General features: G+C 42.8%; 3 protein-coding genes and 1 pseudogene across 6 annotated transcripts in view; all 4 read left to right on the top strand.

Annotated features, from left to right (window-relative positions):
- The first annotated feature begins 860 nt into the window (after positions 1–860).
- LOC124250831 (olfactory receptor 13C7-like) lies at positions 861–1,792 on the top strand (annotated as a pseudogene).
- A 22,013-nt stretch (positions 1,793–23,805) lies between these two features.
- Positions 23,806–120,830, top strand: RECK (reversion inducing cysteine rich protein with kazal motifs). Of its 4 annotated transcripts, XM_046674729.1 has the most exons (21): positions 23,806–23,949; positions 33,839–33,897; positions 43,378–43,452; positions 44,367–44,403; positions 47,229–47,314; positions 49,418–49,465; positions 62,618–62,651; positions 64,871–65,068; positions 67,411–67,678; positions 70,089–70,268; positions 72,256–72,468; positions 73,966–74,102; positions 76,071–76,211; positions 77,359–77,547; positions 97,555–97,677; positions 106,959–107,130; positions 114,458–114,650; positions 115,880–116,090; positions 117,243–117,316; positions 118,127–118,282; positions 119,215–120,830. In XM_046674729.1, the coding sequence occupies exons 1-21, from the start codon at positions 23,850–23,852 to the stop codon at positions 119,431–119,433; spliced, it is 2,913 nt and encodes a 970-aa protein (XP_046530685.1). In that variant the 5' UTR covers positions 23,806–23,849; the 3' UTR covers positions 119,434–120,830. The 4 variants fall into 4 exon arrangements, with proteins under 4 accessions (XP_046530685.1, XP_046530707.1, XP_046530700.1 ...); XM_046674751.1 differs by lacking the exons at positions 43,378–43,452; positions 44,367–44,403 and having other exon boundaries at positions 23,880–23,949; XM_046674744.1 differs by lacking the exons at positions 23,806–23,949; positions 44,367–44,403 and having other exon boundaries at positions 33,838–33,897.
- LOC124246543 (calicin-like) lies at positions 77,920–81,681 on the top strand. Its single transcript, XM_046674764.1, has one exon. It carries the CDS (start codon positions 79,868–79,870, stop codon positions 80,489–80,491), a length of 624 nt encoding a protein of 207 aa, XP_046530720.1. The 5' UTR covers positions 77,920–79,867; the 3' UTR covers positions 80,492–81,681.
- An 11,171-nt stretch (positions 120,831–132,001) lies between the features above and the next one.
- Positions 132,002–132,088, top strand: part of GLIPR2 (GLI pathogenesis related 2) — an 18,377-nt gene continuing 18,290 nt past the window's right edge. The window contains exon 1 of the mRNA XM_046643084.1: positions 132,002–132,058. Within this exon, the coding sequence (XP_046499040.1) occupies positions 132,046–132,058 (13 nt within the window). The 5' untranslated portion in view covers positions 132,002–132,045. The remainder of the gene's footprint in view (positions 132,059–132,088) is intronic.

Raw genomic sequence — 132,088 nt, forward strand, 5'->3', positions numbered from 1 at the left:
GGGCTTTCTGGAGGCTGAGATGGTCGCTGGTAACCCAGCCTGGCTTCCCAGAGCATCAGGCCAAACTGACCAGGACAGCACCACAGCTGGGGGATGATAAGTGCCTTAGAATGCAACCACCCTCCACAACACATCTGCTCAAGTAGAGCCCAAAGCCTCCTACTAGAACCTGATTGGATGTCACCTTCCCCAAGTGACCTTCCCTGTCCACCTTGCCCTTCCAAAGTGACCTATCAGTGCCCCTTCCCAGAACTGTGACCTACGCTGGAGCCAATGCACCCTTCCCTGAAAGGCTGTGGATTTTCAGAGCCATGTGTGAGTGAGTCATGATGGCTGATGAATGCAGAGAGGAAGACAGGATGGGATGAAGGCATGGATGAGAGGACGGCCCTGGGCCTGGGTGGGCTATTGCAGGAGGGTGAGCGGAAGGTTAGAGGATGCTTCTATGAGGGCAACATGAAGACAGGAAAGTCTGCTAAGAGCTGAAGATTCAGGGCTGATCATTGCACCAAGAGAGGAGAACATGAAGAGAATCTAGTCTCACTCTTGTGACCAGGGTTGAGCAAGGTGAGTCCACCGTCCAGGATACGCATCAGTAGAAATGAGTGTGTCTGATCAAGTAAATTAAATCACCACAGGAACATTTCAAATGTCTCACATACACAAGGTGGCTTAAGGTCACAAAGTAGATTCTTTTCTAGACCCCGCATTTTACTTAGGACCACAGAGAGACCATCCACTGTTAAAGCTGTTTTCCTCTCAGCAGAAAGTGCATTTCTCACTGGCAAGCCAGCACTTCAGAGTCAGAGAGTGTTGAGATTGACCTTCTGAGTTCCTGCAGGTGACAGAGCAGATGCACCATGGACAGGTTCAATTGATCCTCCCGGCGGTGGGGTTCATTCTCCTGGGCCTCTCGGCCCATCCAAAACTAGGGAAAACGTTCTTTGTGCTCATCCTGTCAATGTACCTGATGATCCTGCTGGGCAATGGGGTCCTCATCCTGGTGACCATCCTTGGCTCCCACCTGCACACACCCATGTACTTCTTCCTGGGGAACCTCTCCTTCCTGAACATCTGCTACACAATCTCCCCAGTCCCCCTTACTCCCAACAGCTTCCTGACCCCCGGGAAAACCATCTCCTTCTCAGCCTGTTTTAGACAGATGTTTCTCTCCCTTGCCATGGGAACCACAGAGTGTGCGCTCCTGAGTATGATGGCATTTAATTGCTACGTGGCCATCTGCAGCCCTCTTAGGCACCCTGTGGTCATGAGCAAAGCTACTGGCTCCAGGATGGCTTGTATCATTGACACTGTGCTGCAGACATCCCAAGAAATGCAGCTGCCCTTCTGTGGAGACAACATCATCAACCACTTCACCTGTGAGATCCTGGCTGTCCTGAAGTTGGCCTGTGCTAACATCTCCACCAATATGATCAGTATAGGGGTGGCCAATGTGATCTTCCTGGGGGTTCCCAGTTCTAGTCATCTTTGTCTCCTACATGTTCGTTACTACCATCCTGAGGATTCCCTCAGCTAAGGGGAGGCAAAAGACCTTCTCCACCTACTCTGCCCACCTCACAGTTGTGGTCATCTTCTATGGGACCACCCTCTTCATGTACAGGAAGCCCAAGTCCCAGGACCCACTGGGCATAGAAAAATGGGACCTTTCAGGCAAGCTCATTTCCCTCTTCTCTGGAGTGCTGACCTCCATGCTCATCTACAGCCTCAGGAAGAAAGATGTGAAGGATGCTGTGAAGAACCCGTGGTACATCAGAAACACCTAACTGAGTGACTGTCACAGAATCCCAAGTCGTCAGAACCCCTTACTTCTAAACTCCTCATTGTTCTCATGGGAAAATAGTAACCTAGAGTAGAGAAGGGACTCTCCCAAGGTGCATGTTGTGGGCCATGAGACTAGGACTAAAAACTAACCCGGTTTTCCCACACCACCACCCCATTGTTCCATAGGCAATGGAAGCTTCTATCTAAGAACCTAGAAGGAAAGAGCCTTCACATTTCTAGAGATGCTGGCTAACTGTTAGCTTTGTGTGCAACCGCAGTGACATCATATCATAGCTATTTTATGCTAGCAAAATCTTAGATCCTCACCAGAAGCTGGTGCATACCTGTGAAGAGTCATTGATGTGTGCAAAATTAAGAGACAAACACAGAACCTGGCTTTAGTAGAGCTGGGTTCTTGGAGTGTAGTGTTCGGCCCTATGTAGAACTGCTGATTACTGGACGTGCTTTGGTGTTATCCCAGAGGCCTGTGTTCAGTAAGAATGAGGTGAAAAATATCGGCTACGTCATCACAGTGCGTTGCCCAATGGCGCCATGGCAAGAATTTTCCTCAAGTTGTAGCACCAGGAAGAGAGGGCTCCTACCTTGAACAGCAGGACTTACCTGTGAGGAAACAGAGATGTTTGCACTCTCCTGCCTGTAGCCCAGCTCCAATCACGTTCGCGGCAGTATTGCACCTCTGGGAGGCAGCAGCTCTCAATCCCTTCTTCCCATGGGAACTATGTGACTCATGGCATTAACACCCTCCAAACCCTCCCATGGTGGTGCCCGAACTACAAGAACATCCAAAAAACGTTTTGGGCAAGGCAAAGAGTTATAATAATCCTCAATCCCACAGCAACCATTGGCCATTAGTAAGAGTTGGGCCCCACTGGTTATGGCACAGACGTGATGGGCTTTGAGTCTGGAGTTTGGATTCTTGGGTGGTCAGGAGCAGCCATAACAGCATGGAGGTTGGAGGTTGTATCAGGCAGGAGACTTTCAATTGAACAAAAGAGAAAATTCTATTCAACTTGGTTCAAGAATAACATGGACTTATTCTCCAGTATGGCCAGCCTCAGGCACAGTAAATCAGGCTCCAGCTCCTTTGCTCCGAGATTCTCTTCACTCTTCACTCTTCTGTGTGTCAGCTTTGTTCTCAGGCTGACTCTTCTCATAGTCACAAGATGGCTGCTGCCAGCCCTGGGCCTGCAGGTTCCCAATTCATTTGTGGGATAGAAACACTGGTTCCCACAGCAGAGAACAAGTGCCCTGAGGTTTGCTCTGACTGGACGGATGCAAACCACAAACCAATCCCAGTGGCAGGTGGGATAAGATTGTGCAGATGGACTTAGACCAGCAGGGTGCTCCTCTGACACAGAAGATGGGGTCAGTCTCACCCGCGTGTGTGGCTGCTGCACAAAGGAAACTCCGGAGTTGTTCAGAAAGGAGTAGAGAGGCAACGGATCCTGGGAGGGCAACCAACAAATGTCCATCATTTTCTGGGCCCTGGGTGAGGCTTCCTGACTCTGGGAAATCCCTCTGAGGGTAGAATGCCTCTTACTGATTGAGACAGAATATTCCCATCAACCTCACCAGATGGGGGCTCGGTGTCACAATTTGATTGGAGAAAATAAGTACAAGAATGTTTCTTGTGCATCTGAGTTTCTGTCCTAACTTTGAATCTGCGCTGGGTGTGTTGTGTCACGTCAGCTCTGCGTCTGAGAAGGCCTCTCCATGGTCTGCATTTTGAGGTGAATCTTACCCCTCCCTAGCTTTGTAAATTTATAATTTTTCTACTTTTAATTTCCCTTTGCTCCATTTCCTCACCCATTTATTTTTAATTTTTTGGCCTTGGATGTATATTTGGATTACTTCAAACCCTTTGTGTGATGGTTCCAGGCATAAACTGAAAGACCAAACAAGCAAACAAAGCAACAAGTAAGCAAACAAACAAAAACCAAATGAACTGATGACAGAACTAATGACTAGACAGTGGGCGGGACAGCGGGCCGGCTGCTGGAGGCCCCTGCCAGCTCCTTTCTCTGAGCCTGCTGTCCATCTCCTACTTAGGTTAGTCTGTAAGTTAATTCATCCATTTCTTCTACATTATCCTATTTGTTGGTGTGCAGCTTTTCATTGTATTCTCTTATAATCCCTTGTATTTCTGAGGTGTCCATTATTCTTTCTCTGCTTTTGTTTCTGATTTTATTTATTTGAGAACTCTCTCTTTTTTTCTTGGTGAGTCTGGCTAAAGGTCTGTCAATTTTGCTTATCTTTTCAAAGAACCAGCTCTTCATTTCCTTGATTTTTTCTTTTTAGTCTCTATTTCACTTGTTTCTGCTCTGATTTTTATTATTTCCTTCCTTATACTGATTTTGGGCTTTATTTTTTCTTCTTTCTCTAGTTCCTGTAGGTATATTTTTAGATTGTTTATTTGGGATTTTTCTTGTTTCTTGAGGTGGCCTGTATTGCTATGAACTTCCTTCTTAGTACCACTTTTGCTGTATCCCACAAATTTTGGCATGTCATATTTTCTTTTTCATTTGTCTTCAGGTATTTTTTAATTTCCTTTTGTATTTCTCCCTTGACCCAATAGTTGTTCAGTAGCATTTTGTTTAATCTCTACATATTTGTGACTTTTCTAGTTTTCTTCTTGTAGTTAATACTGTTTCATACCGTTTCATACTATTTCATACTGTTGTGGTCAGAAAAGGTGGTTGGTATTATTTCAATCTTCTTAAGTTTATTGAGACTTGTTTTGTGGCCTAATATGTGATCTATCCTGGAGAATGTTGCATGTGCATTCAAAAAGAATGTGTATTCAGGAGAAGAGCCAAGATGGCGCCGTGAGTAGTCCTCTTTGTCTCTCGCCCTTCGAGTCTACAATTATTTGGACACTTATCGCTTGACAAAGGATATCCAGACAGCATCTCAGGACGTCTGAGACACCCACGCGACTATACATCGGAAGGCGGATGGACTTTCCTCCGGGAGGATGTGGAAATAGGTGAGGGCTCTCCGACCCCGACGGGCAGCCTGGTACCCGCAAGCGGCTTTCTTCCAACGGACGCCCCCAGAGGATCCACGCACGTCTAGGGCAGGAGCGAGAACACAACAGAGGAGCGACGGTGGAAACAGGTGACCAGAACCCTACCTAAACCCCCTGCAATTACTCCTAAACGCAGAGGGAAACTTTGGAGTTGCACACCTGAGCCCGCAGGGAGAGTCTCTCCCCGCCATTGGCGGGGGGATCCAGCCTGGTGCTCGGGGCGCCCAGAGGGTCCCAGAGAGAGACACAGAGGGCACGGAGATCTCCCAGCTGCCGTTGCCCGCCCCGTGGGACTAGGGATTGCCGGAGATCTCGGAGAGGACCGGGGTGGGGGGAATTTTCAAAGGCCGGTCCTGCGACCCGGAGGGGAAGCGCCAGAGCTCCGCCCGGGCAGCAGACAAAACTCTCTGTCTGCCATTAGCAGAGGGGCCACGCTGAGCATTCACGGCTCCGGCAGAGGCCAGGAGAGAAGCCCTGAGGGCGGGGCGACCCCCAGCTGCCGTTGCCCACCCCGTGGGGCTAGGGATTGCCGGAGATCTCGGAGAGGACCGGGGCGGGGGGAACTTTCAAAAGGCCGGTCCTGCTACCCGGAGGGGAAGCGCCGGGGCTCCGCCCGGGCAGCAGACAAAACTCTCTGTCTGCCGTTAGCAGAGGGGCCACGCTGAGCATTCACAGCTCCGGGAGAGGCCCGGAGAGAATCCCTGAGGGCGGAGCGACCCCCAGCTGCCGTTGCCCACCCCGTGAGGCTAGGGATTGCTGGAGATCTCAGAGAGGACTGGGGCTGGAGAGAGTTCCAGAGACCCAGCTTAGTAGCCTAGGGGGAAACCCTACAGGCTCACAGCAGCCTTAGGGAAAGCCTCTGCACAGCACCAGTAGAAGGCACCCAGCCGCCAGCCACAAGGCTGGAAGACCCCAGGGCAAAAGCAGCATAGCTAGGTGTACTAACCACAGACTGTAGAAGATGCCAATAGCTCTCCTGCGACCTATAGAGGACAAGTGAGATTTGGTGGGTGCCGACAGCAACGGAGCGACAAATATAAGTGATCCCACCCCTGGCTGCTGGAAAAGCCCATAACACCGTTGCAGACCCCAAGGAGAGAGCACATCTAGGTGGGCTGCAACAGTAGGCACCTGCAGCCTGAAGCCCCCCTGTGACGGCCCCCACGGCAGAGGAGGGAATCCAAAGAGCCACTGTGGCTACGAGGAGGGGCCCAGGCCCAGTTAGCAACTGCGGACAGGGTTCCTGGTTGGTGCAGTATAAACAGCTGCTCCCCCACCGCAGCAGCTGAAACAAGTGAAAGGAGCAGCTAAACTCTATCTCCATGCGGAGGCACAAATCAACAACATCAAGCAATATGAAAAAATACATTAAATCTCCAGAACAGAAAGAAAGCAACAAATATACAGAAAACAATCCCAAAGAAAATGAGATGTATAACCTAAATGACGATGACTTCAAAACAGCCATCATTAAGATTCTCAATGAGTTAAGAGAGAATTCTGACCGTCAACTCAACGAGTTCAGGAGCTATGTCACAAAAGAGTTTGATACGATAAAGAAGAACCAAACAGAAATATTGGAAATGAAGAACACAATAGAGGAGATTAAGAAAAATCTAGATGCTCTGAACAGTAGGGCCGATAATATGGAGGAAAGAATTAGCAATTTGGAAGATGGCAATATAGAATTGTTGCAGGCAGAGGAGGAGAGAGAAGCAAGACTTAAAAGAAATGAAGAAACTCTCCGAGAATTATCAGACACAATTAGGAGATGCAACGTAAGGATTATAGGTATACCAGAGGGAGAAGAGAAGGAGAAAGGGGCAGAAAACCTATTCAAAGAAATAATGGCTGAGAACTTCCCAAATCTGGTGAGGGAGATGGATCTTCAGGTGACAGAAGCCAATAGATCTCCAAACTTTATCAATGCAAGAAGACCAACTCCACGGCATATAGTAGTGAAGCTAGCAAAAGTCAACGACAAGGAGAAAATATTAAGGACAGCCAGGCAAAAGAAACTAACCTACAAAGGAACCCCCATCAGGCTATCAGCAGATTTCTCAGCAGAAACTTTACAGGCTAGAAGAGAGTGGAATGATATATTCAAAAATCTGAAGGACAAAAATCTACAGCCGAGAATTCTCTACCCAGCGAAAATATCCTTCAAATACGATGGAGAAATAAAAACTTTCCCAGATAAACAAAAATTAAGGGAGTTCATTGCCACAAAACCTCCTCTTCAGGAAATCCTCAGGAAAACCCTCATTCCTGAAAAATCCAAAAAAGGAAAGGGGCTACAAAACCAAGAGCAGAGGAGATAAGTAGAAGGACAACAACAGAGAGTAGCAGCTCTACATCAGAACAGATTAAACCATGGGACGAGAAACAAAGGAAACTGAAAAAAACCGGAAAACAAGACACAAAATGGGAGTGGTAGGCCCCCACGTCTCAATAATCACTCTAAATGTAAATGGATTGAACTCCCCAATCAAAAGACACAGAGTGGCAGGATGGATCAAAGAACAAGACCCAACAATATGCTGCCTCCAGGAAACACACCTCAGCCCCAAAGACAAACACAGACTCAGAGTGAAGGGATGGAGAACAATACTCCAAGCTAATAATGAACAAAAGAAAGCAGGTGTCGCTATACTAATATCAGACAAGGTAGATTTCAAAGCAAAACAGATAAAGAAAGATAAAGAGGGACAGTATATAATGATAAAAGGGACTCTCCACCAAGAAGACATAACACTTATAAATATATACGCACCCAACACAGGAGCACCAAAATTTGTAAAGCAACTCTTAATAGAACTAAAAGAAGACATCAACAACAATACAATAATAGTAGGGGACCTCAACACACCATTAACACCAATGGACAGAACATCCAGACAGAAAATCAACAAGGAAATAATAGAATTAAATGAAAAATTAGACCAGATGGACTTAATAGATATATATAGAACACTTCATCCAAAAACAGCAGGTTACACATTCTTCTCAAGTGCACATGGAACATTCTCAAGGATTGACCATATTTTGGGAACCAAAGCAAACATCAATAAATACAAGAGAGTTGAAATAATATCAAGCATCTTTTCTGATCATAACGCTATTAAACTAGAAATCAACTACAAGAAAAAAGCAGAGAAAGGTGCAAAAATGTGGAGACTAACACGCTTCTCAACAAACAATGGATCATTGAAGAAATTAAAGAAGAAATCAAATATTATCTGGAGACAAATGAAAATGAGAACACGACATACCAAATCATTTGGGATGCAGCAAAAGCAGTCCTAAGAGGGAAATTCATCGCAATACAGGCTCACCTCACTAAACAAGAAAAAGCTCACGTAAGCAACCTCAAACGACACCTAACAGAACTAGAAAAAGAAGAACAAACAAAGCCCAGAGTCAGTAGAAGGAGGGAAATAATAAAAATAAGAGCAGAAATAAACGATATTGAAACAAAAAAGACAATAGAAAGGATCAATGAAACAAAGAGTTGGTTCTTCGAAAGAATTAACAAAATTGACAAACCCCTAGCCAGACTCACCAAGAAAAGAAGAGAGAAAGCGCAAATTAACAAAATCAGGAATGACAGAGGAGAAATCACAACAGATACCAATGAAATACAAGAGATCATAAGAGAATACTATGAAAAACTATATGCCAACAAATTGAACAACTTGGAAGAAATGGACAAATTCCTAGACTCCTACAATCTCCCCAAACTGAATCAGGAAGAAATGGAGAATCTGAATAGACCAATCACAAGTAAGGAAATAGAAACGGTAATCAAAAACCTCCCCAAAAACAAGAGTCCAGGACCAGACGGCTTCTCTGGAGAATTCTACCAAACATTCAAAGACTTAATACCTATTCTCCTCAAACTGTTCCAGAAAATTGAGAAAGATGGAGAACTCCCTAACACATTCTATGAAGCCAACATCACTCTGATCCCCAAACCTGACAAGGACAACACAAAGAAGGAGAACTACAGGCCGATATCACTGATGAACATAGATGCAAAAATCCTCAACAAAATTTTGGCAAACCGATTACAGCAATACATCAAAAAGATTATACACCATGATCAAGTGGGATTTATACCAGGGACACAGGGATGGTTCAACATCCGCAAGTCAATCAACATGATACACTACATCAACAAAATGAAAAACAAAAACCACATGATCATCTCAATAGACGCAGAGAAAGCATTCGACAAGATCCAACACCCATTTATGATAAAAACCCTCAGTAAAATGGGTATAGAAGGAAAGTACCTCAACATAATAAAGGCCATATATGATAGACCCACAGCCAACATCATACTCAATGGACAAAAGCTGAAAGCCATCCCTCTGAGGACAGGAACAAGACAAGGGTGCCCACTTTCACCACTCCTATTCAACATAGTACTGGAGGTGCTGGCCAGAGCAATTCGGCAGGAAAAAAAAATAAAAGGAATCCAAATAGGTAACGAAGAAGTAAAACTCGCGTTGTTTGCAGACGACATGATCTTATACATAGAAAACCCCAAAGAATCCACAGAAAAACTATTAGAAATAATCAACAACTACAGCAAAGTAGCAGGGTATAAAATTAACGTGCATAAATCAGTAGCATTTCTATACACTAACAATAAACTAACAGAAAAAGAACTCAAGAACTCTATCCCATTCACAATCGCAACGAAAAGAATAAAATACCTTGGGATAAACTTAACCAAGGAAGTGAAGGATCTATACAATGAAAACTACAAGACTTTCTTGAAAGAAATTGACGATGACATAAAGAGATGGAAAGACATTCCTTGCACATGGATTGGAAGAATAAACATAGTTAAAATGTCCATACTACCTAAAGCAATATACAGATTCAATGCTATCCCAATCAGAATCCCCAGAACATTCTTCACAGAAATTGAACAAACAATCCTAAAATTCATATGGGGGAACAAAAGACCACGAATTGCTAAAGCAATCTTGAGCAAGAAAAACAAAGCCGGCGGAATCACAATCCCCGATTTCAAAACATACTACAAAGCTACAGTGATCAAAACAGCATGGTACTGGTACAAAAACAGGTCCACAGATCAATGGAACAGAATTGAAAGCCCAGAGATAAAACCACACATCTATGGACAGCTAATCTTTGACAAAGGAGCAGAGGGCCTACAATGGAGAAAAGAAAGTCTCTTCAACAAATGGTGCTGGGAAAACTGGACAGCCACATGCAAAAGATTGAAAATCGACCATTCTTTTTCACCACACACCAAAATAAACTCAAAATGGATCAAAGACCTAAAGATTAGGCCTGAGACAATAAGTCTTTTGGAAGAGAATATAGGCAGTACACTCTTTGACATCAGTTTCAAAAGAATCTTTTCGGACACTGTAACTCCTCAGTTGAGGGAAACAATAGAAAGAATAAACAAATGGGACTTCATCAGACTAAAGAGCTTCTTCAAGGCAAGGGAAAACAGAATTGAAACAAAAAAACAGCTCACTAATTGGGAAAAAATATTTACAAGCCACTTATCCGACAAAGGGTTAATCTCCACAATATACAAAGAACTCACACTGCTTAACAACAAAAAAACAAACAACCCGATCAAAAAATGGGCAGAGGACATGAACAGACATTTCTCAAAAGAAGATATGAATATGGCCAATAGACACATGAAAAGATGTTCATCATCGCTAATCATCAGGGAAATGCAAATCAAAACTACACTAAGATATCACCTTACCCCCGTTAGATTGGCAAAAACATCCAAAACCAAGAACGACAAATGTTGGAGAGGTTGTGGAGAAAGAGGAACCCTCATACACTGTTGGTGGGAATGCAAACTGGTACAGCCACTATGGAAAACAGTATGGAGATTTCTCAAAAAGTTAAAAATAGAAATACCCTATGACCCAGCCATCCCATTACTGGGTATCTATCCTAAGAACCTGATATCAGATATCTCAAGAGTCCGTTGCACCCCTATGTTCATCGCAGCATTATTTACAATAGCCAAGACGTGGAACCAGCCTACATGCCCTCGAGGTCCATCCACATTGTTGTGAATGGGCCAATTTCGTCTTTTTTTATGGCTGAGTAGTATTCCATTGTGTATATATACCACATCTTCTTTATCCAATCATCAGTTTCTGGGCATTATGTTAAGCGAAATAAGTCAGTCAGAGAAAGACGAACTCTATATGACTCCACTCATAGGTGGAAATTAGTATATTGAGAAGGAGATCTGATTGGTGGTTACCAGGGAAAAGGGGGGGTGGGGGGAGGGTACGGAGGGGGAAGTGGTGTACCCACAACATGACTAACAAAAATGTACAACTGAAATTTCACAAGCTTGTAATCCATCATAACATTAATAAAAAAAAAAAAAAAAAAAAAAAGAGAGCCAGAAATGGTAAATAAGAATTTTAATACAACAAATCCCATAAAAAAAAAAAAAAAAAAAAAAAGAATGTGTATTCTGTGGGTTTTGGATGGAATGTTCTGTATATATCTACTAAGTCCATCTGGTTTAACATGTCATTTAAGGCCAATGTTTCCTTGTTGATCTTCTGTTTGGATGACCTATCCATTGGTGTAAGTGGAGTGCTAAAGGTTCCTATTATTATTGTGTTACTATTTCTCCTTTTATGTCTGTTAATATTTGCTTTATGTATTTAGGTGCTCCTATGTTGGGTGCATAGATATTTACAAGTGTTATACCCTCTTGTTGGATTGTTCCATTTATCATTATGTAGTGCCTTTCTTTGTCTCTTGTTGCAGTTTCTGCTTTAAAGTCTATTTTGTCCAATATAAGCCCAGAGAGGATTGGTGGCTCACACCCCACAACCTGCCACTCATGGATGAGGAGCCTCCTCTGGGCTCCCTCCCCCATTCATGCCCTCCACAGTTCATAAGCAATGGCTCCAAACTTCTAATACCACTGAGGGCACTATTTGAAGGAAACTTGGGTGGCTGATTGTGGCTCTGGTTACCTGTGCCTGCTGCAAACCCGCCATGTGGTGGACATTTCTACAAGCTCCTGAGATCAGTGCTTCTGGAACTTATGTGCTCAGGAGTCATCTGAGGACATTGTGAAAATGCAGATTCTGTTTCAGAGAGCCTGAGGTGGGATCCCAGATTCTACACCTCTGAGAAGTTCCCAGGTGATGCCCATGCTGCTGTCCTGCAGACCATACTCTGAGTAGCAAGCCCAAGAATACTCGGGACCAGGGCCAGGGACTGCAGGAAGAGGCAGGGAAGCAGCGCCCATGTGGAAGTCTCCTGCCACATGCCAAGTCCTCCAGCATCAGCAACCCAGTCTGGTCTCTCCAATGTGGGGGGCAGCGGTTTGCCCTGTGACCTCACTCCTCTTGAGATCTAAGCAGAATTGTTGATTTATTATCTTGTTCAGCTTTTTACTTGTTAGTACAGAGTGACAACTTCCAAGCGTCTGACATGTCAGACCAGACACCAGTTATTCCCACTTCAAATAGCTCTGAAGTGCAGTCAAGTGCAAATAGATATAAAAATGTGGTCAAGTACAAAATAAGAGGCATAAGTATAGCAGAGGAAGAAATAAATATACGTCAAATTTTGCTGAGGACACAATTACTGTATTTCTAAAAATTAACCAGAAAACTATTAGTAGTAATATGAGCTCAGAAAAGGAGAACATTCATAGAGAACAAACATAATTCCAGATATGAGTCAAGAAAACATTATGAATGTTATGGGAGTATGAAGGAAGGTTAGAGTGATTGACGAGGGGCATGGTAGGAAAAATCCAATACAAATGACCTTGATTTGTAAGGTGGAAGCTCTCAAATTATAACAAACAGAAGAACTTCTTTGCATGCGTATTCCTGGGCTCCACCCCTAATTTTGAATCTCACTATGTCTGAGGTAAGGCCAATAGGAAACCTGAGTTTAGAAACATACTTATTTAGTGGTTTTAAATCCCCCGAAGACGCTGCTGAACTACATAAATTGTTAGTGAAGAACCATTGAACCACACAGGTTAGATTCTTCCAACCAGATTTGAACTTATTACAAAGTAACAATTATTGAATTATACACCATTGGCTTTTTGAAGTTTTGTAAAATCAATGGTATCAGAGATATCAGAAAATCAGTTACAACTATAAGAATTTAATATGCATATGTCAGGTCAAAATTAATAGCATGAAGAAGGAATCTCTTCTTAATAAAGAGAGGGACAGTAACAGTATTTAACTGAATGAAGGTTGGCTTTTGATCCATACATCACGCCATACGCTGCCATAAACTTCAGATGGACTAGAAATAAACATAAAACACCATCATGATTACAAAAGCTAAAAAAGAACAGAATGATATATTTATTCCAGCTGTGGAAGAGAGCGTGATTCATTATTTTGAAAGAGGAAGAGGGTATCAGAATTAAAATAGACATGTTCAAATGTACATTATACCAAACTCGAATAATATTGTCTGGTCAAACAAGAATCAATGGAGGTTTGTCAGGTTCCACAAGTATTTGATTTATTTCTTTTCTATATATATATATATATATATGTTCTAAATAACTTTTAATATGTAGCAAGACAACAGACCCACACAAACTTGTTACATTTTGACTTTTGACACACTAGAGGCTACTACCACATTACCATGCATGCTGTTGAGTTGACTTCCTTCTGTATAGACCTCAGAATAAATTTTTTCCTGCCGTTTCTGTGCGTTTATTTTATCTTCCTTAAATGTGTCCTTGATTAGAAAAAGCGTAGTTCTGCGCTGATCTTTTCTTTAATCCAAGCCTATGCACACCCGCTCACATAAAATCGTGCTGGGGAGTACACCTGTGCACTGTGCTCGTTAGTGCTGGGTGAGGCTCGGAATCATCTGCTTGGTGCACGTTCTCATCATGGTGTCATAGCCAATTGCACAACAACAAGTGAACATGTAACTGGTCACACGGTAATAATGTCACATTATAAATAGCACTGGGATTAACCGTACATTTGGGGTGCTACTACTCTGACTTTACATTTATGATAAGGATTTTGAGCAGTTATCCAATCTTATTAGTGAATCGGTATTTTCCTGATTTTTTCATGTCTAACTGGTATTTTTTAATGAATAAACTTTGTTTTTTAGAGCAGTTTTAGGTTCACAGCAAAATTGAGCAGAAGGTACAGAGACTTCCCACATGCCCCGTCCCTACACATGCACAACCTCCTCCACTATCAAAATCCCGCACCAGAGTGGTATATTGACACATCATCACCTACAGTCCATGGTTTACATTAGGACTCACTGTTGGTGTTGTTGTACATTGTGCGGTTTAGACAAATGTATAATGACATGTATCGACCATTATAGTATTGTACAGAATAGTTTCACTGCCCTAAAAATCCCCTGTACTCTGCCTCTTCATCCCTCTCACCTCTAACCCCTGGCAACCACTGATCTTTTTACTGTCTGCATAATTTTGCCTTTTCTAGAATGTCACATAGTTGGAATCATACAGTATATAACCTTTTCAGATTGACTTCTTTCACTTAGTAATATGCTTTTAAGTTTCCTCCATGTCTTTTCATGGCTTCATAGCTCATTTCTTTTAGCACTGAATAATGTTCCATAGTCTGGATGCACTGCAGTTTATTTATCCACTTACCTACCGAAGGACATCTTGGTTACTTCCAAATCTTGGCAATTATGAATAAACCTGCTATAAACATCCATGTGCAGATTTTGGCATGGACTTAAGTTTTCATGAATCAATACTGAAACAATTTCTCAGTAGTTGTTTATCAAGGTACCATTTTAATTTAAATAAAGAGTAGTCTGAGATTAGAAGGTGAACTATTTTGAAAACCATGACCCTTTGCAAACTACTCATCTGTAGGAATCAGGATTTTCTCTACAGCAGGCAGCCAAAACCAAACACAGAAATAAATTGGAAGCTGAAACTGATGTGACTGCAATTATGATGATAATGCCAGATTTCAAGGTTTTCTGTTCATCAAAGTCTCATTTATTATCTTTGAATTCTTGTTCATTATCTTTGAACCAAGTAATTTGAACTTATAAAATAAATGTAGCAATAAAACACCACTTTTTAAAAATTTTATATAGCAGGACTCTATAAGATTTTCTTGAAAAAAAGGATTCTGCTGCTAAGAAATAAAAATAATCTTTTTAAAGTTTGAAAATTACTGAAATAAACGGGCAAAGAGAGTAGAGAATGGGGACAATTTCACGCTCACAGGCTCACGGGCTCTAAAGAGAGGGCTCATTGGAGGCTGGCAGGAGGTTACACCAGCACCACAGGTTGAGGATGACAGTGCCGCATTTTCTAACATGTTGGTGTTGGATGCCTTGGGGTAGAGCCTCTCCTCCTCCTCTGAGATCTCGCTGTAGAGGTTGATGGGGATGTCAGCTACACAGATTCTGCTCCAAGGCACAAGGACCCTTTGTTCTCCAAGGCCATGCTCCCAATGATAAAGTTAACAGCGAACATGACAGCAGTTAGAAAATGCTTTCTCTGGCTGGGCAGTTGATTCCAAGCAACAGCTTCTAGGAGGGCTGCACAGATCTCTGATGGACAGCTAGTTGTCTCCGTGAGCCCCTTCCTTCTGAATGACTGAAACTTAATCTCAGTCAGTTCAGCGGGATCTCAGTTTAGTCAAGGCCTCTCCCCAACCCCCCTCCCTAGTTCTGAGAGGAATGCATAGAGCCGAAGCCATCCACTGGGACTGGGGAAGAAGGCAGGACATCTGGGCCTCAGTTGTCATCAATGCCTGTTCACATCTGCATTCCTATCTGGTATGTAATTGTACAGACCATGCAAACAGCAGCTATAGCCCCTGCATTCTGATCTTGAGGCCTCTTCGGGCCCTCGGCTCTCTCTCAGCTCCTGCCTTGCCCCTGTTGCAGGGCACGGAAAGCATCCAGCTCCTCTCCGTGGCGCTCTAGGCGGGAGCAGGGAGCAGGACTCACTTGCGGCCATTTCTACTCTGCACTTACGTCACGCTGAGCGCAGGGCCATTTTATGAGGTGTGTCACTTCCCCGAGCTCCATGGAAAGTGAGGCTCAGATCCCCTCTTAGTGCATATTCTCAAGTCTTTCTAGGGTTCTGCATCCCACCCCATTGCATCCCCCAAAAGGGACCCCTTCTTCTCCTCCCCCATCAGAGTGAGTCAGATTGTTGGGGGCTGGTGAGGAGAAGGTGGACTACATGGGACTGGTCACAGTATTCTTCTATACCTGTTGTTCATACAAATATTTTATGCCCTCAGCCTTTCAGTCTAGGTTCTGATATCTCAAAAGTTTTTGCTCTTAAAGCTATTATCTCTGTCTCCGCTTGGAATTTCAAATGTCTAATTTTTTTTCTTTTTCTTTTTGTGAGGAAGATTGGCTCTGAGCTAACATCTGTTGTCAATATTCCTCTTTTTGCTTGAGGAAGATTGTCACTGACCTAACATCTGGGCCAATTTTCCTCTGTTTCATGTGGGATGCCACCACAGCGTGGCTTGACGAGTGGTGTTAGGTCCATGCCTGGATCCGACCCTGAGAACCCCAGGCTGCCAAAGCAGAGCGTGCAAACTTAACCACTACACTACTGGGCTGGACCCTCAAATGTCTATTTTTAAAATCTGTTGACACACCGAGTCCATAACTAATCTATAAATTAAAATTTAGGGTGAGTTTATTATGAGCCAGGTCTGAGGACTATAGTCCGAGGCCTTCCTTCTCCAAGGAAGGAAGGGCACCAAAGAAATAGGGTGCACAGAATGGTTATATGTCATCTTGGAACAAAGAGCATACATTGCATATGACAGGAATGTCCTCCCTCGCTTTTTTTTCCTTTCCTGAGGAGGATTCGCCTTCAGCTAACATCCATTGTCAAACTTCCTCTTTTTTTCTTTTTTTCTTAAAAAATGCTGCTGCCACAGCATGGCTGCTAAGTGGTGTAGGTCTGTGGCCAGGATCCAAACCCAGGCCACCAAAGTGGGGCATGCCAAACTTAACCACTAGGCCACTGGAATGTCCCTTTTACAATAGTCATGTGATTTCTCTGCTGGCACAGCAGATCAGTGGTCACAAGGTGGGCACAGCAGGTTGGTAACTAATCCTTAGTTTCTAGGAAGAGATGCTTATCCTTAAGGAAATGCTAATATGGGGGATGATACATCCCTATCTTTAAGGGCATCATTCTTGTCTTTGGGACATTGTTAATGTTTAAAGCAGATGTACAATGCATGTACAATACAGGCCACATCAGACCCTTTTGGAAAGACAAGGTCAGGCCAAATTAGTTTTAAACCAAATGGCTTCCTCAAATACTCCAATATATCCAATATATCCTATTGCTTTTCATTTATTCATCTAACCAAAAACCTAGGAATTGTCCTCTTTGTTTGCTTTTCTACTCTAATGATCATCCCTGAAGAAATGAATGCTTTACTCTCATCTTTTAGGTCTAGTGAAGGAATTGTTGGGAATAAAAAAGATATAAATTAATATTTCAAAAATATTGGCCCATTTTATACTATGAAATCAGATACCATAAAGTCCTAGTTAAAGAACTCAAAATGAACCTCTTCCTTATCAAGATAGGTCAATTCACTATAATGAAATGTGTTCAGGCTAAACAAAACAAGAAAAATTAATTCCTTTAAAGATTAACTTCAGAAATTTGCTATCCATAAATTCCTAGAAACAATGCATGGGGTCCTAGTTAATTAAAATCAACAAAACCCGCCATGTTCTTAATTAAAAAATTTCTCTTCCTCAGAGAGATTCAGATTCTATTGCAGGAAGCAATTAGGAAACAAAGATAGACTAAGAGAAAAATCCCTCCCCTCATGGGGCAGGGAGACAGATAATGAAGAACAGCAGGAAAGTAAACTATGTATATAAGAGGTTAGGTGATAGCGGCTCTTGAAAGAATAAAGTGTGAAAGAGGGCGTGCGGGGGTTGGGTTGGGCTGTAATTTTAAGTACGGTAATGGGGAGAGGCCATTTGAGTTAAGGCCTGAAAAGGAAGAGAGAGGGTTGTACAACTGTCTGGGAGAAGAGAATTCCAGGCAGAAGGGATGACAAAGGCAAGGGTCCTGAGGCAGGAGGTACAAGGAGCAATTAAGGAAAGACACAGAGCAAGAGAGGCTGGAGCCGCTGAACGAGACAGAGATAGTAGGAAATGAGATCAGAGAGATAAGAGGAGGCAAGGATAAAAGACCTTGAGAACCACTGGAATACATTTACCTTTTTCTCTGAATGAGATGGGAAGACTTCGGAGAGTTCCGAGGAGAAGAATGACAGAAACCGAGTTACATTTTGAAAGGATCACAGTAATTGCACTGTTGGAAATAGACCGTAGGGAGTAAAGGGTAAAAGAAAAGAGTCCAGTTTGGAAGCTATTGCAATATTCCAGGCAAGAGATGACAGTGGTTTCAACCAGGGTGGTAGCAGTGGGCTGGGTAAAAGTGGCCTCCATTGTGTCTGACGAGCGTTAGCTCTCACGTGTCTCATTATTTTCCTATATTTAATCTGTCATTTTTCTCTGGCTTATTTCAAGATTTTCTCTTTATTTTTAATTTCCAGCAGTTTGACTATTATGTGTCTAAGTTGAAGTTTTCTTTGTATTTATTCTGCCTGGGGTACCCTAAGCTTTTTGGATCTGAAAGTTGATGTTTTTCACTAAATTTGGGTGATTTTGGCTATATTCTTTCGATTTTTTCCTGTCCCATTCTTTCTCCTCTCCTTCTGGGACTCCAATTACACATACATGAGACCTCTTGATATGGTCCCACAAGTCACTGAAGATCTGCTCATTTTCTTTCAATCTTCTCTTCCCTGTTCTTTAGACTGCACAATTTCTGTTGATCCAGCTTCAAGTTCAATGACTCTTTCTTCTGCCATTTCCAGTGTGGTGAATTTTTAACTCACATTGTACTTTACTTATAGGCCTAGAATTTCCATTTGGTTCTATTTTTATAGTTTCCATTTTTCTGCTAAAGTGACAGCCACCCCTTAGGAGTGGGGACCATGCCCTTATATAAGGAGCATACTCTAGGTCCAGCAAAAAGTGGAACTTTGTTAGACACGTGAAAAATGGGAAAATGTAACCAATTACCTAGAATACAAAACAGTCAATGGAACTCATCACCAAGATTACCCAGATGTTGGCATTAGCAGACAAGAACTTTAAAGCACTTGTTATACATATATTAAAGTACTTAAAGGAAAATACAGTCATATTGAATAAATGAATGGGTAATCTCAGCAGATCCACAAGTAACTTAACTGCATACAAGAACAAAGCCTAACATTCTTTAAAGGTATCCACACCCACAAAAAAATTTGAGCACTCAAAATACAAAATTGACAAGGATGGCACACAATCAAAATTTGTCCAGCATGGAAAGAAGCAGGAAAATATGACTCATAATCAGGAGAAAAATCCATCAATAGAAACGTATAGAGATGACAGAATCAGACAAGGACATTAAATTAGCTATTATAAATATGTTCAAGGATACAAAGGAAAACATGTATATAATGAGGAGGGAAATTAAGATATAAAAAGATGCAAAGGGAATTTCTATAGATTAAAAATATACTGAAATGAAAATACACTGGAAAGGACTAAGAGCAGATGAAATACTGCAGAGGAAAGAAGAGTGAACCTGAATATGTAGCAATAGAAACTAACCAAAGTGAAGCACAGAGAGGAAAAGAATTTGGGGGAAAAAAATAAAAGAACAGAGACTTGGTTACCAATCTAACTCCGTTTAATTGGAGGAGGCAGAAAAAACTTTGGAAATTAGTGGCCAAAACTTTTTCCAAATCTGATGGAAAGGAAACACAGCCCCACAGGTCCCAGAAGCTCAACATACCCCATACAGGAGGAATGCAAAAAGACCACACCAAGGCACACTATAATCAAATTGCTGAAAACCAGTGGTTTAAAGACAAAACCCAAAAAACTTTAAAGCAAACAGAGGGGAAAAGACTCGTTACCCAGAGAAAAGCAGATGAGAATTATAGGAGACATTTTGTCATAAATTATGCAAGCCGGAAGACAACTGAATGACATCGTTAAAGTGTTGCAGAGGAAAAAAATAAGTCAACCTAGAACTCTATATCCAGTGAAAATATCTTTCAAAAGTGAAGACAAAATAAAACTGTTTTCAGACAAACAAAAGTCGAGAGCATTTATTGCCAGTAGACTGGCAATATAAGAAAAGTTAAATAAAGGAAGGATTTCAGGCAGCAGAAAAATGATGCCAGGGAGAAATCTGGAGCTACATAAAGGAATGAAGAGCATCAGAAATGCTTAAGGCGTGGGTAAATATAAAAGACACTTCATAATCTCTTTTTATAATCTTTTAAAAAATAATTGACTATTTAAAGCAAAATACTAACAGTGCATAGGAGCAAATGTATGACAACATTAGCACAAAAGATGGGAGGGGAAAGTGGAAGGATACTGTTGCCATGTTCTTACATTTTACATGAAGCAATAACTACTATTTGAAGGTAGACTGTAATAAGTTAAAATGTGTGCTAAGAACCCTAGAGCATCTGCTGAAAAGAGAAACAAAGAAGTAGAGCCAATAAGCCAACAGAGGAGAGAAAACAAAACCATGGAAATAGCGCTCCATTACTCCAAAAGAAGGTAGGAGAAGAGGAAAAGTAGAAAATGGAGAAAAGAACAAATGGAGCAAAGAGAAAACAAAGAGTAAGACAGTAGATTTAAACTCAATCATGTCAATAATCATATCAAATCTGAGTGGTTTAAACACTCCAATTAAAAGACAGATATTCTCAGATTCGATTAAAAAGAAACAAAGCAACCAACTACATGATTTCTACAAGAAACCTACCTTACATGGCAAAGGAACCCATCAACAAAATAAAAAGACAACCTACCAATTGGGGGAAGTTATTTGCAAATCATATATCCAATAAGGGGTTAATATCCAAAAAATATAAAGACGTCATACGACTCAACAACAAAAAACCAAACAACTCAATTGAAAAATGAGCAGAGGATCTGAACAGACATTTTTCCCGAGAAGATATACAGATGGCCAACAGGTACACGAAAAGATGCACAACATCACTAACTATTAGGAAAATACAAATCAAAACTACAATGAGATATCACTTCGTGCCCATCAGAATGGCTGTTATTAAAAAGACAAGAAATAACAAGTGTTGGAGAGGATGTGGAGAAAAGGGAACCCTCATACACTGCTGGTGGGAATGGAAATTGGTGCAGCTACAATGGAAAATAGGATGGAAATTCCTCAGAAAATTAAGAACAGAACTACCATACAATCCAGCTATTCCATTGCTGGGTATTTATCTAAAGAACACGAAACACTAGTTCAAAAAGATATATGCACCCCTATGTTCAATGCAGCATTATTCACAATAGCCAAGACTTGGAAACAACCTGAGTGCCCATCAATGGGTGAATGGATAAAGAAGATGTGGTATATATATACAATAGAATACTACTCAGCCATTAAAAAAAGACAAAAATCGTGCCATCTGCAACAACATGGATGGACCTTGAGGCTATTATGCTAAGCAAAGTAAGTCAGACAGAGAAAGCCAAATACCATATGATTTCACTCACATGTGGAGGATAAACAACAACAACAAACATAGATGCAGAGAATAGATTGCTGGTTACGAGAGGGGAGGGGGTTGGGTGAAAGGGGTAAAAGGACACATGTGTAGCGTGACGGATGGCAATTAGACTTTTGGCGGTGAACATGATGTAGTCTATACAGAAGTTGAAATATGATGATGTACACCTGAATATATATAATGTTAAAACCAATGCGACCTCAATTAAAAAATAAATTTTAAAAAATAGAAAAAAAGGAAACCTACTTTAAATATAAAGAAACAAGTTAAAAGTAAAATGATGGAGAAATGATACCACATAAACATGAATCAAAAGATATGATGGGTTTTATTTGTCTAAAATACAGAAAGATTCTTTTGCACTCAGGACAAAATCATTGGTGAGAAACATTTTTAAAGTGCCATACTGATCTCTAAGCATCAGCCTTTGTCTAGAATAAAAGATAATCACACCAGTATGTAGAATAGAAATATAATGGGAGCCCCAAAGTGAACCACATATGTAATTTTAAGTTTTCTAATAGCCACATGTAAAAAAGCAGAAAGAATGCTGGTGGTTACATGTCATTATACATTTGTCAAAACGCAGAATGTATACAACCAAGATTGCAACCTGTGTGACCCTATTTTTCCATACGGAAGCCCCCTACAGGCTTCCCTTATGACATTTTCTGAGGTGCAGAGAGCTAAGGACACTGTGTTCCATTTTGCTTGGTACTAATGAAGCTCCTGGGACGTGGGACTTTCAGGTTTAAGACCAGGACAGTCCCAGGTAAAGGGAGATGTGCTGATCTTACGCAGAGCCCATTTCCTGCTCAGTGCTTCCAGGGCACAGCTGGGCCCAGAGCAACCATCCGTTCCCTCAGCTGAGACCGGTTCCCACAGGAACTGGGGGGTTCTGGGCAGAGACACGTGTTGTGACAGGGGGTGAAAGCAGCTGGGAGGTCTGGGAGAAGGTAAAAGGATCTGACAGGATGGTGGCGGGGGCGCAGGGAGGGCGTGGAGAGGAAGCTGGAGAACGTGGTTGGGTCCAATCGCTGAGAACCTCTGGCACCATGTTAAATAACCGCACATCATTGCATCCTGAAGGAAAAGCGGGGGCCCGCGAGAGAGTCTGAGCCGGAGAGCTGTCTTCAGAGCAGATGTTTACAAAGATTATCATAATTTATTCTGTTTTCCTCTTGCAAACTTAAAACACAGAGAATAGACAGAAGGAGACCCGAAAGAGATACAAACCAACCTCAATATATGGACTTTGGTTGTAATTTGAAAAACTGTAAAAGGAAATTATGAGACAATAAGGAAAATGTAAACACTTACTGGATATTTTAATGATATTAAGGGATTTAAAAATTTTAACCATGGTGGTGCTTTTTTAAAAAGGTAGGGGAGAGAAAAACGGTATTAATTCGAGAGCAGAGACAGACAAGAGGAGGGGGAGGGAGAGAGAGAGAGTGAGCTTTGCCAGCCAGCGGACCCTCTCAAACCTTCCCCGCAGTAGCTGCGGGGTAAGGGGGGGAGTGGGGCCCCACCCCCAAACTGTCTCTTAAAGTCTAAACTCAACCTGGCGTTCAAGGATCTCCATATCTAGACACACAAGCATCCTCCCCCCAGCTTTTCCTGATAGGAATAGGTACTTAATAGGTCATCAAAGAAACATGAGGCTACAGGTGCCAAAGAGCCTCGGTGGCAAATCCATGCCTCGGGCCCTTGTCAGGGGACGATGTCTGCGGCAGAGCTACTCAGATTTTAGGGGAGGCCCAGTTGTCCCGGGCGACACGCCTTCTTTGGGTGTGAGGCAGCGTCTGGGCAGAAAGGATAGTAAGAGGATCATTGCGGGTATGTGAAAGGGAGAAGTCCCTCTGGTTGAGCCTTGGACCACAAGCTAGTCCTCAGGCGAACTTGCAGTGTGATCTTGGCTAGGTCGGTCCCCTCTCTGAGCCCAGCGACGGCATCTGCAAACCTCGGGAGGTGGCAAAGGCGCTCTAAGGGCCCTTGCAGCTCTGCCATCCTGAGTGCCCTCTTGGAAGGCGCCGGCTGTGGGACGGGGCGCCAAGGCCCCAACACAGCCGGGCCTAACAAAGAGCAGAAACCCGGCCCGCAACAGGTTTTGGAAACTCCGTGCGGCCGAGAGGCGGGGCCCGAGAGCGCGGCAGCCAATCACCGCAGACCAGGGACCGGGGCGGGGCTCGCGGGCAGCGGCGCCCAATCACCGCAGGCCCCAGGGCCGGGGCGGGGCTCGCGGGCAGCGGCAGCCAATCACCGCAGGCCTGGGGCCGGGGCGGGGCTCGTTGGCAGCGGCGGCGGCCGGCTGGCGCGGGTGTCCCGCGGCTCCGGACCGCGGCCGGGACATGGCTGCCGTGCGGAGCTTCCCGCGAGGCGCGCTGCTGCTGCTCCTGGCTGTGGCAGCGGTCGCGGAGGGGGCAGGGGGCCTGGCCCCGGGCAGTGCGGGTGAGCGACGGCCGGAGCGGCGGTTCGCGGCGTCTGGAGAGGCCGCCTCAGCGCTCCAAGATGGCGCGGGCAGGGGGCGGGGGTGCGCGCGACCCCCGGGCCGGCCCCGCGGGGTGACCCCGCGTCCCGAGGTCCGAGCGGGCGGGGCGGGCTGGGCGGGCTGGGCGAGGACCGCTCCACCCTCGCGCCCGCCGCCCAGCCATCTGCCGAAGCGCGAGCGGCGCCGGGGTCCGAGGCCTCGCGCTTTCGCCTCCGGGCAGGACCCCCGCCGGCGCTCGGCCTCCCCGCTCGGACCTCTGTCCGGAGCGCGTGACGCGCCTTCGCCCCGACCGTCGCGAGGGCGCGTGGGGTTGCGGACGCGCGGCCGCCGCCCGGGCCGCGCCAGGAGGGACCGACTCTGGGCTGGGCGCCGCCTCCCGAGTGCCTTGCCGCCGCCGCGCCCTAGACGGCGCCGGGTCCCAGACGGTGGGAGGCGGTGGAGGCCGGCGCCCCTGCTCTCGGCGGCCCGGAGGCGGGGCTCGTTCTCGCCGCAGGAGCGAACCGAGGGCGGGCGGGAAGCGCGCTGTGCTCGCGGAGAGTCCCCGCGTGCTGGCCTCTCGGCGGTGCGGACTCCTGCCCGCGGGAACTCTTCGCCTGGGAGGCGGGCACAGCAGGACGCAAGCGGCTGGAGTTCAAGGCAGAAGGGGCCAGAGGAGGTGAAAGGCTGTGGGTGCAGAGGGAGAGATGACGTCCCCCTCGGGTGGGAGGAAGAGTGAGTGATCCCCCAACGCTTCTGATGTTCCCTGCGGAGAGTGGGGTGGGACCTTATGCTGTGATCTCGGGATCCGTGTGTCACGGCACCTGATGGTAGCTCTGTTTCTATTCAAGATGTCTTGTATGAACGAGGGGAAGGTGTAACACTACGGGCTAGGTTTCAGTAAGTTGGCATTTGAGGAATCGTGTAATAGTGAGCCTAGCATCCTGAAAAAGGGTGTAATGAATTTTAAGTTAGTACGAGCAAGCGCCTATCTGGAGGAAAGTAATAAGAAGCAGGTTCTCTTCTCAAAGAAGTCTCTTGGCGCACTCTGTAGAAAGCGCTGGGATTGGTGATAAACCAGATCTAACAGTCTATTCTGGTGTGCCGCTAAAAGTTCCTCTTATATCCGTAGACTTAAGCAGTCTTTCATTAATCATACTTTGCACAGTGTGCCGTGTCTAGAAGAAGTGAGACGATGTCAAGGAGGTGGTTTTTATATGTTATAAGTGTGGTTTAAAAGAGCAAAACAGATACTACAGAGGTTTGTTTATTCAAGAAACTCCTTCTTGAGTGCTGATTATATGTCCGGCGCCGCTGTAGGTGCGGGGTTGCTGCTCTCAAGGAGCTTACAGGCTGGTGGAGGGGAGAGAGACGATCAACAGATAAATAAAATGATTTCTGGTAGGAATAAGTATGCTATGATGGAAACCATATGGTAACATTGGGAATTGTGTGAGTAGAGGGGCAGGGGTTCTTTACATAGTGATGGCAAGAGAAGTGATGGAGAAGGTAAGGTTCAGAATGGAGACCTGAAGACTTGTGAAGGTGCTGTCTTTAGGAGAGGCAGGGCTGGGGACCAGGAGGTGTGCAGGCACTAAGGCAAGAAGGAGCAGAAGGTCGTGTGGTTGCAGCACGGCACACGAGAGGGTGGGCTAGGGTGGATGGTGCTGAGCCTTGCAAAAATCCACGTGAGGATTGTAGGTTTTATTCCATGTGCAGATAGAAACCAATGGCCTTTTTTTTTTTTTTGCACTGAGGCAGATTCACCCTGAACTAACATCTGCTGCCAGTCTTCCTCTTTTTGTATTTGAGCTGCCACCACAGCGTAACCACTGACAGAGGAGTGGTATAGGTCCGTGCCCAGGAACTGAACTTGGGCCACCGAAGCAGAGTGCGCTGAACTTAACATCGGGGCTGGCCCAAAACTAGTAGAGTTTTAAGTAAGAGATGTGTGCTTTGATTTATATTTTAGATGGCCCTGACTGCTGAATGAAAAACAGTGATTCTAGTGGGGTGGGAGTAAAAGCAGGGTGACTAGAAACCCCTTGCAGCAGTCAAAGCAGGAGATAATGGTGACTCAGAGTAGAGTGGTGGTGGGGATAGATGAGGAGAGATTCAAGATATGTTGCTGAAGGATTGGATGTGAGGGAAGGAGGAAGTAAAGATTACTCAGAGACTTTTACTTTGACTAACTTAGTGACAAATGATGCCATTTACTGAGGTCAGGAAGGTGGTGGGGAGCTGTTTAGGGGGAGGTGGGGTTTGTCAGGTGAGTGGAGAGGAGAATCAGAAGTTCCATTTTTATGTTTAAGGTGGATCTTAGGAATAACTGCCCGAGGACCATTGCTTATTAAGCTAAATTTTATACCTGTCAGTAATCCATTGAGCACGTGTTTGTTAAGCTGTTAGTAGTGCCTGACCCTGTGATAGGCACTAGATATAAAGTGGTAAGCAAAAACAGACATGGTCCCTGCTTTCATGGAGTTTATGTTTAGTGGGAAATTTAGACGTTAAATGTCACCAAAAAATGTATAATATCTACAGTGCTAATATTATGTGGTTATATTAGTACATATCCATTTATATTCTAAATCTGAAGACTATGTTTCAGGAGAAATCATATGATTTAGGCAAGTATATAGCACATAACACGAGGGATGCTTGTACTACAAGAAAAGTGTGGTATTGAGGGAAACATTCTGACCGTGGACTGTACCACTGGGAGCCATTCATCCATCCTTCCGTGTCTTGTTCTGTAGATGGGAGGCCTGCAGCGTGGAGTGGAGAAGGGAATTATCCAAAAGTACTGGTTATTAGCATCTGAGAGGAGGACCAGGAGAGTCGTTTGCTTTAGTTGTTTCATAATGATGAATGTCTGGGTTGAGCTTCTTGTGACCCCCAAAGAAACAGAAACCAAGGTAGGTCAGGATTAGGGGGCCACTTATGTAGCATCTAACAGGGAAGCGCCTGGAGCCGAGGGTAGGAAATTCAGCACAGCCAGACTCCGGGGACTGCTGTGGGAACTGGAAAGCTGCCAGGAACCAAGCCTACTCTTAGAGGCAATCTCTCTCTATCTGTAACTTCTCTCTGTGCATCTCTCTCCGCCAACAGCTTGCTCTTTCAGCTCACGGTTTCTGCACCACCATAAAACTCAGCTTCCCCGGTCCCAACTCGTCTTGACCTTTTAGCTGCAGAGCCCAACACCACTGGCTGCACAGCTCTGTGCCCGAGTATGTGACTGAGTCCAGTGTATCTTTAGACCTAGGCCCAAAGCTCACGATGTTCGCTGAGTTGTGGGCTGGTCACCATACGAAATGTGGTACTGAAGTGGTACCCTGAGAGCAATAAGACTTTTTTCCTTTTATAACAAGGCATTGTATAACTAGGAAATTATTATTTATTAATTAATGAATAAAATTTTTTGAGCTGAGCACAGTGCTAAATGGGCACAAGAAGTTTGTAGTCAATCTGGGGATACCGTGTAAGTACAGGCATGAAGTGATTAGAGAAGAGTTAAGTGTTAGTTTCCAGTGGTGACTGGAAAAGTAGGGCCTTTAATAACAAAAACAACATGGCTTGGGGTTGTTGGCGAAGAAAGGCTTCCTAAGAGTTGAGATGGGATTTTAGCTTTGAAAGATGTTTCGGATTTAGGACAGCAGGAAGAGGGCACTTCAGGCAGAAGGCTGTGTTCAAGGTAAATGCAGGCTTTCCTTGTCGCAAAATAATGGAAGGGGGGCCGGCCCGGTGGCGCAGCGGTTAAGTGCACTGGTTCCGCTTTGGCGGCCCGGGATTCGTCGGTTCGGATCCCGGGTGCAGACATGGCACCGCTTGGCACGCCATGCTGTAGTAGGCGTCCCACATATAAAGTAGAGGAAGATGGGCACAGATGTTAGCTCAGGGCCAGTCTTCCTCAGCAAAAAGAGGAGGATTGGTGGCAGATGTTAGCTCAGGGCTAATCTTCCTGAAAAGAAAAAAAAAGGAAGGTCAGGGAAGGGAAGATGAGAAGACTTGGAAAATCTAGAATTGGAAAAGCAGGAAGCCATTGTAGGCACTTGATTAGAAGAGTGACATCATGAAAAGTCTATTAGAAAAATTAATCGGGCAATCATATTGGTGATAGAATCAAATGAATATAGTTGGTTGTTGCAGCGATGCAGTATGCAGCAAGCAATGGAGAAGGATATCTGTAATATGTAAATGATTCAGGAAAAAAACAGAATATGTATCTGTCTAGACAGAGAAAGCGGTTTGACAGGGTGTTAGCAATGTTGAATCCAGGGGGTAAGTACGTGGATGATCATTTTACTGTTTGGCTCTTCCTTGGCCGATGATATCTTTTATATGTATGCACACAAACACATGCATGTGTTTAAAAGGATATGTGACAATTGCAAGTGTGCATTTGTAAGTTAATGCAGTTGTCATTTAAACTTTTTAAAAGTGAATGTCAATTTCCAGGCTGTTTTGAAAATAAAAATTTGATTAAAAGTAAGATCAGATTTTCTGTTAACATCTTTTCTTTGTTTAGAATGACTTTTTTCCATTATCAGCTCAGATTAGTTTTTCCTTCTCAACAGTGTAGGATATATATATATTTTTTATATATTCGGTTTTAGTAGTTCTTTAGGAAGACATTGATTAGAGGGAATCTATTTAGAAAAGAAAACAAGAATGACTTTTCATTAACCAAATTGAATTACAGCTTTTGGGAGACTTCTGTGGCAAAATCCCTTTAACTTCAAAAATCCTCTAATTATATGAGTATTTTAGTTTTTGATTAGGGTGTGTATTTGTTTTTTTGAATGCTAGTTGGCCTTAAAAGTTGCGTTTTTCCCTTGTGGCTGGAGCAGGTGCTTCCTCCTTACTTTCCTGTCTTCGCTGCTTACATGTGGCCCAAACCAGCAGCCAAACCTTGATGTTTCTAATTATTGGATCATTCTGTTCGCATATTTCTAGGTTACACTGATACCTTCTTAAACCCAACATACATGGCCTTTAGTATTCAGTTGTTGGTTTTTATTAATTTTATAGTACAGACTCTTGGAATAAGAATGCAAAATATGACACTCATGTTGTTAATGAGAAAACACTTTGCTTTTTTTTTCCGTCATGTCAATATCATGTTTTATTTTGAATTATATTTATCTGTTCAATTCCATTTTATGAGAAATAAGCAGCTTTAAAGTTTTTATTTAAGAACAAGAAATTAGAATCAAATTATAAAAACAAAATATTTCTAGAGTTCGTTGTCTTCTCTTGTATAAAACATTAGGCCTCAGAGTTTTTTTGCACTTGAATAATTGAATGACCCAATTAATTCATTTTAAAAGCTCTAAAAACAACAAAGACCTTTGATTGCCACAGTAATTGCATTTGAATCCCTCCCCCCCATTCCTAATGAAGGCATATGAATTGATGTCTATTTGTAGACATTTATTTCATGGAAAATATGCAGTGGTAAAGATTCTAATGAGTTTTTGTTGTTTCAGAGGAAGAAAAGTGTGAACCCCTATCCTAATGGCTAAGGTGAAGAGTAGAGTGTGGAGAATGGGGTGGAGCATCGGCTGTCCGCGGAGGACGGCAATCCTCTCCTGGGAGGACTGTGCTCCTACAGGGGCTGCTGGGTTGGGAGGAGAAGGCGTTGTTACAGAACACTTCAGGCTCTCCTATTCCACCCCATTTAGTCAAACATATCAGAAGGCTTTTGGAAAGACTAGAAGGAGGTATGTCAAAATGTCAACACAGGTTCTGGCAGGACAGTGGGAGTCTAGATCATTTTTCTTATATTCCAAATTTTGGGGTTTCTTAATGAAAAAAATAATTATCTTAAAATTTTAATTTTGGGAGTCATTCCACTATAAATTTTACCTTTACCATTAAATAGGAAAAGAAATAGGCCTTTATATTTTTAATAAAACCTTCCATTGTTATCGGAGTTTTAATTATAACACGTTTTATGTTTCTGTTCTGAATAGGCCTGGTTCCCAGAAACTCTTTTTCAAAAATCCCTAGGCCCAACTCAGCCTCTTGTCTGCCTGTTTACTCTTTGCTAAGCCTGTATTTTATTGGGACCATATGTTATCCTGAGTTATCTCTGCTTATGATCAGCTGGATTTTCTGCCCATGTGACCATGGTGTTAGAGGGTAGTAGAAAGCGGCAACTTCTAGAGCATTTCAAAAGAGCACACAGTATCACACAGGAGTGCCTTTTTTTTTTCCCCGCCTGCCTTCCCTCCCCATTGTAATGAGCCTGGGGACATAACAGAATCTTAGAAATGGGGGTAACGTGGTGTGGGGTGGCAGAGGATAAGGAGTGTTGAGAGAAAGCCTAGTGAGTGATTGGGCCCTCCCTCCAATTAGAGCTTCTCAGAAAGTAACTACAGCGTTCGTTATAAGCCAAGAACATTTTTTTTTCTCTTCTGAAACTTAGTGAAATTTTTATATGTTCTTCACAATTTTTAAGTAGGCTGTTTAGAACCTCGACACCTTTTCTCATAGAAATAGTATTAGAAAGCCAGCCCCACAACAGTCTTTTATGAAACCAAACTATAGTAATATGCCAATAATATCATAAACCCTGTCATTGTTTTAGAGAGAAACAATTTCCAGTTTCAAACTTAGGAGACTTCTTGGTAAGATTTAAGGAGGATTTCTTTTGTTCATTTATGTATTCATTCATTTCTCCACATTACCAATCCTACCTTCAATCAAAAAAGTTCTGTTTTCATCTAATTTATATGCTGAAATCCTATAGATTTTATTTGAGGAGATTATGGTGCAAATTTAACTCTTGTATCAATCTAGCTGCCTGAAATGTGATATTTCCATCTCCTTGTGTCTTTGACTTGCCAGTCTGGACAGCCCCTGATAAATCCAGCTGTATCTCGTTTCCAGTCAGCTACGCTCTGGAATAGTAACAGTCCCCTGCTGATTGTCTCTGTAGCCAATTTATGATTTCTCTCGGCCCGTAATGCTGCTTGGCGACATTTTTCCTTTTCTCTAATTTGATATTTCTCAAGCTGGCGGGCGTTCTGAAATGTTAAGAAGTGGCATGAAGAGAGTGTTCTGTGCTCTGAGAAATTTATCTACTTAGATCCCTTTTTAGGAGATTATTAATAATACGTATTAACATGTTAAAAACTTCATGAGATCCTGCAGTAAAGAATTCCTTTATTTCCCAATTTATTTGAACATGAAACATTTTCTCTTGAGGGATAAATATTAACAACTCATGAAACAGTGTTTCATAGAACACAAGTTGAGAAGCATATCTATAGTTGGCCCCCTTTCTCTGTTCTCAAAAGTGGCTGTTGCAGACCTCTACAATTTCAGCTCATGCCCTCAAGCCCATCTCAATGCTTTTTGTTTTCAGACCCAATTTCTATTTTACTGAGAAAACAGAGACTATCAACTTCTCTCTAAATTTATCAGTGTCCTCATATCCTTTCCTCTGGTCTAGACGTTGTTCTACCATCAGGCTGTAACCTGGCTCAAATCAGAGAGCATAATAGCTATTCACTGTTGTAGCCCTAGCCCCAAACACAATGCCTCTTCTTGAACTCACATCCCTTTCCAGTGATCACCTCATTTCTCTGTATTTTGTTTCACCCACAACTGGATATATGGCAATTCACTTCTGGCACTAACCACCCAGAGTTAAAATAGACCCCACCAGTTAAAGAGCATAGTCCTCTTACTCCAGACATCAGCCACAGTGCGGGGGGGGTCCCCAGGCCACCAACACTTCTCACCAACTGGCTATAAATCCAGGCTTCCCGTGACCCCCTCAGAAGTGGTAATTCACTAGAAGGACTCAGAACTCAGGATATGATTATAGTTTTATTATAAAGATTACAAATTGGGAGGACCAGCCAAATGAAGAGACACACGGGGCAAAGTCTGGGAGGAAATTCAGAGCTTTTATGCCCTTGTTACCACACAAAATTGGGGCTCTCTTAAATTAATTTTAGTTAATTAATTGGGGTTTGCATAAATTAATTATGGCATCAGCTTTTGGGAAAAGAGATCAGCTTTATTCTGTGAGATCCATCTGCAGGGAGACGGGGTGTGTGCCCTCGTATCTGCCTCCCTGATTTGGTATTCAGGGCGCAATTTAAGAGGTTAGGGAGACAAGGCTGGCACACAGGAACGCTGATGGGACAGCTTTTGATTGGTGGTCTTCAGGCATTTATGGCAAGATTCTAAATGTTTATGATTAGGTTCTAAATATTTATGATTGTGTTTTAAGCATTTGCGATGAGCTTCTAAACCTTTATGGTAAGGTGGGAAAGGAATTTTAACACCGGATCTTCTGGAATGACGGACCGCTTGCTTCTGATAAGAGTGATGTTTAAGTTCCAGTCATGTCCTGGTCCTTTGGTTCATGGGGAAGAGAGTCTTTGGTTCTCTGGTCATTTCAGGTCAAGATTTCTTCTGCACATGCTCAGGCTATGCAACTTTGCAAATTTTCTGAAAGGCGATTCTTCATCACTCTGTTGATAAGATGGGGTCAGTCGATCTGGTCCTGGAGGGCCCTCAGGTACACCCTCTCCTCATGGAATCAGTGTGCATCACCCTCCTGGCACATCAGTGTTGACCAACCAGGAAAGGTCTGCTGAGCTTCAGTATCTAGAGTTTTTATTGGGATTTTATCACACAGGCATGATTGATTGAATTATTGGCCATGTGGTTGAACTCAATCTCCAGTCCCCCATCCTGCTGGAGGTTGGGAGGTCAGGCTGATATCCTGTGGCTCCAAGCCCCCACTCTAATCACATTGCTGGTCTTTCTGGCTGACCAGTTCCCATCCTGAAACTATCTAAGTGAGACAATGGATGGGGGAGGTCACGTCATTGGCATAACAAAGACACTCCTCTTACTCAGGAAATTCTAGGGATTGAAGTCTCCCAGGAACCAGGGACAAAAGCCACTCTAGAAAAGGGGACGAGAAATCTTCCCTTGATCCTGCATCTTGCGGTAACTACGACTCTCTTTCCCTTCTTGAGACTTCTTAGGAGTCTGTATTCGCTGCTTGTACTTCCTCACCTCTGGTTTACTCCTTACTGTCATTCACTTCTACCAACTCCACAGAAAGTACCTTGTGAAGGTCACTAAGTCACTAATTAGGCTTCCTAATTAGTAAGTCTGTTTCCTTTTTTGAGTCTTCAATCTAACCTGACTGTTGTGGTGCCCGATACTAACTGCTCCCTCTTCCATGATGCCGCTCTCTTGTGGTTGACCTGCTGCTCTGACTGTTCCATCTCAGTCCCTTTGCTTGTTTCTTGCCATGTCTCAGATGTTGCTGTTCTTTAGAATTCGGTGCTGCGTTCACTTCTCACTAGAAACTCTCCCTAGGCAATGTCATTCATTTCCATGTGTCTCCTTTATGCTGATGACTTCCAAATTTGGATCTTTAGGCTTGGCTTTGTCTGCACTTCAGGCTTGGGTTTCCGACTTGACTGCAATTTCCATCAGGATGCCCTATAGGAACCTTAAATATCACATGTCCAAAACAGAATTCACTATCTTTTTGTTATTTAACCTTACATTATATGTATAATATATAATAGAATTTAGTCCATAGGGTAGTTATAAGGATTAAATGAGATAATGCATCAAGCAAACTTAGTAAAATTCTGGCACATAGAAAGTACACAATACATAGTAGCTGTTATTATTATATGACAGTTTCCCCTGTTAGACTGCACGCTTCTTGAGGTCAGGAACCATGTCCTCAAACTTAACACTGTCCTTGGCTTGTAACAGGTGAGTAGTAAAAGTTTGTTGAGTTAAAATGAATAACAACGATAATCTGTTGAATAAATGGTTTGTGTAACCGTCTGATTTATTAATCATCTTATTTTTTCTCCATAGGTGCACTGTGCTGTAATCACTCAAAGGATAACCAAATGTGCCGTGATGTATGTGAACAGGTAAGCTACATACGAATTGTAGAAGCTGTTAGTTACGTAACCGTTAAAGTATAATTGTTTTGGAGAAATCTGTTGGACAGCACCTTAACCAAGTGATCTGAGTTCACATCACCAGTAATGGAACAGATTAACATGTGTCTGCTGACTTGATGTAGTGAAAAGGAGTGCTGTATCATATGTATGGTTCCTGCCAAAAATGCATAACTTGAATCATGAGGAAACAATAAAACCCAGGTTGAGGGATATTTCTCAAAACAACAGGCTGTATTCTTCAAAGGTATCAGTGTTATAAAAACAAAGGCTAAGAAACTTCCAGATTAAAGGAAACTAAATAAGTAAATGTACTGTGGGATCCTGGATTGGATCCTGGAATGAAAAAAAGATTGCTATAAAGGATAAATTATTGGGATAAATTGGTGAAGTTTGAGTATGGACTGTAATAATATCGTATCAGTGCTGTGATCCTGAATTTGGTGATTGTATTGTGGTTAGGTAGGACAGTGTCCTTGTTCTTAGGAGATAACATGCTACAATTTAAGAGTGAATGATCACTTCTGTAATGAATTTTAAAATGTTTCATCAAAATAATAGTAATACCTGTATATGTAGATAGAGTTAAAGCAAATGTTGCAAAATGTTAATAGTGGGTGAATCTAGATGAAGACTATGTTCATTGTACTACTTTTGGAACTTTTCTGTAGGTTTGAATTTTTCTGGTTGAGCCTTATTAGGCAAGTTCCACTGAGACAATACTTGTTCATAAAGTCTTATCTTTCTTTCATCACCTTGGTTGTGTAGTTCTGACTTTAACACTTGAGAACGAATGGCTTCAATTAACTTTTGGAGGAGTTTTCAAATAATGATGTGGATTTTGTCACCTCCTGATACTGAGAGAGCTGCTTAACTGGGATTAAAACTCTCAAATAATATTATGAACTTAGAAAGATTTTGCAAGATACTCTCTAATTATAAAACAAGGCAGTCACTCAGCTCATCTAAAGAGCTGCTGGAGAATTCATGTGGAAACAGTCTAGCAAATTAAGTTTTGTGTGAATTTAGTACCAGAACAATAGCTTGTAAAAGCAAAAATAGCCCCTTGATGGTGTTACCATAGGGGAGCTTTTAAACTAGATCTGCTACTTTTGGAAGCACCGCTTTCCTGACTTTTTGCTTTGTTTCCTCATGTCTTTTCCCACTGGTGTTCCACAGGGTGAATGATTTTTGTGAGGTGGCTGCAGCAAGCAAGGTCTAATTGCTTAACATCTGAAATGTTAGAAATTCTATAACTTAGCAAATTAAGTGAATACTATTGTTACCCTAATAAAAAGCATTCTTCCCTGTCTAAGTTCTTAATTACTTGAGAAATAAGGCAAAAGAATAAGGCAGATAGGACCCCAAATACTACTTTTATTACTAGTTACACAAATGTTGAATGTAACTTTTATCTCCAGATACATACTACACTGCAGAGTTAGACTTAGTCCCAGAGGAGGAGAGGACAGGGTTGGGTTGCATGTGTTCACTTTCTCCTACCAAACTCACCACTTAGGCAAGTCAGTTATCCCAGTCACGGGAACAGGGGTGAGTCATGTGCAGAGAGCCTGGGCTGCTAAAACTCGGAGAGCTTACTTATGAAAAGAAATACCTGGAGGGAGGAACCCTTATTTCTTCAGCCACTAGGGAATGAAGAAATGGCGGAGTCCTGATGACGTTTAAGGTTTGAGTTGGAGTGAATAATAGTACCTGTGATGGCTGTGGGAGGTTGGTAAAAACATTTGGTTTGGGAGGAAGGCAAGTTGCTGAATTATCAGTGAAAACCATTGTGCGAAGGCAGTTGGAGATTTGGAATTAAAGCTTTTAGAATTTGAATTTAGAAATGCAGGTGATGTCAGCATCATGGTGGAGTGAGCTGTTCTCTTAGTCTCTCCCTACTAAGTTACAACCAAACTGAACATTGATTAACCAACAGAATATTTCCCTACAAAGCATAATAGGATGTCTGAGAGATCCACGTAGCCATACATCTGAAGATGGGGATACTGGATCCACAGAAAGCACTTAGAAGGAGTGAGAGGATACCCCCTGCTCCCCAGCAACAGTGATCTAGGTTGCACGTCCTCACGCAGCAGCTGGTGCATGACTGTAAGAGGAGGTGGGGGAGCAGGCAGCCCTTTGCAACAAATTCTTTTTTTTTCTGAAGGTAGAAAATATATTTTACTCCAGAGAGATAGGAAATAATTTTTCAACAAAATGTCATAGCCAGAAAGATCAGAATGAGGACGAACAGAAGCTTGAGAGGAAATCAGAGTTACTCACAAGGTGATTAGAATATTAACATTAATTTTTCAGTTAGATGCTTTATCATGAGAACTTTAAGAAAGAACCTGTTCTTCTAGAATCGGCAGCCCGTGCTTTCTGTTAGCTACATTTTGCAATGCTTTGCAACTTTACATTCACTAGATATAATTTGGATCCTCACAGAGACCCTGCAGAACTAAAATTTTTATCCCTGTTACTCAGGTGAGAAAATTGAGGTTAGGAGTGAAGTGACTTGTCCAAGGTCAAACATTAGTTGCTGACCTGGGACTGGAACCCAGGCCTGTTGGACTCCCTTCTCGGAGTTCCACTGGACTGCTCTGCCTGACAGTGGTTTGAGGAGCAGACTGTATCTGGGGAGAATACAGAGAAGGCCAAAGCTTGTGGGTAGCCAGAGGTGCAGAGAGTTAACCAGCTCCTCAACCCCTCGAGGATGGATGGCCTGAGGAGGGGTTGGGGACTATAGAGAATGAGGAATTGATCTGGCATTCCATGTGAAAATGGATTGTAGCCCCAGCCTACGTGTGTCAGTGGAGCTGATTAGCACTTGTGTGAGTCCTTTTGGAGTTGTAGCCAGGCCCATGGGAAGGCTCCATACTGAGTGGTGTGGCTCAGCCAACACATGGTCACCCCTACCAAGTGCGGCAACCCTGGTGAACTGCCCGTGAATGCAGAGCAGTCCGACATGCATGAAAGAAAGTGCTCCTCCCCTCCTGCCTAGTACACCAGCATGACTGGTCCCTGGCCAAGGCAGCAGATCTACACTGGAGCACCTGCATGTGCGTGTGTGACCTGCCAAGTGGCTGCACCCAGTGGGCAAACACAGACAAGCCCTAACAGCACAACTTCCAGCAGATGCAGCAGCTTCAGAAAACACAGCTCCTGCACCCCACAGAGGTGGTAGGTGGAATCTGCAACCTGATACTACCACTGTCTGCCGGCAAAGGGTCACTTCATCAAACACCATGAAGAACTACATTAACACTCCAGAGCAGAAGGAAAATGATGAGTCTCCAGAAGCCAATCCTGAAGTCACAGAAATTTACGATCTAAATGACAGAGAATTCAAAATAATTGTCATAAAGAAACTCAATGAGTTAGAAGAAAACTCAGAAAGATAGTGCAGTGAACTCAGGAATAAAATTAATGAGCAGAAGGAATTGTTCACCAAAGAGATTGAAATTCTAAAACAAACCAAACAGAAATTCTGGAGAAGAAGTACACAATGTATGAGACAAAAAACAATCTAGAAACCTTAAAAAACAGAGCTGCCATTATGGAGGATAGAGTTGGTAATTTAGAGAACAGACATACAGATATGCTTCAGGTGGAGGAGGAGAGAGGACTAAGGCCTTAAAAAAATGAAGAAACTTCCAGAAATATCTGACTGAATTAGGAAATGCAACATAGGGACTGGAGGTATTCCAGAGGAGAAAGTAGCAGAGAACTTTACCAAACCTGGGGAAGGAACTGGATTTACAAGTATATGAAGCCAATAGAACTCCTAATCACATCAATGCAAAAAGACCTTTTCCAAGATTATTAGTAAAATTGGCAAAAGTCAATGACAAAGAAAAAATATTAAGGGTAGCAAGGCAGAAGAGAATAATCTACAAAGGAACCCCTATCAGACCTTCAGCAGGCTTTTCAGCAGAAACCTTACAGGCTAAGAGAGATTGGGATGATACATTCAAAATATTGAAAGACAAAAACTTTCAGCCAAGAATACTCTATCCAGTGAAACTATCCTTCAAATCTGATGGAGAAATAAAAGCTTCCCAGATAAACAAAAGCTGAGGGAGTTCATCTCCACTAGACCTGCCTTACAAGAAATGATTAAGCATGCCCTCATAACTGAAACAAAAAGGCAAAGGTTTACAAACTCTTGAGCAAGGAGATAAATAGACAAAATCGGAAAATTGCAGCTCTCTGTTAGAACAGGTTAGCAAAAAATTACAGCATTAAAGCTAAAGGGAAAGAAAGCATCAAAAATTACTATAAACACTTCATTTTAGTCACAACCTCACAACACAAAATGGAATAATTTCTGACAGTAATTTAGAAGGAGAAGAGGAAAGAGATGGAACCTGCTTAGGCTAATGGGGATAAGAGGTTATCAGAAAATGGACTATCTTATCTACGAGATCTTTGATACAAACTTCACGGTGACCACCAAACAAAAAATCAGAGCAAGACACAAGTGATAGAGAAAACCATCAGAGAAAATCACCAAAATGAAATGGCAATCAGAATTACAGCGGAAGAAAAACAAGGGAAATATAGACCAACTAGAAAACAAAAGATTTCTAGTATTAAGTATTTGGCAGTATTAAGCCCTCATATGTCAATAATCACTGTAAATGTAAATGGATTGAATTCTGCAATCAAAAGACACACAGTGGCTGAATGGACTAAAAAACAAGACCCAACAATATATTGCCTCCAGCAAACACATCTCAGCTCTAAAGACAAACAGATTGGAGTGAAGGGATGGAAGACGATATTCCAAGAAAATGGCAAGCAAAAGAAAGCAAGTGTTGCCATACTTAGATCAGACAAAGCAGACTTCAAGATAAAAAAGGCAATGAGAGACAGGTAGTATTATAATGACAAAAGAGACATTCCATCAAGAGGACATAATACTTATAAATATATGTGCACCTAACACAGGAGCACTAAAGTACATAAAGCAACTATTAACAGACCTAAAGGGAGAAATCAACAGCAACACAATAATAGTAGGGTACCTCAGCATCCCACTTACATCAATGGATAGATAATCCAGATGGAAAGTCAACAAGGAAATAATGGATTTAAATGGAACACTTGAGCAGATGAATTTAATATACATAGAATATTCCATCCCAAACCACCAGAATACACATCCTTCTCAAGTGCACATGCAACATTCTCAAAGAAAGACCATTTTTTGGGGAAACAAGGCAAGCCTCAGTAAATTTAAGAAGATAGAAATCATATCAAGCATCTTTTCTGATCACAATGCTATGAAACTGGAAATCAACTACAAGAAAAAAGCTGGGAAAGTGACAGGTGTTTGGAGACTAAACAGCATGCTACTGAACAACCATTGGATCAATGAAGAAATCAAAGGAGAAATCGAGCAATACTTGGAGACAAATGATAATGAAAATATGTCGTACTGAGGGTGACGGCATCAGCATCATGACGGAGTGAGCTTTCCCAGTAATCTGAGCCCCCCCATACAACAAAAAAGACATTCATACTCCAACAGTGGACATCCAAACACAACAGAAAAAATGGTGGAGAGACTTAGGCAGCCATGCAATGGAGGGCAGAGAGGTGGAACCAGGTAAGAGAAAACTTCGCTTCCTTCCCTAAAGACTGTGATCCAAGACTGTGGGTGGCCTCAAGAGGGAAGGAATGGCGGAGGGGACATTCATTTGCGGGAACATCAAGGATCCCCAAGGGCCCTGCAGCCTAGAGGGAAAGCCATTTACTGAGGCAAAAACTTTCACAGGGGATGACCTTATCAAGCCCCCAGGAGAGCAGATAGTGAGAGAAGAGTAAGAACAGCCCGAGAGCTTGGTGGAGAAAGCGCCCCTTCCTGCACCCACCCAGCCTGGCTCCAGCACCTGGGATCTCCTGGAAGACAGAGGGCTCAGAATATGCTGCTCTTGACTCCCACCCAGTGGCAATAGGCAGTAACTGCAACCAAATAATACCAGGGTGCCAAAAAACAACAATGCCCTCTAGCAATATCCAACATTATATTACATCTCCAGACCAGACAGAAAATGACAAGTACCCAGAAATCAGCCCTGAGGACTCAGAAATATCTAATCTAATGGCAAAGAATTCAAAATAGCTATCATCAAAAAACAAGGTAAAAGAGAATGTAGAGAAACAATTCAGGTTCAGGAGCTACTTCACAAAAGACATTGAAACTGTAAAGAAAAATCAGTCACAAATATTAGAGATGAAAGACACAATGGAAGAATTAAAACAAAATATGGATTCCCTGAACGCTTGAGCACACATGACAGAGGAGCCTATCAGCATAATCAAAGATAGACATGTTGAAATGCTCCAGATAGAGGAGGAGAGAGAACTAAGACTAAAAAGAAACGAAGAAAGTCTCCCAGAAGTATCCAGCTCAATTAGGAAATGCAACGTAAGAATTATAGGTGTTCAAGAAGGAGAATGGAGCAGAAAGATTGTTAAAAGAAATAATAGCAGATAACTTCCCAAACCTAGAGAAGGAAATCCTTGTAGAAGAGGCTACCAGATTTCCTAAATACGTCAACGTAAAAAGACCTACTGCGAGGCATATAGTATTGAAACTGGCAAAAGTGAATGACAAAGAAAGAATACTAAGGGCAGCAAAGCAGAACAAAATAACCTACAAAGGAACCCCTATCAGGCTTTCAGCAGATTTCTCTGTAGAAACCTTATAGGCTAGGAGAGAATGGAATGAGGTATTCAAATCTTTGAAGGACAGAAGCTTTCAGCCATGAGTACTCTAAACAGCAAAAACATCCTTCAGACATGATGGAGAAATAAAACCTTTCCCAGACAAACATAAGCTAAGGAAGTTCATAGCCATTAGACCCCTTGCTACAAGAAATACTCAAGAAGGCCCTCATACCTAAAAAAAAAAAAAAAAAGCAAGGGGTTACAAAGCATGGAATAATAAATAGGCAGACGGAATCAGAGCAGGATAGCAAATGCTCAAATAAAGCATTAAAGGCAAAGGGAAGTAAAACACCAAAAACAAAGGTAATCTTGTGATTTTAACCACAAACTCACAACACAAGACGGAATAAGATGTGAGAAAAACAACTTAGGAGGGGAGGAGGAATGGGACTGAATTGGTTTATTCTAAGGAAATAAGAGGCCATCAAAAAAGGGGCTATCTTGTCCATGAGATTTTGAATATAAACCTCACGGTAACCACTCACAAAAAAGCAGAACAGAGATACAAATAATAAAGAGAAAACAAAGAAACACAAAATAAAAAAACTACATAATTTGACTGGTAGACCAAAATACACAGTACGAGAAACACAGGAAATGCAGGAAGTCTGGAAAACAAGTGATAAAATGGCAGCATTAAGCCCTCATATATTGATAATCACCCTAAACGTAAATGGATTGAATTCTCCAATAAAAAGACACAGAGTGGTGAGATGGATTAAAGAACAAGACCCAACACTATGCTGCCTCTTGGAAACACATCTCAGCTCCAATGACAAACAGGCTCAGAGTGAAGGGATGGAAGACAATACTCCAAGCCAATGGCAAACAAAAGAAAGCAGGTGTTGCAATACTTATATCAGACAGAGTAGACTTCAAGATAAGACAGGTAAAGAGAGACAGAGGGGCAGTATATAATGATCAAAGGGACATTCCATCAAGAAGAAGTAATACTTGTAAATATTTATGCATCCAACACAGGAGCACCAAAGTACATAAAGCAACTATGAACAAACCTAAAAGGAGATATTAACAATAACAATAATAGTAGGGGACCTCAACACTCCACTCCCATCAATGGATACATCATCCAGCCAGAAAGTCAACAAGGAAACAGTGGAATTGAATGTAAAGCTAGACCAGTTGGACTTAACAGACATATATAGAACATTCCATCCGAAAACAGCAAAATACACATTCTTCTCAAGTGCACATGGAGCATTCTCAAGGATAGACATATGTTGGGAAATAAGGCAAGCCTCAATAAATTTAAGAAGATTGAAATAATAACAAGCATCTTTTCCAATCAGAATGCTATAAAGCTAGAAATGAATTATAAGCAAAGAGCTGAGAAAAGGAGAAAGATGTGGAGACTAAACAACATGCTGTTGAACAACCAGTGGATCATTGAAGAAATTAAAGGAGAAATAAAAAAATATCTGGAGACAAATGAAAAGACATATCATACCAACTCATCTGGGATGCTGCAAAAACCTTATTAAGAGGGAAATTCATCGCAGTACAGGCTCACCTTAACAAACAAGAAAAGTCCCAAATAAACAATCTCAAACTACACCTAATGGAATTAGAAAAAGAAGAACAAACAAGGTAGAAGGAGAGAAGTAATGAAAATCAGAGCAGAAATAAATGCTATTGAAACAAAAAAGGCACTAGAAAGGATCAGTGAAACACAGAACTGGTTCTTTGAGAAGATAAATAAAATCGACAAATCCCTAGCCAGACTTACAAAGAAAAAAAGAGAGAAAGCTCAGATAAATAAAAGTAGAAATGAAAAAGGAGAAATAACAATGGGTACCACAGAATTACAGCGGATTATAAGAGAACACTACAAAAAACTATATGCCAACAAAATGGACAATCTAGAGGTATGGTAGCCACTAGCCACATGTGTCAAGTGAGCACTTGAAACGTGGTTAAAGAGATTGAGGAGGTGATTTTTAAATTTTATTTAATTGTTTAAGTTTAAATCTAAATAGCTTCACGTAGCTGGGAGCTGTCTTCTGAGACAAATTCATTCACCTTGATCAGATTCGGGTCAGGTTTCTTTTTTTTCTGTTTGGCAAGTCTTGCTCATAAATGGTATTGTGTCTGGATGTCTCTTCTGGTGATGTTAGCAGTCGTTGATAATTGTCTAAATGCATTAATTCACTAGGGGTTGCAAAATGGTGATATTCTAGCTAGTGAGTGAACTTGTCATCTCCTTGGTATCTTTATTAAAAGACTTTGTCTTTGTTTTATGGAGAACTTTATGCCATAATGCTGTTCACAGATTTGTTCTTCACCAATATCAATGGTGTGACATAGTCTATTTTTCATTGTGGTTAGTTGATTAAAAGCAGTTTGTAGAACAGTTTAAAATAAATTTATCATTTTTTCTTCCTTTTCTGTTTTCTTCTTTTTCTCCCCCATTCTCTAACAGGTTTTCAGCCTGGTTTTCTCTGTTTTTGGTCATTAGAAAAGGATCCAGACCTAGTATATTTGGACCTTCTTGATTAGTTGCCAAACTAACCAACCTTTTAAGAAATGTTACCTCAGCTTAATTTAGATCTTTCCAAATGTTTTCCATTTATGAAAGGAGTTGGAAAATATTCTAGACAACTGATTAGTATAGAGGATAATAAATTTTACCTCTTCTTATTTCTTATGGAAAAAATGCCACAAAAACCTTTTTTTTCTTTTGTCAAATAGATATTCTCCTCAAAAAGTGAATCCCGACTAAAACATCTGTTACAGCGAGCCCCAGATTATTGCCCTGAAACAATGGTAGGTCTTGTTTAACTGAACTATGGAAGCTTTTATCTAAATGAAGCCATCAGATAGGTTACTTTTAGATTTAGCATATTTTTCAATGTGATTGGAGTTTGTGGTCAAAGTAAAATGTTACCTTTAACTAGGTACTTTACAAAGATCTTCACACAAATTGCTAGATAGAATATTGTTTTCACCTTTTATTCTTTATTCTCTGATGTAGTATAAAAACAATATTAAATATAAATGTATTGCAATCTTTAAATTTCATTATAGCTTAACTGGAATTTGGAATTTTACTTATTATATTTTGACAATTTTATGAAAACCATAACTAAATCTTGTATTTGTTTGATTTTGAAAAGTTGGATTTGGGATAAGGGAAAACGTGCTTCTCCTTCTTCCTCTCTTCCCATTTTCTGGTATACAGTAGATGTACCGCTTGCCTGTCCGAATCATGTGACTTAAAATGTCTCTCCTGCCTGGGCTGTCCTCCATGTTTGGGATGCTCGTGGGCCGGGCTAAGGCAGTCTGAGCCTACCTGAGAGCCTCTTTAGATGTGGCAGCTTGCCTTCTGTGAGGGGGAAAGGTGATGCTCAAACAGTTCTGACTGACACGTTTCCCTTTAGTCATTCTGCAGACATTTTCGTCTTTGTGCTTGGAAGCAGTGATTCCAGTGAGCATCTTGAGGAACCACTCATCCTTAGTGCTCTTAGATGGGAAGATGGGAAAAGAGCAAGCAATATTTTTGCATCTCAGTTTTATTTTTTCTTCCCTGAATAGCTGGTGGATACTCATATAGTCCTAGAACGTTGACTGTATAGAGACAAACGTGGTCAAATTAGCTGTACACAATTTCTGTAGAATTTAATTCTTGTATTTAGGAACTGCTTACCTACATAAAAGCCTTTTGGTGATTACAATTTTAGGTTGAAATTTGGAGTTGTATGAATTCATCTTTGCCAGGTAAGCTATAGAAGTACAACATACGGCACTTTATTTTTAAAAACTTGTTTTGTGATTGTAAAATCCGTGTCATAGTCCTATAACTTAATGTGTACCCTTGAGTTTCTATCCTCCCCTTCCTGCGGGCACCCACATTTTCAAATGTGTAATTTCTCATTCACTCAATCCTTGACTGTATTCTTATCTCCACTTCTACCATTCTGTTGAAACTGGTCTTTGAAAGATCACAGGATCTCTTGATTCCTAGATCTTAAGACTTTTTCTCAGTATTTAATCTCTTCAACTTCCCTGCAACACTAGATAATATTGACTACTGACTACCTCCTTGTGACTCCACCTTGGCCTCATTACCATGTCCGCTCTGACCTCCCTGCCTCCCCACCCCAAGGACTGTGTTATTTCTGTGTGCATCCTCTTTCTTTCTCTGTCCACGGTCACCCTGGTAATGGCATTCCTTCCCAGAACTGTTAACTAATCAGCTCTGGGAAGATAACTTTCAAATCCAAGTCGTAGTTCATGCCTTCTGAACATCTCTACCTGGATCTCTGCATCCACATGGTGTCTGAAGTGCAAATCCAGAACCAGACTCCTCTTATAGCTGCTTGTCTTATGAATGGCACTAGACTGGAAACCCTCAAGTTATCTTGATTGCTTTTTCTTTTTAGCTCCATTGACTCTCCCCTTGTAAAATCTTGCGTCTGTCCTCTCTACTCCTAGTTCAAGCCTTTATTACACGCTTGGAGTAGAATATTGTAATAACCTTGTAACCGGTATTGCAACACATTATAGCTGTCCTCCCCACCTCCTTCAAAAAGGTCCTTTAGGAGATAGCCACTTCCGTCAGAATAAGGACCCACTTCCCTAGCCTAGCATTCCTAGTCTCCTCAGATTAAAGCTCATCTTCCGGTCCTTGTTACAGCCAGTGCCCTGGACAAAGGGAGTATATCTTATGTATCTCTGAATTCTAAAGGCTGTCACACTGTTTGAAGTTTGTATTTCAAACAAATTGGACTATTTGTCGTCCTGGAATTGCCCACATCCTTGCTTGTTCTCCTAATCATCCCTCTACATAGTGTCCTGGAATTACATTCATATACACATACGTACATACATATACTGTATGTGCACGCACATACACATTGTTCCTACCAACCTGTAGTCTCCATAATGGGAGAAATCATATATTTTATCTGTTTCATAGCCCGCATGATACCTAATAGAGTGCCTTGTGCAGAATAGGGGCTCAGTGGGAATTAATGCTTATTGAACAATTTAATTCTTTCTAAGAGGCCACTAGGTGTGTGGAAACAGCAGTATACTGCATTATGGTGTAAAAGTTGACAGAGGTTGGTTTTTTTTTTTTCCTTTTTAAAGATTGGCGCCTATCTAACAACTGGCGCCAATCTTCTTTTTTTTCTGCTTCCTCTCCCCAAATCCCCCCAGCACACAGCTGTATATTTTCAGTTGTGGGTCCTTCTAGCTGTGGCATGTGGGACGCCGCGTCAACGTGGCCCAACGAGCGGTGCCATGTCCACTCACAGGATCTGAATCACTGAAACCCTGGGCTGCAGAAGCAGAGCATGTGAACTGAACTGCTCGGCCCCGGTGTCAGCCCCAGCTGACCACAGAGTTTTTGACCTACATTGATTCTGTTCAAATTCTTTCTAAAATATGAGTGATTCTGAATAGCAAGCAGCAAAGATTTAGAGAAACTGTACTAGGCAGTGGGGCTAGATGGGAGTCCGTTGCCCTTTGTACCCCTAAAGTATATGAGGATACAGAAGCTTATGATATGCAGTATTTTTAGCCAGTTTTAATAATTGGGCGGTCTGTAATTATATTTTGAGAACTTTGCTATCTGTGGGTCATTCGTTTGCTTTTGTTTGTTTTGTTTTTTAGCGGAAGGCTTCTATTTGTTGTATTAAGTCCTAGATTCATTTGGAGAACTATGTTACCTGTTGCCTCGAATCCCTGACGTGTTTTTCAAATGTAAATAATAATCTGATTTAATATAGATGTGGATTTGTAGATCTGTGTATTACACGGAAGCAGCGTAAAGCATTTTCTAAAAGATATAAGGAAGAATTTGTATAAATCTTTTCTCATAATCATTGCTTGTATCTCCTAATTTTATCCTAGGAGTCATTCATTGACATTGATAATTGCAAAAAGGGATCTAAAAATGCATTAGAACACTTTTTATAATTTTATCACCTTTTGGTCTCACAATAATTTGGTTGGAGCAGTAGCTGCTGTGTATAAATTAACCAGAATAATCATTTTGCCTCATAATTAAGTGCACCAATCAAAGTCAGTCCTGACCCACAGAAGATGTTCCTGTTGGTTTACTAAATACAGTTTTTAAACAACCTCATGGGTTTTACACTATTCTAGGTATTTAATATTTTGAATACAGTGATACTTAGGCCCTTTTTTATTTGTTTGCTTGTTAAGTTAAATTGGAATCTTTGCCTGTGATTCAGTCTAAAGGTGAGGAAGGCCTCTCTTTGCTTTCCTTAACCTGCACGTCTTGTAGAGTTGCTGTCCACCCAGGAGTGAGAATGACCTAAAGATTAGGGTGGACAGAGAGAGGAGAGGGACAGCAAAGGACCTGATAGTTCTGCTGGGCTGGGGGACCTGAGAAGACTGGTGGCACTGGGAGGAAAGGGAAGAACACAGGCTTAGTGGTTTTGAGGCCCTGCAGTCTGAGCCAGTTTTCCTGTGGGTGCCTGCTGTGACTTTAGTGGCATCCATGAGTCAATTTGGCATGCTTTTTGTGTTTGTCAGTACTAATGACCAAAATATTTGAACATTCTGTTTTTAAGGTGTGTTTAAGAAGTCTGACGGCTGGGTTGGCTTAGGTTGCTGTGAACTGGCTATCACCTTGGAGTGTCGACAGGCGTGCAAGCAGGTAACACTGGGCACTCGGGCTCTTAATCAGTCAGCAGGGGGTACAGTTTGAGTTTTGGCTGTGCATGTCTTGGACCCTCGCCTCCCTCGTTCGTACCTTTGAAGAGGTGACCCGTAAAAGCTGCACATTTAGCGTTTCTTGCGTAGACGCTTCCTTTTAGGCTTGCTGCTTTTTCAGTTATGGCTGCTGCATCGGAGACCCTTAGCCGTCTCTTATTCTTGCTTACCTTCTCTCTGCCACACAAAGAATACTATAGCAATTGAGGTCTTCTGTACTTTGCCTGTCATCATGCTTATCAATGCTGAATGATTCCAGACGCTCGAGAGTGTAGGGTGTGCTCGGATGAGAGCATTTGACACAGCTGGCCTCCTTTGCTTTCGTCCTCCCTTCTGTCTTTCACCATGGTTTTACCCTGAGCATATTCTTCTATGCCTTCTCTGCTCCGAAGGTGAGCATGACTCCTGCAGTGAATTATGACTTTTCTGGTGCAGTTCAGTTTAGGCCCCTGAGTTCTTCCTCCCTGTGTCTATTTTCACGGTGCTTCCTCCGGGGGCTGTGGGGAAACTGGTCTCCTGGCTCCTCATACTCCTAGTGGTAGGAGTAGACTTAACTGGGAAATTTAGATGGACCGGAAACCACGGCTGGAAATCCTTCTTTTATTTTCTTCTTGTAGCGACTGGTCTGTGGACAGGAGCATATGAGACTTGGTGTCACCTTCACTTTGATGTGGATTACGCACTCTGTGGGCAGCACACAGCCTAGCTGTCTGCTGCTCTCCTCCAGGCAGTGGGATGCAGCTGAGTTGCAGAGGGTTTGGACTAGAGTGGGTCTAGTGGGTCATAAAATAGTTGCCAGGTCCGTTCTGCTTCTTGCTCTCCCCGTCCTCATCAGCTGGCCTGTTCAAAATTGCATGAGCCTAGGTGAAGAACAGGAGGGAATGGAACGAGGAACCAGAGCCCATGGCTGTGGAACTACATCTCTAGACGGAGATGTGACCACCCTCAGCAGATTTGTTTTGGCTTGTTTTATATGGAAAGTACATACTTAAATGTGCGAATAACTTGCCTTTTCTCTTAGTGTCACTTTCTTCATCTGTAGAAGCGATATCTTCTTCATAAACTTAAGAGAATTTCTTAAAAGTAACTTTTGTTAATTGCCTGCCATAGCCTTTTCCTCTTTAATTGTCCCCTCTATTATATATGGATTTTTTTCTGAGGAAGTTGGCTCATAAATCAGCATGAGAGTTTAAAATACAGAGGGTTAAAGAAAAAGCAAAATATAAACGCCCTGGCAGAGCTTCACAAGAGGATTTGCTACAGAGTGGAATTCAGCTAAAAGACAAAAAGTCCTCTGGTTTACATTTCCTTCCAAGTCATTTAGTTTCTGAATTAACATAAGGACCGTGTTATGATGTGAGATTAAAGCCATTACAGTTAGAGTGAAGTTCTTAGGTTCTGGGGCTGATGTTTGTTCTAAAGAAATTGCGTTGGGGCCAGCGTAGTGGCACAGTGGTTAAGTTCACACATTCCACTTTGGCGGCCCGGGCTTCGCCGGTTTGGATCCCGGGTGCAGACATGACACCGCTTGGCAAGCCATGCTGTGGTAGGCGTCCCACATATAAAGTAGAGGAAGATGGGCACGGATGTTAGCTCAGGGCCAGTCTTCCCCAGCAAAAAAAGGAGGATTGGCAGCAGATGTTAGGGCTAATCTTCCTCAAAAAAAAAAAAAGAAATTGCGTGAAATTTGTTTGTTGTAATTTAGAAACTTTTAAATATTTGAGCATAACATTTTCCTTGATGAAATAAAGAATATTATAGGATCAGCCCTGGTGGCCTTGTGGTTAAGTTTGGCATGCTCTGCTTGAGCAGCCCAAGTTTGGTGCCTGGGCATAGACCTATACCACTCCTCAGTGGCCATACTGTGGCAGCAGCCCACATAGAAAATAGAGGAAAATTGGCCACAGATGTTAGCCCAGGGCAAATCTTCCTCAGCAAAAAAAAGAATACTAACAATTAACATATACTTATATTAACTTCTGTTCTTTTTTGTCCTGTGCAGAATAGCATATGTAATAAATTAACGGGGAAATCTGTTATCTTTTAGGCATCTTCAAAAAATGATATTTCCAAAGTTTGCAGAAAAGAATATGAGGTATGTGTTTTATTTAATAAATTTGGATAGACTATTCAGATGTTATCAGAATTGATAAAAGCACTTACATTTTTAAAATGAATTCATTCTTACATGAATTGCCTTTTACTTTACAGAAGGTATAACCTTGGCAAAAATGTTGTTTACCTTTTTTGGAAATACTATGACTTTAATTGACTTGTTGAAGTTAAGCGTTAATTTTAAAGAAATGCCTAAATCACATATACGGAGGATTTAACCTATAATGTTTTCATAATAAAGGAACTGGCTGTACCCGAGGTTGTAAAACAGTTTGTCTTGGGTTCCATATCTTTTTTGCCCCTTTTCCTGTCCCTTGACCCATCCAGGCATCCATCTTTATAAACTACCTCTAATTGGAAGAAAAAAATCACACTGCTAGTGTGAGTAGCTTCAGACTTTCATAGTGTCTTGCTTTTGGGGGAAAAAGTACTAAATTACAAAGGCTGTGTTGAATCTGAAGGACTCTTGTCTCCCAAAGGTGGTATTTCAAGCACTGTGGTTCTAGATGGGGGAGTTACTAGGTCAGCGGTAGGGGAGGTGTTTCACATCATGCAGATACGTAGAGAGGATTGTCCTGATGTGAAAAAGCTCCTCGGTGGGACTGCTTTGTTCAGTTTCTAGAACTCCATCGTTAAATGTGAGCATATTATCGTTTTTCATAGTGTGAGACCATGTAATTAAGGACACAAGTGCATATGCCTCATTCATCATTTTTATATGTAAACATTGGGATTCCTATTGCTTTTAATAGTCTGTATTCTCTTGGAGAAGAAAGTTAGAACAACTCTTAACTGCTTCAAAAATCTAGTTCTGAATTTTTTTTCTTTTCTCAAAGCCTATAATTGTATCTCTTGATTAATATTTTTTAATTGGAGAAATCTTATTTATCTTTTATCCCTTTATACTATTTTCTAAGTTTTATCTGTTTGTCTGAAGACAAATTTCAAGATTAAAGTACAACTCTCCTCTGTTCTTATTGGAAGGAGCCTTGCTACAAGGAAGTAAAAGATCTTTCTTTTTTTCCTTATCTCTCTACCTTTGAAATAACTAGTTTTAGTTTCTCTTGAATGAAGTGGCTAACTGATAATTCCTTCTTTTCTCCCACATGATGTCTGAGACTGTCCATCTTCTGTAGCCTGTCCTCCATTATTTTAGTGTGCTTCCTTCTCTTGTCTGGATTTCTGCATTGCCCTAGGAAGTCTGCCAGTATGTGTTGATGAAGGACGGGACAGGAAAGGTAAGAGAGATAAACACTGTCCTATGGGAGAAATACTAAGAGTAGTTTACTTTTCCTGGTCTATCCTCCCTTATTTGGCCTAGAATTAAGCAATTGTTTTCCAAAAATCTGTATGCCAAGAGGGTTCTTTTACATATATATGTAAAATGTATACGTGTAATATACTATATATGTAATGTATACGTATATTTAAAACTGACCCTACAAATTATTCAGACTCAATTTGATTTCTTATATGTTATTTAGAAATAAAAAGAGAGACGAGCACTTTAATGCAGAAAGAGGGCTCTACATTATAAACCCCAAATAACAGTCCCTCTTAGGACTGTTGAAGTCTAGAGATGATAGCTCTTTGATATAAGGTGAATTGGGTAAGTTTGCTGCAGTGGAACCTATTTTAACTGGACTGGTTGTTTATGAACATTAGAACAGTTTATGAAACTAGGCTTTTAGCACCTTTTCCTTAACACTGTGTGGTCCCTGGGGTGAACTTCTAGATGTGTAAGCTCCTCCTTTAGGCTTACTGTTTCAGGGATTAGCATTTACCCTGAAGGATGGCTTTACGTTGTTTGACTAAAGATTCAGAGTGAGTAATCATATTTGGAAGAGCTAATGTTTATCTTTACTGGTAAGCTGCTGCAAAATTCCTTTTGAGGGGATTTCCTAAGAAATTTACTTACATGAATAAAGTTAAAAGATCTTAATGCCATTTAAGATTCTGTTTTGTTCCAACCAAGCTAGGCTAAGCCAGTTAAATATAAAGCATTGTTTTGGCTGATTTTATAGCATCTGGTTTCTTTCTTATGCAAATCAACAAGTATTTATTGACTACAGAGAGGCCGTTTTATATATTAGAAGGAGCACAGGCTTTGGAGACCTAGGTTAGACCTAGGTTAGAATTCTGGTTAAGCCGCTTACAACACAACTTCAAATACGAGAGAATTGTATCTAGTTGAGTCAAGATGGTTAAAATATATACTGCCCACGCAAGGGCTCAGGGAAATCAGAAAGCAGAGTGAGCGTGTTGGAGGTTATCAGGGAAGAGTTCTCGAAAGAGAGAGGTCTGAAAGGATTTCTGTAATTTGGGTAAGAAGACTGGATCAAAAGCATGTGAGCAAACATACACTTTGCTTGTGCAGGGGGCAAAAAGAAAATAAGCCAACTTTGGGCTGAGGTTCTATGCTTGGACAGGCAAAGTGGGACCAGACCAGAAAGGTGATATTTTGAGGCTCAACCCATTATTAAGTAGAGGGAGATGATGAATCTGTAATAGAAGACCAACGTAAATTACAAGTCTAATATTTTAGAAAGCTGAAAGTCTTAGTGGTGTGTAGGCTAAGTTTTAGATCCCCCAAACTCCTCTAATCTTGCCAAAATCAGATGATGCCCAAAACTGGAGTGATAGCAATAGAGTCGAGTATTCAGAAGTAAATCAGAGATTTGAAGGCAGAATCCACCTACAGGATTTGTTATGATGGATTGAATATAAGAAGTGATGTTCAGGGAAGTATAAAAAACAATTATTAGTGAATTAATGATTTGGAAGATAGAACTGAAGAAATTATATGCCAGAGGGACAGGCTTATAAAAGGGAGTTTAAGGGATGTGGAGGATAGAGAAAGTGTTCTAATTGGAATACTACAAGAAGAAGAAAGAATATGGGGCAGAGGCAGTGTTTAAAGAAGCCCAGCAAATCCCCAGCAGGATTAAAAAAGAGAGAGAAATCCATACATTGTAGATAGAGCTCATAGCCAAAGATCTTAAAAACAATCAAAAAAAGACCTTGCCTTCAAAGGAGACCAACAGCTGGTATCTCAGCAGCAACAGAGGAAGCCAGAGACAGTGGAGTGGTACCTAAACTGTTCTGAAAGAAAATAACTGTCAACCTAGAATTCCATATCCAGCAAAAATATTTCTCAAGAAAGAGGGCAAAATTAAGATACTTCCAGACAACAAAAACAGAATTGCCATTACTGGACCCCTTCTAGAAGTCCTTCTCTGAAGAGAGTTCTAAAATATCTACAATTATTTGAGATGCAAAAGAAAATGAGAATGATGAAAATACAAAGTAACCAAATTCAAACACAGATTATATAAAACAATAATATATTAATTGAGTTTAAAAAAAGATAAAATACACAGCAACAATCGTGTTTACGTTGGGAGAGGAGTTTAAAGAAATTGAAGTATATTGAGTGTTATGTCTTTTTAAATGTAAACACCCATATCTCAGACGTAGTTAGAAATGCAGGACTAAAGGTGTGGAGAGATGCTATGCTCAAGGTCAACCCTGAAGTAACCCTTCGACCTTGAGAGTGAAAGAAAGCTCTATTAAAGAGAAAGTATAGGAAAAAGAAAAGCGCTGCACTTTGAAAATTGGTTCTTGAGGGATCTAGAGGAGAAGAAGCCAGATACTGATCTGACATTTTAGTAGGAAGATGCATTCAGTAGTGGAATGTTGGAATGAGATATTCCAAGAAAAAGAGGAGATCTTGTCGCTGGAAATGTTGAAGCAAAGGCTTACTGGCCTCACATATTGTGGAAGGGATTTCTGCAATGGACAGGAGATTTGACTAATGATTTCCCAACTCTGCAGTTCTCTTATCTTGACCAATACCTAAGAAGGATTACTTCCTTCTGTACTTAAGAGTACTTCCTTCAGCATGACACTTGTTTAATTAGAGCTATCAAAATCAACCAGTGGCTTGATGGCACCTGTATGGACATGTTCAAGTGTCATGGGCTTGCTCAGTTCGAGGTTCTCTGTGCATTTTCGCAGGCTTGATCCTTGATCCACGCTGAAGTGTTTGTAAGGCCACATGGGTTCATTGAGATGTGGCACTAGAACCAGGGATGATATTCAAATTATTCAACAAGTGGAATGACGTGGGCACCAACAGAACAGATGCTGGCTAAGCCATCGGTGTAGCTGGCTGATTAGAACTGAAGTAAAAACTAATTCATGTTTTCTGTGAGGTGTGAGACATATAGTATAAGTCGTTGTCTACAAATTGGCAAGCACATTTCCTTATAGCCACCAAAATGGTGGGTTTTTTTTCAAGTTATTTTTCTTCTTAGTTTTTTTTTTTTTCTGTCAAACATTAGAATAAAGATGATGTGAGGCCAGTGAATTTCCAGAGACTGGCAATGGCTATAAAGTGATGAGACACATTTTAGTTTCCAGTTCATAAATCCATTTCCTACCTTTATGTCAGGCCTCACCTGCTCTTCTCTTAGCATAACGGTCATAAATATGAATCTCTCCATTGCTGCATGAGCCACTGAAGTGCCATGCTACAAATTTATCATCACACTTTTACGTTTTTACTTGTGTCTTCCTTCTTCACAGATCCTTCTCTATGCTTTTCTTTATACTCTTTTCAGAAATAGCGTTTTCAGTTCTTTTCTTTCTTTCCTAGCTTTTTTTAGTCCAGTTATTTGATGTTATTTCATTAAGGAAGGTGAGAAACTATAAAGGAAAGTCAGTAGGAGATATTTTTGTGAGGACTCACTTTTTTTTTAATCTTAAGGCATTTATAAGTTTTAAATTAAACAGTTGTTAACAAAACTAAAATAATGTTCTGTCCTGGGACTCTGGTTCTGTGACAATGCTAAGATTAAATTAAGACTCTGAGAGTATTAAAAAGAGTCTCTGAGAACCACGAAAGCAAAGATGGTCAGGTTTGTGAGTTCCAGGCTTGGTTCTGTCCGTGCCATCCCGTCAACAACACACAGCTAAGTGCATAAGAGAAGGGTGGAGGTATGTGTTAAATTCTGTTGTTTGAATTTCACATGTTCAAAATTAAAAATGGTATATGATAAAAAGTCTCTTTGCCATTTCTTGTATGATGGCCACCCAGTTTTTAGAGTCGCTAGAGGTTTTTTATTTGGTGAGGAAGATTGGCCCTGAGCTAACATCTGTTGCCAGTCATCCTCTGTTTTATGAAGGATACTGCCACAGCATGGTTTGAGGAGCAGTGCTGGGTCCCAGCCCAGGATCTGAACCAGTGAACCCTGGGCCGCTGAAGCGGAGTGCAAGAACTTAACCACTATGCCACTGGGCCAGCCCCCACCAGAGATGTTTTATGCATATAAAAGTAAATTATGTATAAATATGTATATATAGGCCTCTTCCAGCCGCCTGTGACACAGATGGTGGCTTTCCGTACACTTTGTCCTAACCCTGGATGCCAGTGTTGCTGCATATTTACGTATGCCTACATGGGCTGTACAGTGTATCCTCAGAAAATGTCACAATAAAGTGTTGTTTTAAAGATTTCTATGTGTTAGTTTTATTTTGTTCCTTTTTTCTCAAATTAAACTTGATTCTAGATTTACTACAAGAAGCTTAAAGGAAACGAGATGAAAAAATAGTCCTGGGGCTGGCCCAGTGGCGTAGTGGTTAAGTTTGTGCGTTCTCCTTCAGTGGCTCGGGGTTCAAGGGTTAAGATCCCCAACACAGACTTAGCACCACTCGTCAAGCCACACTGTGGTGGCATCCCACATAAAATAGAGGAACGTTGGCACAGATGTTAGCTCAGGGCCAATCTTCAGAGACTGGAGCAGACCCTCTTGTATGGCTGCTGACAGCCAGGGCTGTGGACAGGCAGCTTTGGGCATTTTAGCACAAAGAATCATGTCGCACTTTGCCCTTGCAAAGCCTTCAGGACCTAAATGTAAAGCTGCTTTTAGTTAATGCTAAGGAAACTCTGAAAGTCGTCAGGACAAAGTCAGTAGAAGACGGAATGGGAGACTTTGTAAATGATGAGATGCTATGGAGGTGTGCTGCATGAGAGCAGCCCCGAGCCGTTACCTGCAGCTGATGAGCTCCAAAAAGAGCGAAACCGGTTAGGTCCTGCAGTACTGGCTTAAGATAGGACAAAACCTTGAATATGTTCCCTTTGTATGTTGTTTTCTTGTGTCATATTTTTTTATTTGGGAAGGGAATAACTCCTTTTTAGTCTCTTTGTGCTAGTGTAATTCCTCTCTAGTCCATCTTCTCAGAAGTCCCCTGAATGAGATCGTCCCACAAGGGAAATCTGATCAAGTCAGGTTGGACCAGTGACCTGGGCTAATAAATGGCCAGGTTTTTCCCGCTAGGCAATCTCATCTACTCCCTAGCTTTAATTGCCCCTGTATGATGACAACTGCAGAATCTTCTTTGCTGACATCTTTCTCTGAGCTCCTGAATCACTAGTGGATCTGTGTACTTTGGATGTTCAACTGACATTTTGAATCAGCCAAGCTGATTGTTACCTTCCCTACCTTCCCTACCTCCTCCTCCCTCCACCTTACTGTGACATACCAGCACACACGGACACATCCAAAAACAAAAACTTACTTCTTTTAGGGGCCGGCCCAGTGGGGCAGCGGTTAAGTGCGCACGTTCCGCTTCGGCGGCCCAGGGTTCGCCGGGTCGGATCCTGGGTGCAGACATGGCATCACTTGTCAAACCATGCTGTGGCAGGCGTCCCACATATAAAGTAGAGGAAGATGGGCACGGATGTTAGCTCAGGGCCAGTCTTCCTCAGCAAAAAGAGGAGGATTGGCAGCAGATGTTAGCTCAGGGCTAATCTTCCTGGAAAAAAAAAAAACTTATTTCTTTTACATTTGTTGCTTGGTTGTTCCAGTATGGTTCTCCCAGATACAGAAACTAAAACCCTAAGAGGTATTGTCTACTCTCTTCTCTTCTCACCAACTCCCACAAATAACTGGCTATCAAGCCCAAAAGATTTGCCTCAAAAATATATCTCAAGTCAGCCTCTGTTCCAGATTCTCATTTACTGCCTTAGCTCAGGCCTTTAAACCACTTTTCTGGACTGCTAGGATAGCTGCCCCACCAGCTTTTCTATCTAATTTCTCCTCTGTTTACTCTCTCCACTTCTCCTGGGGTGCTCTCTTTGAAGACCACATATGGTCGTGTCACTCCCTTCCTTAAACCTCTTCAGTGGCTCATCCATGGGACACAGGTCATGTTCCTCAGCATGGTGTACTGGGCTTTTCTTGATCTAGCCCCTGACTCTTCCCTCCTTTACCCTTCAGCAGCTGGCTGCTCAGGATTCCCCAGGTGGGCCAGGTGTTATATTTATTAATTGTAGTTGCACAACCTGTTTGTTCTACCTGGAATTCCCTCTCCCCGAATCCATCCTATCACCCAATCCAGAGTGTGCTGGAGCCAGCTCCTACCAGCTAGGGAGAACTGATTGTTAAATATTCAGGAATTTTGCAAACCAGGAAAGCAGTCATGATGGGGTATTTACACCATAAACATCAGCAAATATTAGAAATCAGGACCACCCCCACCCACACCTCTGCGAAAGCTGGTCCCAGCACACCACTACCCCCATCCCACTGGCAACCTTTGCCCCGAATTCTGGCTTACATGGTTCCTCTTTAAACACTTTCCTTCCCAGCCCTCTTGCCTCCGCACACATAAAATTGACTGCTACTTCCAAGCATTTTACATGCTTTGGGATAGCATTTGTCCCCTTTAGTGTAACTCTTTGTTTACATGTCAGTTTTTAGTGCTAAACTCAGTTCTTGGGGGCAGAGTCCATGTCTCAGTTGTCTTTGTATCTGTCATTCATTCATTTACTCAGCATTCATTGAACTGATACACACCGAACTGATACATTTAATGTCTATCAGGTAGTGTTTTCAGGGTACAAAGATGAAAGGATTTAGCTACTGTCTGCAGGAAGTTTGTCATCTAGTCTATGGGAAGAGAGAAATTCAAAAAGTGTGTTACAATGCAGTGAGACAAGTACTTTGCTAGAAGTCTATACAAGACACATTGACGCCTAGAGGAGAAACCCTGCCCAGGGTAATGGGGAAGTCTTCACAGAGCAGATAAGACTAAGAGTAAATAAAAATGTGTTGCCTGTAAATAAGTGCTACAGTTAGTATTTTTAGAAATAGAATTTTTTCCACTCTGGACAGCTGAATTATGCAAGGTTCTTTATTCCACAGTAAATAGCAGTTTTGTATGGAAACCCTGTGTAAATGTCTGTGAATTAGGTATTCTTTGAATGAGTAGAGAAAGCACTGAATACTGTTTCTGTTACACTATAATGTATGGCAAACCATCCCCAATCTCCGTATCCTAAAACAATAAAAGTTGATTATTTCTCATGAATCTAAGGGCCAGCTGGGCAGTTCTGATGTGGCCAGGCTTAGCTGATTCTGGCTGGACTGACTCATGCATCTGCAATCATTTGGCATTTGGCCTGGGTCTGGCTGGTTAGGAGGCCCTTGGCTGGGTCAGCTCAGCTCTCCTCCATGTCTCCCCCAGCCCTCTAGCAGGCTGGCTCATGTGTATTCCCATGGTGGTAGCAGGGGCTCGAGAGGAAGTGGAAACATGCAAGTGTGTGTGCAGGCCTCTGCTTGCTTCAAGCCTGCCACTGCCTGCTTCACCAGAGCAAATTGCATGGCTAAGTCCAGAGTTAGTATGTGAGAAACAGAGGCAGGGGACTAGGAACATTGGGATCATTACTGCAGTCAGTCCACCACGAACACATCCTCTGTGCTAAAGTCTGTTCTAGACCTTGTGTTACTCTGCAGATGTTACTTACCAGGGAATTTGCTTCCAGCTGGTTGGATGCTCTGTGCTGATAATGAGCAAACTTATCTGAGCAGTCTAAACGTATTAACTTATTTCAGTTTTGTGTGTTCATTTTTGTCCAAGTATTGAAATAACATTTATTATTTGGGAGGCTGAAGAAATTGAAGAGTCACTTGTTTAGTGATATCCATGTCGTGATATTAAACTCCTTTACATATCCTAGTCACTTAGACTTTTTGACTTAAAAGCATGGTGTCCGCAACAAGGAGAAAACATCTTGGAGAAGTTTAAAAATATTTTTTAAAGCTCAATTATTTGATCTCTCCAACTAAGCATTTGATGAGCTAGATTTCTCATACGAATGCAAAAGTTCAAACTGGGAGAAATTTCAGTCCATCTGTGAAAAGCAAACAAACAGATTTTATTTAGTGAGGCCTTAGGAACAGAGCAACTCCTTTTCTTTTAACTAGTGGCCTTGGGAATAGGAAACATTAAATAACAGTTCATAAAATGTGCTCTTTTGGGTCTTTGTCCAGAAGTGACTAAACGTCCAAAATTCAAACCTGTTGTTGTTTTCACAAGATTCGTGTGATCACTGTTTGCTTCATTTTCATCATCCTCATCATTGGGGAGAATGGGAAAGGGAGCTGGAGAGGCCAGTAGTAGAAGGGCAGTGGACAGAGAAAAGATTGAGACAAGTGGACAAATGGAGAAATGTTCCAAAGGAGTCCCTGAAGTGGAAAAGTGGGTGGCCAGGACAGAAAATCCATCTGCAGAACCAACTTCTGAGCAAGAGGTTGGACCAGCAGAGTCCACTGCCCAGATGTACCCCAAAAGGAAGGTCAGTGTGGCATGAAGGATCACATAAGTTCCCTCGACTTCAATGTCACTCTATATCTTAGTTTTTCTGCCAAGTTTGCCCACAGGTCACCTGCTTCCAGCACTCGGTGGAAGGGCTTGTTGCAGTTCTGTAAAACGAGTGCGAGTGGGGCAGGGAACTGGTTAATGGAGCAGCTGCCTGAGGAAAGATGTCACCATCAAATTTTTTAAAGGGAAATAAGATTAATCTCAAGAAAATGATTTTTTTTCACAATTTAAGGTACTGATTTTAAAAATAGGAGACCGTCGAAATGGATTACTCTATGGACGTAAACTCATCTGTGTGTTGGCTGCTCTCAGAAAAATAATCCAAAGTCGTCTTCTAGTATAGTGTCATGGCGGAGCACTGGCAGAGCGGTCTGGGTTCTAGCCCTGCTCTGCCCTTTGCGTCATGTGTGCATCTGTCTCTCCAGCTGTACAGCAAAGGCTGTGGGTTGGACGGTCTCCTGGGACCGTGTCGACTCCAGTACACTGACGTGTTCTTTGGGTCTCTGGGGTTGTGGCAGATCCTCACCTCAGTAACACTGTAACTTTGATCTGTTGTAGAGTTAGATGAGTGAGGTGAGGGAACTGTTACATGGAGGCACACTGGGTATAGATGGTGGTGGAAGGTCCAAAGAGGTTCCATACAAGTGAGTATAAGCCCTCAGTTACTTCTGCTTTTGTCACCAGATGGTGATCAGACATTTGAAAGACTTAAGAATCCGCTTTACTAAGACCCCAAGATTGGCTGTCTTAAGAAATGAAGAAACTTTAAGTTAATCCTGTAACTCATTACGTAGTATGTCTTAAGCCCTGTCAAATGAATCAGCAATAATTTAAGCAGTGAAAAGGTAGAGTTACCTATAGATTGTACCTTAGGTATCGCTATCTGTGGTATAGTTGATAGCGAGGTGTAGTTACGGAAGGTTAGGAATCTTTTCTCAAATAGGGGGATATGATCAGAGTCTATGAAATCATGAGTATAAAGTAAGCAACAGAGACAAATGCCGGTATACCCAAATTAAGGACCATTCTTTTAAACCTTGAAATTGGTTAAGATGAACATAAAGATGTAAAAACATTATTTATTAACACAAGAGGTGCTGCCATGTAGAAATGTAAAAGTTTTTGGTTCAACAAATGAGAGTAAACCTATGCATGAAAGGTGGATCAGTGAACATTAGAGAAATGAGAAGTGCTTAGGGAATATCTCTGAACTGTGGATGTGACATCAAAGGAGACACCTGCGCCTTTCTTCTACATCAGGGGTTGGCAAACTTTTTCTGTAAAGGGTCAGATAGCCAATATTTTAGCTTGCAGGCCATGTGGTTTGTGTCTATTCAACCTACCATCGTAGTGTGAAGTAGCCATATACACTATGTAAACGTATGGATGTGATTGTGTTCCAAAAAACCTTTATTTACAAACACAGGCACTAAGCAAGATTTGGCCTGTGTGCCATGGTATGCCAACCTGTTTGTGGGTGAAAGCCAGGGTCCCTAAGTATTTCTCCTTTCTAGGCCTCGGTCTCTGGCTCCTGTCAAATAAGGAGTTGGGTTAGATGATCTCTGACATTTTTCAGGTTTGTGTCTTTCAGTACTTCTCTCTGAAGCCAAGTGATCCAGAAGGCTGACCCAGAGATATTTCTTTTATTTGTAAGGTCAAATTTTGTAAAAATCCAGCTTGAACAGATTCGTAAGTCTCTAGGACAGGGTTTCTCAACCTTGGCACTATTGATATTTGGAGCTGAGTAATCTTTTGTTGTGGGGGAGCTGTTCTGTGCATTGTAGCATGTCGAGCAGCATCTCTGAACTCTACCTGCTAGATCCCAGTGGCACATACCCTCCCCTCTGCACCCAGTTGTGACAGTGAAAAATGTCTCCAGACGTTGCCAAAGCACAGTCACCCCAGGTGAGAACTACTTCTCTAGAGACTTCGAGATAGTAGAAGAATACCAAAAGTGGAAGTCAGACCATGCAACCCAGAACAGCCACCAAGATAACAAACACACTTCTTCACGTACAAGGTTAAAAAAGCCAAAACTGAAGGAACACCAGCTTATTAGAGAAGGGCCATGAGAGCTGGAAAGTTGGTAGCAGATTGCTTTTTAATACTGATTTAGATCATTTTATGGAAAGTGTTCCTGAAACCATTGAACCAGAATAGAGGGCTGGCTACAACTGGTAGCGGAAAAGTCAGAAACAAAGAAGCATGGGTGAAGAGAGAGCACTGTCAAAGAACACCAGGACTATTTCCTTTTCACGACTTTTATGTTGTTCGAGGAGATCTCTAGCAGAAAGAATTCACTGGGTGAATTCATTAGCCCTCATCTCTGAGGCCTGGGGTTTTTGTTTTGTTTTATTTCGCTTTAAATGGATAATCAAGTGTGGTTTATTCCTACAGTAGAATATTATTTACGGAGAAAATGAATGCAGAACAGCTTCACACCACTACGGAGAGGGACACTTCAAGTATCCCTGGGTTTTAACTGTCAGTAAAGCTGGTCCTTTAACAAATCCATATCACGTGGCTGGCTTGTGCGTTAGCTGTAATTAAAAGCCAGAATCATCTGTATTCAACAATAAGGGTGCACTTGATTTCCATCTACCTTTCGTTTATGCCCGTAGTATTTCTTTGAAGAATTCATTCTCTTCCAGTTGTGAGTGATATTAATCATTGTTGACAAGCCCTGAATATCCAAATGGGTTTGTACAGTGAATTGTTTTTGTCTTGTTTTGCTTCTTATTTTCCTACAAAGACTTTAACACAGTATGATGTTTTCTGAACAGTGATCTCAGAGCTCTAGAAACACTAATTCTATCTCAGTCTCTGCTTTTGGCTTGCTCTGTGACCTGGGGCAGTCTCTCCTCTGCTGAGGAAACAGTGTCTTCATCTGTCAAATGGTAGAGACGTTCCCCATCTCTGGCCCCAGGGTGCCTACGTAAGAGTTATCTTTGGGGCCTTCCTTAAAATGCAGACTTCCGTGCTTCACCCCCAGGTTCTGATCCTGTGCTCTCGGGTAAGGCGTGGGAAGCCCAAGGGATTCTAGTGCGAGGCCGTGTGTGAGAACGGTTAGAGATGGCCTCCAAGGTCCTTTCAGCTCTAAAATGCAGTGTTTCTATGAAATATATGTCTCTCTAAATGTCCTGTATTATATACTACAAGAAGTCATGAACTGATACGTTGTAAGTTCCTCCACATACACACATTGGTACTGCTTTACATAAACTTGGTTTGCTGTGATGTGGCCAGCTTATGGCTCAAGAGATAATCTTGATCCCCACTACATGCTGGAAGATGATTTCCCTTTTCACCAGGATGCCATCTCGTAGCTTCTTTGTTTTCAGTCTTGGGTTTAGAGAAGCCTTAAAGAGTCTGATATCCTGATTTCCATATAACAATAAAGTGGAATAAAATTAGAAATTCTGTGTGGTTGTTAATTTCTGTTTGTTTGTTTTTCTTTAATTTACAGAATGCTCTTTTCAGTTGCATTAGCAGAAATGAAAGTAAGTATATTGTCGATGGTTATGTAACCAGTCCAAAGAGCAAAGCACAGTTTACAGAATGGGATTTAGCTGTCTAAATATTGCCAAGACCCTGGCAGTAGAACTGAGGTTGTCAGTAAGCCATCTGAAGTACTGTACACGGCGGGATTCCGATAGGCTCCTTTCTCTGGAGTGTTCAGGCCATTCTTGAATTACACCGGTTCCCGTGTCCTAGTTGCAGATTTGCAAAGCAGAGACTAGTGCTGGGTGTGCTAGAGGAAGATCACGCCCCGCGTGAATAATGGCATCACTTTCAGAAGGGAAGCACTCCCCCGTGATGCAATGCAGCACTTGCTCAGGGCTGCCTCTCAGTTCATTCAGCAGACGTTCATTCACTGCTTGCTCCGTGCAGGGCAGATGCACATCTGTGGGGGACACAACCTGTGCACAAAGAACACTGGGACATGGTGGAGATGGGAAAGTGTCACTGATAAAGTGCTGTGGGAGTTCAGAGGAAGTAGGGATCACATCCTGCAGGGGTGCTTAGAGGTGACTTTGTGGACTTGGTAGCTGAACTGGGCCTCGAAGGATGGACAAGATGTGAACAGTGGAGGCTGGAGGAAGGACATTCCAGGTGAAGGGAATAGCGAGAGCGGTTAGCGATGGGGAAACGCATCTGAGCAACAGAGTTGTTTAGATTAGCTTGGCAGTGGGGTGTATCAAAGGATAGTAAGAAAGACTGGCTGTCTATACTTTCTCTTCTACCCTTTCTAACTGGGGCTGAGTTCAAGATATCCCAGATAGTCTCTGGCATGTAATCTTAGGTCCCCCCACTCTGGTGAAGAAGCCAGCATAATGGGGGAGTCAGAAGATCGGCATCCTTGTCCTTTTCTCACTTGTCTCTCTTCTGTCTTCAGTATCCCCTCCCAACTCCCAGTTTATCCTCGTTGAGGTTGACAGTGATAAATGTAGCCATTAATAATTGTTCTTTGTGATGAAAATGAAGAATTCAGCAATGAACACAGTAAGTTTGGAAGTAATTACAAGTCAAAAACTTAGGTGGCACAATAGGTATGAAATAATTTTCTAGTCCAGGAAACTGAGGCTTGTGCTGCGTCAGTTCAGTCCTAGTTTAGTTAATTTGTATATGATTTTATCATTATCATCATTTCTGGAAGCTGCCTGAATTCCCTGATCATTCCTGGTCTGTGAAATTCACCAGAAACCTGGTTTTGGTTCGTGCACAACCATCTCTATTAATTATCAGAGATTTCCTACCTGCCTTTCTCTTAGCATTTCCCTGCCATACCTCTACCTTGGCTCCATTCAGCCTCCTGCAGGCTCCTCACCTTCTCCTGTGAGGGTCTCCTGCTCTTCTCCATTATAAATCCTCCATCTGCATCCCTAGCCACTCATCTAGCTCTGCCCAGATACCTTAAATGGTGCCCCTTGATTTATAAGAATACATAAGTCCAGAATCATATTTATTTCAAGTATGGGTTTTACTCTTCAGTATTGAAGCAGGTCTTATCAGTTTTAAGTGAAGACTTTCAATTTAGGCATATTCTTGGAGATATTCAAACAGTATAGAACTTTTAGGATTTTGTTTCAAGATACATAGTTATATAATTGCTAAATTTATGAGATGATACTCATAGTTTTTATAAATGTGAGGCATGTGGGGTTTTGTTTTATTTTGGTTTTGTTTGTTTTGCTTTGCTTTGTTCATAAATTTCCATAAATCTAACGGAAAAAAGCTGTCCCAGTGGTTCTCAACATGGGCGCTATTGGCATTTTGGGAGACAGTTCTGGTTGTATGAAACTGGCCTGTACTTTGCAGAGTATTTAATAGCCCTGAGCCCCATGCGTTAAAAGCCAGCCGTAGTCCCCCCAAGTCATCATGAACACTGGAAACATTTCCACAGGCATTCAAATTCTCCCAGGGAGCGCCCCTGCTAAGAACCCCTGGACTATAGATGATAAGTTGATGGATAGTGACTTTCCTATACCAGTGAGCACCTGAATGTCCCCATGGCTGGGCCTCCAGTAGTGCTGGTTTTAAGTTTTAAGACAGTAAAACATCTTAAGTTTTAAAACTTATTTTAAGACAGTGCTTGTCTTCTATGGCATGGTTTTATTTCTGAAATTCAAAAAGACACGTTGTTCCAGCATTATGATGGTGGTTTAATGTTAGCAAATAGCTGTTTGCATTTCAGTGTCATCTCCTTTTCTTCCCCCAGTGGGCTCAGTGTGTTGTAGTTATGCAGGCCATCACACAAACTGCCGAGAATACTGTCAAGCCATTTTTCGAACAGACTCTTCTCCTGGTCCATCTCAGATCAAAGCTGTGGAAAATTATTGTGCCTCTATTAGTCCACAATTAATACACTGTGTGAACAATTACACCCAATCTTATCCAATGAGGAACCCAACAGATAGTAAGTAAAAAGTTACATATTCCTCTCATTTTGATCTTTGGTAAAATAATTTGTTAGAAGGAAGTAAATTCTTGAAGATATCTGTAGTCTGGATCATTTGGGAAACACCAGACTTCTTTTGGTGTTTAGATTTAGCAGATTGGACATTACTGTCACAGCTAAAAGATGCCAAGAAAGATGGAACTGTCAAGGGTATGAAGAAACAGGCACTGGGGGAATTCGGTGGTGTGGGTATTCTGGGGGGGAGTTGGGTTTTGACCATGAGAATTTCAAATTAATCATACCTTTTAATCTAGCAATTCCATTTCTCAGAATTTGCCCTTCAAGAAAACTCACGAATTTGCAAAAATGTATCTATGATTATAAAGGATGTTCACTACAACATTAGTGGTAATAGACAAAAATTAGAAATAACCCAAACATCCATCAATAGAGTATTGATTAAAATTGATTCAATAAATCATGTATCTGTATAATAACACTATACAACCAACATAAACAAGTATGTTTACATTGAAGTGCAAGATATAATAAGCAAAAAAACAAGTTGCAAAACTAAATGTATAATATGACATATTTATTTTTATATACCTGTTTGTTCCACATTATATTTGTCTGTAATGTTTCAGTTTTTACCAATGAACAGTTATTACTCTCATAATAAAAATATCATCAAGCCAGCGCTGATGGCCTAGTGGTTAAAGTTTGGCATTCATCGCTTTGGCAGCCCGGATTTGCTTCCTGGTTGCAGAACCACACCACCTGTCTGTCGGTTGCCATGCTGTGGCAGTGGCTCATAGAAGAACTAAGCTAGGATATAGAACTATGTATAGGGACTTTGGGGAGGGGGGACAAAAAGGAAGATTGGCAGCAGATGTTATCTCAGCACGAATCTTTCTCTGCAAAAAAAAAAATCATAAAAATGAGAAGAGATCCTGGTAACTTTTTTTAATCAGGGCCTCCTAATGAAGCTGTACCTTTTGGAATTTTCATTGTCTCAGCTTTGTATATCGTATAATCCATTGTCTTCATTTAGAGATGATCAAACTTTAAAGAACTGACTAATTAACCAAACTGATAAAAGACTTATAAATATGCCAGATGCGAATGTTTTGATTTATGCTGGAATGTGAAAGACTTGCTTTGTAGACGCAAAAGCGGTGCTCTGGCCTTGTTTGGTCAGCGTCTAAAGCAGAACTCCAAGACTGGCGATATTCTGTGGTGTGGCTCTGTGCTGAAAATCAGAAGGTGAAGTGTTTGCCACAAATAGCCTTCATTCATTTTAAAGGCAGATCTGCCTTCACTGACGTTTAGGCTGTGGGGGTGCTGCTGGAGCTAAGGTGATAGCGGCTCCAAAAAGAGCAGAAAGATGTTTTATGGGTTTTTTTGTGGAGGGTGGCTGAGGAAGATTGGCCCTGAGCTAACATCCGTGCCACTCTTTCTCTGTTTTGTATGTGGGATGCCACCACAGCGTGGCTTGATGAGCGGTCTGTAGGTCCATGTCTGGAATCCAAACCCACAAACCCCTGGCCCCTGATGTGGAGCTCACGAACTTAACCACTACACCACCGGGCTGGCCCCAGAAAGATGTTTTAAGGGTAGAAGAATGACCATCTCAAATGTCTGTGCTAGTCAGAGGAAATCTGGAGAAGAACGCTACAAACAGATATACCTGAATAGGTTTCTTAGCAAGTCAAGACACTTGAGAAAACTACTTCAAAGAAACCCTTCTGAATTCTGTAGTATGGTTCAGATTGTTCTTTTACTTTCTGATTCTTTGTAGAAAATCAAGGGCTGAAGAAAACTGATATCTTGTCACAGTTTGCGACGTATTATTTAAATTATAACAGATTAATTAACTTGCACAGATTTATAAAAGCTTTATATCCCAGAGTGTGATGAAATACAGTGTTTGTGGTTGTTGCTATTAAAATGTCATATCTCGCATTATGTCAAGAACATAATCCATTTTAGGCAGTTGTTTCTAGCATGAAATAGTTCCAGTTTGATCTACAGCACCTTTTCCAGGAACATAAAGTACCTCACATGTAAGGACTTGTTGGTGTAGGATGACCTTTCGTTTGTGTAGGAATGGTGCTAGAGGTCCCATGATTGGGGACAGTAGTGAATTCTGGTAACAGACACCTCGTCCACCTTTAGCTTTTCACTTATCTGCTGCACTGCAAAGTAATGGAGAGAGAATTTGGTAGGCCCTGTGTCCTGTAGATATTGACATATGGCTCAAACTAGCAATGGTTTCCAGTACACTGCAATGTTCTTCTGTTCTGAGCAATGTATGACATAAACCAGCTAATTTAGCCACTTATATTCTGAAAATGTAGGTTTATATTGCTGTGACAGAGCTGAAGACCATGCTTGCCAAAACGCCTGCAGGAGAATTCTGATGTCTAAGAAAACAGAAATGGAGATTGTGGATGGCCTCATCGAGGGTTGTAAGACCCAGCCCTTGCCTCAGGACCCTCTCTGGCAGTGTTTTCTCGAAAGCTCACAGTCTGTTCACCCTGGAGTCACTCTACACCCTCCTCCCTCTACGGGCCTCGATGGGGCTAAGTTGCATTGTTGTTCTAAAGCAAATACTTCAACATGTAGGTCAGTATCTCAGTTTCCTTTATTAAAATCAGTAGAAAATAGCATTTTAATCAGTGATTTTAGGTCTGGCAAATATGTATTATGTTCTTGCATTGTGGAGACTTAGGAGTTTAGAAGACATAAAATCTTTCATTCTTTCTTCCAGCAAATATTTATTGAGCATCATGTGTCCATAAAACATTGTTTTTGTACATCGAGTGCTAAAAACATCATGTTTCGTAGTGTGGAAGATTAGTATTGGCAGGGCAATAAATATTTAAAGATGATGCAATGTGGATTCTACCCTCAAGGTTATCATTAAGTAAGCCTGCAATTTAGAAGATGCTTTGACCTGACATCTAGGGGATATTATCTTTGTTAAATTATGCGACATTGAACTTAACCAACCTTTTGTGTAGATTGGTGCTTAACCTGGGTTGACAGTGGCTCCCAAAGTTAAGATAGCAGTGTATTGGCATTCACTTGAGTGATACCCTTAGGGATAAAAAATTAACAGTAAAAATATAGGATGAAGTAAACGCAATCTAGAGACAAGAGTAAATGGAGATCAAGTCACGATAGAACACAGGTGAAAGAGAAATTTGCTTTATTAGGGATGTTTGGAGTTAAAAGGGACCACATATTACTAGGATATCCTGAAATGAATATGACATACCAGGAGTAAAACAGTCTTTCTTGTGGTTTCTGAATTGGATGGGCCTTTAGCAAAAAATTCTGCCTGGAATAGCTCATCAAACTTTACCAAAGATGTGAAAAATCTGGAAAATATCCAAAGAAAATTAAGAGAATGGCTTAAAGAGAAGTTAAGTTGGTGCTATAATTAAGGAAATTGGGTTGCTGATAGGAATTAATAAATGTCTTTATGGGAGGGGTGCTGAGCAATTCTTTGAACGACCACAAAAAAATTTATGCCCTATACTCACTGGAGCTTGGAATGGCTGTCATCCCAGAAGAACTTCAGTAAAAAACAGTTGGCCCTCTCTTCCCCTGATGTAAGGTTTTGTGGTTTACTAAATACTTTCACTTCTACCTTACCTTGTCCTCGTGAAACCTTATGATTGGTATCATCTTATGATTAGTCTCAATTTGTATAATTTCTGTTTATATATAGAAAACTAACTCTGAGATGTTAAACAATCTGTGCAAGGTCATACAGAGAGTTAAGGACTAGAGGAAGGGCTGGTTTCCAGATCAGGGTGTCTGAAGTAACTTGATCTCAGCTTCCTCATCCCCATGTTGTGTGAGTTCCATTGAGAGCAGGGACCTTGTTTCTTTTATGTGCCACTGCATATCCAGTGCCTCCAACAGGGCCTCACACAAAATAGGCACTCAGTAAGCCCTGGTGGAGTGATGAACAAACATAAAAGTAAAGATACCCTCTCACTGGGGTAATTGCGAGAGTCAAATAAAATGTGACAGGAGTGGAGGAGTGATTTTGTATATTTTGGTAGTATTAAAATTTTGTGTTACATGTATTACATTTATAAATTTAAAAAATTAAACTGATGAATAATATCGTGTGAAAACCTTTGGAAATGGTACTGATAATATTTTAGCTATACGCATGCACTTGAGTTGCTTTGTATTCATCAAGTACTGAAAAGAATACGTACATAATACAGTAATATATAGAAGCTTTGGAATTCATAAGCCTTTCCATGTAGACTGTCTTGGTATATCTTAAGGAATATAAGTGGCTTTAGGGTAGTTTTTCAGGGAGAAACTAGTGAACTGTAAGTCTATAATGCTGCTTAAAAGAAGTCTGAGGACCATGTCACGGTTTGGCCTCTTGTGATGGGAACACAATTATAATGGAATATATCTGGGTGGAGGCAAAAGTGTATGCTTTACCTTACTCTAAGTAAAGGTAAAAGAGAGATCAGAAATATAGAGGGAAGTAATTGTGCTAAAAATAAACATGTACAAATACTATAATTAAACATTAAATTTAGCACTGAGCTTTCTAGCAACCATGGCAGAAGGGAAGGAGATGGAAAATAAGAGAAGGCTAACTTTTTCACGGAAAGATCACACTTTCTGGCTCTAAATTGTAGGAGATAGGTCTTTTGGTTTTTGTACTTTTTTTCTCATTTATATTCTAGTAGCCTTTTTTTTTTTTTTTGGTGAGGAACGTTGTCCCTGAGCTAACCTCTTTGCCAATCTTCCTCTTTTTTGTATGTGGGACACTGCCACAGCGTGGCTTGATGAGTGGTGCGGAGGTCCGCACCTGGGATCCAAACCCACGAACCCTGGGCCGCCAAAGCGGAGAGCGCAAATTTAACCACTACACCACTGAGCCGGCCCACTCATTTGTATTCTGAAGTACAGTTCATAGAGTTTGAGTTTTATGTGAATCAGTTATTTGTTCATTTGGCTCATCTGTGTTTCTGCATTTGTGCTTTTGTTTCAGGGAACTGTGCACTAAACTTTATAGCATGAGCTGGGGCAACACCCAGAGCTGGCAAGAGTTTGATCGCTTTTGTGAATATAATCCAGTGGAAGTGTCCATGTTGACCTGTTTAGCAGATGTTCGGGAACCTTGTCAGTTGGGCTGTAGAAACCTTACCTACTGTACTAATTTTAACAACAGGTAGGAGCAGATTATAATACATGGAGTGGAAATATTTTTATCATTAATTATCTGGTTTTTAAGTAAGTGACAAGACGACTGCATTCTGATTTTGTTCCTGCTAAGTTAAAAGGAAGTAGCATTTCTTTATGATTTCGTCTTTAGGTGGTACATTCCATCTGGTAAATTACCCTGGGAAAGGAAGCACTATAAGCAAGTCCTTTCTATTCTAGAAGTACTTCAAACTTCTAGAGTTCAGAATCTCCTCGGCCTTCAGTCTACTATTCTCCTTCTCTCTCTTCTGCTCCACCACAAGTGGAAACAGTTCGTCGCAGAATAAATCACTGGACAATCTGGTCATCCAGATGCCCTCTTGTGGACAGTTTACTTGAAGGACCTACAGACTGGTTGAGGTTCCCCCTCAGCGAGTCCCCTATTTCATACGAAAACATTTTCTTTACGGAAGCAATTTGAATAGGTATTTTCCTTAGGTATTCAGTAGGGTAAGGGAAATAAGGGCCAAGAACTGAGCTAATGGGTGAAGAAGCAGCGAAGAAGACAGAAAAAGGGCATCCAGAAGCAAAGAGAGTGCCACGTCACAGAAACCAGAGAGGGAGAGTTACTAAAGAAGAGGGGGCTGGTTTTGTGAGCAGCAGCCCGGAGATCAAGAGGTCAAGAAGGAAGAGGATCATTCAGTTGGGCCAGAAGGAAGTTCAGAGGATGTTTACCTCCAGTTAACACAGGTCCTATCCTCTTAAAAGTATTCAGGTTGTAATTTTGAGTAAAAATTGAGATATCTTCACAACTGATGATAAAGTGTTAGCCTTACTGGCATGGTGGAGTAGTTTGTATCAGACTAACACTTCTATCAATACCAATTTTGAACTCTGTACAAAATATTAAAAACGATTGTTTTGAAGGCATTGGAGAGTGACCAAAAGCAGGAGGGGCTTCATCTCGTGAAAGATGGAAATTGCACTGAGTGAGAGGCACACTTATTCAGCTTTTCCTTCATGGGCACTCTCAGTCCACTTGTATGGCTTCTAGAACTCAAGCAAAAAGCAGCAGTCTTGGGCTGAGGAGTTAGAGATCAGAGTTGAGGCTGCCAGAATGGCTGGGTGTGGAAGGGGAAAATGCCAGAAAGGAGGGAACCACAAAAGGAGATGCTCCCAAATCTGCATACAACCTCCCCTGATATCCTTGAGTTTAACGAAGTCACGAGATACAAGGTTAACATACAAAAGCCAGTTGTATTTCTGTGTGTTAGCAAAAACAATTGGAAAATGAAATTTATAAAAAATAATCTACACATGCATCAAAAAACATGGAATACTTAGGGATAAACTTAACAAAAGATGTGCAGGAACTCTACACTAAAAAACCAGAAAACCTTGCAGAGAGAAGTTGAAGACAGCAGATAAATGGAACTTTCGTACATTGCTGGTGAGAGCGTAAACTGGTATAACGGCTTTGGAAAACAGTTTGGCAGTTTCTTAGAAAGTTATGACCCAGCAGTGCTATTTGTAGCAGTCAGCAGGGAGGACATTGACTGGACGGGGACACAAGGACTTTCTGACGTGATGGAAATGCTCCTTAATTAATTTGGATGTCCATATTTGTCAAATCACATCAAACTGTACCCCAAAAATCTGCATTTTATTTTTATAAATTGTACCTCAATTTTAAAAACTTGGACTTATAATATTTATTTTGTCAAATGAAAGAAATGGTACCAGTGCAGATGATATTCCTGTCCACAGGGTTTTGAAGTTTTAAACTGCCTCACAAAAATCTCTGTAAAAAAGAAAACGTGCAATCCGAATTTTATGGGTAGCATCTGCATTGAATCTTCATACATTCAATGCCCATATCCTTTGATGTGTTGTATGTACTTTCTTCTTTAAAAAAATCAGATTTTCCTGATTCATTAGTATGTCAGGATTTAACACATTGCTCCTCTCTGGAAAATAATTGCCTCTTAATTCCTTCTGGGCTGTTTTCTGTTTAGGCCAACAGAACTTTTCAGGAGTTGTAATGCTCAGTCAGATCAAGGAGCCATGAATGACATGAAGCTGTGGGAAAAAGGAAGCATAAAGATGCCGTTTATCAACATTCCTGTTCTTGACATTAAAAAGTGCCAGCCAGAAATGTGGAAAGCAATAGCTTGTTCACTGCAGATTAAACCCTGTCACAGTAAATCCCGGGGAAGTATTATTTGCAAGTAAGTTTCTTTCATCATAGTGACTCTCCGGTTTTGGTTCAGACCCTCCATGATCTCCACCCACAGCCTACCTTCACAGTTTTCTCTCCCACCACTTCCCTTTGCCCACTGCCCCCACATGTCAAATTCTTTCCCACTTTTTCCTCCTCTGCTTGAAATGCTCTTCCCCCCATCTCCACTTGCCCGCTGCCTGTCCTTCTTAGCCCTCTCAAATACCGGTCATTCCTACGGAATCTTCCCCGACTGCTCCAGCTGATGGTAATTTATCCTCACTGCAAATTTCCATACACCTTTGTTTGTACTTCTCTTGTGGAACTTAGTTCAAGAAACATTTATTGAGTACTTTCAATGCATAATTCTGTTTTTATATTTTAATTTGCACTTTTGCATTATTTTATATTTAATTTGTGCTTGTCTCATATTCTGTTAGACTTTGCTCTCCTTGAGGAGCGTATTCTTCTTTGTGCCTTTTTTCCTTGTGTCCTCCTTCCTCTTTTTTCCTGTTCAGGGATTGGTATAATTCTGACACACAGAGGTATTCTGTAAGTGTTTGGTGAGTGAAGGAGGTAGTGAATATAGTCCTTAGGGCCTGTTCCTGGCAATCATTTTGTGAGTGGTTTGCTTAGGAGGCCTAGGATAAAGTAAAGATGAAAGCTGCTATGGTGGGTGAAACCAAAAGTATTAACTACTTAGTAACCTATGTCAACTGCTCTTTAAGCATCTTTTTTTCCAGAATGCTTTTCCAAAACCAAGTTAATACCCAGCCCCTAAGTTGTTGGTGTGTGGCTTGGTGCTGCTGGGCACTCGACGACTAGTTGCAGTTTATTTAAACCTTAAACAGGCTCCACCTCTATTCTCTGACGTGACTCGGAGATGACCTGAGTAGGGGAGAGAGAAGGGGTAAATATTGGGTGACAAGCAAGGGGCAACGCATGGGAAATTTATAGACTCTTAGCTCACAGAAATTACAGAAGAGGAGTCAAAACCCTACTGAAGACTGAGAAAATTTTAAAGTAGTGGACTTTCCGATTGTTTGGGCCACACACTTTAATGTTGATAACTAAAAAGATATTTAAAAAGAGAAAGGAAGGGTGGGAGGGAAGGAGGGAGAAGCAAGTGTGGATAAGGTCCTGAAAGAAAGGAGATGTGATTTTGCAAAGAGCAGATCAGACCAGCCTAGTTCAATTCCTTTCAAAGACAGTGAAGAGCCACCTTGATGGTAGCACCAGTAAGGATGGGTATAAAATGTGAGCAAGGCCTTTGGATCTCAGGTCAGAGAAAGTTAGGGATGTTTTGGTAACATAATACCTTACTGTTCAGCCTGAGGTCCCCTATGACTCCTGTTCTCTTTTGCCATCATTGCACTTAACCACTTGTGAAACATGGTTAAGTTATGAGAACTCACTTTCTGGAAATTTCAGAAACAGAATTGATGTTGACTAGACAACATGAGGAGGTGTCTCGAACCCTAAATTTGTGAGTATTTTTCTTTTCAAGATCAGATTGCGTGGAGATTCTCAAGAAATGTGGGGACCAGAACAAATTCCCCGAAGACCACACAGCTGAAAGTATCTGTGAGCTTCTGTCACCCACAGATGACCTGGAGAGTTGTATACCTTTGGATACCTACCTCAGTAAGGACTTTGTGTTTTTGGATTTTAAATGCCCCTCCCTTCCATCTCTGCCCTTCTTGTTTGCCTGGTTGAGCATCTCTCTTTGAGAACATGTGGTCTAAGGATACTGTCTCGATTGCACGCTCTTAGTTGCTTGGCTTTTTTGGCCCAGGAAAGAATTACCATCTTCAGATATGTAAGCAGGAGTGATTATCATATCAGTCTGAGGAGGCAGTCGACTGTTGTCAGTCAGGAATTCTAAGCAGTGAGCCAGGGCCAGCGTTCTCAGATAACCAGCTCATATCGTTGCTGTCTCCTTGCCACGATTTGACCAGGAAGTAGAAGCTCCCCAGGGAGTCTTCAGCTTTTTGTCATCAGAACATCAGCGGACCTGAGCGAGGCATTGGCTTGGACTTACCACCAAGTAGGGAGTAAGGAATGATGGTCTGGGTTAGCACATGAACTGGAACTTCTCTCTGTCAAATACTCCTGCCAAGAGCTGGAAGAATAAGCTGGGATCTCACTGAGGCATCCTGAAGCTGAGCCTTCTGGCAGCGAGGTGGCTGTGTGGAAACCAGGGGGTAACAAGCAGAACCTCTACACACCACGCAGTTAGGCCAAGGGCAGTGACTAGGCTGTCACCAGGGGCCATTAGTGCTGTGAGCAGGCTGGAAAGCCAGACGGTGAATTCAGCCCTTACTTGCTTTGTCTTCCTTTGTCAGATAGGGTTAAGTCAGACTGCAAATAACAGAACAACAGTTAGAAGTGAGAAAAAGCCCAGAACTAAATAGTCCAGGGCTGCTGTGGTGGCTCTGTCATCAGGAATCTGGGCTCCTCCTTCTTTCTCCTCGTCCTTGGTGCTGGGCTTCATCATCATCACGGTTACCGCGTGTGCTTTATCATCACGGCATGGCTACTGGAATGCTAGCCACTGTATCCTAGTGTGAGGGAAAACCACCCTAGTTGGAAGGGAAACTGGGAAAGGTGATCTTTTTAGCTGTGGGCCCATTGCCACCCTAAGTAAAACTGGAGTTCTATTAGTAAGCAGGAAGGGAAGAGCAGATGCCAGATTTGCCGCTAGTAGTGTCTGCCGCATTTTCTTAAGACCAACAGACTATGTCCCTTAGCCTTTGTGACCAGTATGGAGAAAAAGAGAGCACGAGACTAGAATATAGACCTCTGACTTTGAGCAGACCACTTCTTTGAGCCTTAGCTTCCCTCTTTATAAAATGACTGGGCTGGATGAGATGACCTCCAAGAACCCCTATTCCTCTATTAGCCTTGGAGTCTGAGTCTGGCCTAAAACCAAGTAAGCAAAGCTAATGTATTCACAATCCTAGACTCTATCAGAGCCGTCAAATATACGTGTGGAAGGAAACCACTTCAATGGAAGAAAAACTAAAGAAATGCTTTTGTTTGAGTTTCAGTACGCTCTTTAGATATCACATGTGCTTTCTATTAAGTGAGACCCATCCTTGGTCCTTATTTCACAAGTTGACAAATATAATCATGGGACAGGATCCATCTTACTGTAATAAATTATGATCATTTATGGTAAAATGTGCTAAATTGGCCCTCTTACACAAAAGCACCCCTTTGACAATCCTATCCAAAATATACCTGTCACTTTCTATCCCTGTATACTACTTATTAATTATCATTGTCTGACTTTTATTGTCCATTTCCCGACCAGAATGTAAACTCCGTATTAGAGATTTGTCTGTTTTGTTCACTACTGTCTCTCCAGTACCTGGAACCTTGCCCAGCGTGTTGTAGGTTCCCAATAAATGAACAAGTGGGTGAATGTGTGTATGTTTATGCTAAATTCACAAATGATCAGAGAGTCGGAGTGTTTCCGTCTTACTAGAATCAGGCCTCGCTTTATGCTCATGAGCTCTCCATTTACTCCAGATGTGATTAATTCAGATGACTTACAGACCTCTGGTACTCTTTTGGGTTTGTTAAGCTGATCTGGTTTTGTTTTTTCAGGGCCAAGTACTTTAGGTACCATTGTGGAAGAGGTGACTCACCCCTGTAACCCAAGTCCCTGCCCCACCAATGAGCTCTGTGAGGTGAACCGGAAAGGGTGTCCGGCCGGAGATCCATGCCTTCCATACTCTTGTGCTCAGGGTAAGAGGTAGATGGTGCGGGTGTGGGATGAGCACAGATGTGTGCTGCTCATGTTTCTTTACGGGGGTGATCTTTGGAATGAGATTGCAAGGCACTTTATTTTCATGTATGCTTTCCTGTAATGTTTGAGGTTTTCCCAATAAGCATGTATTATTTATGTAAGCAGAAAAAGACAAAGACAAATGTAAGTTTCAGTAGTCATTTAGATTATAAGCTAATATCAATCCCAAACCAGACTCTCTTAATGAGTTGCAGGGCTCTTGACAACAAAAGGAAAGAAAGCCTTGGGCCAGTTTTTTGTACTTTGTCTTCTGGGTTATAGTGTTTGAGAAAATGTACTGCACATTGTTCTTGTTTTTTCTTTTCTTTCCTTTAGTATGTGGAGAAAGGACCTGCTCAGCGGGGTGTGTAATTCTCTCCACGGAGATGAATGTTGTGTTGAAATTTTTTTATCCCATAGAATTTTTATAGTGTTTATCTCTTTGTAGGTTCCTTTAGAATATAGTTGTGACAAGATTTTGCTGCCTTTTATCTATTTCCCAATTGAAAGTGTTTCTTTATCATGTTAGAATCAACATTTTAAAATATATGTGGAGTTAAAAGGAACAAAAGATTAAATTATAATGTCTCAAAGGATCATCTGTAATATTTGTGTAATACCATATCAGCCATAGAGTCGTAATAAATCTTGTTAAAATTGAAAATGAATGGGTTTTTGTTAAGCCAAATCAAGTATTCAACTTTTCTTTGAATTTAAGGTATGTTTATATTCTGTCACTAGAAGTTTTCCTGACCGAGATTATTCTAAAAGTACAGTCAGTTTCTCTATACCATTTTAAAAATATCTGTAATTTTTAAATATCTTAAGTAAACCAGAAGAAAGAAAAAACCACATATCTTATAGCATTTTATACTGAACTGGAGCTAACTTTGGAGTACAGGTCCAGAATCACCACCATCTCGTAGAACATGGAATTTTCATTTCAGAGGATATGTTATTGACCACGGAACCAAAGCGACTCCTTAGTTAGGTGAAAATTCTGTTTCATAACCTCTAGTAGCCACACAGAACCTGTAAAACTTATGTGAGGTATATCTAATGTCGTAAAATAGTATCATGTCTCTCAGGTAATTTCTGTTTGTGCAGGTTGCAAATTGGGAGAAGCCTCTGATTTTATCGTGCGTCAAGGGACACTGATCCAGGTGCCATCATCTGCAGGGGAAGTTGGTTGCTATAAAATTTGCTCATGTGGACAAAGTGGACTCTTGGAAAACTGCATGGACATGCACTGCATAGACCTTCAGAAGTCTTGTATTGTCGGAGGGAAAAGAAAGAGTGAGTCTTGGCGAGGTTTCTTTGTTTTTTGTTTTTCATATGAGATTGATTATCCTAACTTTGTAATAAGAACATTGGATGGATTCTCACCAGAGACTGAAGTCTACAACTCAGACACTCAGGCAATGTTTTTCAAACTGTGGGACGCAGCCAGCCCTGGTGGTCTAGGGGTTAAGATTCAGCGTTTTCACCACCAGAGCCTGAGTCCATTTCCTGCTCTGGGAACCATGCCACCCGTCCGTCCATGGATTGTCATATTGTGGCAGGTCCATGTTGCTGTGGTGCTGAAAGCCATCAGGATTTCAAATACCAGCAGGGTCACCCATGGTGGACAGGTTTCAGCAGAACTTCCAGACTAAGATAGATTAGGAAGAAGGACCTGGCCACCAAATTCCAAAAAGATTGGCTGTGAAAACCCTCTGAATAGCAGTGGAGCCTTGTCTGATATAGTGCCAGAAGGGGAGAGGATACTGCAAAAAAGACCGGGCAGAGTTCCACTCTGCTGTCCACAGGGACGCTAGGAGTCTGAATCCACTCGAGGGCACTAACAACAATATGGCACCTAGCGTTTATTGAACATTTGCTGTGAGCCAAACTCTGTGCTAACCCTCTCTAGTCTTTTCTCATGTACGCTCTTAACAACCTATGAAGCTATCTCACACCTGAGGAAACTGAGGTTTAGAGAGTCTGGGCAACGTGTCCAAGTCCACACTTGATGTGGAGAGCTGACCCACCGCAGCCCCCAACCTTTTACAACTAGAGCCTTTGAAATGTGCAGAGGATGTCCCAGTTTGCCTAGGAACTGACATAATCAGGGCTTTAGAGGCCCTCCCATCCTCACTCTCTGGATGCTGACTCTGGCATCCCTGCTCCACAGAGTGGTCCCCACCTCTCCCTCTGTTTTAAAGAAGAGTGGTCTCTGTGGCCACAAAGGTCAGAAGCCAAAGGACGGAGGCTTTCTTCTCTGATGGCCAGAACCTTGGCAGAGAAAGCTATTTCCTTGCCTGAGAATCAGAGACTGGGGAAAGCTGAGTAGTGAGGAGCTTCCAGGAAGGGTGGAAAGAGTACTAAGTTCCAGAAGGCTTGGGTTCCAGGCCCTGCTCTACTTTCTATTTCCAACTGGCTGTGTGATCTTGGACAAGTCCCTTCTCTCGTCTGGGCCTCAGTTTCCCTCCTGTACAACGGGAGGATTCTTCTTGATGACCTAATAATAATAATCTCTTTCCTTCCCCCAGCCTGCCCTTATCCCTCCTTGCACCACCCCCTGCCCAACTGGCTCTGACATTCCAGAAGCAGCCTTGAACTGACCTTGAAAGTCTCAGGAGTCACAACCCCTCTCTGGGTTTCCTCCTGAGCTCTGGGCCCTGGGCACTAGGTCCTGATAGGGTATCTGGCCTTGGCAGGTTGGAGCCATCACAGGAGAGAAAGACCCTGAGCCTCTGAGGAAGGCCTCAGGGGGACCTGCATTGTGATGACCTCATCGACTCTATGCCATCATCTTCTCTCCCACCCTTCACTCCTGCCTGACCAGCTGCACTGCAAACAACCATCAGTCTCAATCCCAATGGCCTGAGGTGGTCTGTTCTTCAATGCCTGCTGCTGATCTTCTGTCTCAGCCAGTAAGAAGCACCATAAAATTAATACTCACTGAGAAAAACTGTGACAGCTTCATGCTATAGAAACCGAACTAACAGAGGAAACTCAAAGAGTTCTGGGACATGGCCCTGACTGTGAACCACCATGACTTCTTTGCACATCAAAACTTGTTGCCTGCTGTCTCTTCAATAGTGAAGAATGTCTTCTCTGGCAATGATGTGAACACCAGCAGTGAGCTTTCTTTCACCCTTGACCCCAACTACCTGAGTCCGGCCACAGTGGACCAGGTCCTGGACTACTTCTCCAGTGGCAAGGTGGTGATCTTGGAGCAGAACGTGGAGGAGCTCCTTCGTGGGGCCCACTATTTCAACACAGTGTGCCTTGAAATCCACTGCAGTGACTACCTGATTAAGACCTTCCGCCATGCCAGCTGCTTGCGCTACCTCGTCTTGGCTGAGTTGTTTGGGCTCAAAGAGGTATCAAACTTGGCCTTTACTGGTATTTGCAACAACTTCCACTACTGGGCCAGTCCTGAGAGCTTCATGCGCTGTCGACTTGTCATCTTTGGCACTTGCTTAAAGATGAAAACTTGCGTGTGCGCATTGAGGACCAGGCTCTTAGTGCACTCCTACATTGGGTGTACTTCCAGAACGATGAGCAGGAGAAGTATTTCAAGAAGTTCTTCTATTACATCAATCTCAATGCCGTCTCCAACAAGACACTGATGTTTGCCAGCAACCAGTTGATGGACATGGAGAACAGCTCAGCCCACACATCCCTGATTGAGAGTGTCCTTGTGGAACGACAGCAGGACAGGCCATCCAGCCTGCTGAGCTACCAGTGGAAAGGGGCCCTGCTTGATTCGGTGGTCATCCTTGGTGGCCAAAAGGCCCAGGGCCAGTTCAACGATGGAGTGTTTGCCTATGTCATCCAGGAGAACCTGTGGTTGAAGCTCTCAGAGGTCCCCTATCAGGCAGCAGCACTCAGTGCCACCTCTACTGTTTGCTACATCTACATGTCTGGTGGCACCAATGAGCAGATTACAGGGCTGAAGATGGCTTGGCGGTATGACATGGATGACAACTCCTGGACCAAGGTGCCTGACCTGCCAATTGGGCTTGTCTTCCACACCATGGTGACCTGTGGGGGGACAGTGTACTCAGTGGGTGGGAGCATTGCCCCAAGGCGGTATGTCTCTAACATCTGTTTTTATGATGAGCGCAAGGAGGCCTGGTGCCTGGCAGGGAAGATGAGCATCCCTATGGATGCCACAGCTGTGATCACCAAGGGTGACCAGAACCTGTACATGGTCACTGGGCGATGCTTGGTGAAGGGCACCATCTCCTGAGTCGCGATAGTGGATTGCTTTGATACCAATACTGGGGAGGTGGTCCAGAGTATCATCTTCCCCATCAAGTTCAACCACCGGCCCCTGCTCTCTTTCAGTCAGGACAACATCCTCTGCATGCACAGCCACCATTAGAGCGTGGAAATCAACCTACAGAAAATCAAGGCCAACAAGAGGACCACATCAGTACCTCTCTTGCCCAAGAACTGCCCCCTGGATGTGTCCCATGCTATATCCTCCATTGGAGACAGCAGGGTGTTTGTAGGTGGGGGTGTCACAACAGCCAGTGATGTGCAGAAAAGGGACTGCACCATCAATCCAAACGCCTACTTGCTGGACCGAAAGACAGGCAACTGGAAGACCCTGGGCCCCCCACCAGAGCCACTGGACTGTCCCAACTGCTGTCTAGTCAAGCTACCTTGAAAGATTCTTCAAAGGAATTAAACCACTTTTAGTTGGGAGAATAATTAGATGCATCATTATCCACAATTTAATGAGAGAGAGAAGGAGAGGAAGATGGCCTGTGGGTTCCTTCTTAGTGTTCCTGTCTGTGTTTGGCCCTGAAGGGGAGATCCTGGGCTAGGGCTGCTCTCACTGGAGGGATCCAAGCTGAGGTGGAATGGAGTTCCTGGTGGGGGGGACTGAGGCATCTCCCAGGCACTGGCCAGGGTGGTGTCTGGAAACCCCCTGTTCTGTTCCCTGCAGTCACCTGGCAGGCATGTGGTAGACTGACAGGTGAAGCAGTTCTTAGAGCTGTGAGGCCTCAGGCTCCTCCAACACTCACTTCCCTCGAGTCTGCCCGGGAAGGCAGGTGGGCCAAGGCCAGGTCTGGGAGAGGAGCCTCCTGGCTGGGAAGGGAGAAGGTGGTGTGGGCCAGGCTCAGGGATGAGGCAGAGGGAACCGGGGAGGCAGGGTCACTTGGTTGTTGTATTCGACCATGCAGCTGTGATGTGTTTGTGACTCATTTGTGGGGTACTTGGGGGGTTACTTAACACTTGTTTCCAGAGAGCAAGGTTCATGGAGAACTTTCTCCAGGAATGTGAGTCTGAGGGACTGGAGGTGATCGAGAGGTCATCAAGGGAGAGAAAAGAAACCTATGTCTCTATTGGAGAGCAGCTTGGGGATGAGGCGAAATGATGGGATAAGAGAGACAGGGCAGTGTAGTAGTTAGGGGTTGGATGCTGGGGACAGATGGCCTGGTCGAATACCAGTTCCACCACTTACTAGGTCATCCTGGGTGAGTTACTTACCATCTCTGTGCCCTAGTTTCCTTATCTGTCAAAGGTGGACAATAGGAGCCCCCATCATCATAGGGTCATGGGAAGTGTAAGTGAGTTAATACGTGCATAATGCCGAGGACAGTCCCTGGCATACATTAAAGGGCTACAGGAGTACTTTTTTAGAAGGAAAAAAAGAGAGGTGAGGCAAGGGTCCAGGTTCTTGGGCCCTTAGATTAAGTGAAGTCCCATCAAATGCTCTTTGAGACCCCCTCCCTCAAAGAGTCAGTGAGCTTTCCTCAGTTCTAACTCCCCTTTCCCTTTCCGTCATGCGTGTACTCAGACGTAATCCTCAGCAATTTAGAACGAGCTGACCACGTCCTGCAACAGCTGTAGAATCCTCATTCATCCCGTCTCTCATTCATCCATGAATTTACTTTCTCCTCCAATGGCCACTTCACACACACACCATCACTGAGCCCTCTCTGTGCAGGGCCCTGTTCCAGGTGCTGGGGCCACAGACATGACAGAGACAATTCATGTCCTTGGGAGGGAGTATCTGTGCCAGTGCCCTGCAACAGGAGTATTATGCAAGCCACATGAGTAATTTAAATATTTCTAGTAGCCACATTAAAAAGGTATAAGGAAACAGATGAAATTAACTTTAATGATATATTTTATTTTACCCAATATTGTCAAAATATTATCATTTCAACAAATAATCAATTTAAATATTTATTTTACTTTTTTGAGGAAGATTAGCCCTGAGCCAACATCTGCCACCAATCCTCCTCTTTTTGCTGAGGAAGATTGGCCCTGAGCTAACATCTGTGCCCATCTTCCTCTATTTTATATGTGGTACGCCTGCCACAGCATGGCTTGATGAGTGGTGTGCATGTCCGTGCCCGGGATCCAAACTGGCGAACCTGGGCTGCCGAAGCAGAGCACGTGAACCCAACCACTATGCCACCGGGCCAGCCCCATTGTAAACATTTATTGATGCGATATCTAACGTTCTTTTTTCACACTGAGTCTTCAGAATCCAGTGTGTGTATTATACACTTAGAGCACAGCTCAGTTTGGACTAGCCACAGGCACAAGGCCCCAGGAGGCTAGTGGCTTTTATCAGACAATGCCGTATACTGTACATATCCCCATGGTTCAAATCTGCTCCATCTCCTTCCTTTCCCCACTCCGTCCTCCTCCACCTGCTCAGCATCATCTTCCTGACCTCTGTTGGCTGGCCTCTCTCTTCAAAGCCTACCCTCTGCCCAGGCCTTACTTTCCTCCTTCCAGGCCAGGACCTTGGACTTCACAGCTGACCCTCTCTACCCTGGAACTTCTCCCACATTTCTCACTTCTCCAACCCTGGGCAGCCCCCTCCTCTGCTCACCTCTCTGCCATCTGCCAGCTGGAAGAGCAGGGTCTTACAGATCCACGCAGCTAAGCCCAGCTGCCCCTTCCCCACCCCACCAGGCTTAGCTGACCACTGAGTCCCCTCTCACTGACTCCAGAGGCCACTCCCCACAGCTGATTCTCCAGCCCTCTCTGGGGTCCTGGGGCCCCGCTCTTCCCCTGTCTTCTTTCTCAGCCACCTACCTCTCATTCTGGCACCAGAGCTCGAGAGAAATAGAGTCAGATGATCTGAGCTCCATAAACAGTCCCATGTCCACCAAAACTCTCTCCAGAGCTCCTGCTGTTGAGCACCTCGGAGGAAGAGGCGTCCTTCCGCGATTCAAAGCTCGTGCCTCCCCTGTGTCTTCACTGTGTCCCCTCACAACTTCTCAGGCTCCTCGGTTCCCTCTCTCTCCACATCCCCTTCCCAATTCTTCTCTTCATCCCACACATATTCTCAAGTTTGCCCTATCCTGAAAGCAAACCCCCCTCAGCTCTGAGGTCTGCCTCTTTCTGTCTGCCCATCTCTTTCCTCAGTTGAGCTTCCTGCATGTTGTCTGTGCTTTCTGGCTCCGGATCAGTCTCTAACCCACTTAGCCTGGCTTCTGTTCCCACCATGCCACCCAGGTGTCTCCTGACGACACTGTCCTCTTTGTCCTTTGCTCCGCATTCTTCTTTTCCTTGCAGTACTGGGCAGTGTTGACAACTCCCCCCGCAGCAGAATCGCTAGGGCGCTTGGTAGAAGGAGATTGTTAGCACAGAGGGATGATAATCTGATATGTTAACCAGCGTGGGCCTCCCTTCTTCCTTCCTGAGCTCTTCCCACATGAAAATTAGACCGTGAGGCGGAAGCATTCAGGGCTCATCGCTGGAGGAGGCCGGCACAGCTCAGTGTAGGAATCAGAGTCACATTCTTGGCATTTGCTGCTAGGGAAGCTTTGTCAATTCATAGCAGAGATTATGGTCTTGAAAGACGAGGCTTTTGAACTACAGCTCAGATCTGCAAACTGGGTGCCTGAAGGCCTTCCACAGGAAGTTCAGACGTGCATGGCTTTAAGGGAATCAGTTTCCAGATCCTCACGTTTTTTCCTAGAATTGATCTACCTGAGAATATGCCTAGAGATTTCATTCTAGTTCTCTTTCCCCACCTTCCCTTTCAAAATTACCTTTCAAGCACTTTACACACACACAGAGAAATGTTTACCCATCCCACATCTTCCTGGATGCACTGCCCCAGGATGCTGCATGAGTGTAACCGTGTCAGTGAGGCGTCAGTGAAGCCTCCTTTCACCAACACACCAACATCCAAAGAAGAGTTTCTTGTATTTTTCTGTCTTATCAATGCAGTGTTTCTGTTAAGGTGTCAAGTCTGGTGTTAAAAACTAGGGTATTTTGGGGCTGGCCCCTTGGCCGAGTGGTTAAGTTGGCGCGCTCTGCTGCAGGCGGCCCAGTGTTTCATTGGTTCGAATCCTGGGCGTGGACATGGCACTGCTCATCAAACCATGCTGAGGCAGCGTCCCACATGCCGCAACTAGAAGGACCCACAACGAAGAATATACAACTGTGTACCGCGGGGCTTTGGAGAGAAAAAGGAAAAAAATAAAATCTTTAAAAAAAACAAACAGAAAAAAAACTAGGGTATTTTGGTCCAAGTTGTGTTGGCCGAGTGGTTAAGTTTGCGTGCTCTGCTTTGGTGTCCCAGGGTTTCACCAGTTTGGATCCTGGGTGTGGACCTAGCACCGCTCATCAAGCCATGCTGAGGTGGCATCCCACATAGCAGAACTTCCAGGACCTACAACTAGAATATACAACTATGCACTGGGGGTGCTTTGGGGAGAAGAAGAAGAAAAAACAAAAGTAAGATTGGCTACAGATGTTAGCTCAGGGCCAATCTTTAAAAAGAAGAAAACAACTAGGGTATTTTGGTCCAAGGTGGGTTGTTCAGAAATGCTCAATAGCATGATGGAATGATGACACTTTTAAAAGCTTTCTTGAGATATAATTCACATACCATACAATTCACTCATTTAAAGTGTACAATTCAGTGGATTTTAGTATATTCACAGGGTTGTACAATCATTCCCACAATCAACTTTACAAAATTTTCTTTACCCAAAAAATGGAACCTTGTACCCCTTAGCTGTCACCCTCTAACCCCCTCATCTTCCCAGCCCTACACAGCCACTCATCTGTTCTCCATCTCTGGATTAGCCTATTCTACACATTTCATATAAATGCAATCATATAATATGTGTCCTTTTCTGTGGCTTCTTTCACTTAGCATAATACTTTCAAGGTTTATCCATATTGTAGCATGTGCCAGTACTTCATTCATTTTTATGCCTGAATAATATTCCATAGTGTGGATATACCACATCTTAGTTATCAATTTGTCAGTTAGTTGATGAACATTTGGGCTGTTTCCTCTGCTTGGCTATTCTGAATAATGTTCTGTGAATATACATGTACAAGTTTTTGTGTTCACATGTGTTTTCATTTCTCTTGGCTAAATACGTAGGAATAGAATTGTTGGATTAAATGGTAACTCTACGTTTAATCATTTGAGGAACTGCCAGCCTGTTTTCCAAAGCAATCGCATCATTTTCATTCCCACCTGCAATATATAAGGTTCCAATTTCTCTGCATCTTCACCAACACTTCCTATTGTCTGCCTTTCCAAATATAGTCATCCTAATGGGAGCAAGTGGCATTTCACTGTGGTTTTGGTTTACATTTCCCTGATGGCTAGTGATGTGGAGCATCTTTTCATGAGCTTATTTTTGATGATGTTTATTTAATAACTTAGTCTCTTCCATGCTCAATGATTATCAGAGAAAGTATGACTCCTGAGGGAGAGCTCTGTGAGGACAAAACCAAGACAGCATGGCTCAGAAATATTGACGGTCATAGTGCATTATTTCATTCAGGCCACAGAATCATGACAAGTCTCTCTATGTTCCTACCTCTCCATCTGTCTTAGAATTAGAATATCCAAGCTTTGTTGCAAGTATGTTAGAAATATTCCCTACCAAGAGGGTCCTCTCTGCATTTTCACCACTCTCTGTGATGAGAAAGAGCTCCCCTTCTCCCATGTCCAGGTGCGAATTTAGCAACATTTAAGGGATGATGTAAGAAGTTCCACATCTACTTCCAAAAGGGCAGTGTTACATCTTTGAACAAAACTAAATATATCACATGTAGGTTAGAATGCTCATTCAGCCTCATAAGAAACATTTTAAGCCTTTTTTACTATGAATGTCATACATAAAAACTGAACATACATAATTGTGTAGCTTAATGAATTAGTGTAAATATTTTAAATATCCACATAACCACTATTAAGTTCAAGAAATAGAACATTGCCAACACCTCCAAATTCTCCTGTGTAGCCCCTTTCTGTTTATAAGCCCTTCTCTCCTCTCTGACCTTTATGATAATGTGTTCCTGGCTTTTTTATATTGTTTTGCCATCTAAGTAGGCGTTTTGAATATAGAGATTAGTTCGTCCTGTTTTTGAACTTTACATAAGAGAATTGTACAGTATGAATTGTTTCATGTCTGGCTTCTTTTACTCAAAATTTTGTTTTTACAATTTTTCCTTGTTGTCTGTAGGTGTAGTTCTTTCCATTCCTCTTCTGTATAACATTGTGTGATAGGAATATATTATTTATCCAGTCTCCTCTTGATGGATGTCTGGGTTATTTTGTCAATGACAAATGATGCTATTCTTGTGAATGTAGCTTCGTGCACATGCACTCAAATTTGTCTAGGGCATATGCCTAGGAGAGGAATTGCTATCTTCGTTGATAGATAATGCCAGACTGTTTTGCAAAGTGATTGTGCCAGTTCACACTGCCATCAGCAGTGTACGAGAAACCCTGTTGGCATTGTCCAACTTGTTATTTCTAGCCAGTTGTTGTGAGGTAGTATCTCAGTGTGGCTTTAATTTGCATTCTCTTGATTGATAATTAGGTTAAGCATCTTTTCATGTTTATTGGCCATTTGGATTTCCTCTTTTATGAAATCTTTGCTTCTTTTTTGTATTTGGTTGACTGTCTTCTCTTATTGTCTTGTTGGGATTCCTTATATATTCTGGATGTTAGCCCTTTATCAGTTACACATGTAGAAAATATCTTCTCCCACTCTGTGGCTTGCCTTTTTGTAACCGAACTTGATGGGCTCATCTCCTGGTGAGTAGGGAGCCAAAAAGCACAACTAAGGCCGAAGTAGGTGAAGAAAAGATTTATTGCTTGGGCGAGCAATGAAGAACACCAGGGATATTGCCCAAAAGCAGTGTCTCTGAGGCCAGCGCTGGTGGAGACGTTATAAACAGAGAGCAGAGGATAACAGGTTTATTTGTAACAACTATGTAACAACTGTGCTTATTCAGGACTCATGTTTAGCAGGTAAACATGCTATTACAAACATCGGATGATCTGAAAACGGCTGCTTGGACCCTCCCAGAGGAGAAGAATTTAAGATGCTAATAAGTTTAAGATAACTTTAGGACACTTGGAGCTGGAACATTTTGCAAGAGTCTTGCTGCAGACGTGTTAAGTTTCTCTGCAGTATAACAACATCTGCAAAACAGAGACATCAATCTGCAAAACGGAACAGTTTCTTCCTGTCTGAAAACATCGGACAGCCATCTTAGTTATTGCTCAGATCCTCAATAACCCTTTCTTTCTCTGGTTCCAGTCACCTTTTAACTCTTAATGATATTATTTTTGATATTTCTATATATATGTATATCAATATTTTATATTTATAGCAAATATAAATACTGATATTTATATCAAATATTTATAGCAAATATATTTGATATTTAATGATATTATTTTGTTTGTTTTTGGGTTTTTTTGAGGAAGATTAGCTCTGGGCTAACATCCGCCGCCAATCCTCCTCTTTTTTTTCTTGCTGAGGAGGACTGGCCCTGAGCTAACATCGTGCCCATCTTCCTCTACTTTATACGTGGGATGCCTACCACAGCATGGCTTGACAAGTGGTGTGTAGGTCCACACCCAGGATCCGAACCAGCAAACCCTGGGCTGCTGAGGAGGAACTGTGAACTTAACTGCTGTGCCACTAGGCTGGCTGCAAATGATATATTTTAATTTTAATTAGTCCAACTTGTCTTTTCCTTTTTGGTTAATGCTCTTTTATACATGAAGAAATCTTTCTCTAATCTGAGGTCATGAATTTCTCATAGGATATGTAATTGACTCAGCACCAATTTTCCCACTTCTCTGCAGTGCCACCTTTGTTGTAAATCACACGTCCATACACCAGTGGATGTGTTCATGGGCTCTCTTATTCCACTGTCTATTTGTCTGAGCTGTGCCAATACCACAGTCTCTGTTACTATAGCTTTATCATCTCCTGTGCAGTTTAGAATTAGTTTGTCTAGATTCACAAAAAACCTGTTAGGATTTTGGTCGTGATTGCATTGAATTTATAGGCCAATTTTGGGAAACTTCATTGATTTACAATATCAGTTTTAAAACTTCATGGACGTGGTATATCTCTCCATTTTGGGGAGTCTTTAATTTCTCTTAAATTTTATACTTTACTCTGTAGTAGTCTCATACAACATTTTTTAGATTTATTCCTAGGTACTTGACATTTTAGAATTTTATATATATGAATACATATATTGATATATATATATGTATATATTGAAATTGACTTTAGCAAATTGTAGGAGATCTTTAGATATGCTGGTTGTGAGCCCATTATCAGTTGTATGTGTGGTAAATAACTTCACTCAAAGGAATCATAGCTCTAAATGTAAAATGTGAAATTATAATGCTTTTAGAAGAAAACATGGAGAATCTTTGTAATCTGGGGCTAAGCAAAGATTTCTTAGATATGACGCCAAAAGCATGATCCATTGAAAAACTGATAAATTGGATCTCATCAAAATGAAAAAGTTTGCTATGGGAAAGACACTGTTGAGAGGATGAAAGGAAAAGCCACAAATTGAAGAAAATATTTGCAAATCATTTATCCGACAAAGGACCTGTATCCAGAATATAAAAAGAACTTTCTAATAATTTATTTGTAGATGTTTCCATATACACAATTAATATCATGAATAAACAATAACTTGCTATTTTTCTTTATAGAGGTTTCCCCTTTTCGAAATTTGCTAAGAGTTTTTATTGTGATAAATGTTGAATGTTACGCATCTATTGAAATGAGCACGTTTTCGCAACTTTAGTCTACTAATAGGACAAGTTACTTTTATTAATTTGTCAATGTTAGACCCTCCATTCATTCCTGGGATAAACCTAACTTGGTTATGACATTATATAAAATACTATATGTTTTTATGTAATTATTAGACTCAGTAATTATATAATTCCTTAAAAATACTAGTGGATTCCATTTGCTATATATTCAGTTAGGGATTTTTTTTTTTTTTTTTTTTTTTACAGGGAAGGATTCACCCTGATCTGTTGCCAATCTTCCTCTTTTACTTTTGTTTTTCCTCCCCAAAGTCCTAGTACATGGTTGTATATACTAGTTGTAAGTTGTTCTATTTCTTCTATGTGAGCCGCTGCCACAGCATGGCAACTGACAGACGGGTGGTGTGGTTCCACGCCTGGAAGCGAACCTGGGCTGCCGAAGTGGTGAACACCAAACTTTAACCACTAAGCCATCAGGGCTGGCTCTCAGTTAGGTTTTTACTTGTAAAATTATTATATGGAGGTTTTGTGAATGGTATTTTTGAAATTTTAGTTTCTAATCATATATTTCTAGTACTGTAGGAATTTCTGTGTAGTACATGCATATATGATTGATTTTTGTTGACCATGTACCTTGCAACTTTGCTAAACTCACATATTAATTTTATGAGTTTTTTGGGTAGATTTCTTAAAATTTTATATGTAGACAATCCTGTCATCTGCAAATACTGACAGTTTTATTTTTTCCTCTATCACTCTTCCTTTTCAAGTTTCTTAAGGTAGAAACTTGGATTAGTTATTTGAGGAGTTATTCAACAACCTGTCTTCTTTTATAATAAGCATTTGATACTATAAATTTTACTCTAAAAATGACTTTACATCTCACACAATTTATATTTGTGTTTTCATTCATTCAGTTCAAAATATTTTCTAATATCCCTTGAGACTTTCTCTTTGACTCGTGGATTATTTTAGAAGTGTTTTGTTTAATTTCCAAAGGTTTGGCATTCTTGTCATATCTTTCTATTGGTGATATCAACTTTAATTCCGTTGTGGACAGAGAGCATACCTTGTACTTTTTTCCACTTCCTTTACATTTGTTAAGGTTTGTTTTATGACCCAGGACATGGTCTATCTTCGTGAACGGTCCATGTGCACTGGAAAGAAATGTATATTAGGCTATTGTTGGATAGAGCGTGCTCTAAATGCTGGTTGGATCCAGTTGGTTGATGGTGCTCTTCATTCCTTCTATATCCTTGTTGATTTTCTTTCTATGAGTTCTACAGAGGTTTGTGAGAAGAGTGTTGAAGTCCCCAACTATGATTGTGGATTTGTGTGTTTCTCCTTTCAGTTCTGTCAGTTTTTGCTTCATGTATTTTGAGATCATTGTTGTTACATAATACACATTTAGGATTATACTGTTTTCTTGGTGAACTGGCCCTTTTACTATGTATATTATATGCCTTTATCCCTTATAATTTTTCTTGCTTTGAGTCTCCTCTGTCTGATATGAAGGTCTGCACAATGTCTTTTTCCATCCTTTTACTTTGGACCTATCGATATCATTATATTTGAAGTGAGTTTCTCGTAGACATTTTATAATTGGTTTATGTTTTGTTATTCAACAACCTCTGATCTTTTTATTGGTGTATTTTAAACAGTTACATTTAAAGCAATTATTGATATGTTTGGATTTAGGGCTACCATTTTATTATTTGTTTTCCATTTTTCCCCTCTTTTTCGTTCCTTTGCCATCTTTCCTGCCTTCTTTTGGGTTCTTTGAATGTTGTTTAGTGTTTCCTTTTGATTTATTGTGTTTTGACTACATCTCTTTGTATTAAGTTTTTAGTGCTTGTTCTCGGGATTACAATAAACATATTGAACTTCGTAATCTAGTTAAAATTAATAGTTTACTACTTTGAGTAGAATATAAAATCCTTACTGCCATCTCTTTACCCTCCCCTTTATATGATAGTTGGCTTATATGTTATATCTACACCCATGGAAAATCCCAGCAGACACTGTTACTTTTTTTGCCTTCAAACATCAAGCACGTTTTAAAGAAACAAGAGAAAAAGAATACTCTATTATATTTACCCAGATATTTGTCATTTCTGTTGCTCTTCTTTCATTTCTGATGTTCCAGCTGTCCATTTGTTGTCATTGCCCTTCTCTGAAAAACTTCCCTTAGCAATTCTCTTAGAGCACGTTGGCTGGCCCTGAATTCTCTTACTTTTCCTTCATCTGAGAATGTCTTTATTTCATCTTCATTACTGAAAGTTATTTTCACTGGATATAAAATTCTGGCTCCATATTTCTTTTTTTCAGCACCTTAAAAATGTTGTGCCACCTCCTCCTGACCTTCATGGTTTCTGTGAGAATTCAACATTCATTCAAATCATTGTTTCTCTGTCATTAAGTTATTTTTGACTGACCACTTTGAAGATTTTTAAATTTTCTTTAGATTTCAGCAATTTTATTATAACGTGTGTGGGTATAAATTTCTTTGCCTTTTTCTTGTTTGGGGTTCACTGACCTTTTTGAATCTGTAGATTTATATCTTTTGGCAATTTGGGAAGTTTTCAGCTGTTATTATTTCAAATGTTTTTCTAGCTCTTCAGTCTTTTCTCCTCTCTTTCTGGAAGTCTGATGGAACAAATGTTGGACTTTTTTTTTTTAATTGTTCCACAGTCTCTGGGGCTCTTTTCATTTTATTTTCCTCACTGTTGTTCATACTAATTTCTACTAATCAATCTTTATGTTCACTGACTCTTACCTCTGTCATCTCCATTTTCCTTTGAGGTCTGTCCAGTGAGTTTTTAATTTCTGGATTTTTTTATTTTCCAGTGCTGACATTTCCATTTTTTTATTCTTTATTTTTTCCATTTCCTTACTGAAACTTTCTAGTTTTCCATTTGTTCCAAGGGTGTTTACAGTTATTTGTTAGAGCATTTTTATAATAACTGCTTTAAAGTCTTTGTCAGATAATTCCAAAATCTGAGTCATCTTGGTATTGACATATGTTAATCATCTTTTTATTTGAGATTTTCTTAGTTTTTCATATGCCAAGTAATTCTAGATTAAATCTTGCACATTTTGAATATTTTGCTGTGAGACTCTGTGTTGAAAGCCCATGAAGAATGTCGATATTTTTGTACTAATATGCAGTTAATCTAATTAGGTTCAGTTTGTAAGTTCCAACTGAACTTTTGTGGGCTATGGTTAGAATTACTTTTCAATTTTCAGACTTTGCAATGGTATTCAGATCTGTGTCATGTGCGCACCACTCAGTCACCAGTCTGGGACCTGGATGACTGTAAATCCAGTTCTTCAAGTCTTTTCTATGCTGATTAAGACCAGGTCAACCTAAGTACAGCTCAGGGCTGAGCCCAGGAGAGTGTAAACAATTTCATGGGGTCATTTTCCTAAGCTCCTCCCTCTCTATGATCTCCCTTGTACTATTCCTTTCCCTGGGTTCCTCTTTTTGGTTCCCCAGCCAGAAAGCCAGAGTTTTACTTAGCCCTCTCTGCCATGCATTTCATAGCCATGCTGTGTTTGAGGTCAAGTGGAAGGATGACCAGAGGATAAAAAATGGTGAACTCATTACCAGTTCAGCACTTCATATTTTGGTTTTCCTCCCCAATTCTCCTGCCACTGTCTACTGTTCAGAGTCCTCCAATAGCTTCTGCTCCCTGCATTCTGGCTAGGTGTAATAGCTGCGTTCAGTGGGAAAGACCAGGAGGAATGTGCTTACTCCATCTTACTCTCACTCAGCATTTTTTCAACTGTATTCAGGAATGACTTTGCCTGTTATTTTCCTTCTTTCACTGTCTTTTGGGTTTTGTATCAAGGTTATGATTCCCATAAAACGAGTTGAGGAGTGTATCCTTGTTTTTAAACTTCTCTGGAAGAATTTATGAAGACTGGAATTTTCACTAATGATGCCAATGGAGTTTTCTTTGTGGGATAGTTTTTAATTTATAAAATTGCTTTTACTAGTTATAGGAATATTCAATTCTATTTCTCCTTATGTTATTTTTAAGTTTTACTTTTCTAGGAAGTTCTCTATTTCATTTAAAGTTTCAAAGTTATTAATATACAATTGTTTGTGTATCCTCTTATGATCTTTAAGATGTCTTTAGATTTTTCAGTGATCCCTTTTTTATTCCTGATTTTGAATTTTTAAAAAACTTTTATCAGTCTCACGTAAGTGTAAATCTTTATGACTTTGGGTAGGCAATGGTTTCTTAGATATTACTCCAAAAACATAAATAACCATCATCAAAATTAAAAACTTTGGGGCCTCAAAGGACATCATGAAATAAATGAAAAGACACAAATTGAGAAAATATTTGAAAAGTACATATCTGACAAGGAACTTGCATTAGAATATAAAAGAAGTCTTACAACTCAACAATATAAGGTAAAAAGCCCAATTAACAGATGAAAAAAGATCTGAAAAGACATTTCTTCAAAGAAGATATACACAGAGCCAAAAGGATGCTCAGTATCTTTAACCATCAGTGAAATGCAAATCAAAACCACAGTGAGATGCCACTTCACACCCAATAGGATGGCTATAATAAAAAAGATGGATGAGAAGGGTTAGTGAGGATGTGGGAAAATTGGAACCTTTCACAATTTGGAGGGAATGTAAAATGATACAACCACTTTGGAAAACAGTCTGGCAGTTTCTCAAATGATTAAACATAGAGCTGTCATATCACCCAGTAATACATACACTGGGAATATATACCCATTAATTTCATTCCTAGGTATGTATACTCAAGAAGTGAAAACCTATGTGCACACAAAAACTTGTACGTGAATGTTCGTAGCAAAACAATACATAATAGTCAAAACATGGAAACAACCCAAATGTCCATCAACTGAAAATGGGTGGTGGATAAAAGTGGTATATCCATACAATGGAATATTATTCAGCCATAAAAAGGAATGGAGTAGTGATACATGCTAAAACATGGATGAACCTTGAAATTATTATGCTAAGTGAAAGAAGCAAGTCACAAAGGACCACTTACCATACAATTCCATTTTTATGAAATGTTCACAATAAGCAAATCTATAGAAACAGAAAGTAGAAAATTAGTGGTTGCCTGGAGCTGAGGGAGTTGAGAGGACTGAGGAGTGGCAACCAAAGGAGCAAAGTTTCTTTTGGGGGTAATAATGAAAATGTTCTAAAACTGGTAGTGGAGAAGGGTGCACAACTCTGTGAATATACTAAAAGCCACTGAACTGTACATTTTAAATGGGTAAATTGTGTGGTATCTGAATTGTATCTCAGTGACGTTGTTAAAAGATACCATGCCTGTGTCTTGGTCATTCTTTCTCTCTTGGATTACTCACCCTGGAGGATGCCAGTTTCTGTGTCTTGAACAACGTTTTGGAGAGTCCCATGTGGCACAGAACTGAGGCCTCCTGCCAGCAGCCATGTGAGTGACCTTGAAAGTAGATTACTCTGCCCCATCAAGCTTTCAGTGGCTGCAGCCCCTGCCAATAGCGTGATTGCAGCCTCATGGGAGATCCTGGGTCAGAACCACCCAGTGAAGCCCTCCCAGATTCCTGACCCTCAGAAACTGTGTGAAATAATGTTTGTTATTTCAAGGTGCTATGTTCTACGATAACTTATTACACAGCAATAGATAATGCAAGCCCATCCATCTCTTTAAGACAGGAATTTCTAATACAATTGTGATTTTTGTATTTAATAATTATTTATGAAATTTCTGGTATATTTTGTTGTTTTAATTAAATGTATACTACTAATAATTATAATGATGTCAATCCAAAACCAAATTTCAGCATTCCAAGCCTTATGGTCAAGGGATTGTTTTTTAAGTCCATTATATTTATATTACATATTTTTGTTATAAAGAACTATGATAGGGTGATCAATAAAAGTCTTTCAAACACAAAAATAATTTTAATAGGAAGAACTTAAGGGTAGGTGTTGGAATGGTAGTGTGTGTTCATGGAGAATCTGAAATTTCTTAATATTAATGAAAAGCTTTGTCATGTATTTTTTTAATGGATGTTGGTGAGTATCAAATCACTGTGGTATCTAGCTGCCACTGGATACATTGGAAAGAGCAATGGAACAATTTTATTTGAAAGAATCAATATTTACAATATAGTAGAAAGTACATGCCTTGCAACCAATTAGTTATTATGAATATTTTAGATGTCAATTTAAACAAACAAGAGGCATGTAGATTTTTAAAAATTCTTTTAGGGAGGGTATTTTTATCTTCTTGAAGTTCATGGTGATTCTTGAGTCTGTGGCTTGATTTCTTCATCAATTTGGGGAAATTCTTAGCCATTTTCTCTTCTAACATTGCTCTATTCTCTCCTTCTAGCTAAAATTACATGTTTATAAATCTTATTCCTCATATCCCATTTGTTTTTTATGCTCTTTTCTCTATTTTCATCCTTTTGATTCTGTGTCTCAGCCTGAATATTTTTCTGCTCTATCCTCTGGTTCACTAATTCTCTTTTCAGCTATGTCTCACCCACTATTAAATTTACCTATTGAATTCTTACTATCAGATACTGTAAATTTGAGTTCTCAAATTATGAAACTGCTGAAATTCTCAATAGTTTCTTTCCATTCTTTGAACTCCTTAGTCATAGCTATTTTAAATCTGGTCTGATAACTCCATTATGTGAATTCCCTAGGATTTCTGTTGTTGCCTGTCCCTGAAAATGTCTCTGAGCACGCGTCTTTACATGCTTAGTTATTTTTGGATGGAACTTTTTCCATCAGAGAGAATTCACTTTTGCTTGTCGTGGGCTGCTCTAGGCTAAGGGCCCCAGAAAGCCTGGATCACTTTAATTCAACCAAGGATTGATATGATGCAAAGCTGGGCTTTAGTCTACTTTCACCTTTATTCCTAGCGTGTAGCCCACAGGGTCCCAACAAAAAGCCTGGTACATTTATCAGGGCCCCTCCCTCTTGGCAGACCCTCACGTGTTGATCTCCCCATCCCTGTTCACGGAAGCTCTACTCAGCTTCTCGGCCTCTGCTTTCAGAACTAACAATCCCCTTGAGAGGAAGCTGGCTCCAAGTGTGAGGCTCACTTTCCTTGGCTTCCCTCCTCTCCTAGAACGTGGGCCCCCAGTTCCTCACTGCTTTGGTAGTCCTCTGATGCCTTCAAAGAGGTGTTCTGAACCTTTTCCCCAGCTCTTCTGGTTGTTCTCAGCAGAAGAGTTTGCCCTAAACCCTTTGCCCACCATTGCTGGGATGAGAACCTCCTCTCTCCTGAACTTCACACCTGGATCTCCAGTATCCTGTTGAACGTCTCCTGAACATGCCACAGGTCCCTCGTGCTCAGTATGTCAGCATCAAACTCCACATTTGTCTCCTCTCCTGGCCTCCCACTCAACTGGCTTTGCCTGTTGTGGCTATTCCTGTTCATGGTTTTCCAAACTATGAATATTCTCTGTGAGTCTTCTCTCTCTCTGCCTCCTAAATGCCCTCACTTACCAAGTCGTGTGTAACCCCAATGGACTAGCGGTTAAGATTCAGCTCTCTCACTGCCATGGCCCAGGTTCATTTCCCACTCAGGAAACCACCCACCCATCAGTCAGTTATCATACTATGGTGGCTTTTTGTTGCTGTGATGCTGAAAGCTATGCCTCCAGTATTTCAAATACCAGCAGGGTCACCCATGGTAGACAGGTTTCAGTGGAGCTTCCAGACTAAGACAGACTAGAAAGAGGGACCTAGCCACTCACTTCTGAAGAAATTGGCCATGAAAACTCTATGAATTACAATAGAATATTATCTGATAGAGCACTGGAAGGTGAGAGGTTGGTGCAAAAAAGATCAGGCAGGGTTCCAATCTGCTGTACCAGGGTCACTAGGAGTTGGAATCCGCTTGACAGCACTATAACAACAAATTTGAGAGGACACTAGGATTTATAAGGAACCCTCTTAGAAGCCTCCTCAAGAAGGGACTAATAGAAAATAGTAATTAACTAACACTTGAACTCTTAACTGTGTGCGAAGCATTCTCAGAATAGGGATCAGTCTGGTGAGACAGCAAATTAGGGGTTTGGAAGGATATGATGAGAGGTAAATAAGAAAATATAAGTATTACAGATTGAACTGCCTAATTTGTATATTCAAAAGCCATCCTTCAAAAATTTCTGTTTTATAACTTTTAAAAACTATTAAGTTTTTAATTTATGCTTTCTTTATAAATACATGCTATAGATCACCGTTTTATTTCTCTTTCTCTCAGGTCATGGAGCATCCTTTAACATCGACTGCAATGTCTGCTCTTGCTTTGCTGGCAATTTAGTGTGTTCTACCCGCCTGTGCATCAGTGAGCACAGTTCAGACGATGACCGTCGCACCTTCACAGGTAACTGTGGTCACCAGAAGCTGTCCTCAATGGACCAGCATCCCTTTGTATTTATTTTGCCCTTCAAGGCAGCTTCTCTGGTCTTGCCTTTACTGCAAACGTACAGAGTGAAATAAATGCATAATCTGAGAACATGATATTTCCCCTCTCTGGATCTGTTTCCTCCTCTGTGATTTGAAGGTATTATTTTACCAAATGGTTTCTTAGGGCCCTTCCAGCACTAATATTCTGGAATTTTGTGAGCCAAAAAGAACAGGGCCAGTGATTGGGATGGTTTTAGTTAAAGGGAACTTTCTACATGCTAAAATACCCCATTTACCTTAGCTACTAAAAAGGTCTAAATTGTCCATGTCTTTTCTAAGTTTGTGTCTTTCTAGTGTTTTTCTCACCACCTTCTTGACCTACTTTAGCTTACTGGTTCATTTAGGTACCCGTAATCAATCAACTATATTACTTCCGTGACTTTCCTATGCTCTATGCTGCTGGTATTATGCTCATACCAGCTACATAAGTGAAAAGCCTGGTGAGATGGGGATGCTCTACCCTTGAGAAGAAGCTACAGTTGCCAACAGCAACAGCATAGTCTACTGGTATCAATTGGTATCTGCTTTTTCCCAGAAATACCTTTGGTTCTAGGTAAAGAGAAGCCAAGTAGCTGCCCTTGGCCCATTTCATGCTGCTGCTGCAGCAGCAACTTGATTCCTCTTTCCCTGGAGTCAGTATTACACATAGAGTGGGGTTGGGGGAGAACAGGATAGGGATTTACCAACCTTGTATCTCCAGCCCATTGGAAATAAAAAGGAGATCAGAAATAAGAAGCGAATGGCAGACTGATGGGGAAGTAGAAGCAGGACTAACTTGATTGCATCCCCTATCCACCCTCATGAGAACCAGCCTCTGCTCCTTTGTTGTTGTGGTTGTCATTGTCCTTGTCCTTTATTATTTTCATTTCTCTGCTTTGCTCTGATATGGACAGTTTATTCTGCTTAGAGAAACCATGTAATGATGTGGGGATGACAAGTGAGCCAAAGAGATATATGGAAGACTTTATTTATTTACCTATATCTAAATGTTTTGGAAGGTGAACTAGCAGCACTCTTTTTCCCTGTAGTGTGTAGCCCTTCATGTCTTGGGATAAATTAATGACTGTTTAGCTAGTAGACTCTAAGGAGATTTTACTGGCCACAGTCTACCACATTTGTTGGGACTCAGATAGTGTCCCCATCCAAACATGACTCAGAGAGAGATGTTCATAAAAATTCTTAAGTCTTAAAATTACACTAGTTTTCCAAGTTACCTTCTTGTTCTTCCCCCTCCCTAAGGAGATGGAAGGAGCCTATGGGAGGAGTTTACAACCTTTGTTCTTCATCTTATTTTTGGTATTGCTTTTTAATAGTTCAGAAATCCCCCAAGCCAGATTTCAAACATCTAAATTTAGATTTTATATACCAGATTGAGAGAAACAGTCTTTACTTTTCCCACCTATACCTTTGTTTATAGGGGTCACTACCCCTAAGATCAAGGTCTGGAGAGCCTCAATTATCTGGCAATAAGTGGAACAAAGGAAAGCCATTGTCAAATAACCATTACCAATAACCAGTAGCCATTCTGTAGAGAGACAGAGATAAGGTAAATTTTACTTGAGCCAAGCTGAGGACTATAGCCTGGGAAGGCAGTCTCCACAAAGGTAGAAAGCATTCTGGAGAAGCATGGTTTTAGAACAGAGACCATAACATCAGACAGGCCCAGGATACATATTCATCAAAGTTTCAAAGAGATATTTAGTCATAGATAAGCAGCTCAACAGTGACCTTGATTTCCAGGAAAGGAAGCTTTATCTTCAGGAATACTGATACTGGCATCATAGGAAGTATGCATTTTTATCTTCAAAGAGTGCATTCTTTTGCTTTGAGATAATGTTTAATGCATCCTTAATGGTTAAAGCAGATGTGCAATGTATGTTTAATAACTGTAAGTCAAGCTTCTTTAGTTCAGGCCAAATCAGGCTTAAACCAGAATAGTTAACCCCATATACCTCAATATGTGAAAATTTCTTGTCATTTCACCCTTTTGATCAATAATCTTTTGATAGAAAGCATTGATGATCAACATACTGTCCCTTGGTGCCAGGGTGGTTGCTGCCTGCCCTGGGTACCTCATGTCCCTCAGTGGTAGGCTTTTATTTCATTGATTTGCCCAAGCATCCATGTTGGAAAATAATTGGATATAGTGGACAAGCATAGAGGTATATATATTGACAGGGGAAGCATTTCATAAGTTACGTGATTTGTGAATTTTTAAATTGTCAAACAAACATTGTACATGTGCTTATACATGACTTCTTATGGTTACATTGTTTGTAATTACAGAACAGATATAGTAACAATGGTAATAAACTTAATACTTGAATGATTAATTTAGAAGAATGAGTTTTAGGCATAATCTTTATCAGGAAAAGAAATTCATCCGGAGTTATAATACTGATCTACAATCTTAAGTCATTGAGCAATTATCACTCTTTAGCCTGCATGCCAGTCTTACAACACTGACTAAAGAAAACAGTGATTAGTTTGAACATTATGATTAATGCAAGAATTCCAAGGAGTAATCTGGAAATAGGAATTGCAATCTGGATCACAAAAGGGAGCCAGTACCTGAAGGGAGCCAATGAAACAATCAAAACTAGGTGTAGGATTGCTTAGGGCATTTTTCATGTGCTTTAGCAGAGATGACACATAGGAAGAACAATGTGGGCTATTAGCCATGTTTCACTATCATAATTAGTAATATGGGATGAAATGCAAACACTGGAATGAGATCTTTCCATCATAATAAATTGTTTTAAAGCTTTCCAATCTGTACCTTGAAAGAGAGAAACCCACCAAGGTATCCCAGATGTGCTAGAAAGGGAGAGTTGGCCTCATATGCAACAATTGAACTGATTTTTGTGTGAAGCCAAGGAATGAGTCCACTGTAAAAAGACACTGCCATCTGAGTCCCATTCAGATGTGGACTGGAAAAATAAGCATAGTATCAGGAAAACCTTAAATGCTGTTTTTGTGCTTAATTAAAAGGTTTTGTAATTAGCTTCTAATCTATGTCATAGAGTTGGAGGGGTAGAAAATAAAGTATTGTGGAAGGGAAGGACATAGTTAAAAAGTACCAAAAAAGTCATCTAAAACACAAGGAAGGTGACCAGCATCATAAGAGTATTAAAATTGCTCGTATACTCAGGAGCGTGATTATTGTAGCAATTATAAAGTGGATATATAGTTTATGCATTACAAGGGTTTAAATGAAGAGAGATAAGGTTGGAAATACAGGCCTGGTCCGAAGTCTTGGGACAGCTGTCTACAACAGATACCATCTTCTTCTTATCCTTATTTGGAGGGATTTGTCTTGGTCAGTTGAAGTTGGGTGTCAGAAACAGGAATTGAAATCCACTCAGGCAGAGGGACCTTTTTAAAATTAGAAATGTGAATCCATGAGTTTATGACCTTTAATTTTGCAGCACATGGACTGGTTAAAAGTACCTAATATGGTCCTTTCCAACAGAGCTGCAAAGAGTCTTTTACTTGATGCCTCTACCAGTAAACAAAATCTCCAGGTTGTAGTCTGTGATCCTTAAAGTCTTTGTCTAGCGGGAGCTCTCTGTGAAAAGAATCAACTTCCAACCTTTCATTTCTTTTAAGCACCTCAGTGAGACCCTGACAATGATGTAATATATGTCCCTTGAGCAAAGTTGGTTCATATATTCCCTCATCTAATTACATAGGCCATCCTGTTATTATTTCAAAAGGAGACAGCCAATGTTTACCAAAAGATATAGATCTAAGATTGAGAAGTACTAACAGAGGAGCTTTTCACCAGAGATTAAATGCTTCTGAAAGTTTTGCCAATTGAGTTTTGATAGTGCCATTAGTTCTCTCCACTAATCCCGAGGACTGGGGATGATAAGCATGGTGAAAGTGCTACATTATTAGCCAAATGTTACAGATAGATTTCATTACTTGTCCAGTGAAATGAGTTCCCCAGTCACTGTGTAACTCGATAGAAATTCCCCAAACAGGAACGATCTTTCCAATAACAATTTAACTACTGTTAAAGCCATTGCTCTTCTGCAAGGAAAGGCCTCAACCCAATGTGAAAACATACAAATCATTACTAAGATAAATTTATATCCTTGATATGGTAGCATTTGAACAAAGTCCAATTGCCATACCACAAAAGGTCCTTTAAGAAGGGGAAAGTGACCTTGTGACCCATGGGGTGTTTTCCCAGGATCGTATTTAGGACATACATAAGGTATAACGATGCTTTATGAGCCACTGTGGGAGAAAGTCTCCAAAAATACTGTTTTCCACATCGGCAAGACAAAAAGCAATACCTTACCCAAGCGGGGAGGCTGTCCAGTCTATAGGTATGTAACAAAACCTGAAAGACAATTAACAGGATGAATCTGACATCCACAAAGGTGCAATATAATTTTCTCTCCACAGTTATCCTCATTTCTACCAAAGATAATCAGAGTAAAACTAATTTTTTTATATTAAAACTTGGGCTGATTATTTATATAAGTGAAAACAAGAATACTCACTGAGAGTTTCTGAGTTCTGGAGGGATAAGTTAGGGAGAAAAAGTAAATGTTTCATCTTTGTTTACAAAGGTATATCTTACCAAATTGTTGATAGCTTAGGAGAAAAGATTTATTTAAATCCAGTTCAGTTTTATGATCTGAAAGTTCATCAAAAACCTGTATTCTGGAGTAGGTGTCAGAGTCCTTTGCGTGAACCTCCCTGAAGATGAAATATATTTGCAAAAGCATCAGGGTAAAACAATGCTACCTGTAAATGACAAAAGACAAAACTGGCATAGTTGAAGATATGATTACAATGCAATTGACAAGGAAATTTAGTTATTTCTATAACACACATTTTAAGATAATGAGTAGAATTATACCAGGACATATCAGATCTTTAGGAATTTTATATAATTTTTAGAACACTTATATTAATAACATTTATCCACACAACATAACCCAAGATTTATCATCATTTGCTTAGTAATGCTTCTCATTGCAATTTAACATACCAAACAAACCTCATTAGTTTAATAGCTCCCTCTTTATAGGAAGAAAGAGAACAAATTCTATGAGATGTCTCAGGGGCCCACTGAAAATTCTCAAAGTTACTTTCAGGTCAAAAGAAAGTTTTTTTGTTTTTTGGGTTTTTTTAGGATTTGAATTTTGAGGAAGTTTGTCAAAAATCTCAAAAGGTTTTAAAACACTTGGTCAAATAGGATTGTCGGTCACTATGAAACAATGCTTAGTTATCCATTTAACCAAAGTGACAACCGAAGATTTTAAAGGCAATCATAAAGAGTTAAAAAGTTTTTAAAAAAGTCTTAGTGCTCTTAATAGAGACACCTCAGCTTTTTGAATAGGAAATTGTTTTGACAAAACATAGAACTCTTGCCTTTTAGGCAGACTTACTCAAAGGTGAAGAAAAACCTTTTGTAATCTCTTTATCAAGAGCAGACTAAGAGTCCAAGAAAATTACCCTTTTAAGAGAGAGAAAACCAAATTCTAATTTTTGTACCAGCTTACTTTTGATATTGAAACTCATTAAATTCACTTCACTCTTATCCAATTTGCCCATGCACAAAACTCTTTCCTCTGGGTTCCTCTTCCATAAACCTTCTATAACTTTCTTTTTTTGATTCAGAATTTGTCCCATGCCTTCCCTCCTTCCTAGTACTTTAGGACACATTTACCTTTTTTAGCAAAACAAACAAAAATATCTCCATTCCTTATACCTTCTTTACTGAAAACACACATCTACTCTCCTTGTATACGGATATTTCCCTTGTTCTTTTACATTAGCATCCTGTGGATTGGCAGACTTATAAATACTGTGTTAGAAACATGCATTCTCATAGAAAACTTCTCAGCATGGCACAAAACATGTTTATTAATAAACTCACGTATTTTTATAGTTTCTCTGTAATAAGCCAAAGGTAGAAAAATCTATAGTAACTAATGGCTAATATTTTATCTCATGTGAAAATGATTTAGATAATAAATTTCTATCATTTAACTTAATCAAAACTCTAAGGTTTCAAGTTATCAAAAGGTTTTGAAGTTATTTTTAAGTATATGTACCATGACACAGTTACTGTTAAGAAAGTTCACCCAGGAGCTGGCCCTGTGCCCAACTGGTTAAGTTCGTGTGCTCTGCTTTGGTGGCCCAGGGTTTTGCCGCTTCGAATCCTGGGTACAGACATAGCACTGCTCGTCAGGCCATGCTGAGGCGGCATCCCACGTGCCACAACTAGAAGGACCCACAACTAAAAATATACAACTGTGTACCAGGGGGCTTTACGGAGAAAAAGGAAAAATAAAATCTTAAAAAAAAAAAGTTCACCCAAAACTTTTATCTTACTTACATCAATTTAGTTTATTTGTTTCCAATAATTATGCTTAGATTGCCTACAAAAACTTCATGAGACATTAGATAAAATCAGCTATCATTCTAAGCTATTATTTTTGCTGGCAAATTTTGTAACTGAGATAACATGAACTTATTTGACTAATAAACCCAGGTTGAATGAAGGCTGCATGTATGCATCATCTCCAATGCTGATAACTTTGAAGACGTGCTTATTTCAATTAAACTAAGAAACTTAACTAAACTTCATTTACCAACGATTGTTTTATATCATGTTAACTTCAAGAACATTTGGTATAGTTTCTGTTACATTTAGAAATAATTTATATAAGCACTTACTTTAAGCCAATTAAATAGAGCTCTTTTAGAAATTATCCCATCTGAAGGTAAAAAAAGATCATACATATATAGACATACATAGATACATAGACAGATGCAGAGACCTCAAATAGTTTTCATTAAATTTTTGCAATGAATCAGGTACAATACAAAATTCAGTAATTTATAAAAGAATAGTTGGATCCAAACGGTGTTTCTGGCAGATAGAATAAAAACTTTTTGGGCCAGCCCCAGTGGCCTACTGGTTAAGTTTGGTGCACTCCACTTCGGCAGCTCAGGTTCAGTTCCCAGGGGCAGACCTACACCACTCATCTCTTGGTGGCCATGCTGTGGCAGCAGCTCACATGAAAAAAAAAAAATGAGGAAGACAGGCAACAGACATTAGCTCATGGCGAATCTTCCTCAGCAGAAAAGAAAACTTCTTTAATTTAGCAGATGTTTATAATAATGTTTTATTAGTTTCCTGTAAAGATGTCATTTTATCATTACCACACTTTGAAGCTTCTAAATACTACTTAAACTATGCTTTCCATTGTGCTTGCTTGATTTTATAGCCAGCTTTTTCCAGGTGTGCATGCAAATAAACTAATTTCAGTAAATTGAACATTCCTCATTTTGGCCATTTAAGACTCAGGTCATCTTTTGTAAAATTTTCCCATTTTGTTTAGCACTTGCAAGTAACAGCTCCATACGTACTATACATGCAGTCAGCTGGAGTTCCAGGGGAAGGCTGCCCATTCAGGAGCTGGTTGGCTTTAGAAACATGACTTCCCATTGTCTTTTAGTTTTGTTTTAGTATGAAATCTGAACAATGTCTAAGGACAGTGTAATGGGTCAGAAGTGTGCTGCTTGTGCGTGTCACTTCCTACAAGGCCGTGAACACTCTCTTACATGTCTTGGTTTCTCCCACTGGCATTCTAAAATTACCATGGGGCCTGGGAGCACTGGATGACCAATCCTTATGTGTGCATCCCTGGATGAGCTGTCAGTTACTTACTTAAAGTGAACAATCATGATGGATTTCCCTATGGGACTGCTACACAACACAAGGATCAACCTCTGACACTTCCACTAGGTTCTCAGTTGCCTGAGAATGCCTTATAGCTGGAGGGAGCTGGTGTCCCTTCTCTTCAGAGCTGAATGAGTTCAGTCTCTCATTTTGCAATCAAACAATTTGTTCAGCTTTTCTAGATACAATGTTTTCCAATTTAAAGCCAAATTAAAGGGTCAGCCAGCCCCGTTCACTCCCAAGTTCCACCTAGGAAATTCCCTCTAGGATCCTCTTACCTAGGATAGATACCAGTACCCTCTTTAGACACATAGTCTTAAGACTTGAAACAGCTCAGGTAAAAGTCAGGACCTACAACTTCAATAAGGAGGTCTGGATTTCAGGAGAACTCACTGAGGTACCCAAAGAGTGCAGTGAAGCCGGAGGGACTCAGTGAGCCCATGCTGGTACCAAGCGCCAGTTTAAAGTAGATTCCACATGGTCTCAGGTGGGTTTCTCTCAAATTCTGCCGGTTATGCCAAGAAATGTTGAAGCAAATAACCAATAACTATTCTACGGAGAGAGAGAGAGAAGGAGAATTTTATTTGAACCAGACTGAAGGACTATAGCCTGGGAAGGTAGTCTCGACAAAGGAAGAAAGCATTCCAGATAAGCATGGGCTTCAGGACATTTTTATACCTTTTTAGAACAAAGAACATACACCAAACACACCCAGGATACATATTCATCAAAGTTTCAAAGAGATATCTAGTTACAGATTAGCAGGTCAACATGACCTTAATGTCCAAGAGGAAACTTTATCTTCAGAAATACTGATACTGGCCTCATAGGATGGGAAGTATACATTCTTAGCTTCACAGAGCACAGTCTTTTACTTTGAGATAATGTTTGATGCATCCTTATCTTAATAGTTAAAGCAGATGTACAGCCTGCATTTGATAGCTGTAAGTCAGACTCCTTTAGTTCAGGCTGAATCTGGTTTAAACCAGAATAGCTACCCCACATACGTCAATATGTGAAAATTTCTTGTCACCATTATGCAGACAAATGGCTTTTCAGAGCCTTGCCACCCTTAAAAACACTGTCAGAGATTGAGGGATGTTTTTTCTCACTTAATTTACAATTTTAACATGAGACCCCCACATGATTGTTAGTACTTTGCCTTAATTAGAAAATGTGAGGGGCCGGCCTCTTGCCCAAGTGGTTAAGTTCGCACTCTGCTTCATGGCCCAGGGTTTTGCCGGTTCGGATCCTACGCGCAGACGTGGCACTGCTTGTCAGGCCACGCTGAGGCGGCATCCCACAAGGCACAACTAGAAGGACCTACAACTAGAATATACAACTATGTACTGGCGGGGGGCTTTGGGGAAAAAGAAAAAAAAGAAGATTGGCAAGAGATGTTAGCTCAGGTGCCGATCTGAAAAAACAAACTTGAGAGGAAGGGGCATGTACAAGTACACATTGTTGAGGCTGTTTCCTCTCCTCAGGTCTGCCCTGTAACTGTGCAGATCAGTTTGTCCCCGTCTGTGGGCAGAACGGACGCACTTACCCCAGTGCCTGCATTGCTCGCTGTGTGGGCCTCCAAGACCATCAATTTGAGTTTGGATCGTGCATCTCAAAGGATCCATGTAATCCTAACCCCTGCCCCAAAAATCAAAGGTAAGTCAAATGGCTCCTTATCTTTTTCAACTGAAGACCAGCACCTACTAAGCATCTAGTGTGTACCAGACAGTGAAAATACAAAGATGAATCAAGAAGGTCTCTGCCCTGAAGAGTGTGGAGTCTAGAGGGAAGGAGCTATGTACAGCTGCTTGGTAACATGCTGTGATTGAGGGCCCAGAAGTAGACCAGTTGATGCAGCCTAGGGGAGGCCTTGGAAAGCCTCTAGAAGATGTGATACTCGGCTGCAAAGACGAGGAGATTGCAGGCAGAGTGTACAGTGGAGGAATGGTGGTGTTGGTGAAGGCAGAGAGCAACAAGAGCAGAGATCTCAGCTGCTGGAAATGAGAAGATAGCGTGCTGGAGGCTGGAAGCTTATAGCAGTTCTGTAGGACTGAAACAGAAAGCAGGAGGCAAGGAGAAGGAGCAGAGGAGACGAGAGAAATGGATGTTTGCTTACCTTGTTAGCTATTTATGCTTGATAGTAATGGGAAACTTCCTTCTACTTATCTATCTCCATCTTAGGGATTGGACATGAGACATCTGTGGAAATGCAACTTAAATGTATATAATGTTATTGGTTTAGGGGCCATTTCTCTGCAGTTTCCTCATGAGCTCAGAGTGCAGTTGACCTAGGCTTAATGACAGATTTCTGTATGTGGTGGCCACAGCAAGGGTCCTACTGACTCTCTTAAGTTTCAGGCTTCTAGAACTGGAGTTTTCACTGGCTGCCTCAAAGACCTGAGCAGGACACATTCCAGTGCCAGAGTCCTTTCCTTATGAAGGATTTTGTGGAGAATAAGCTATTGCTTCTCCATCCTGAAAACTCTGGTGTAGTCGGGGCCAGGGGGGTGGGGGATTTCTCCTGTGTTAAAAGAAATGGCAGAGAGTTGATCACCAACTGGCAAAGTTTATACCATGAAAACTAAGCCCAAAAAGTTCCTGTGGAGGGGCCGGCCCGGTGGCTCAGCAGTTAAGTGCGCATGTTCCGCTTTGGCGGCCCGGGGTTCGCCGGTTCGGATCCTGGGTGCGGACATGGCACTGCTTGGCAAGCCATGCTGTGGTAGGCGTCCCACATATAAAGTGGAGGAAGAAGGGCACGGATGTTAGCTCAGGGCCAGTCTTCCTCAGCAAAAAGAGGAGGATTGGCAGCAGATGTTAGCTCGTGGCTAATCTTCCTCAAAAAGAAAGAAAAAAATAAATAAATAAATTTTTAAAAATATTAAAAAAAAAAAAAAAGTTCCTGTGGAAAGAACATAGGTGCTGTCCATTAGAAAAAAAGATAAGCCAAAAGGATAATATAATTGTGTTGGGGGATAGAATTGAGGGTTGTTTTGGTATTTGTTTGTGCCTTTATTTATTTTCTTCTTTTTGCTAACCTTTCTGGATAAGGGTGTCTTGCTTTCATAATAAAATAATAAAATCTCTAAGTGGGAAATATAATACAAAACCAATATAAAAGAAAAGATTGAAAAATGCAGCTACATGGAAATGAAAATTTTCTGCGTTGTAACAAACAAATGACAAACTGGGAAGAAGCTCACAGAGAAAAGGCTGATGTCCATCCAATATAAAGAGCCCCTACAAATCCATATGGAAAAGGTCAACAACCTAATAGAAAAATGGTCAAAGATCAACAACCTAATAGAAAAATGGATCGAGGACATAAACATAGAAAAAAGAAATACAAATGGTTCTTAAACACTTGAAAAGATGCTTTAATTAGGATAACTCTAACTACTGTACACAAACTCCCAAATATCAGTATTTTAACATAATACAAGTTCAAATACAGTCCATTTGTGTGTTCAGCAGGTGGCTTTCCACATGGTGATTCAGAGACTTAAGATCCTTCCATCTGGTCACTCTGCTAGCTCCTACAGCCTCACAGTCCTCCTCTGTATCTTCTGCATCTGGCCAGGAGATAAGAGAAGGGAGATGAGGCAGGTTGCTCTTGAGAAGCTTTTGTAGGCCAGGTTTAAAACTGACCTTCCTCTCTACTTCCAGCCACACTCCATTGTCTAGAACTCAGTCACTTGACCACTACTACTGCCAGGGAGACTAGGAAATGTAATCTAAGTGTGTGCCCAAGAAGAAAATTAAATGAATTTGATGAACATCTGACCAATCTACCCCAATGCTTAACCTGCCTCATATTAACAGAAATGTAAATTAAATTAAGACTACAATTGTGTACCACTTCCCATCTACCAGATTGGCAAAGACAAAAAGTTTGATAATATAATGTAGGGAAACAGGCACTCCCATAGGAAAGGAGGGGTGAGGGGAGGATTGGGACATCCTCCATGGAGGGCAACTTGGCTACGCCCACCAAAATTTTTAAATAACATATTCTTTGAATCAGCATATGAAAATGCTTATATTTACATATCTCCAGGAGAATAAACAATAAATTGGTAATAGTGGTTGCCTCTAGGGACGGGAACTAGGTAGCTGGGACATAAGAGTAGGAGGGAGACATTTTCCACCATATATGATTTTGTATCTTTTCAGTTTCACCATGAGCTTGTATTATGTTAAAAAAATAAAAAGTTGTATTCATTCATCAAGTGTCTACTGATGTGTCAGACATCTTTCTAAACACTAGGACACAACAGTAAGCATGTTTAATTGACCCCCCGATTCTCAGCCTTCCCTGCTGATCCTCTTATTTTTACATACTCATATTGATAAAGTTTTTCCTTCCAAAATTACCAAATTTCTCCTGATGTTCTTGGTTCTCATCCCTTTCATGTTAATAGGTAATGACGTTCTAAATATTCTTTTCCATTCTTTCTCTTCAAATGTTTTAATTTTCCATAAAACCATAACGAGGTGCGTTCTAATTTTAAATCCCATCAGAAAAGGCGAGCACAGATGGTGGTGGTGACGGTGGGGGGCATTTCAGGGCAGGAGGCTTACCCCTAAAAAGAGTAGAGGTAATTTCCTTTGAAATTAAACTAATGCTTGCTACTATATTTTTCTCCTTTATAGACTAAGATTTGTGTATCCCATTATTTCAAATACCTAGTGAAAGCTGAACATTTGAATAGGTCTTATCTTCTTATGGGAAGTTATAAATAACATTTATAGAAATGAGGGATGTCTAAGGGTCTAAAGAAGAAGGGCCTCATCCCTTACTCCTCTCAAGAAGTTCAGAATTAAGAATGAAGCAAGGTTCAGATATTACAGGAAACCCAGCTTCGTGGAGTGGCGTTCTCTCAGCGATTCGCAACCAGCCAGCGTCAGGTCCTCAGCCTTGGGAGCACAGACACCTAAGTTTTCAGCACATACTGTGAAGCCTTCTCTTAAGACAGACTCTGCCCAAGGGCTGGGCCCCAGAATCCAAGGGATCAGCGCGTGTGGGGAGAGCCTACATTGGGCTGGGGGTTCAGAGGGCGGCACATGGGGCGGCGCCTACGCGGAGCCTAGGGAGCCCCAACTCCAAGGCCGGTGGGGCAGTGCAGCGGCGCCCAAGGACGGGCGGAGCCCCACCCCCGCCCCTCCTCCGGCCCAGCGCGCGTCCCGCGGCGGGCGGAAAGGCCTGCACGCCGGGCTGGGGCTGCCCCGGGCGAGAAAGGGCCGGAGGCTGGGGGTGGGGTGCGCTTTGTGCAGCGACCCGAGAGGCGAGGGGCGGCGTCCCCACTCACCCTGGCGCGTGGGCACGTTCCTCTCGTTGGTCGCCTGCAGCACGACCTGGGCGCAGCTCTGCTCCAGGGCGAAGAGCTTGTCCTTGCCCGCCCTGGTGGCCTTGCCTGCCTTGAGCGCTGGGGAGTGGCCTTCGCGGTGGCGGGAGGCCACTTTGCCACAGCGGAATTCAAGCCTGTAGCTGGTGGCGGGGCTCGGGCTGCGCCACCAGGCGCCCGTCGTGGCGCAGGAAGCGGTGGCGGGCCGTCTGCAGGCTGCAGCGCCGGTCCTGGAAGGCCAGCGGGACGAGCGAGTCGACCCCCCAGGGCACGTCGCGGTTCACGGAGCTCGGCCGGCCGCGCCTGCAGTCAGGCTGTGGACGTTGACCGGCGGGTGCGTGGTGAGGTGTGCGCTGCCCTCCTCGGCCGGCGACACGGGCTGCAAGACAGGCGATCCTCGGTAGCGCCGGGGCGCCTCGGCCTGCAGCGACCAACGGCCGTCGTCGTGCGCCGCGCCGGGCAACCCGCACTCGCAAGTCACCTTGTCGGCCGCTACCTGGCAGCCCAGGTGGCTGTGCAGGCCTCGTCGGGCAGCTGCTCCCGCACACAGATCTTCTGCTGCTCAGGATGCTGGCCGATGCGTTCACTGTGAACCCGAACGCCTTGGCCGTCAGGCACTCGTTGCTGCAGCTGATGAGGCCGAACTGCTTCCGCGTCGCCTCGGCCGTGCTGGTGGCGGCGGGCAGGAGGGCCAGGTGGCGGGCCCTGCGGCGGCGCCCTGCTCCTGCACTCCGCAAAGTCTTCCCGCAGCGGCCCCGCTCCGGGCTCGCCGCCGCGCAGGGAGCGTGGGGGGCGGCTCGGCTCGCGCTGCCCCCGCTTCTGCCGGGCTGGCCTCTACAGCGCGCCCACCTCGGGCCACCGCCCACGCCCCAGCCCCCGGCCCCCAATGCCGTGTCCCCACTTCCACGCGCCGCAGCCTGAGGATTCACCCAGAGCCCCGGCCCCTCGGACACCCCCACCCAGGCCTAGCGGGGAGGAAGGACAAGCTAGGTGTGAGGTTGTGACAGAGACCCAGAAGACCACAGAGCACACTCGGTGGAGGCAGTCGGGAGGCAGCTCGGAGGAGGTGGCCTTCGAGCAGCGCCTTGAAGAATCGCCTGCAAGGGCCTGTTGGCCGAAGCGTTGGTGGCAGGCCAGGAGCTGAGGAGGGGTCTGCAGACCCCAAATCACCCAACGTAGGCCTTGCAGCCTGGCCCTCCAGAGCAGGGGCTGTGGTTCCCTGAGGCTTCCCGCCCTCCCAGGACACTGCTCTGAAGGCCACCCAGGCCCCTCCCTGGGACCCAAGCACCAAGCCTCCCTGGCCCATGTTGGTCTCCATGGTAGTGGCTGAGACAGGTGACCAGCATTCCCATTCTGAGGGTCCAGAAGCCACAGGGTTCTGGTCTACAGGCAGTGGAGTGGGCAGTGTGCCCGTTTCCTAGGCGGTCAGAGAAGTGAGACAGTTCTGGACAGCACAGCCCGGAAGGACAGAGCCCAGGCGTCTGGTTCCAGGGCCAGCGTGCCTTCCATTCTGTACCCCCAGGCCCTGACTTCATAGGACGCTGAGTAGGGTCCACAGGAAGGGTGATGATGGTTGCAGTCCTCCTCCTTCAAGACCCCAGCTCTCCATCCTCCTCCCTCAAGGGGGACGTTCCCTTGGGACGCCCACCCCTACCCCTGTCAGGAACACTTCCCTTTTCTCACCCTCTCCAAAGACCTAGATTTTTGCTGGGACATTCCCCACTTGCCAAACAGGCCCCTGGAATGCCAGCATGACCACAGGCCGTCCACAAGGTCTCCAGGCCAAAGGCAGAAAGCACTAGTTTGAACCAGCCCCCAAGCCGATTGGTCTGGCCTATGCTTCCCCCAAGGCAGTCCCCTCCAGGGATTTTTATCTTCGAGGGGAAGGTAATGTACCTTCACATCATTGTTTACTGGCAGGGCCTTGACCCCAGGCAGGCGTGCCCATAGCATCCCCTCCCACAAAACTTCCCCCTCCAGAGCTGGGGAATCAAGAGTTTCTCACTGTGGGGTCATCTATGGGTCGTGTAGACCTAGGCTTGAACCCCAGGCTCTCACTGGCTATGTGACTTTAGGCAAGTTATTTAACCTCTCTGAATCTCAATTTCCCCTTGGTGGTCTGAGAATCCCTGGGGGCATGGAGCTCAGTCTCTATCCCTGGCCACCCTCAGGACTTGTTCCAGACCCCAGGAAGCCCCATGCATAGTTAGGGAGACCCCAAACCTCTGGCCAACTACCAAGGCTCAGAGGAGAGGGACTGAATAACTGCAGGCATTTACAGAAGGCTGTGGGTGCCAGGCTTGGCGCTGGCAGCCAGGCTGGAGTATGCTGAGACCTGCCCATTGGGATTGGGGCTGGGTGGCACCCCCCTCCTGGGTCTGTAGCTCCCCTCTGGCCCAAGTCCCCCTCCTGCAGCTTCACAGCCTGGAGGCTAGGACAGGGGCTGGGGCGGCACGGGGGCTCCTGCGTCAGTCAGGTGGGGGTGGGAGAGGGTCTTGGCCTTCCCAGGAGATCGTTCCGGGGCTACTGGAAGACTGGAAAGTCTGGATAGGCACGGCGGCAGCCTGGGCCCCTGCGCTGGCCTTCCTGAGTTCAGATGCACGTCTCTGGCTCTCGGTTTCCTCATCTCTAAAAGGGGCTTGATAGCACCTGCCCTGGGACAGTAGTTGTGAGCTCCAAAGGAGCTGACTCTTGGAAACCCGACTGAGGAGGGCTCCTGGGACATGGGACTCAGCTTTCAAACCGGGAAGTCTCAGGGACACCAGGGCAAGTTATGACTCTACGCATCCAGCACCCAGAACAGTACCTGGCCTGTGGTCAGTGCTCCACAGATGCCAGCTGTTTTATTGCTCACTCAACAGCCTTGATGGGAGCATCCTGGGGACACAGACCACCAGAATCCCTCAGCCTTTATTCTGAATATTCAGACTTTTTTCCAAACAGATAATACGTTCATGTAGTTCAAATATCCAAAACCGTGAAAAGGCCTTCCTCCCCCCGTTCCCACCCCACCTCCTCAATAGCCGCTGTGAGGTTTGTTTCTTGCATTTTCCTTTCTTTATACAAGCAAACAGGGGTCTGTATTCTTATTTTTCTCTCCATTTTTAAATAGTATTTTCCACCATGAGGAAGAAAAAAAAGACTCATTTTGGCCAACTGACAATTAAGCCCCTGAAGATGCTCCATTTATCTCTGATTACAGGGCCTCCAGCATCAGACCCCAACCCACCTGATGGCCTCACTGCATGCCACTTTGACCCTGTGCATTCTTTGCTCCTGCCCTCGGGTCCCCTGCCCTTTCCCTCAGCACCACAGGGTCTTGAGCATCATACCTTTGCTCAGGCTGCACCCTCAGCCTGGCAAGCTTGTGTGGCCCTCCTCACCCCGCTGGGTCCAGCCGGGACACCACCTGCTCCCAGGGCTTTCTCCAGATTCCCCAGTCAGAAGGGCTCACTCCCACAGGCATTTATGACATTTTCTACCTGATAGCCTACTTTCTGTGCGTGCTTGACTCTCCGTTCTCCATCAGCTCTGGAGGATGGGGACTGCTTCCAGTGCTTTCTCCTCAGCCTCCTGTGTCTTATCGGAGCTCTGCCAGCCCTCCCAACATTGGTTCATGGGGCACCATTCGTGTTTTTCAGATGCATACCCAAACCACAAGTCTGTCTGACGACGTTTGATAAATTTGGATGTAGCCAACATGAATGTTTGCCAAGACAGCTCACCTGTGACCAGGTCCGTGATCCTGTTTGTGACACAAACCATCTGGAGCACAGCAATCTCTGCACTTTGTACCAGAGAGGGAAAAGCCTCTTATACAAAGGCCCCTGCCAGGTACCGTCATTTGGCTGACAAACCCAAGTATGCAGGAAACCGGTTGATGGTCTTTTGCAGATGACTCAGCAGTAAGACCACTTGAGGGTCTTCTGTGAATCCTGTTCCGTCGAGAGAGCTCAGTCCTCCACTCACAGTGAGCCAGCCCAAAACTGGCTTCTCCTCCTCACTCTGGAGGCCTCCCTGGCTCGTGTGTGTACCTCCGCACAGCTAGTGTACAAGCAGGAAAGGAGAGTGCCTTCTTGCCACCCACTCTTAGTAAAGAAGTTTTACACCCCTGGTGCCAGTCAGCACCATTTTCTCTCTCTGTAGTTCTGTGGGCCCTCATTGGAAAAGAAATCAGGAAGAATTCGAGTTAAAACAGCCAAGAAAAGAGTTTTCCCCCCACAATTCCCACCGAAGTCCCTCCCTCAGTACTGAAAAGTGGTCAAAAATTTCTCTAAGACTTAATGTCTTTTTACATCAGTTTATCTTTCAGTCTTTTAAGGTTGTGAAATCCATATTCATGTTAAAAATAACCCCAAGGACAGCGCCACTGAGGCTTCCCACGTGCGCCACCGGTCTGTGTGCCGCCACACCCCTTCTGGTTCCCGACCTCGGGCCCAGCGTCCCCTGCCTGCGAACAGCTGGCACCTGACATGATTGGCTCTCGTTTCCTGGTCTTCATTGTCAGAAAATCCCTTCCGCTTGTCTCCCTGGGCTTGTTTCCTCTCAGCACTTGTGTTCCAGTTGCATCAGGACTGCTGCTCTGAATTCCCGGTCTCCTCTTCCTACTTGTCCCCTCTTCCTGACTACAGTTTTTCTCTTACGTATTCTTAACCTGCCCCATGGATCCAGAGTCTGTCTGCCCACTGACTCTGCCCTTATCCCTCACCCAGTGTGAAATGGTAAAGCCTCCATATTTGTAGGACAGTGGATCTTGTTTTCTTCAAACAAGCATTTCTGGAAGCATAGAAGTCTGGAGGGAGGGGATTGTATCTCAAATCAGTTCACAAGGAATGAGCACCCAAGTCCCAAAGAGGCTGAGAGACTGATCTCCTCAGTTCATCTTGGGACAGTCCTGTTCCCCGCCCCCCAACTGTGTTTAGCCCACCTCGGGAGATTCATTAAGAGGATCCGCCTGCATCTTTTTTCCTTCCTGGAAGTAGGGAGCCCTCTACTGTGTGTTCTTGGGTAGGAAAAGTGCATCACTGAGGTTTCCAGGCTGAATGTGATTGATTTGCCCCCAGCCGTTCTGCAGAGCCACAGAGCCCGTCTGCGGGCACAATGGGGAGACCTACAGCAGCGTGTGTGCTGCCTACTCGGATCGTGTGGCAGTGGATTACCACGGGCCCTGCCAGGCCATCGGGGTCCTCTCAGAGTACAATTCTGTCAGTGAATGCGCTGCTGTGAAGTGTCCTTCGCTCTCGGTGACTGAGTGCAAACCCGTCATCCCACCTGGTAGGCTGGCAGTGCTTGGGGAGGGGCCGGGGTGGGAGTGGGAAGAGAGTGAGTCACTGAGGGGAAGAGAGCTGACTAGTTTATTTACATTTTTCAAAAAGTCGTGACTGTGCCTGATGCTGATTAGATGTGTTATTCCGGGTCAACCAGGTTACCTTAGACATCATCTGGTCTGGTGGTTTTAAAACAGTATAGTAAACTTTTTTCGAGGAAAATCTTACACCAAACAATAATATATAAACAGATAAAGCAGTATTTAATTACTAAAATTATGGTTATTAGTTCAAATGCATAATATTTACTTATTATAAAGTTAATAAAGAAATCATAATGAATGAATGAATAATTGAAGTAATTTTGATGCACACCAACTTTTGAAATTGAGAGAAACAGAAGAGAGTTGTCTTAGATTGGCGTTAGCACCTAATTGTTTTAGTTGCGTATAATCAAGAAAGTCTTATTTCATAGACTGTTATAAGCGGTAACAATTTTCTTAAACAGCTTACCTTACAGGCTCATACTCCTCAGTTAAACAGAGGTGGCAGAAGAGACTCTATCCCAAGTCTGCACAGAACACATTAATCTGGACTCTAACAAGCTCATTCCTCCATCCATGAATTCATCAGATGTTTACTGAGCTTCCAGCATGTGCCGGACATTCTTCTAGGCACTGTGGACGCAGCAGTGAGCAAAACAAAGCTGTTCTGATACTTTGTTATCGTTTTTTAACAGTTTAAAATAATTTTAAATATTAAATTAGAATCAAACACTCCGGGAGTCCCTGCTTTCGCAAACAGGAAATCTAAGGGCCGGGAAAGCACCTGCCCAGGATCACACAGTGAGTTCTGAGGCAGGCCAGGGTCTCGGCCCCACGTCTCTCGAAAGGCCAGCCCTCCCTGTGCTGCCTTCCACCACAGCTGCCTCACCCTGAGAAGTGTTGAAGGATGAAAGCAGGGCTGGAGGAAGCGTTCTGGTGGATGTGCAGATTCTGAGGCCCTCCCAGGTAGTCAGGGAACACATCTAAAAGTGCACCATCAGGAGAGCAGCTGCAGCTCTCCGAGCACGGAAGGAAGGGCCGGGGGTTTCACCAACTGTTCTGGGTTCTCCACACTTCCAATTCTGAACACATGTGAAATGCTTTCTGTTATACAGGTGCTTGTTGCCCGTTATGTGCTGGGATGTTAAGAGTTTTATTTGACAAAGAAAAGCTGGATACTATTGCTAAGGTAAATTGCTTTATATGCCAGGTACTGTTCAAACCGGATTGATAAACCTCTCAGTAATCCTACAGAGTAGAAGATGTTATCCCCTTTATAGATGAAGAAACCCATCTGCAGAGAAGCAACTCAGGTTCTGAACCCGGGCTGTCTGCTCCGGGTCCTGCACTCCTTTCCTTTGCAGCCTGGCTGTATGGTGACCTTGCTCTGCATGTCACAGCCTGAATCTTTCTTAGGAAAGATCGCCTCCTGGCCTGGTAAGCAGAGTTGGGGCTGGAGGCAGAACCAGGCAACCAGAGACTGGTAGGCGCCCCACTGGTTTCCAGGTGGCCTGCCCTCTCAGGCCCCACTCTGCCCGGTGCGTCCAGCGCCAGCCCCTGCCCACTGTGGCTCTGCCCACTTTGCTTCTCTGCCACTCCTTTGGCTGCTCACTGTTGTGGAGACAGGGCTCCAGACAACACCTGCCGCTACCTAGAAAATTGTCCCCATTTGGATTAAAACACCTGTATTTTTATACAAAGACTTTAATTATTTCCCTGCAGCCTCCAACTCAAAATACTTTATTTAAAGAAAAAAAAAAAGAAGAAGAAGAAGCATTTCTGTTGAGAATGCTTATCCTGGCTGCAAGCTCCACAGTCAGGCCAGACCCCATTGGAACAGACTGGAGATTTCAAATGCAGCTGGCAGGGCCTTCTGGGGCCTGCGCTTAGCGGTTCCTTGGTTGAAAGAGCCTCCTTGCCTTAGGCAAGGTGGCGAGGCAGCTTTGGCAATAATAAGGAATTCTTTTTTTCAGATAATAGAAACTTTTTCTCTTTCTAGGTAACAAACAAAAAGCCGATAACAGTTCTGGAAATACTTCAGAAAATCCGCATGCACGTGTCTGTCCCACAGTGCGACGTATTTGGGTACTTCAGCATTGAGTCAGAAATTGTGATCCTGATTGTTCCTGTTGATCATTCTCCAAAAGCTTTGCAGGTGGGGTTCAGCAGGTGCTGTGCCACCATCTTGTCACTGTCAAGTTTGGGGGACTTGGGAGGGGTGGCACAAACCAGAACCAGGGGAGGACCAGGTGGTGAGGACATAGAGGCATTCGGCTGGGCAGGAGGGAGAGACGCAAGGCAGTCTCTGAAGGACAGAGCTACACTGGGGAGCGTTTTCCGGGGGGCTGAAGCTGGGTACCCTTTTGACAGCAGGATTCAAAGGAGTGGGAGAGAGAAGAGGTTGAGATGCTGTGACTCAGAGGGTGCAGAGACGGAAGGAGCTGCTCATCGTACAGACGAGTTGGCTGAGGCCCAGGGAGGGGAGGGTCTGGCACGGGTCATGCAGTGACAGAGCCAGAATAGACTCCAGTCTCTGGAGGACTTTGCTCCCACTGGGGAGGGGAGCCCACTAGAGCTGGTCTTGTGGGCCCCAATCTTTCTTCCTCACAGTCGAGATGTATGTGGAGCCTCATGCATGTAGGCCCAAGTTTCGGCATCAGAATAGTGAGGGCTCAAATGAAGGGGTGAATATAAGCCCCTGGTAAACTGCACAATAAGAAAGCTCCTTAAGTCTCATTGCTTTCACCCTCATGTTTAACTAGGCATTGACAGTCCATTCCTCATGACTGTTTAACCGTGGAAAGATAATGTCTAAATGTGGATAAGTGGTGAGCACGATGGTGGAAAAAGGAAAGGGCAGTGGCATTGTGGCTCATTTCTTCTCTGATTTCATTTTCATTGATGCTGTTATGATTTGTGTAATAAATTAATACTCTAATAAAATGTGACTCTAGCCAAGGATAGGACAGAGAGAAAGCGTATTCCCTATGTTATGTATGTGTTAGGATATATGTGGGATTTGTCTGACTTGACCTTTTTATGGGTTCTGTGGTTTTATATTAAAAGAATCTGATTTTCCTCTTCCAGATTGAGGCCTGCAATAAAGAAGCGGAGAAGATCGAATCCCTCATCAACTCTGACAGCCCTACCCTGGCATCCCACGTCCCCCTGTCTGCCCTCATCATTTCCCAGGTACAGGTCTCTAGCAGCGTGCCGTCGGCCGGCATCGGGACCACACCCCCCTGCCACTCCTGCCTCTTCCTCAGCCTGGGCCTCGCCTTGCACTTGCTCTGGAGACACAACTGACTGCCCGTGAGAAGGGTAAAATGTGCCTCGATCTAGTTTTTCTACCTTGTGAAAAACATACAGGACTGCTGGTTTGTAGTTGAATAGTGGCCAAGTGAAAGCTCTTGTCACCTCTATTCACCACACAGTATTTTTTTTTTAACCTGCCAATATTTGTAGGGCTTTTGTTTTGTTTTTTACAAATGTTAAAATATATGCTTCCAAATACTTTTGAAAAGAGGATGTCCCCCTCAGGTGGATCACCCCTTACCATTTACATTTTGCTCATTTGATGGGTCCTCTACTCTAAACCAAATTCAAGATTACTGATAAATGAGATGATCCCTTTTTAGAAAGATAACTCACTTCACTGTGGGCTTCATATCACAGGAACTTCATTTCAGAGTTCCTTTAAGTATTCAGATGCCCCTAGGAGGTATGTGTTTCTTTGCAGATAATTACCTCCTCTGTCTGGAAGCGAGGGGTCGCAGTGAAGAGCTGCTGCTATTAGAGGAAGAAATAAAGGGAAAGCGTTTTTGAAATGATCATGTAAATCATCGGGCAAATTTAATTTACAGGAATGTAATTTGGGAACCCATCTATCATGTTAAGTAAAAGCAAGCTGATTAAGTGACACTCAGATAATGATATATGGTGGCCGTCTCAGTGGTTACTAATGTGCTTACTGTGACTTCTGTGAAAGGCAGTTACGTCGCATCAAAGCGTCTTGCATTATGCATTTTTATATTAACCAGATGTATATTCTTCAGTATTCATCCAAGTTAAATTTAGAGTTTTTAAACATCAATCTTTAAACCAATTGCTGCTACTTATTTAATTGCCAAAAAGTGAAATAAAGAGTAGTTCATGTAAAAAATACATGATTTTTCTATTTTATTATGAAGGTGAACAGCCATATTTGTAAAGCGACAATCATGCATGTTAACCCAGTACTTTCTCTTCGTGGAGACACATTTGCTTTCTGTGATATGCACAATATAGATAAGTGTTCTGTCTGACTTTCTTTTTGATATAGAATTATAAAGAATTATGGTTTATATATTTAAAAATGTCGATCTAAGTATTAAAATGTTTGCATGTTGTCTAAGAAGTGGAATACTTTGAATGTGTTTCACAGTTTGAAATAAGCTATTCAATGTAATACTTCTTGTTTGTATGCACCTAAACTTAGACTTTACATGAAGTATTGTTTTCAGTATTATATGTACTCTCTGGAATATATAGGGATGTGCTTATTTTACCAAAACGTTGTTTAACAGTGGGCACTTCAAGGTTCCGGATGATCTCGGGGCTGCTGGAGCGTGTTTGCTGCATCGGCCTTTTCTCTATAAATGTCTTCAATGCAATATACTGGAAAGCTTTTCTATTTTAATAAAAACAATTTTTATATGATCTTATGTACTTCTAAGCAATGTGGGCATTTAAAATGAAACCACTGATCACTCTTGGGTGAGCTGTGTCCTCCATCTGGAATAGGAAGTCATGGAGTGTTACTGTTGCCAGCCATGGGCCCTGGGCAAGTGGGGCAGCTGGAAGAGAGCGGCTCAGACCAGACCAGGCATCACCAGAGTGGCAGGAATTTAAATACAAAGACCCCAGCTTTAGGCCTTCAGGACCGAGAGCTCCAGGCCCTCTGAAACCCAGGAGCAGACTAGGCAGCTCTGTTCCCCACTGCTTTGGGCCCGATGTTCTAGCTTCAGGGTATGTCCTGGGGCAGAGAGGCCTTTGGACTGTGGAGAAAGAGGGCCTGTTGATCAAGGCCTGGGACATTCTATCAATTAGCTGAGGCTAAGATCCCGAAATCTCCATGGTTGACAACAACAGAGGCTCACATCTTGCTCGTGTCACACGTCCACTGTGGGCCAGCTGCTCTTCTCTACACTGTCTTCACTCCAAGGACCCATTCCAGTGTCCCCACAAAAGGGAGGAAAGAGGCAGAGAGAACCACAACTGGCCCTTAGGTTTCTGCTCAGAAGTGGCACTGTCATTTCTGCCTACATCTTACTGGCCCAAGCAAGTCACACAGCCACTCCTGATTTCAAAAGGAAGGGATATTTAATCTTCTGGGGGGTGTGTGTGTGTGTGCGCATTAGGGGGAGGTGGCAGGGGAGGAGCTGGAGGAGGGACCATGAGTATTTTGAATAATAATAGTCCACCACAGAGGTCCTTTCTCATCAGGATAGGACAACAGCCAGACTGACTAAATTTTTTATTGGGAAAGTAATACCAGTTTCATGGCCTGGGAAAGAAAGAAGAGAAAATGAGAGGTGCTGGGGTTTGGGGGTGGGGGTGTATCGAGGGAGAGAAAGATGTAAAGGTTGTCCTTCTGAGGACACAATCATGAGATGTTAGGGGCCAGACAAGCCCAGGACAGGCAGAGGGTGCTCCTCGCTGGCCAGTTGCTGTGCTGAGCACACCCAGGCTGCCTCATGGCTTCCCGGCATGAGTGCAGGTGGAGCTCGTGCTGGATGGCTTTCCAGCCTTCTGCCCAAGGCCAAGTGTGTCAGGCTGGTAGAGCCCTCGAATGCAGATCCTGCAGGAGACAACTGGGTCTTGGGGGAGAGAGAAAGATTCAGAGGCTCCTATGCCATGGGTAATGAAACCAAGACACTAGAAAACAGATGAAACAGCTCCGTGTGCAGTCTAAAGCGAGTAATTGGGCAGGTGTGGACCCCAAGAGGGTCACAGGCCCGGCCTGGGTCACAAGCTCACCTCTGTAGCAGAGCAGGAAAGTTATGGGAGCTGCAGCCCCGCCTACAGCGGGCCCGATGGATTTCTCACAGGAAGTAACTGTTCCTGGAAGAAGCCTTCTGCTGGCTGCGTCCTCTGAGGAGTGTGCATCTCTCTAGCAGGAGGCCATTAGCCCTCAGACCAGTTCAGCCTGCGGGCACACAGCACTGCCTCGCCCTCAGGCTGAGCACAGACCGGAGATGTAGCCCCCAGAGCCCAGTAAGGACCCTGGGGCGCTTTGTACGACTCACCTATAGAAAAAGGGAATTATCCAAAGTGGCTAATAATGAAATAATTGTTACACCCAGGGCAAAAATGGCAAAAAAGAGAGTGCAGAAAATTGAAATCAGTGCAAAAAGAAGCAGGTCAACTTGTGGAAGATTCTGCCTGCTTCCTGGAGGTCTCGCTCCAGAGTCAGCTCTGCCAGGGAGCTTCCCAAGGGCTCCGGGACAGGACCTGGGCTTAAGGCTTGATTGTCACTGGATGACACTACACAGTTGGTCTCTCCTTAATCCTACATAATCATTCTTCTGTAGGCTGGGGACAGCAAATGCACATCATTCACGCCACCAAATGTTCATTTTGTGTGCATGACGAAGAGATCACAGCTCTGCCCTCTTGGTCTCATGGGGGCTGTCTCAGCTCCTAGCTAAGGTCCAGCACAGTGTTCTCAGCAAGAAAGGGCATGAGAGCCACAGTGCCTTCTCCTTTTGCTGCCAGGGCCTCTTATGAGTAAGAAAAATATTCCTCGGCAGTCACCCCTGTGTCTCCTTGGCTGGATCCCATGCCCAGGCCAATTACTGGCTCCGGGGAGCAGGGTGGCCACAGCTGGCTAGTCAGGGACCACACACGCTGCTGCCCAGATCACATCAGGTGCAGGAGGGCAAGTAAAAAGGCGAAGTGCATCTGCCTCGAGATAAAACTGCTGTCTCAGCTTATCCAAGTACAAATATGAGCACAGTTTTCTTTGTCCAGTAACTGCCGCTGGTTCCTACTAGGTAGTGGAGCCCATAACGACATCTCTGTCAAGTTCCATGCCTTTACTGCTTCAGTCTCACTTCGTTCCTCAGGCCTCTCTCCTGGTTATTTTAAAAACTTCAGTGCCATAGCCAATTCAAAGGCATCTCTGCCTCCCGCTGCCCAGGCTGGAGGAGAGGCTCCAACTGCCTAGAGTAGGGGGTGGGAGCTGTGGTCTCCGCCCTGTACATAGGCAAGGCTCACTTCCTCAGGACAGTGAGCTTGGCATGTCACTGGCGTCAGTCACTAATGGTCATTAGGATGTCTTCAATATAAGCTGTGGGACGCTCGTTTCTAGTCAGGAAGTGTGTCAACTAGGAGCTCCCAAGTGGCATCGCACTTAGTTATGGTTTGCTTGTGCAAGACAGGAGGAGCAAGTAATCCGGTTGTGCAGACAACGTGCCACAGGAGGTGTGAAGAGGAGAGAAAGTCTAACAAGGAGACAGAAGGCTTCTTTGAGGGTTTGATTTGAGCTGGGCCAGGTAGAAATAGGGAGGCTCGTCCAGATGGCTTTAAGGAGGGGCATTCTAAGTAGAGGGTACGGCTTGAGCAAAGGCACAGAGCAGGAGAGTCTGGGGCCGTCCCAGTGGTAGAACAGTGGAGGTGATGGGTTGGGAAGGGGTGATGAGGGGAGGTATGAGGCAAGTCAGACGTGCTGGCCTTGAATGCCGGGCCAGAGTGGCATGCAGAGCATCTGCCCTTCCCTCCCGGCTCCACTGACTGATCTGGATAGCTCTGGTGTGCAGAGAACTGTGTGTGTCAAACTTCAGTGTCAGGAGAGACCTTCGAGATCATCCACTGACCTCGCTCTCAGGCGAGCTTCCCTTCCCTGTCCTGTGCTCATCCTCGACTCTGCTGAGGAAACATTAACTGAATGAGGCTGGGTGCCAGGCTTCCCCTGCGCCCGGCGCCCTCCCTCAGGGTCCAGCCTGCGTCTGTTTCAGCTCCACTGCCGGAAGAAAGTTAAACCCACCAGCAACACTGATGGTCTTGACACAGAAGATGTTTATTGTCCTCCGTCTGATTTAATGGTTTCCCTTCATCCCTGAGCTAGTGGGAGCCAAACCCACAGGCTCCCCCAGAGGGCGCTCCATCTCTCAAAGGCACTGGAGGCCCTGCCCCGGGAGCCTTCTCCCTCCCTCTCTCCTTCTCTCCCTCTCCCTGCTGCGGAAGGAGCCTGCGTTGGGCACTCTGCCTGTTGAGGGGAAGAGAAAGCAGAGGGCTCATTCCTAGGGAAATTCCTTTCCCTAGGCAAGCAAGCTTGGAGCTAGGGGGTGGATTTCCACTTTGTATAGAGGAAGACAGGCCAGAAGAGCAGAATTACTAGCCCAAGGTCACACAGCAAGTCAGGGCAAAGCCAAGGCCTGAGGCCAGGTCTGGGCTTTCCCTGGCACAAGGCAGCTGGGCGGGATGAGTGCTTTCAGGGATGGAGCAGCCGTGCGGCAGAGCTTCCTGAAGGTGGGCACCAGGGGCGGGCAGAGTGGAATAGGTTCAAGGTCAGGTCAGCCCAACAAGGCAGACATGCATGGTCGAGGAGCAGCAGGAATCATAAAAGTAACTGACACAGCTCTCTGGCACTTTCCATGACAGTTTACACTGCGCTTTTCACCTTGTTCTCACTGGCCCACACAAAATGGTGCACAGAGAGCACACGCAAGGTCTAAAGAGTCTAAAGTCCAAAGGTGGAGTGAGGTTCTCAGGAAGTCAGGCTGCTGCGGGGGAAGGGGAAGGCAGGAAGCCTTCCCATGAGGAAGCCTGCTAACACACTCCTGCCTCCAACTCCACCTGCTCTTTCATTTTCCCAAAATGAAGTTCACTGTATTTTCTCATTATGAAAACAACATGTGCATTCCCCAAATACTGGAAATTTAAACAAAGGAAAAAGTCACCCATACTGCCCCTTGCTCTCCCTGCCTGTACCAGTGAGTGCACAACAGAATCCTCCATACGTATCTCTCTCTCTATCGTTGGGGCGGGGCCCTCTGTCCACATCGGGGTGGAGGCAGTTACCTCACTGCCCTGTGAGGGCAAGTTCAGGAACATGACTTCTTATTTGGGAAGTTGTCTGCTGGTTGGCATTTCCCTGTCTAATGGTTCACAGGTTGAAGCCCCATCTTGGCCAGAACCCCAGCCAGCAATCAGGCGACGTGCTGTCCTCTTCCTGAGGGCCAGCTCACCTGTCTTCACCAGACCAATCTCCCCCTGAACTCTGCTGGAGATGTGAGCAGTTGCTTTACTGAGCTGTCAGGTAAGGTTTATGTTGGTCAGGACCCAGCAGGTAAACAAGTGACCCACCCAAATTAGGATAATCTGAGGAAGTCTCAATAAAGGAGCTATTTACAAAGGTGTGAGCAGGATGTACTAAACCACAGGAAGAGTGCAGGGCGTGAGCTGTAACAGAGGCTGTTAGCACCCCCAAGGCCAAAGTGGTGGGGTAGTTACCGGAACCCAGGAGAGCACTGCCTGGAGCAGGCATTTCCCCCACCGCCCTCAGGTCTCCCCACTCCTGGAGCCCATTGTGGTAACTCGACAGGTCAGCCTTCTGGGCAGAGAGCAGGGCGGAGAGTCAGTTTAGGGAAGGAAGTGGAGCAAAAATAAGATACCGACGCAGCAGGTCAGGGCAATGCTGGGTAAGGACCAGGAGATGTGACAGGATCTGCCCACTCATTCTGGCACACCGCCCAAGATGGGCAAGAGCTCTTGGTTTAAACGTTCGGAGGTGCCCACGGAACGCTCCTTCCTCCCTGACCTCATTCCTCTCCATCTGCCTCTCCTAGCTGTTCTTCACGCCCATGTTGTCCGGAGTCTCTCCCTATCTCCCCGAGAACCCCACTGCTCCACAGCCCAGGGAGCAGGCCAGCCTCTGCCCCTTCTGGAGCTACACCAACACAGCTGCCGGCTCTCGGGCTTCAGCCCAGAGCTGCACGGTGGCCCGCGCTCGTTCAGGCTTCGCCAGTTCAAAGCCGGCTTTGCTGCCTCTCAAGCAGAGGATTGGGCTCTGGCCCCACGAGTGGGGAAGGTGGCGCTCTGGATCTAGCTTACCTTCCCCGTGGCGAGGAGCCACCCCCATCATAGCAAGTATTTATTTTCTTCCTAAAAGAGCCCAGGCTGCCACATGGGAGGCACGTCCACAATCCTCATGATAAAATGAATGTATTACAGCAACATAAGTCTATACCCAGGTGCTTTTTAAAAGGGGTTATTGTCGTTACTGTTTTCAGTGTTTCTCCCCTGATATGTTCTAACTGGTTATTGATGCTATGTAAAAAAGCTGACTTTGTTTTGGTGTTTTTGTTTTCGTTTTTGGTTTTTGGTGAGGAGGATTGTCACCGAGCTAACATCTGTGCCAATCTTCCTCTATTTTGTATGTGGGACGCCACAACAGCATGGCTTGATGAGTGGTGCTAGGTCTGTGCCCGGGATCCGAACTCACAAACCCCGGCCGCTGACGTGGATCATGTGAATTTAACCACTATGCCTCTGGGCTGGCCCCCAAAGAGCTGATTTTTTAAAATATTTTTTTGGGACCTGGCCATCATGTAAATTTTTTTATATGAATTTAGTGGACTTTCTTAGGTTTTTCCATGGAGAAACTATAATGAAAACTTGGCTCTTCCTTTTCCAATATCTATACCTCTTATCTCTTTTTGTTGTCTTAGTACTGGCTAGAAGTCCACATCAACGTTGATTAACAGTAATGATGGCAAGAAACTTTATGATGTTCTTGATTTCAACGGGAGTGTCCCATTGTTTTACTGTTAAGTGGGACGTGTTTAAGTATGACATGTTTTACCGTTTGTTTTAGGAGGCTTCGCTTTATTCTGCTAAGGGAAAATAAGAGATTTTTTTAAAACTCAGTAATGGATATTGAATTGTATCAAAGATATTTTCAGCACTTGTTTACATTATATTTTTCCTTTGACTTATTAATATTATAAATTGTGAGTATATATCTTAATATTGAACCATCCTTATACTCTTGAAATAAGTTTTATTTGGTCATGATGTATTATTCTAACAATACACTGCTAGATTCAATTTGGTGATGTTTTATTTTGGATTTTGGTATTTATATTCATAAATGCTGTTGCACTCTGTTTTTTTGTATTTGCTACATTTTTCGGGTTTTGGAGTCAGGATCATTCTAGCTTCACTAAACGAATGGGGGAGGTTTTCTCTGCTTTAGAACATGTACATGGTACCAGACTCATCTGTCATTCAAGGGCTCGACAGAGCTTTGCCTGCAAACTTACCTGAGTCCATCTCTATTTGGGTAAGCAGTGATATTTTCCTTTTCTTTTTTTATGGCTATATTTGTTCACGTAGAGTTTTTTTTTCCTCTTCTTAAATAAATATCAGAAATTTGTATTTTCCTAGAAAATTGCCCAATTCAGAAAAACTACTAGTGGAGACATGGATATTACTTTTCTGAACATTTCTTAAAAAAGATCACATCCCCTTTTTTATTACTAATGTAGTACTTTTGAGTTTTCTCTCCTTTTAGGCTTTTTATTGATTTGATTTTGTAGAGATTTATCTACTCAATATGTCTTCCAGCTTTAGGATGTATTTTTCAATTCTGCTCCTTTCTGTTTTCTAATGCATAATTTTCTGTTTTTATCTATATTAATTTCTTTATTCAGTTAGTTTTTAAACACTTTATTAGGGAAAATTTCAAAGCTGCAGACAATTTTAAGGTGAAAATGCCTGTGCTCACCGTCTCGATTCTACTGTGAGCGTTTTGCTGGATTTGCTTTGTCACTAGCTATCCATCTCTCCTTCTATCCATCAATCTTATTTTGTGTGTGTTTCAAAGTAAGGTGAATCCATTTTATTTTTTTTATGCATTTCAGAGTAAGTTGTAAACGTCAATATTTCACCCCGAAACACGTCAGCATTCATTCACTCACTAACCAGAGTTCAACTATGCTTATAGTTCTTTTTTTAATTTGTTTTGTAATTTGTCTAGCTTCTTTAGTCCAACACTTAGAGTTTATTTTTCTCTTTTTAAATAAGGAGTATAATAATAGTTGTGATTTATCGGCCATCTATCATGTTTCAGGCTGTTTCAGGGGAATTTTTTTATCAAAGATCAGGGGAGAGCCTTCTCCTTCCAGGCTCCAAATTCGGTAATAGATTATTTTCATAGTCAGTAAATGTAAGGTTCAGGATTCTAAGATACATGTCTTAGTCAGCTGGGGCTGCTAGAGCAAAATACCATAGACTGGGTGGCTTAGAAACAACAGAAATTTATTTCTCACTGTTCTAGAGGCTGGCAGTCCGAGATCAGGATGCCAGCATGGTTGGGTGCTGGTGAGAGCTCTCTTCTGAGTTGCAGACTGCCAACTTCTAGTTGTTTCCTCACCGGGAGGAAAGAGGGCAGGAGAGCTCTCTGGAGTCCCTTTTATAGAGGCACTAATCCCATTCGTGAGGACTCCACCCTCACAACCTAATCACTTCTCAAAGGCCCCACCTCCAAATACCATCACCTTGGGGAATAGGTTTCACCATATGAATTTTAGAGGGACACAAACATTCAGTCTACAGCAATACAGAGATCAATAGGAAGGGATTTCATTGAAGTCCCTTTATGTTCAATCAAGGAAGTATTAAGTAACAATAAGTGACTATCTATACATTTTCTCCACCCTTTGATGGTGAAGCTTCTCTCCTTCCTGGTTTCCAAGCCCTGGGCAGAGAGTCAAATGAGCCCCTTCTCTTAGGAAGGGGGTCAATCAGAGGCTCATCAACGCTTTAGCTCCATGGACATGACCTGGTGACTACTTCTCTCCCTTCTGCTTTCCTACCTTCCTCTTGCTTATCCAAGATTGACAGTGATGTCATCTAACTACAGATTTTCTTTCTCATTTGGAGCACTGAGTGATGAACTTGGTCTGTATATTAACAGGACTATTATACTACAAATCAGCAAAATGTAAAATCTAGCAAACACTCCATGCTCGGTTATATCTTATGTCTATTATCTCCTGGGATTAGAGAGGGTTGAGCCTTTGTGTACCATGCCCTTTTACTGACAGTTCCCACTGGAAGAACTGTCATGTGACAAGTGGCCAAGAATGACCAAGAAGATTCCTGGACCACTTTCTCAAGATTGTCCAAGGATTCCTTTCACGCAAGCATAGTAGCAAGTGTTTTAAATGAATTATCTCATGCAATTCTCACAATCTCTCTATGAGGCAAATAGTATTATTAACACTATTTACAGCTGATGCAACTAAGGATTGAGGAGATTAAATAATTTCTCCATGGTCACATGGCTGGTAAGTAGCAGAGCAGGGATATTTTGAACCCAGGACTAACTCAAAGCTTATGCTCATATTTCTCATGCTGTGTATTTTCCTCTAAGTACAGCTTTGGCTGCATCCAATACATTTTCTAACAACAACAATAAAGAGAGTATAAGAGGATAAAATAAGGAGATTTTTCTGCCAAGGTTTTTCTTTCCCCCACTTTTCTAGTTGCCATGGCCTTCCATACATTAAGCTATTACAATGAATTTTTTATTCCAAAAACCTCTGCAGATCAAGAGCCAAAGCCTGAAGGGCTTAAAGCATAGTTGTATCTTAAGCCATAGTTTGGGGAAGAACTCATAATGATGTAAGAGCTTAGACACTGAGAATGGCTGAGTCATGGAGTGTAGAACATTCTGGGGAAACAGATGTAAGAGAGAAACAAAATTCCCCTTTCTGAAAAGGGAGAGAGGGGAGACATTTGCTGGGTTTTGGCTGCTCGGCATGTGGAGAAGTCTCTATTTGAGTGTAAAAGATCTTGTACTTAACTATGGAAGCTGAAGGGGTGAAGACATTCCTCTGCTCTCTTTCTGAAAGCTTGTGTGAAGGCATGTGACCCAGGCTTAGTCCAACAGATGCTCCTGCCGAAGAATCTGAGTCTGGAGGAGTTGGCCCAGAAGTGCAGAGGGGCTGGGAAAGATTCTGGATTGCTTGAATATTTAGCTCCAAGAGACTAAAGTAGTGTAACTTAGTGGAGTTTTCTTCAATGCACAAGTTTTCTACCATCAGCAGAATTTGAGCTTGATCTATACAGAGAAACAGTCACCTCTTTACATATCTAAATTATGACTGCAAAATATTCTACACACAAAAGTAAGTGATGTTTAAACAATATTTTTTAATTATCGTCTCATTTAATCTAGAAATAAAAACCCCCTAAGATAGGTCTTACCACCTTCATTTCAAGCCCGTGACTGGAATCCCAGTCAGGGAGCAGCAGCGCCAGCACTGGATCTGGGGCCCCAAGACTTCAAGTCCCTGCCCCGTGCTCTTGACCGCGTGTTCTAATTGTCACCCATCTCTAAGCATCTGCTTTGATTTCCCCCTTCAGTGCTCTACTTGGGATTTTCAACAATTTTTTAAGTGGGTCACAATTTTTCAGTTAACCTTTAGTTACTAAGTTTTAGTTCTATTATATTATGTTCAGAAAATTTGACTGAACAGTTTCTACTTTCAGGAATTTTTCACAGTTTACTTTAAGTCTGAATATTTGGGGCCAGCCCAGTGGCTCAGCAGTTAAGTTCTCAGGGCACTCTGGCACGGTCTGAAAGGACTTGTCTGACATGGAGGGAGTAGAAAGGGCAGTGCCCAGCCCTGCTGTTGCCCTCCTGGACTTTTGAAGCCCTTAGTATTGCAAATTCTACCTTTATAATCAGCAAGTCGGTTCCTTCAGTCCACATTTATTGAAAGGTTTTAAAATTTGCTTCCTTCCATGAGGGTTTCCTGAGCCCCTTCGGCAGTCAGGAGCTCCCCTGGGCAGGCCCACACAGGAGTCCTGCTACCCCTTCATGCAAGGGCTCTTCTCACACGGGTGGGGCCACAGCTGGGACCAAGTCTTGCCAGTGCCAGGTGGCACCGACCACTGCCCCCAAGGTCGGGAAAGGTAGGACCTCTGGAGTTGAAGGGACTCCTAGGCCCTGAGGGATGGGGAGGACTTGAAGGGAAGAGAAGGGCCAGCACCCCAGGCTGAGGGAACAGCCTGAGCAAAGGCAAGGAGGTGGGGCATCTCAGAACACGTTTGGGAAACCTCAAGAAGTCTAGTTCGGCTGGAGCATGGGATGAAGCAGGGAGTTGAGGAGACAGGTCTGGGGCCATACTCCGGAGGCGGGGGTTTAGCTTGGTGTGACAGGCAGTGAGGGGCAAGCAGACAGGTCAGGACGGGGCGGCAGGAGTCTCCCGGGGCGGCCCGCGGGAGCGGAGGGAGAGCCCAGCTCCAGCCGGCCTCGCACCAGAGGGTGTGGCCTGGGCAGAGGATGCAGATGCCCTTCAGAGCCCGGGGCCGCTGGGGAGAGGAAAAGGCACACTCGGGGCCTGAGGTGCTTTGCGTCAGGCCGAGGCCGGGAGAACACCGACCACTGGTGACACCGGCCGGAATCGTCCCTCGCGCGGCGACAGTGAGCTCCGCGGTCCTCGCAGCGCGTCAGCCGCTGAGTTACCGGGAACCGAGTGGCAGGCGCGGGCTTCCCTATGCACCCCTCACCTCCCCCGGCCATCCGCGTCCCGAGAGGGGACCGCTCGGGGCGGAGATCCGGGAGGTCCCGGTTCCCCGCCCGCACCCGGGAGCCCTGGGCAGTCGCTGGGGTCCCTTCGCGGGGCAAGTCCTCCGGAGGAGGGCGGGGAGGCGCGCGGGGCCCCGGGCGCCTCCTCCAGGCAGCCGGCGGCGTGGCCCCGGGCGCCTCCGCCTGCAGCGGCCGCGGCCTTATAAGGCGGGGGCCGGGCGGCGCCGGGGGAGGGGCTGCGGCCGCCGGCTCCTCCTCGGCTCGCGGGCGGCGCGGGGACGACCGGGGAGCGCGGCGCGGCGGGAGCAGCGGCGGCAGGAGCGCGCGAGCGGGCCATGGGCAAGTCAGGTGAGCCCCGGGCCGGCGGGCGGGCGGGGG

Source organism: Equus quagga, chromosome 1, assembly GCF_021613505.1.
Source record: "Equus quagga isolate Etosha38 chromosome 1, UCLA_HA_Equagga_1.0, whole genome shotgun sequence".
Lineage (NCBI taxonomy): Eukaryota > Metazoa > Chordata > Mammalia > Perissodactyla > Equidae > Equus > Equus quagga.

What these genes read in the sequence shown, in the direction of transcription:
- RECK (XM_046674729.1), top strand. Translation starts at nt 23,850, where the DNA reads ATGGCTGCCGTGCGGAGCTTCCCGCGAGGCGCGCTGCTGCTGCTCCTG. An exon ending in ACCTTTGGATACCTACCTCA is followed by an intron (nt 74,103 to 76,070) that starts GTAAGGACTTTG and finishes TTGTTTTTTCAG; the next exon opens with GGCCAAGTACTTTAGGTACC. An exon ending in TATACAAAGGCCCCTGCCAG is followed by an intron (nt 114,651 to 115,879) that starts GTACCGTCATTT and finishes ATTTGCCCCCAG; the next exon opens with CCGTTCTGCAGAGCCACAGA.
- LOC124246543 (XM_046674764.1), top strand. Translation starts at nt 79,868, where the DNA reads ATGTTTGCCAGCAACCAGTTGATGGACATGGAGAACAGCTCAGCCCAC.